The 144179-nt window shown below is 39.9% G+C and overlaps 3 protein-coding genes and 1 long non-coding RNA gene across 17 annotated transcripts; 2 read left to right on the top strand and 2 right to left on the bottom strand.

Annotated features, from left to right (window-relative positions):
* The first annotated feature begins 45690 nt into the window (after positions 1–45690).
* LOC124091437 (zinc finger protein 182) lies at positions 45691–55207 on the top strand. Of its 4 annotated transcripts, XM_058578678.1 has the most exons (6): positions 45692–46119; positions 46611–46669; positions 48864–48936; positions 50956–51082; positions 51333–51425; positions 52023–55207. In XM_058578678.1, the coding sequence occupies exons 4-6, from the start codon at positions 51049–51051 to the stop codon at positions 53726–53728; spliced, it is 1833 nt and encodes a 610-aa protein (XP_058434661.1). In that variant the 5' UTR covers positions 45692–46119; positions 46611–46669; positions 48864–48936; positions 50956–51048; the 3' UTR covers positions 53729–55207. The 4 variants fall into 4 exon arrangements, with proteins under 4 accessions (XP_046298417.1, XP_058434661.1, XP_046298419.1 ...); XM_046442461.2 differs by lacking the exon at positions 48864–48936 and having other exon boundaries at positions 45691–46119; XM_046442463.2 differs by lacking the exons at positions 46611–46669; positions 48864–48936.
* A 571-nt stretch (positions 55208–55778) lies between these two features.
* LOC124091489 (sperm acrosome-associated protein 5-like) lies at positions 55779–58398 on the bottom strand. Its single transcript, XM_046442580.2, has 4 exons — positions 58254–58398; positions 57678–57836; positions 56061–56139; positions 55779–55960 (listed from the first exon to the last, which is right to left on the bottom strand). The coding sequence occupies exons 1-4, from the start codon at positions 58396–58398 to the stop codon at positions 55861–55863; spliced, it is 483 nt and encodes a 160-aa protein (XP_046298536.1). The 3' UTR covers positions 55779–55860.
* A 4796-nt stretch (positions 58399–63194) lies between these two features.
* LOC124091436 (zinc finger protein 182) lies at positions 63195–113984 on the top strand. Of its 10 annotated transcripts, none has more exons than XM_058578673.1 (8): positions 63199–63564; positions 63829–63974; positions 64818–64876; positions 80033–80109; positions 82292–82320; positions 91677–91803; positions 92053–92145; positions 110641–113984. In XM_058578673.1, exons 6-8 carry the CDS (start codon positions 91770–91772, stop codon positions 112266–112268), a joined length of 1755 nt encoding a protein of 584 aa, XP_058434656.1. In that variant the 5' UTR covers positions 63199–63564; positions 63829–63974; positions 64818–64876; positions 80033–80109; positions 82292–82320; positions 91677–91769; the 3' UTR covers positions 112269–113984. The 10 variants fall into 10 exon arrangements, with proteins under 10 accessions (XP_046298407.1, XP_046298405.1, XP_046298412.1 ...); XM_058578676.1 differs by having other exon boundaries at positions 91677–91822; XM_058578675.1 differs by lacking the exon at positions 63829–63974.
* Positions 104287–121345, bottom strand: LOC131424121 (uncharacterized). 2 transcript variants are annotated; one of them, XR_009226640.1, is made up of 4 exons: positions 120101–121345; positions 118822–118954; positions 117911–117996; positions 104287–106339 (listed from the first exon to the last, which is right to left on the bottom strand). It is a non-coding gene; the product is annotated as an uncharacterized LOC131424121 (long non-coding RNA). The 2 variants fall into 2 exon arrangements; XR_009226639.1 differs by having other exon boundaries at positions 104287–106190.
* Between the last annotated feature and the right edge of the window lie 22834 nt (positions 121346–144179).

Below are 144179 nucleotides of genomic sequence, written 5' to 3'. Positions count from 1 at the left end.
CTGTGGAAACACATAAACAGACCCCCGACTCCAGACAATCACTGGGTCAGGACCTTGGTTAATCTCTCTGGAATCCAAATCGGCTGCTGTTCTCCCTGTGGAAACACACAAACAGACCCCCGACTCCAGACAATTACTGGGTCAGGACCTTTCCATTGTCCTGTTAGAATATCCTTCCAAAGTACCTTGGGCTTATGTACATTTTTTGGACACATATGCCTTTCCGCAGCACTAAGTCCTGATGAATCCAAATTTAAAAAGTTTAGAGTAAAAAGAGTTATTTTAAGTTTATCTTTGGGGAATATATACCCCTTCCCAATTCCTTCTTTTTGCTTTAATAAGTACATTTTAATAGTTTGATGAGCTCTTTCAACTATGCCTTGTCCCTGTGGATTGTATGGGATTCCTGTTATATGAGTAATGCCAAATGTTGAGCAAAATTGTTTAAAAGAGGTAGAAGTATAACCAGGGGCATTATCTGTTTTTAACTGTTTTGGAACACCCACAGTGGCAAAATTTTGTAAGCAATGAGCTATAACATCTTTAGTTTTTTCTCCGGCATGAAGGGAGCCCATCAAAAATCCAGAAGAAGTATCAACTGTAACATGCAAATATTTTAATTTTCCAAATTCTGGCAAGTGTGTGACGTCCATCTGCCAAATATGGTTAGGTATCAATCCTCTAGTATTGACTCCAAGATTAACTTGTGGTAAAAAGTTCACACAATTTTGACATTGTTTTATTATTTGTCTAGCTTGTTCCTTAGTTATTTTAAAACGCTTTTGTAAAGTATTAGCATTGACATGGAACTTTTTATGAAAATTTATAGCTTCTTGTAGTGTAGAGAAAATATGTATGTCATGTGTAGTTTTATCTGCTAAATCATTGCCCAAACTAAGGGCTCCAGGCAATCCTGTATGTGCCCTGATATGTCCTATAAAGAATGGATCTTTTCTGTCCCAGATTAGACTTTGTATAGTGGAAAGCAAAGAGAAAACAGTAGAAGAAGGGGAAATCCTACCAGCATCTTCAAGAGATACTATAACATTAACTACATACTGACTATCAGAAAATAAATTAAATACAGAATCTTTAAACATCACAAAAGCTTGTAAAACTGCATTAAGCTCTACCTTTTGAGCTGATTGTTTGGGTACTAAAAATGTAAAAGTTTGATCAGGGTTTGAAAGTCATTAAGTGATTTGAGTTGATCTACTCGTATTTGAATTTTTGGTGGACGGACCATGGTTGAGGATAATAGAACTCCTAAATAATTAATTGGAAAATTTAATTGTACTTTATCTATTGCTATCTCTAGATTATAATTTTTTAATAAGTTTGTAAGTGTGGCATAACATTCTAGCAATGTGTTTTTATCTTTGTGTGCTAATAATACATCATCCATATAGTGAAATATTTGTAGTTCAGGATTTTGATTTCTAAGTGGCTGGATTACTTTGTTAACATAAATTTGACACATAGTTGGGCTGTTAGCCATCCCTTGAGGGAGTACTTTCCATTCATATCTCTGATCAGGACCTTCATGATTCAGTGCAGGGATAGTAAATGCAAAACGTGGACTATCCTCAGGATGAATTGGAATTGAAAAAAAACAATCTTTAATATCTATAACTAAAACATACCAGGTTTTTGGCAAAGCAGACAACTGAGGAATCCCTGATTGAGCAGGTCCCATAATAACCATCTCATTATTAATGGCTCTTAAATCTTGCAATAATCTCCATTTACCAGATTTCTTTTTGATGACAAAAATGGGAGTATTATGGGGAGATACAGAAGGTTGTATATGTCCTTCTGCTAATTGTTGTTTGACCAGGTCATGGGCTGCTTGTATCTTTTCTTTAGTCAGGGGCCACTGAGGAACCCATACTGGTCTTTCTGATTTCCAAGTAATTTTGATTGTCTCAGTGGCCCTTTCTGAAAATCCAACCCATGTCTGTCTGTTCCTTGATCTATTTGTATTGGTGCTGCTATACCTTGTTCTTGTTTTTCTAATCTTTTTCCTTTCCTAAAACCTTGTCTAGTCATAATAGTGGGTGCATTTTGGTTGATGTTATTTGTTAATGTCAAACCTAATTGATCTAGGACATCTCGTCCCCATAAATTTACGGGAAGATGATCCAATACATATGGCTGTATAGTTCCTTCACATCCTTCAGGATCCTACCAACCTAAGGACCATATGTACTATTGGACAACCTAAGGCAGGCACGGTCCCTAAGCCACATGCTTGTTGTTTAAACAGAGAGGGGGAGATGTTGAGAGCCACAGCCAAAGGGGCCCCAGCAAACTTCCAGCTGCCAGCAAACTTCCAGCTGCTGGCTGATGATTGGCTCACAGCGGCCCCAGCAACATCTAGCTGATTGGCTCCTCTGCGGTGATGCTCATTGGACTGTTTCCCTGCCCTTTCAGACCACGGAGCTGCTCATTGGGGGACTTTTTTGGCTCCGCCCACGTGACCCAGCCAATCGGCCTCAAGAGCAGGAGGATTGTGGGAGGTGGAGAGAAGCTTGTGTGGGAGGGAGAGAGGCTTGTGGGAAGCCGGTGGTGGCAGTTGGGGCTCTGAGGGTTTTTCCTGAGAGGCTGTTTTGTTTGGCGTGTGTGGTTCTAAAAATAAAGTTAGTTTCTTTTGACAAGTGGCTCCTGATTGTGCCCAGCCAGACTGCGGCACACCACACCTGGCTTTTTTTTTTTTCCTGCTTTAACACATCATCACAGACTTATTGGCTTAAAGTAGCACATTTTTTTTCTTATAATTCTGGAGGCTGAAAGGAAAGTGACCATGACACTCGGGGTGACCAAGAGATCTTTATTGCTGTGGTGAGAAAGAGGAGAGAGAGTGTGTGTGGGGGAGCAAAGCTCAAGAGAGAAAGAGAAAGAGAGAAGAAAGAGAGAGAGAGGAGGGATAGGGGAGAGTTTTTATAGCCAAAATCTAATGGGGTCTTTGGGTCTGCAAGCTGCCTTGTTGGCTTACAATGATTGGCTCATACAGTAGTTGCTATGGATGTCATCTTCTGCCTTCAGGCAGACAGGGCAGAGGCCAGATGTGGGTTTCCGTTGCACTCATGGTTGGGGGTCGAGTGTTAAGCCTTGAGTGGGTTTGAGTGTTCAGCATTGAGTGAGGTTGAGTGTTCAGACTTGAGGCAAACAAGCAATAAGGAACCAGACAGATGGGGATTGAGTGTTTAGACCACTCTGCAGCTAACATTTGTGTAGCTTGCTCTGCAACTAACAGAGGCCAGACTTCAAATGGGCCTCAATGGGCTAAAATTAAGGTGTCACCAAGAGACACATTCTCTTCTAAAAGTTCTAGGGGAGAACAGTTTCTGGGGGCTGCCTGCATTCCTTGGCCCATGGCCCCTTCTATCTTCTTCAAAGCCATCTGTGGCTGGTTAAATTGTTCTGACTTTAACCCTTTTGCTTCACTGCTCCACATTTAAGGACCATTGTGATGACATTGTGCTAACCAGGATAACTCAATATAATCTCTGTTTCAAAGTTCATCTTATTAGCAGCTTTAATTCCTCTTTTTATCAGTGGTAGAATTTTTGCCTACCATGCACAAGGTCCTGGGGCCTTAGTTCTATCTCTAGTACTGCACCAAAAAATTAAAAAAAATTTTTTTGAGAAGGGCTTTGATATTCATGTCATTAAAGTTTCTTATTTCCATGGTTTCTGTCATGCTTAGTTTCTTACATATTTAATATAACTTTTTGGGGGGATGGGTACTGGTATTGAACCCACAGGTGCTTTAGCACTGAGCTACATTTCCAGCCATTTTTATTTTAAGATAGGGTCTTGCTAAGTTACTGAGAGTCTCATCATGTTGCTTGGGCTGGTCTCTAACTTGTGATCTTCTTGCGTCAACCTTCTGAGTTGCTGGGGTTACAGGCATGCACCACTGCACCTGGCTTAAGAGAATTCATAAAGATGTACATAGCTATTGTGTTAGCCAGCTCACACTGCCATTACAAAATACCATAGGCAGACATTTATTTTCTCACAGTTCTGGAAGCTGGAAAGTCCAAGATCAAGATGCCAACAGGGTTGTTTTGTAGTAAGGGCTCTCTTTCTGGCTTGCTGATAGCCTCATTCTTACTGTGTTCTTACACGGTGGATAGACAGAAGTTGCAGGTGTATATCTTCCTTTTTCACGAGGGTTGAAACTTAATCCTATTAAATCTTTCTGTGTAATCTTCTACCTTCATTGACACTCAAGTCTGACCTTGCACCTGGCTTCCATTAATGCTTCAGCCACCAATGTCTCACTTGTCAGGGCATCTACCTTAGGGTTCTGTTAAATAATTATTTCATTATCAATTCATTTTTGGCATGAAAACTAAACGTGATTTTTTTTTGGGGGGGGTACTGGGGATTGAACCCAGGGGCACTTAAGCACTGATCCACATCCCCAGCCCTTTTTATATTTTATTTAGAGATAGAGTCTCAATAAGTTGCTTAGAGCCTCCCTACATTGCTGAGTCAGGTTTTTAAACTTGTGATTGTTGGGTGTGTGGGAGACTCCCCCTTCTCAGAGAACATCATGGAATCCCTTACCCCTCCCCCTCCTCTCCAAAGAACGCCAAATTCAAAGGTTTCCTCGACCAATCCCCATAGGACACAGTGTCTGCTTGCTGTTCCTGAGTCACCCTGCCAATCAGCACCTACACAACCCTTCTTAAGCCAAAGCTTGTAAGCACACACTCTCTTCTCTCTTCTCTCTGTCCTCTGCCCTCTTCCTCTTCTTTCTCTCCTCTCTCTCTACGTTTCTCTTTCTCTCTGCTCTCTTCCTCTGCTCTCTTTCTCTTTCTCCCTGCCTCTCCCTTTCTTCCCCTTTGGGCAGCCCCCCAATAAAATCTCTTGGTTGAATCTCTGTCTCGGGTGAGTCATTCACCTTTCAGTGATCCTCCTGCCTCAGCCTCCAGAGCCGCTGGGATTACAGGCATGTGCCGTAGTGCCTGGCTAAACCTGATCTCTTTCATTTCTTGCTACATCAATGCCTCTTCTGACCTGTGAATCAAATCCAGATATCTTAACACTATTAGTTTCTCCCTCTGATCTATATATTAAACCCAGATTGCAAGGCATTCATGTTCATTTTTGATCTTGAATCTGGCTATCAGTTAAGTCTTTAATCAGTGACCCTCAGCTTTGAAAATAAATCCAGGGCAATGTTAAGATTGTACCATGAATGTATCTATTCTAGATCTTTTATTTTTTTGGCAGAGAGAGGGTTCCAGGGATTGAACCCAGGGACACTCAACCACTGAATCACATCCCCAGCCCTGTTTTGTATTTTATTTAGAGACAGAGTCTCACTGAGTTGCTTAGGGCCTCACTTTTGCTAAGGTTAGCTTTGAACCTGCGATCCTCCTGTGTCTCAGCCTCCAAGTTGCTGAGATTGCAGGTATGCACCACCATACCAGGTTAGTCTAGATCTTAAACCTTGGCCTCCATGAACTTTTCCACTATTAATGCTCCTGTAACTTCAATACAGGGTCAAGGATATCTGCTGAGATTCCATCAATTTTCTTTGTTCTGACCTTGAACCTAGACCTTTGAAAAAATTCTGATGTAGCAGCCCAGTCCTTTGGTTGGTGCCCATCTGGTTTCAATTCAGACCTAATAGTCTTGTTAATACACTGAGCCTCAATTGAATCTTTCACCACCACTGATTTTCTTCAAATTTGGGTATTGTGGCAGATAGAATTATGGTCCCCCAAATGTATACATCCCAATCCTTGGAATCTGTGACTATGTTACCTTACATGGAAAAAAGGATCTTTTCAGATTGATTAAGAGTCTTGAGATGGGAATATTTTTCCAGATTATTCAGATAGGCCCAATGTAATCAAGGATCCTTATAAGAAGGAGAGAAGAAAGGTCAGAGTGAGAGAGGACATGTGATGATAAAAATAGAAGGTCACAGAGAGAGATTTGAAAATGCTACAGCCCTGGCTTTGAAGATGGAGGAAGGGACCATAAGCTAAGAATACAGGTGACCTCTAGAAGCTGGAAAAAAACACAAGGAAATGGAATCCCCCCTACTGCTTCCAGAGGACATACAGCCCTGCTGGATTTCTGATTTCCAGACTATTAAAATAATATTTTATTTGTTATTCTCAACTAGTAAGTTTGTGGTAATTTGTTAGAGAGCAGCAATAGCAAACAAATACAGACATCTTTTAAATATTCCACCATCAATTTAAGTCTATACTTAAACCATGGCCTTGTTAACTCTTCCATTATCCATGTCCTTTGGATCTGACTGCAGACTCCAACCATTGTTAACAATTTCCCTATGAAAATCCCTTATCTGTGCTCTCAAATCTGGGCTTCTAATAACTTTAACAACTCATATCAACTTCTAATTTTATCTTTTTAAAATACCTTTATTTTATTCATTTATTTTTATGTGTTGCTAAGGATTGAACCCAATGCCTCATGTGTGCTAGGCAAGCACTCTACCACTGAGCCACAAACCCAGCCCTAATTTTATCTTTTTTTTTTGAGATATACTTTTGCTTTGTTGCCCAGATTGGCCACAAACTATTCAGTTCAAGTAATCCTCCTGCTTCAGCTTCCTGAGTAGTTGCAACTACAGTTATCTGCCACCACTGGGCCTAGCTTTCTGATTTTATCTTTTTTAAAAATTTTTTAGATGTTGATGGATCTTTATTTTATTCATTTACTTTTATATGGTGCTGAGAATTGAATCCAGTGCCTCATACATCCTAGGCAAGTGCTCTACCACTGAGCCACAACCCAGCCCTCTGATTTTACCTTGAACTGAATTTCTATTATCTGTTCAGGTGTTAGTGGATTCTGATCTAGGTATAGAATCCAGGGTTTTGAGGGTGGAACATTGTCAATGGCTCTGAGTCTGTATATTAAACTTGAACATCTGTTCACTTTTCAACCATCAGGACAATTTAGGTGTGAATATTGTGCCACATTTGTTAACTCTTTCCCCATCATTGCCCCTCAGGTCTATATATTGACTGCAGGCCTTAGTTAAATTCTCCCTATCTATGTTCTTTTCTGTGCGCAGAAAAATCAAACCTGTGTTAATGCTTCCACCATCTGTGCCCCTTCTCCTGCATTTACCAACCCCAGTCTTCAGTTAAGGCTTTTCCCATGAATGCCCATTTGGTTTGATCTTGAAGTCAAGTCAGATGTTTAACTCTTCTACCATCATTGTCTCTTTGAGATATATATATATATATATATATATATATATATATATATATATATAGTGAATTGTGGGCCTTTGTTAATTACACCATCTTTGATGCTTTTTCTGGTCTGTAACTCAGATTTGGGTATAATTTAATTTCATTCAAAGACTCTCTGGGCTGGGTGGCACACTCCTGTAATCCTGGAAAGCTTGGGAGACTGAAGCAAGTTCAAAGCCAGCTTCAGCAATTTAGTGAGGCCCTCAGCACTTAGTGAGACCCTATCTCAAAAAAAAAAAAAAAGGACTGGGGATGTGGCTCAGTCCTTAGTTGTCAAGTGTTCCTGGGCTCAATTCGAGCTAAAAACAAAAAACAAACCTCTCTGGAATGACTTTGGCACTTGGCCACTATTCCACAACATTGAACCCCCATTTTACCTTCAAAAAGTTTTTTTTTTGTTGTTTCTTCTTCCATGTACTCTGGTAGATATCTTGAATCCTAAGATATATATATTTTTTAAACTATTGCACCATTGGAGCTCCTCTGTTTTGTAGATACAGAATCTTAAGCTTTGTTAAACTTCTGTAATTCCATTCTGAATTGACCACCAATCATGTCTTTTTTGTGTGAGTGTGGTACTGGAGATTGAACCTAGGGCCTTGCTGGGCAAAAGCTCTACCACTGAGGGAGAGGGAGGGGAGGGGTGAGGTCGAGGAGGATGAAAAGAATCCACAGTTTGCGTGTGTGTGTGTGCACGTGTGTGTGTGTGTGTGTGTGTCTGGGAATTGAATTTAGGACTTCAGGCATGCTAGGCAAGTGTTCTATCTCTGAGCACCACCCCCAGCCGTGGCTTTGAACTTGAAGATTTTAAGTTAGGGGGTGGGAGTGTACCTCAGTGGTAGAGTGCTTGCATAGCATGGGAGAGACCCTTGATTTGATCCTTAGCACAGCAAGGAAAAAAAGTTTTAGGTTAATTTTAAACTGTAAAACACAATATAAATTGTTTAAAAACAGAGGATATCCTGTGTAATGTTGGAGAATTAATTTTGTAGGACATCCAGAAGCAAGCCAAGTTGCATCTCTAGAAATGTTGGATGCAGGCTGGGGGCGGTGGCACATTTCTGTAATCCCAGAAGCTAGGGAGGCTGAGGCAGGAGGATCGCAAGTTCAAGGCTAGACTCACCAATTTATCGAGGCCTTAGCAACTTAGTGAGACCCTGTCTCAAAATAAAAAGGGCTGGGGATGTGGCTCAGTGGTAAAGTGCCTCTGGGTTCAATTCCCAGTACCAAAAATTTTTAAAATTTTGTTTTGGATGCCAGTAGAGCTCGAGAGGAGTTCTCTGCTTTTTGTTCATTAGCCACATCACCCTTTCATCATCATTGGCTTTGTGATTTTGGATATGCCACAATTTTTCTAGGTTTCAGTTTCTTCACTCTGAAATGAAGATGATAGCAGGACCAACCCTGTGAGACTTGGGATGAGAATTAAATTAATTAATATCTGATTATTATCTATTTGCTGTGGTTTCGTAGCAATGATCTTGTATATAGTATATAGATTTTCCATGAACTCAACCTTACTGCTGCTTCTGTGACATCCAAGAAAATCCAGAGAAAGAAATTCCATAGCAATGAATAAGGTTTTGTAAAGGTAGGGCTGAGCTTCACAGGGCCTCAAACCATTGTAATGTATGATTTATTTTTTTCCAAGAACTAACTTTTGTCCCCTTGGGGGCAATATTACCCCCAATAAGAATTAATGATAGGGGCAGGAGTTGTAGCTCAGTGGTAGAGCACTTACCTAGCATGTGTGAGGCACTGGGTTCGAGTCTCAGCACCACATATAAATAAATGAAATAAAGATCTATTGACAATTAAAAAGGTTAAAAAAAGATTTCTTGAAAGTTTAAAAAAGAATGCATGATCTGTACCATGTTTGTCTGTTATCAAACAATTGGGATCATGTTCTTGTGATCTGCCTCTTTTTCATTTTGCAGCTACATTTCTATGACATTAAGTTTATTTCTACTTAACTACAAACTTGTCTTTTCTGGAAATTTTCAAACATCCACAAAAATAGAGGGTATGGATGAATGGATCCCTAAGAGGCCCATCACTCTGTCATCAATCATCAATCATGTCCAATTTTGTTTCATCTAGACCAGAGGTTGGGAAACTATGAGTGGTGAGCCAAATGTGGTTTGCTGCTTTTTAAATACAGCCATAAGATAAGAATCATTTTCATATTCATTATTGGTTAGGAAAAATAAAAATAATAATATCTTGTGACACATGAAAGTGACATAAAATTCAAATTTCAGTATTTGTAAATAATGTTTTCTTGAAACATAGCCAATGAGCACCATTAGTTTATGTATTGGCTAGAGGTGCTTTCTTTCTTTTATTCCCTTCTATGGCTACTTTCAACCTGTAGTGACAGAACTAAATGCAAGTTGAATGTTCCTAATATGAAAATCCAAAATCTGAAATGTTCCGAAATCTGAAACTGAACACTGTCATGATGCTCACAGAGTTTTGGATTTTAAAGCACTTTGGATTTGGGATATTTGAATTAGGGATGCTTAACTGGTGAAGTCTATGCAAATATTGCAAAATCCAAAAAGAGTGAAATCTGAAACACTCTGTTCCCATACATTTTGGATAGGGGTATTCAATCTAAATGCAACAAAACTCACAGACATCACAAAGTCTAAAACATTTACTCTCTGGACCATTACAGTCAAAGTTTGCCAATGCCTTGTCTAGACCACCTACTCATTTCCTCCCAGTGTTTTTTCTTTTTCTTTTTTATTGATTTAAAGATGTGCAAATATTAAGTGTATAGCTTAATGAATTTTTACATATGTAGTCTTTATTAGTCAACATCATTTCATTCATAAATACTATATTAAGAATCTGTAGGAGATAAGAACATTTGGGGCTGAGGATGTTGCTCAGTGGTAAGGTGCTTGCCTAGCATGTGTGGGTTCCTGGGTTTAATCCTTAGCACTGCTATGGGAGGGGAGATGAGAACTTTTTAAAGGTCACTACTGCTGCCCAAAGTAAAATAATTAACAATAATATCTTTACATCATTAGTGATAAAATTCTATAATGTTATCAAATATCTACTCAGGGTTCAAATTATCATGATTATTTCAGATATTTTTGTCCATTCAAATTAAGACCCTAAGAAGATCCATACTTTATATTTGGTTGCTATGTTTTGAGCTTGCTTTCTTTTCTTTTCTTTTTCTTTCTTTCTTTCTTTTATTTTAGAAACAGGGTCCTGCTCTGTTACCCAGGCTGGCCTTGAATTCCTGGGCTCATGCTGTCCTCCTACTTCAGCCTTCTAGTAGCTGGAACTACAGACATCTGCCATCATGCCCAGCCTTTCCTGAGTCTTTTTTTAATTATTAGAGGCAAGTGCTTTTCCACTGAACCACATTTTCAGCAATGTGTAGGTTTTTTTCTTTCTTTCTTTTTTTAATATTTATTTTTTTAGTTGTAGTTGGACACAATATCTTTTTTTTTTTTTTTTAATGTGGTGCTGAGGATCGAACCCAGAGCCTCCCACATGCTAGGTGAGCGCTCTACCGCTGAGCCACAACCCCAGCCCTGTTTTTTTTTTTTTTTCTTGTTTGTTTTATTTTATTTTATTTTTTTGTTTTGAGGCTGGAGATCCAATCCAGGGCCTCAAGCATACTAATGAAGCAGGGGCACTTTACTTCTGAGCCACATCCCCAGTCCTTTTTATTTTTTTTAAAATTTTGAGACAAGATCTTGCTAAAATGCTTAGGGCCTTGCTAAGTTGCTGATGCTGGCCTCAAACTTGTGGTCCTCCTGCCTCAGCCTACCAGGTTGCTGGGATGACCATACACCATCACAACTGGTGGAAATTTCAATTTTGAGCATACAAAAAAGTAGAGATTTTAGTGAAGCCTTTTGTACTTACATGGCTGTAAAGATTATCAACTGATGCTCAATCTTATTTTACCTATTATTTATAGTATATTTTGCCATGAAATAAATAAAGGAGTCACATCTACTAGTATTTTTCTTTGTGGTATCTGGATTTTGTGGCAAGCTTGTAAGACTCATCTGTTTTATAGAACTCTGTGATGTTATCTGAACATGTACATTATTTGAAGTGTATCACTTTATCATATTTTTTGCACTATATTTTTCTGCTTATATATGCATTTATTTTGGGTTTTTAAAAAAATTTTTAGTTATACATGGGCACAATATCTTTATTTTGTTTATTTATTTTCATGTGGTTCTGAGGATTGAACTCAGTGCCTCACATGTGTGAGGCAAGCACTCCGCCACTGAGCCACAACCCCAGCCCCTTATATGTGTATTTAAATTGATATGTCAGTGTATAGGTGTAGATATATGGACTTCTTGTAATTTTCTTTAAAATCATCTACTTCCTCAAAGTTCTTAATATATTTGCAAAGTTTTGATCAATTTTGTCTCTTGTGATTAATTTCATTGATATCTGTGTTTATTTCTCTAGAATCATTTCTCACAGAGAGCATCTGTGATTTATTTTTCCTCAGGTAGATAAATAACGCTAGTGGGGCTGGGGTTGTGACTCAGTGGTAGAACACTTGCCTAGCACATGCAAGGCCCTGGATTGCATATAAATAAATAAAATAAAGGTCTATTGACAACTAAAAAATATTAAAAGAAAAATTAAAAAAAAAACAATACTAGTGTCATATTTATTTTACTTCCCCCACCCACCTGAAGACCAGTTCCCACATTTATGCCATTTAAAAATTTTCAAATTCACTCACTTGTACTTTTTTTCAATGAAACCTGCTTTTCTTTCTTTTCCTTTTCTTTAAGCTTCTTTCATTGAATGTATAATTTGATTAAATTCACCTTTTCTGGTTTATTACAGGTATGTTTCATGGTACCTATGTTAGTTAATCTGAGGACTGCTTTAGCCATTTTCTGATTCGATCTGAGAAGATTCTATTTTTTAGTTTATAAATTCTACTCCTGAGCCCAGTTTTCTTTTGTACCAGGGATTGAACCCAGGGGCACTTAACCACTGAGCCATATCCACAGCCCCCTTTTGTTTGGTCTTGCTGAGTTGCTTAGGACTTCACTAATTTGCTGAGGCTGGCTTTGAACTTATGATCCTCCTGCCTCAGCCTCCCAAGTTGCTGGGGTTACAGGCATGTGCCACCATACCCAACTTGATTGTCCTTTCCTTGCTCATCCATTCATGGATGACAAACCTAGGACATGGGATTTGAGGCTGCAAAGAAGTGTGATGGCAAGGTTGTGGCTCTAAATATTTAGAGGCCTATCTTACCTCTTTACCCAATGCCAAGATTTTAGATAAACAATTTCCCTTATTGTCTTAGTCTATATTAGCTCTGACAACAGAATGCCTGAGACTGGGTAATTTATGAAGAAGAAAAATTTACTTCACACAGTTCTAGTGACTAGGAAGTCTAAAGGAAGTCTCAGATCAAAGGGCCAGCACTTGGTCTGGTGAAGACCACCCTCCCCCTTTATTGGAGATTGAATGCAGAGATTTGTGCACATGTTAGACAAGGGCTCTACTACTGAGCCACACCCTCAGGCCTGGGAAGGTCTTTGTTTTTTTATTTTATTTTTGTTGTCGTTGTTGATAGACATCTATCTATCTATCTATCTATCTATCTATCTATCTATCTGTCTGTCTATTTATCTATCTATCTATTTATTTATTTATATGTGGTGCCTCACACATGCTGGGCAAGTGCTCTACCACTGAGCCACAGCCTCAACCCCTGGGAAGGTCTTTTTTTGTGGAGTATTTCCATTATAGAAGTTAGATGGACCTGCTAACAAGCTAGGAAGTTAGCCAACTCAGTGTAAAAACCTCTTGTAAATGGGCTTTAATCCATGGTGAGGGAGCAGCCCTTAAGGCCTAATCACCTCTATTTTTGCAGTCCTGAGAATGGGATACAGGGCCTTGCACATGCTAGGCAATTGTTGTACCACTGAGCTATACCCCTAGCCCCACCTTTAAAAATTATTTTATGTTATTTGAATTGTACGAATTTGCAGGGTATAGTGTGATCATTCATTAAAATGTGTAACAATCAAATCAGGGTAGCTAACATTTCCATTCCTTAAACAATTAAAAAAATTTGACTCATACAATAATTTATGTATTAATGGGGTATAGTGATTTATGTAGGTACATGTATATAGTACACACTGATAAAATCAGGGTAATGAACATTTCTATCTCCTTATCATTACTTTGTTTGAAGCCTTTGAACTCCTCTCTTCTACTTGTTCATAAGATACATAATAGGTTATTGTGAATGATTGTACCCCCACTGTGCTCTGTAGGACACTGGAACTATGTATACTATCTGGCCATATTTGTGTACCTGTTATCCAGCCTAATCATCTCCTTTATTTTTGGTACCAGGGATTGAACCTAGGGGCACTTTCACACTAAGCCACATCATCACCTTTTAAAATATTTTGTTTAGAGACAGGGTCTTACTAAGTTGCTTAGCACTTTGCTAAGTTGCGGAGGCTGGCTTTGAACTCACAATCCTCCTGCCTCAGCTTCCTGAGCCGCTGGGATTACAGGTGTGTGCCACTGTGCCTGGTCTAATCACCTCTTAAGGACCCTTCTCTTAATACTATCACTTTGGCAACACCTGAATTTTGGAGGAGACACATTTAAACCACAGCACAGTCCCTTGGACAGAAATGGTTTTGTTTTTAGCTTATTTTACAGAAAATGAAGATTTTTGTATTTGCAGATTTTTCTTGGGGGTCTTTGCCTACCTTGAGGAGATCATGTTCTTGAAAACTATAGCTTAAGCAACCTTGGTTTGGCAGATACTCTCAAAGTATAGAGGAGTCAATACTAGATGCTATGGTCTGTATGTTTTAATTTAATTTAATTTAGTTTTTGTGCTACTCAGGATGAAACCCAGGGGTGCTACACTGCTGGGAGCCATTAGCCAAGTAAGTATGACAATTTCCTTGCCAGCGTACCCCATGTTGCAGTGACATTGAATGTACTTAACCTTGCTCAAGGACCAAGGCAGATTAGGGTGTTCCCGGTTTTAAGATAATCTTGTTTAGGGCGTTCCCAGTTTAGGTTCCAGGTTTAAGGTTTAAGATTATTCCTGCTGGGAATAGGGCGTATCCTGCTGCCTGAGTTCCCCTTGAGTTCTCACGGGATTCAGACAGTATATTTTGGAGATAGAAGCCCAGTGGAGGTGGATTTGGGCAGAGAACGTGGATTTGGGCAGAGAACGTGGATTTCCCCAGAACGTGATTGTAGACGGCTGGTGTGAGTTCGGGAATAAAGAGTTGCTGTTTGAATCTACAAGCTGTGTGGTGGCTCGTGATTGTGTGCCCAGCCAGACTGCGGCATTTGTGCCCAGCCAGACTGTGGCACTACACCACTGAGCTATATCCCCAGTCCTTTTAGTGTTTATTTTGAATCAGGTTTCACTAAGTTGTCTAGGCTGACCTCAAACTTGGAATCCTCCTGCCTCAATTTCCTGAGTAGCTGGATTACTTGGGTGGGCCATCTTGTCCAGCTGGTCAGCATACGTGTAAAACTCTATAATTCATATGCTAAAATCTAATCATGAAGGTTTTTCCCTTATGAACAATATTAGTATCCTTATAAAAGAAGCCCAAGGTCAGGCGCAGTGGCACATGCCTGTAATCCCAGCATCTGGGGAGGCTGAGGCAGGAGGATCATGAATTCAAAGCCAGCCTCAGCAACAGCGAGGTGCTAAGCAACTCAGTGAGACCCTGTCTCTAACTAAAATACAGAATATGGCTGGGGATGTGGCTCAGTGGTTGAGTGCCCCTGAGTTCAATTCTGGCACTCTCCTCTCCCCAAATAAGCTCAAGGAATCAAGTTTGTGTCTTCAACCATGTGAGGAAGCAGAAATAAGGTGCCGACTATGGGAACAGTTCCTCACCAGACACTGAATCTGTCTGAACCTTGGTCTTGGACAGTCATTGGAACTATGAGAAATAAATTTTTGTTGCTTATATGTTCCCAAGTTTATGGTATTTTTGTTATAGCATCCTGAGAGGACTAAGAGTGTGGAGTTTCTGTATTTGCTGAGGTTGCTATGGCCAGGGTCTGGGGTCTGGTTTCCTGCGAATTCAGTACCTTGTAGCAAGCCACAGCAACATTGAGAAATTTCCTTAAAAAATGTGCTAGAGTATGGATTAACATTGTTTCTTCATGTTTAGAATTTTTTTATTGAGCACGTACTTCATGGCACACACAATTTTGAGGATTCTGCAATGAACAAAACAGACAAAAACATCACTGCCTAGTGGAGACATGGATGGTAAAAAGGTGATAAATAGATACATTGTGAGGATGGCCTTAGGCAACTCCATTTTAAAAACTCCAGTTTGAAAACTTCAGTCTCATTAAGCACATCTAACAGAGCCCTCCATTATGGCCTCAGACAAATTGCTTCCCTCATCCTGATAAACAGAGTGAAGCCTCTGGCAGGCTGTCCTCGCCTGATAAAAGGGAAAGGGGAGAAGATCAGGGTGGAGACCACCAGACCAGGTGTTTCTGACCCCAGGGCAAATGATGTCACTGAGAGATCAAATGGTAGCTGATAATAATTGAAAGGGGAGTCAAAAGCCCCAAAATGTAGTATAAATAATAGAGCCAATGAACAGGGATTCAGCCAGCCGAAACAAGGATGCACTCGAGCTGGAGAGCCTGATGAGGACCTGACATCTCATCACTTGTCATTGTTCCTGATCCTCTGCATGATCCTCACCGCTCTCAAACTCTACTGCCTGCCTGGTCTGGACCTTGGTGAGAGCTGCAACTTGTACCTACCACTCCCTCATCAACTGGTCGTCTACTCCACGCCAGGAAAAGCTTGCCTTGGCTCTGGACCTGATCACCGTGGTCTGAGTGAGCGTGCATCTGCTGGACATAAAGCCTAAGGCTTAAGACTTTTGAATTTAGCAACAGAGGGAATGTCTGTCATTACCTGTCATGATTAAGTATGTTTTGCAGTGTTTAGAATTAATCTAGAATTGTTTGCTGTGAATTAATTAATCTAGAATGCTTTGCTGTGCATTGATTATGTCTATTGCAGTGCCTAGCATTAATGATTGTCATTTTCTTGATTAAGACCTATAGAGTGAAATTGTATTGAGTGAATAAAGCATTGAAAAGGGCAGATGCACATGGACATTCTTTATTTTTCCCCCTCGACTGCATATGTCACAATTTTGCCCCCTCGCAACATATATACATTCTAGTCCTTTGATGATAAATACTTAGGTGCTATGGATAAAAAAGCAAGATAGGGGAACAAGGGATATGTGAATGTGCGGTAGGCAGGGAAGGCCTCAATGATAGGTTGCCATTTTAGCAGAGATCTAAAGGAAGTCAGGGATTGTTTGAAGGAAAGACAAGGCAGGCAGAGGGAGCATCAAGTATAAAGGCCTCAAGGGAGAGGAATATCTGCCATCATGCTTCCTTGCAGTCTCAGGTCACATCTCCAATGTAGTTAAAAAAACACCTCAAGGATTTACCTTAATTGGTCCCAGTTTGTAGTGTCCCCAGATGCTTGAGAGAAGTGAACATAAATCTAATTGTATTTTCCACCATTCAGATGATATTCAAAGATATAAGAGTCCACAGTGGAAAAAAATGCAAAGCACACAAGAAAAGAAAACACAAAACACGATTTATAAGAAGCAACAAATGTATAAAACTTTATATATTGACCCAGTGGCCCCGCCTGTAATCCCAGAGGCTCAGGAGGCTAAGAGAGGAGGGTTTCAGTTCAAAGTCAGTCTCAGCAATGGTGAGGCCCTAAGCAACTCAGTGAGACCCTGTCTCTAAATAAAATACAAAAAATAGGGCCAGGGATGTGGCTCAGTGGTTGAGTACTCCTGAGTTCAATCCCCAGTACCCCCCCAAAAATACTTTAGATATTGAAATTATCAGATCTAAACTGTAAAGTAAGTATATATTTAGAGTAACAAGAAGATAGAGTAATTCAGACTGCTTTAATAAAGTGCTTCAGGCTGGGTGGTTTAAATAACAGAAGTGTATTGTCTCACAGTTCTAGAAATGAGGAGTCCTAAATCAAGATATTGGCAGGGTTGGGTCTGTTAGGGGGCTGTTGGGGAAATATCTGTTACAGCCCTCTCTATCCTTTGCTTGTGGATGGCCATCTTCTCCCTATGTCTCCTCATATAGTCTTCCCTTCATGCATATCTCTATGTAAAATTTTCCCCCTTTTATAAGAGCACCAGTTGTGTTGGATTAGTGTCCAAACTAATACCTCATTTTAACTTGACAACCTCTGTAAAAAAGAATTTGATTACCTCTGTAAAGATTTTTTTCTTCAAATAATATCACATTCTCAGGTACTGGGAAGGTTAGGATTTTTAAAAAATTAATTAATTAATTAATTAATTTTGCATTGTAATTCTTAAGGTTAGGATTTTAACACATGAATGTTTGGGGAAACAATTTGACCTATAACATAAGTAATAGAACATATAAGCAAAGAGCAAGAGAATACAAAATGATCAAGGAGATTGTAAAAAATCTCTAACAGAACTTATAAAAATGAAAAAATGTAGTAATTGGAAATAAAATCTTCATAGATAAGTTTAATAGCAGATGGGCCTTGCTGAAATGAGAATTAGTAAACTAGAAAACTCATCTGAAGTGCTCACTAAGAATGCAGGCTCATAAGCTCTCTGCCCTAGAGATTGCAAGAAGCCTTCTTTCTGCTTTCTGGTCTTGGCTTAAGCATCTGTGATTTCCATGGGGAACTCATTCTATCAGGCACCTTCCCTTTTCTTCTTCCCTGCTTCCTACATACTTTGCCATTATGGCACTGATGCAGTTTAAAATGTTCAAAAAAAGGAAAAAAGAATTCCAAAGGCAATTTGGAACTTCAGTGGCCTTTTTGGCAAACTTGAGATTTTTTTTTTTAATTTTTGATATTTATTTTTTAGTTTTAGGTGAACACAATATCTTTATTTTACATTTATGTGGTGCTGAGGATTGAACTCAGTGCCTTGTGCATGCTAGGTGAGCACTCTACCACTGAGCCACAACCCCAGCCCCCAAACTTGAGATTTATGTAAACTATTCCTCTAAGGCTTTTTTCTTCCCATTCACTTTGCTCCTTCTTCCTTCTCTTACCATCTTTCATCTTTCCTTCAACTCTCTTGAATTCTTTGATATGTCCCTTTGAGCCCCTACTGACTCATCCCTCTGTCCAGACCACCAGGCTCTTTGTTTCTCATTCCAACCACTCCACCACCTATAGTCGTTACAGCCTAAGTCCCCTTGCCAATGATAGGGGACTTTTTTTGCTTTTTTCCCCCTTTCTTTTTGCAGTACTGGGGATTGAACCTAGGGGTGCTCTACCATTGAACTATATCCCCAGGCCTTTTTAAAAATTTTATTTTGAGATGAGGTCTCACCAAGTTGCCAAGGCTATCCTAAATTTGTGATCATTTTGCCTCAGCTTCCTAAATTGCTGGGATTACAGGAATGCACCACTTCATCTGACCCAATGGGGACTTTCAAGGGGTTCAGGGAACACAAAAGCAACTACTTAAGGCTGAAAAAGCTAACTGGAAACAGACTAGATATTTATCCACCCAAGTGGACTTTGGAGATATTCAAATGGTTGCTTGTGTGTCTTCAGTTCATCACCAAAAATGTAGTTCATAGCCTCCATGAAATTGTACATCAAAACATAAGAAAAATCTTAAGTCTCCTCCACAGATATTTAATCCTTATATTGGTGACCTCAACTTGTCCCAGCTGCCAAAAACAACCCTGAAAAAATTAAAAATGGGGCAGAGACAACAGCCATTTCTGATATGTCAAGAATTGAGTCTTATGCCAGGCATGGTGGCGCAAGCCTGTAATCCCAGGGGCTTGGAGGCTGAGGCAGGAGGATCGCAAGTTCAAAGCCAGCCTCAGCAAAAACAAGGCTGTAAGCAACTCAGTGAGACCCTGTCTTTAAATAAAATACAAAATAGGGCTGGGGATGTGGTTCAGTAGTGAAATGACTCTGAGTTCAATCTCCGGTAACAATAATAATGATAATAATAAGTAAAAATAAATAATAAAAAAGGAATTGAGTCTTTTATTTATGTGTTTATGTCTGTCTTGCTGCTAAAATTTTGAAATTAGAACTAGATGATCTTTATTTGCATCTATTTGTTTATGTATATTTTGTTATATATGTGTGATATTTTCTGCTTCTGAATGGTATTACCAAATTAATTTTTAAAATTCCTTAAAAGAACTCTATTCTGATTGGCTTAGAGACAAGTAAGCACTTGTACAAATTAAATATTCCTAAAACCCTTAGAAATGAAAATGAAAACCTTTCAATGTGAGAGAAAAAAATGTATTCTCTAAAACCTAACACAAATGTTTTAAAAATTCAAGTTACATAGTTTAGTTAAATCTTTGGCAAATAAAGCTAGCTCAGTATTATTGGTTTATTATAAACAGCTATGTCTTCTGAGTTATCAGCATTGAGTATAATACAAGCATGCATTTTTATTCTACTTTGGTATATTCTTCCTAAGCATATTACAGGTTTACTAGTCAAATAAGTTAATATTTATATCTACTAGATGTTTAATATTATGAAAAACAAATTTGAGTTTGGTCAAATTGAATCATTATTCTGACAAAATTTATTTATTTTTAAAATTATATTTTAGTTGGTTATGGTGGATCATGATTGTAATTCTAGCAACTTGGAGGCTGAGGAAGGAGGATCACAAATACAGAGCTAACTAACCTGGGCAACTTAGTGAGGGCCTAAGCAACTTAGTGAAACCCTGTTTCAAAATAAAAAATAATAAGGACTGGGGATGTAGCTCAATGATAGAGTTGTCCCTGTGTTCAAATTCTAGTATCAAAAAGTATATGTATCATATATATATATATATATATATATATATATATATATATATATATATTATTTTTTTAAGAGAGAGAGGGGAGAGAGAGAGAGAGAGAGAGAGAGAGAGAGAGAGAGAGAGAGAGAATTTTAATATTTATTTTTTAGTTTTCGGCGGACACAACATCTTTGTTTGTATGTGGTGCTGAGGATCGAACCCGGGCCGCACGCATGCCAGGCGAGCGCGCTACCACTTGAGCCACATCCCCAGCCCACGTATTATATATTTTTAATGTCTTTAAAAATTGTTTTAAAAATTGTTTTGGTTGGGCTGGGGTTGTAGCTCAGTGGTACAATGCTCGCCTAGCATGCGTGGGGCACTAGGTTCGATTCTCAGCACCACATAAAAGTGAGATGAAGGTATTGTGTCCACCTACAACTAAAAAAATATAAAAAAGTTGTTTTGGTAACTTAAAGCCTTGGATTTATAAGGTAAGTAATAGATAGTCATTATATATCTAAATCATTTCTAATTAACATAAAATACTGAAACATTATTTCCTGTGCAGAAGTTTAAATTTACATATTTTTGTTTCTTATTTTTATATGTCTCAGAGAAGCTAAATACATTTGAGTTTGTTAATAACCATGTTTGTTTTGTTTGTCATATTGAAAAGGTGATCTTTTCATATTGAAATGTATGATCTGGGGGCTCTGCATCTGAGGATTCATCTGAGGATTGAAAATATGAGGAGAAAATTGCATCTGTTTTTGGTTTTCTTGTCATTATTCCCTAAACTATACAATACAACAATTACGTAGCATTTACATGATATGAGGTATCAGAAGTAATATACAGATGGTTTAAATTATCCTGGAGAATGTGCACAGTCTACACCATTTCATATAAGAGACTTGAGCATCCACAAATTTGAGCATCCTTTTTAAATTGATTTTATTATTATTTTTAAATACACGACAACAGTGGAATGCATTATAATCCTTATTACACATATAGAGAGCACAATTTTTCGTATCTCTGTATATAAAGTATGTTCACGTCAATTTATGCCATATACATGTACTTTTTTGCATTGCAATTCCTAATACACATATATACCACAATTTTTCATATCTCTGTTTGTATATAAGGTATGTTGACACCCAATTCAAGTCTTCATACATGTACTTTGTATAATGATGACCATCACATTCCACCATCCTTGCTAATCCCTTTCCCCCTCCCTTTCCCTCCCATCCCTCTTCCCTATCTAGAATTAATCTAATCCTCCCATGCTCTCCCTCTCTACCCCACTACAAGTCACCCCCCTTATATCAGAGAAAACATTCGGCATTTGTTTTTTTGGGATTGGCTAACTTCACTTAGCATTATCTTCTCCAACATCATCCATTTACCTGCAAATGCCATGATTTTATTCTCTTTAATAGCTGAATAAAATTCCATTGTGTATATATGCCACATTTTTTTTAACCTATTCATCTAGGTTGGCTCCACAGTTTAGCTATTGTGAACTGTGCTGCTATAAACATTGATGTGGCTGTGTGCCTGTAGTATGATGCTTTTAAGTCCTTTGGGTATAGTCCGAGAAGAGGAATAGCTGGATCAAATGGTGGTTTCATTCCCAGATTTCCAAGGAATCTCCTTACTGATTTCCATATTGGTTGACCCAATTTGCAATCCCACCAGCAATGTATGAGTGTACCTTTTCCCCCCACATCCTGGCCAACACTTGTTGTTGTCTTCATAATAGCTGCCATTCTGACTGGAGTGAGATGATATCTTAGAGTAGTTTTGATTTGCATTTCTCTGATTGCTAGAGATGATGAGCATTTTTTCATATATTTATTGATTGATTTTATATCCTCTTCTGAGAATTGTCTGTTCATGTCCTTGGCCCAATTATTGTTTGGGTTATTTGTTTTTTTGGTACTTAGCTTCTTGAGTTCTTTATATACCCTAGAGATTAGTGCTCTATCTGATGTGTGAGGGGTAAAAGTTTGCTCCTAGGATGTAGGCTCTCTGTTCACCCCACAGATTGTTTCTTTTGCTGAGAAAAAACTTTTTAGTTGAATCCATCTGATTTACTGATTCTTGGTTTTAATTCTTGTGCTATAGGAGTCTTATTAAGGAAATTGGGGCCTAATCCCACATGATGAAGTTTAGGGCCACTTTTTCTTCTATTAGACACAGAGTCTCTGGTTTAATTCCTAGGTCTTTGATCCATTTTGAGTTAAGTTTTGTGTTTAGTGAGAGACAGGGGTTTAATTTCATTTTGTTGCATATGGATTTCCAGTTTTCCCAGCACCATTTGTTGAATAAGCTATCTTTTCTCCAGTGCATGTTTTTGGCACCTTTGTCTAATATAAGATAGTTGTAGTTTTGTGGGTTAGTCTCCGTGTCCTCTATTCTGTACCATTGGTCTACCCGCCTGTTTTGGTGCCAATACCATGCTGTTTTTGTTACAAATATTACAATGACTCCAGATAGTTTCCATATGTCCCTTCCTTATTGCTCTGTAGTATAGTTTAAGGTCTGGTATAGTGATGCCACCTGCTTCACTCTTCCTGCTAAGGATTACTTTAGCTATTCTGGGTCTCTTATTTTTCCAGATGAATTTCATGATTGCTTTTTCTATTTCTATGAAGAATGCCATGGGGATTTTGATTGGAATTACATTAAATCTGTATAGTGCTTTTGATAGTATGGTTATTTTGATAATATTAATTCTGCCTATCCATGAGCAAGGTAGATCTTTCCATCTTCTAAGGTCTTCTTTGATTTCTCTCTTTAGAGTTCTGTAGTTTTCATTGTATAGATCTTTCACCTCTTTTGTTAAGTTGATTCCCAAGTATCTTATTTTTTTGAGGATATTGTGAATGGGGTAGTTTTCCTCATTTCCTTCTCAGAGGATTTGTCACTGATATACAGAAATGCCTTTGATTTATGGGTGTTGATTTTATATCCTGCTACTTTGCTGAATTCATTTACTAGATCTAGAAGTTTCCTGGTGGAGTTTTTTTGGGTCTTCTAGGTATAGAATCATATCATCAGCAAATAGTGCTAGTTTAAGTTCTTCTTTTCCTATAGTTATCCCTTTAATTTCTTTCATCTAATTGCTCTGGCCAGTGTTTCAAGAACTATGTTGAATAGAAGTGGTGAGAGAGGGCATCCCTGTCTTCATATTTTAGAGGGAATGCCTTCAGTTTTTCTCTGTTTAGAATGATGTTGGCCTGAGGCTTAGCATAGATAGCCTTTACAATGTTGAGATACGTTCCTGTTATCCCTAGTTTTTCTAGTGTTTTGAACATAAAGGGGTGCTGTATTTTATCAAATGCTTTTTCTGCGAAATTTGAGCATCTTAAGGGGGGGGTCTTAGAACCCCCCAAAATGTGATACATGCTGGGTGCACTGGTGCCACCTGTAATCCCATCTGATTTGGGAGGCTGAAGCAAAAGGAGCCAAGCTTGAGGCCAGCCTGGGCCACTTAGCAAGACCAGTGTTGAAATAAAAAAAATAAAAAGAGCTGGGGATGTAGCTTAGTGATATCACACAAAAAATTAAAAGTAAATAAAAATTATAAGGTGAATATTCGTAAGATTTGATAACCTGCTACAAAATGCTGTTATATATAACAGAGTTCACAATCTACTTCCTAGTTTTCTCTGCAAAATGAAAGTAGTGACTAAAAATTAGAATCATTATAAGTAAATGAAAACACTAGAAGAAATAATGGCAAAGGAAAACAACTTTGTATGTAAGGTATGTCAAATATTTGTTTTCAATATCGTATTGTGAATTTTTCAAGCATACAGAATAAAAGAAAGAATCATTCAGTAAGCACTTATATATCCTCCTCCAGACTCTTACATGTTGCAAACTTTAATTTATCCTATATCTGTTCATCTATCCATCCCTCTGTCCATCAATCCATCTTATTTTTTGGTGGAATTCAAAGTAATAAATATAAAACTCATTTCAGTACACTTAATCCCTAAATAATTCTGCATGTATATTATTAGAGTTCAATATTTGTTTACAGTCTTAAGTTTACACATAGTGAGGTGTATAAATATCAAGTATATCTTTCAAATATTTTTTGTAGGATTGGGGGTTGAACCCAGGGACTCTTACAAGCTAGGCAAGCACTCTACCACTGAGCTACATCCCCAGCCCTTCATTCAGAGAATTTTGTCAAGTGCAAACCCCAATCAAGACACCAAACAAGTTGGGTGTGCTGGTGCACGCCTGTAATCCCAGTGACTCAGGAGGATCACAAGTTTGAAACCAGGCTCAGCAACTTAGCAAGGCCCTAAGCAACTTAGCAAGTCTGCCTTGAAATAAAAAATAAAAAGGGCTGGGGATGTGGCTTAGTAGTGAAGTGCCCCTGGGTTCAATCCCTGGTACAAAAAGATTTTTTTAAAAAAAGACATCAAATATTACAATGACTCCAGATAGTTTCCTTATGTCCCTTCCTTGTTTCTGCCATTATTTTAACTAGCTATAGAAACTTCACATAAATACAGTCATTCTGAGCAGGCTGTTCTCAGTTTGTAGGGGCCAGTTGTTGCGTGTGTGCCAGCACATGAGCAACAGCAACCAGGGCTTTGGACCTCAAGGCTGATCCACTTTTTTCTGCAGATAGAAATGCTTTGTTCTGATGGCTTCTAGCGCAGTCCCACTTGGTCCTCATAAGAATCCTGAATCTCAGGAGAAGGAAGCACTGGCCCAATTTTGCTGGGCCAGTTTTACTGATGGTGAAGTAGTGACTTGGAGAGGTCAGGCTACTTACTAATTCAGTATCTGAGCCATTCATGCAGCTGCAAGGCCTGTCTCTGATCACTGTACCAAGCACTCCCCTGGAGCATAATGCTTTTGCTTGGAGGTACAAGGTCTTGGGAAACGTGGGCGAGCTGACCTTTGGCCTTTAGGGCCACCTGCAACTCTACCTTTCTTTGTGAGGCCTGACTTCTATCTCATTTTCTGATATCAGCCCTCATTCTGTGGCTGCCAGCATCCTTTCTGCCCTCCACCTCAGTCTCCCTGAGTTTTGTCTCCTCCATAGGCCATCTGACTTCTGATAGCACAACCTCAAGCCTACCTAGCAGTGGTGGACTCTTCCCCTTCCTGTAGCCAAATGTTTTTGTTAATGTGTTAGTCAACTTTTCATTACTGTAACAGAATACCTGATGTAATCAACTTAAAAAGACAAAAGGTTATTTTGGCTCACAGTTTTGGAGGTTTCTGTCTATGGTTAATTGGTCTATTGCTTTTCTGCCAGTGGTGAGATAGAACATCACGGTGAGAGAATGGTAGAGGGATCCTTCATATCATGGTCATAAATGAAAAGAGGAAAGGGCTTGGGCCCTAATATCCCCTTCAAGGGCATGCCAGCAATGACTGGAAGACCTCCTTTAACGGGTCCTACCTGTTAAAGTTTCTACAACTTCCCAATAGTGCCATGAGCTGGGAACCAAGTCTTTTAGACATGAGTCTTGGGGGACACTCATCCACACTATGGTAGTTAAGGAAAAAGAGTAATTTTTTCTTAAAGGAAAATGACAATTTATTCCAAAATGAGAAAGAGGAAAGTTTAGAACAAAACCTGAATGAATATGGGAAGTTATAGATTTATAGGAAAGAATTTTGTTATTTGTGGTCAATTCTGGGTAAAATTAGATAAGTTCATTTATAAGATTAAAAATAAACAGGTCTCAAAGGTTTAAATTTACCTTCTGAGTAATTTGCTTAGAATTCAAGATTTGTGTCATATCTGAGTTTCCAGTTGTGATATTGTGATATAATAAGAAACACATATTTGGTCTCTGCTCCTGGGTTCCTGGCACAGAGCTCCTAAAACCTTTGTAGATAGGGGTGCTAGGAGAATCTTTTCTTTTATTTGGTCTCTGCCCCCAGTTCCTGACAGAGTTCTTAAGAGCTCTGTAATTTCCTGAATGATAGGAGTGTCTAACACAGAGTTCTAAAATCCCTTGGAATCTCCTGGGTGACAGGGACATCTTTTGTTCTAATCAAGTGATCCTTGTCAGATTCCTGGATAGCCTCAGGGTGAGGGTTGGTTGCCAGGGGAATCAAGCCTGTGATTAGAGGTTTGGGGCTTTCAGTTCCACCCTCTCCCCAACCTCCAGAGAGGGGAGAGGGCTAAAGGTTAAATTGATCAACAGCGTCCAAAGATGTAATCAATCATGCCTACTAATGAAGCTTCCACAAAGACACAAAAGGACAGAGTTCAGAGAGTTTCTGGATAGCTGACCCATAGAGGTTCCTGGAGGGTGGCCAGGGCTTGGAAGCTCTGTGCCCCTCCCCACCTGCTTGCCCTGTATGTCTCTTCCATCTGGCTTTTGGTCTATATTAATAAACCAGTAAATGCAAGTGAAGTGTTTCCTTGAGTTCTGTGAGGTGCTCTAGCAAATTATGGGAAACTAAGGAGAAAGTGGTGGGAACTCCAATTTATTAATTCCTTGTAGGTCAGAAGCAAAGGTGATGACTGATACTGGCCACTGGCATCTGAAGGGATCATAGGATCATAGGTTACTGGGAAAGGGGAGGGGGCAGTTTTATGGAATTGACCCTCAACCTGTGGGGTCTGATACTATCTCCAGATTGATAGTGTCAGAACTGAATGGAATTGGAGGTCACCCAAAGTGTTGGCTGGAAAATCTGATGGAGCATTGGTTACTGGTTGGGAAAATGTGCACACACATTTTGGTGACCAGAGGTGAAATATTGAATGTTGAGTGTGTGAGAGAAGAGAAAAAAACATTTTCCTTTTGTTTGTTTGTTTATTTTGGTACTGGTGATTGCACTCAAGGGTGCTCCACTGCTGAGCCATATCTCCAGCTATTTTTATTTTATTTTGAGTCAAGGTCTCACTAAGTTTCTGAGTCTGGCTTTGAACTTGTGATCCTCCTGCCTCAGCCTCCTGAGCTGTTGGGACTACACATGTGCCCACTGCAACAGGCTCTTTCTATTTCTTTATACCTGAGCTTTATGTTAACTTTAAAATATCCTGAATTATTTCAGAGAACCAAGTAGCTAGATTTTTAAAAAATATCATATTGCTGTTCGTATTTACTTTTTAAACATATTTACTTTTTTAGTTATAGGTCGACACAATATCTTTTATTTTATCTTTTCTTTTTTTTTTGTATGGTACTGAGGATCGAACCGAGTGCTCCACACATGCTAGGCGAGCACTCTACCTCTGGATACCCAAGTATTATTTCCCAGTAACCTATGATCCTATTAAACCTATTGTTCAAACATCCTGATAACTCATGACATTTTGCTCTCCCCCAATCTAATCCTAAATGACCTCTTTTTTTTCAGTATTAGGGATGAATCCAGGGCCTTAAGCAAGCTAGGTTAGAGCTCTACCACTGAGCTATATCCTCAGGCTCCTAAATGATACCTTCTGTACCTAAAACTAACTTTAAATTCCTGGGAGGGTCTTCAGAAAAATCATAAGAGGATTTGTTCTTTCACCTTGTAAAAAGAGGTACTAAAATAATTAGGCTTATTTAATAACATATAAATTATATGGGAAGCGTTCTTAAAAAATCCTTAGACTTCCCTAGATAAGGGTTGTTCAGGTAAACTGATAGCAGGGGCACACATCTAATCCCAGTGGCTTTTGAGGCTGAGGCAGGAGGATAGCAAGTTCAAGGTCAGCCTCAGTAATTTAGTGAGACCCTTTCTCAAAATAAAATTTTTAAAAAGGGGCTGGGATGTAGCTTAGTGGTAAGACATGCCTGGTTTCAATCCCCAGTACCAAAAAATAAAAAGTTGTTTGGGTAAAATGTTTGTAATATAAATGTTTAAAAATTATCTAGCATTCATACAGATTTGTCATTGCCCTCACTGTCTATGACGTGTTTTTATTTGAGTTCTCATGTTACTTTTTATTACATTAAACAAAAATAATATAAAATGTTTTCAATTGTAATTTAACTTATTTTAAAAAAGGTTAATTAGGTCATATTTTTAAAAAATCTAGCATATTCTGCATCACTGGTTTCTAGATGGAAATTCACATTACTTACCTATAGAGTTTTATTAATATATAAATGAACTTTTTCTTCAGGTCTGAATTCTCATGGTTATAAATATGTACTTTTTCAGTGGGAGGTACTGGGGATTGAACCCAGGGGTGCTTAATCACTGAGCCACATGTCCAACACTTTTTATTTTGAGACAGGTTCTCGCTAAGTTGCCAAGGCTGGCCTTGAACTTGTGATCCTCCTATCTCAGCTTATTTAGCCTCTGGGAGTACAGATGTGTACCACCTCGCCTGGCATAAATATTTTTCTTACTATCACATACATATTCTCTCTCCAGCTTAAAACTTCCTTCTGTAAGAGGGCTGCTGCCACTATTGTTATTTCACTTTTTCAGGACAAGTGTTTTGCACGTGGAGAATTCTATTGGCAATTTTAAGTGACTGAGGGATCCATTTCACCAGCAAAGCCATCCTAGAAATCTAACTAAGTCTACCTTTATCACAAAACAATACATTGGACTTAGGAAATCTTTAAGTGTTGCTTTGATATTTGTGAATAAGCTCATAGTATTTTGTTTTTATTGTATTTAGGGTTAAATTGAATTTTTGTACAGGCTTCAATCCATTTTTTTTCTGAAATGTACTATTGTTTAGGGAAAGTAACTATAATCTTTTCACATCCCATGAAATTGCTGTTTACACATTGCAACTTTTGATACTTATATTTTAAAAATTGACTTTTTTGGAGTGAGAACATTCCCCACTTGCTAAATGATACTAAGCTGTCATTTGGGCTCTTAAAATTAGGGTCTTGTATTTTATTAAAAAATTTGTATGTAGCTTTGCAAGTTCTTCACTAGAGTTGGCTGTACATAATGAATACAAAGTGATTCCCAAACTCTGAAATGTCTGGAATTTTCTACTGATGTGTATTTTTGGAGTGCTTTGTTCATGCATACTTTCACCATTAAAATGAAACCATCTTTTGTCTCTCTTAGTTAATGTGAACCATTTGTTTCTTATTGTGCCTTGGAGGAGAGGATATTTTAATATAATTTTTGTCTAAATCAAACAGCTCCCTCTGAATGTTAACATTTAAATGTCAAAATTTGTTGCACAAGAGCTGGGGGTGTAGTTCAGTGGTAGAATGCATGCTTAACATGTGTGAGGCCCTAGGTTCCATCACCAACAACACCAAAAAAAAATTTTTTTTGTGAGCCATATGTCTTGGAAGGGAGACTGCCTTATGCTTAAATTTCAGTGATTTCTAAAAAAGAAGAAAATTCTGGGATTTGTTATTGCTGAAGCTCCACTAAGAAGAAATGGATAGGATTTTATTTTCATTGGTTGAATAGATACCAATGTACTGGAATTTTTTTCTTAAAATTTGTTTATGTATTATTCTCAGCCATTTCCCTACAGTATTTTTAATAATATACCTTTTGAATTTATCTTGAAAATGATACATTGTCCTTAACATCCCTTCACTCATTTAAAATGATAGAGCTAATGGCTATTAAAGTCAAAGCTTGATAAACTGATGGCAGGACTCAATGTCCCAGAGCCTAAGATTTTACTCACAGTCCTGAATATTTTCTGATTCTCTCCTGCTAGGTCACACGAAATGTGCCTACATAAATAATACCTGGCCAGCCCAAGAAAATTCTCTATTCTGACTGGGCTTTCAAAACTTCTAACTCTGTCAATGCAAACATTCTAAAATACTGCAAGGGAATTATTAATCATACCCTAATTACCTTTTACGGGTCAAGATTGACATTCCTCTAGTTCTGTCATCCAAACCACAGTACAACCTGAACACTGGAGAATTAATTCTCTAAAGGCAACATCACAAGAAAACTAATGTTGAATCCTGTTAAAAGGCCCCTGCATGTTACTCTTTATCTCACTACCATTGGGGTCAAACTCCAGAGGATCCAACCCTAGATTGATGTTTCTCAACTGAAAAAATATTAAAAGCTACTCTAAGCAGAAGTCTGTTCCAACTGGAGACTTCCAACTGTTGGTATTTCAAGAGTCCTTGGAAACAAACAGTGCACTAGGTAGACAGCTTTCCCAGGAACTTCAGACCAAGAAGATGACATCATGAGGTGATGCTGAAATACTACTTATAGGATTCCCTTGCATGCTTCCTATTCTCACAGAATTTTTTTCCCCCTCACTGAGGATGGAAGCCAGGGGCAATTAACCACTGAGCCACATCCCCAGCCCTTTTTTTGTGTTTTATTTAGAGACAGAGTCTCACTGAGTTGCTTAGGGCCTCACTAAGTTGGGAGGCTGGCTTTGAACTTATGCCTCCTGAGCCACTGGGATTACAGGTGTGTGCCACCATGCCTGGCCCTAATTCTCACAAATTTTATTGTCCTTTACTGTGTCCTCCTTTTCTGAATCCCCTTCAGCATCATCAATGCTGTTCACATAACCAAAGTTTTCCATAATAAGCATTGCTTTGTATCATCTCTTCTTTCTTTGATTCAAATTGTTCTTTCTCTTAACAATTCTACCATCTTTGCAAGGACCCCAGAATTTATGGCATTTCTTTTGTGGTGCTGGAGATTGAACCCAGGGCTTTATGCATGTAAGGCAAGCACTCTAGCAACTGAGCTATATCCCCAGCCCAATTTATAGCATTTCTTCATTGAATTCAACTCACACACAATCTCAGTCTCTCAAAGCTAGTTTTCTGTGTTTGTCTGTGGTTCTGGGAGCGGGGGGTTGAAACCAGGAACTTGTACATGCTGGTCAAGTGCCATACTCCTGAACTACACCCCCAGCCCACAGTTCTACTTTCAATTGCTGGTTATATCCTCCATTTCATTTGGAGGCCTCTGGTTTCGGCAAAATTCCTGTACCTGTTTGAGATGTAAAGGCATCCTTTTGTTATTGCACAGGGACTCTAGCTTTTCTCCCTAGACTTCAAAAGGAATCTCCTTCAAGTTCAAAACCTTTCAAAAATGACAATATATGCTTACATACACTGCTTTCTTTTTTAAAAAATCTTATTTACTTTCAATAACTCTGATTTAAAATTTACAGACTCTAAATGACCCAAAAGGTCAACAAAAACATGGTACAACTACAAGTTTAGGACAAATCCCAGCCCTAGAGGAAGACTGACATTCCCTTCTCATCAGGCTTTTAAGAATCCTTAGAACAAAAGGCTAAGAGATTGGGAATAAACCTAAACAACTTGACTGCTACAGCAGATCACATGTAACAATCTTTTTTTCCTTTATTTATTTGTTGGTTTTTAATGTGCTACTGAGGATGGAACCCAGTGCCTCACACATGCGAGGCAAGCACTCTACCACTGATCTGCAGCCCCGGCCCATAGCAATCTTCTTAACTGAGCTCCTGCTGTGTGGGCCATTCAGAAGGTCACTGCAACTCCTACATCTTCCACGTTTGGGTACAGGAAATAACCATGACTTTGGACAAATTTCATCAAAACCACCAACATCATTGCCAGAGGACTACAGGAACTCCTGCTAGCAGTCCTTCAATATCATCTACTATAGGACATAATCCTAGCTTCTGAGCTTCTTTTTCAGGGGTTGGAGGTGAGGAATACCGGGAATTGAATGCAGGGATCATGCTAGGCAAGTGCTCTACCACTGAGCTACATCATCCCAAACCCTGATCCTAACTTCTTTTTTGGTGGGGAGGGGTACCGGGGATTGAATTCAGAGGTACTTGACCATTGAGCCACATCCCCAGCTCTATTTTGTATTTTATTAAGAGACAGGGTCTTATCAAGTTGCTTACTGCCTCATTGTTGCTGAGGCTAGCTTTGAACTTGTGATCCTCTTGCCTCAGCCTCCCAAACTGCTGGGATTAGAGGCATGCACCACTGCACCTGGCCTGATCCTACATTCTTGATGGGGTACTTGTGGAACAGTTAGAAGTGACTGCTATGCATAAGTTCCTAGAAACCTCCCTGATGTCAATGTCATCACTAAAATTCAGACTGTAAACTAGGAAATCCTTCAGATTGCCACTGTTACCTTATTCCACTATCTGTATATGCATCAGGCCAATGTCATCTTGGCTGGCTCTGTCCAAACCTCAAATCTTGGTTTTACCCCCTTATTCAATCTTTAATGACTATTATTTTTATTTGATTCATATATATATATATATATATATATATGGAAAAATATGTAATCTTTGAGGGTCACTGATTGCTATCAGTCTGGCAGCATGCTCAATGGCTGGCACAGTGCTCCTTTAGATACAAAAACATGAAGGCTAACATGCCCATGAAAATGATTTAAAGCAAGTTCAACCTCGTAGTTACTTCGATTCCACACCTAACAGTGTGTCAGGGCAGACGTCATGTGTCTTAAATAATACAGGCTGTGGCTGTGGCAGAGCACTTGCATGTGCCAGGCCTTGGGTTCCATCCCAGCATCACAAAAGAACCCTCCAAATTTTAAGATATATGCTAGATATGCTAATTAAAATTTTAAGTGAAAAAAAATTAACTGCCCCAAACAAAAATAGAAACAGGGAAAACAGACCAAATACTCTCAGTTGCTCATTGCACTCCCTCTGCTTGGTTTTAGCCAAACAGGAACCAGGTTTCTTTCTTTCCTATAGGCCTCTGGGCCTGCTTGCCTCTGAAGCCTGAGAAAACACACCAACAAGTGAAACATGTCCTGTGCCCAGATTCTCCTGTGAATCAGTTGACCACAATGGGATGCCGTCCTGTCAGATGCCACTGGTTATTTCTCCTTACTTGTCCAGCTTCCTTTCTGAAGATTTTGTTGATCTCTGCTTGCCTCTTATTTACTATATAAAAGAAATGCCTTTTTTCCATTATATTTTGAGACCCTTGAAGACCTTATAATCAGAACATTCTCATTGCAATCACCCTTGTCTTACAGTGATCATTTTTTGGTTTTATTTTTCCTTTTGGCACTGGGGATTTAACCCAGGGGCCCTTTACCACTGAACTATATCCCCAACTCTTTTTATTTTATTTTTTTAAATTTTGAGACAAGGTTTCACTAAATTGCTTAGGGCCTCTCGAAGTTGCTGAGGCTAGTCTCAAATTTGTGATTCTCCTGCCTCAACCTCCTGAGTTGCTGGGATTACAGGTGTGTGCCATGGCACCAGGGTTACAATGATCTTTTACATGAAAGTTTCACCATGCTGGATGTGGTGGTGCATGCCTGTAATCTCAGAGACTTGGAAAGGTGAGGTGGGGGGAAGATTTCAAGTCCAAGGCCAGCCTCAACAACTTAGTGAGACTCTATCTCAAAAAAAAAAAAAAATAAAAAAAATAAAGGGACTGGCGATATAGGTCAGTCATAAATTGCCCCTGGGTTCAGTCCCCAGTTCTAAAAATATAAAGTTTCTTCTAAGTCATGATTTGTTGGTCTTGAATAACTCTCATGCAGCAGGATATGTTCACAAATGCACAGACGCCTCTACCCCAGCAGCCGGTATGTAAATTAGGGCTATGCTGGTACCTAACATCATGGTCCTAAAGTTTGTTGAGATTTGGCCAACATTTCCAGTATTGGGCTTTTTGTTTAATTTGTGTAGATAACTGTTTAACATGGTTATCTGAATTTCTTTTATTTTCCTTTATTATTATTATTATTAATTATTATTATTTTGTGTTGCTGGGGATGGAACCCAGGTCTTAACGTTTGCTCATGCTAAGCAAGAGCTCTACCGCTGAGCTATACCCCCAGCTCCTGCAATTCTTTATAAATTGCTGTGTGGTGTCCTGAATATATGCTGTTCCCACTGCTTGCTCTCTTATCTCAATTTGTGATTCTAATGTGATTAGTACCAGGGAGATGTCTGGAAAGTTTGTTTGTGTCATTAGAGTTATGGCTAGTGTGGTTTAAAGGGAAAGTCCTTGGGGGATTCTGCTACTGAGTGAAAATCTACTAGAATGTTGAGCCAGCCATGTGAGTAGGGATAATAAAAAGGTCCTAGCAGGGCACAGAATGCACACTTATTATCCCAGAGACTTGGGAGGCTGAGGCAGGAGGATTGCAAATTTGAGGCCAAACTCAGAAATTTAGTGAGGCCCTAAGCAACTTATTGAGACCCTATCTCAAAAATAAACAAATTAAGGGCTGGGGATGTGGCTCAAGCAGTAGCGTGCTTGCCTGGAATGCGTGCGGCCTGGGTTCGATCCTCAGCACCACATACAGGCAAAGATGTTGTGTCCTCCGAGAAGTAAAGAATAAATGTTAAAGTTCTCTCTCTCTCTCTCTCTCTCTCTCTCTCTCTCTCTCCCTCCCTCCCTCCCTCCCTCCCTCTTTAAAAAAAATAAACAAATTAAATAAAAAGGCTAAGGATGTAGCTCAGTGTTAAAGTGCCCTTGGGTTCAATCCCCAGTACAAAAAGAAAAAGAGAAGGAAAGAAAGAAAATAATTTTGAGTCAACTCAATGTAGGAAATATTTCCAGTTTTGAATGATAGGAAGCTTATGATAAGCACCTAAGAGCTTGGCTTCCTGTGGGCAACCATAATTGAGAATATAGATCTCACTTCCAGGGAGCATGATGTGAGAGCCACCCTTGCTGTGGCAGGGGTGGGTTAGGGAAGAATTCCAGAGCTGGTTGTAACCCTTGATGTTTCACATATGCCTTGGTCCACATGATATGACGTGCCGTTGCTTTCCTTGGATATATTGAGGAAGTCAGGAGGTTGATGGAAAGCAGCTTCTGGCCACTTGGTTACTGTGGTTTCTTTCTGCCTCAATAACTGGGGTTGAACTGGAGGGGGAGACAGCATTAGAATAAACAGGAAGTGAGGCCAGTCATCCTACGGGTGTACATTATTGGCAGGGTTCACATTTACCATCACCACAGGGACTCATAAGAGCTATAATGTTATCTCTGTAATCCCACAGATTTGCTGGGATTGACTCTAGATTGCAGGGTTCTTATTTTAATTGTACCAATCAAGAGCATCCTGGTTGCAATGCTGAGCATATCCTACCTGTGGCCACTCTGGGCATGCCTTAAATGGGACTCCATGGGTGTGGCCTATTGCTCTGTTTGATGGCACTGATTGATTTACAGTAATCAGTTTTATCCGATGTGTGGTGAGATGGCCCACAGGACCTCAAAGGCCCTGCGTGTCATAGTCTGTATCCTAGAGTAGGGCTGGGGCTGAGCCCGGATGGGAGCTGGCTGTGGTAGCAGAGATGGAGGAGGAGAGCAGGCCTCAGTGTTGCTGTCTGATTGTGTAAGTAGGAATGACCAACCAGGGTCTGCAATATGGTTCCTGCTGTCCTGCTCTGGCCCATGTCCTGTGTCTCTCTGTGGGTATAGATGTGGTACAGTGTTGAGAGCCACAGCTGAAGGGGCCCCAGCAAACTTCCAGCTGCCGGCTGATGATTGGCTCACAGCGGCCCCAGCAACATCTAGCTGATTGGCTCCTCTGCGGTGATGCTCATTGGGCTGTTTCCCTGCCCTTTCAGACCAGGGAGCTGCTCATTGGGGGACTTTTTTGGCTCCGCCAATGTGACCCAGCCAATTGGCCTCAAGGCAGGAGGATTGGGGGAGGTGGAGAGAGGCTTGTGTGGGAGGGAGAGAGGCTTGTGGGAAGCCGGTGGTGGCAGTTGGGGCTCTGAGGGTTTTTCCTGAGAGGCTGTTTTGTTTGGCGTGTGTGGTTCTAAAAATAAAGTTAGTTTCTTTTGACAAGTGGCTCCTGATTATGCCCAGCCAGACTACGGCAGTACAGTGTTCCAAGAAACTCCCAGTCAGCATTAGAATGTGGATCACCAGGGTAGGGTGACCCACCAATGCACATGTAGTCCTCACTGATGAGGAAAGGAGTCTCTCAGGTGAGGATGGGCACAGCCACAGAGGAGGTTTAAAGTTGCAGATCATCTGTGCTCAAGAGCAAGGGATGATAGTTCCCATGCTATGAAAAATGGCAGTGATGTGTGTCTGCTGTGGGTGTGTCACAGCATGTCTGTACGTCTCCTCACTTGTTGTGAATCTCAATATGGTGCATTCATTCCATAGGGATTTGAATTACTGTTATCAAGACTATGGACAGCACTTTAGACCATTAGAGTGGCTATCCTGCAAGTTTCTCAATAGCCTTTGTTTTGGAAAGCCTGTTACTGTTACGGTCTTCCTGTGATACTTGGTGTTGTAGGATGACAGCTGATATGGTTTAGATATGAGGTGTCCTTCAAAAGCTCATTTGTAAGACAATGCAAGAAAGCCTAGATTTGAAATGATTGGGTTATGAGAGTTAAACCTAATTGATGCATTAATCCCCTGAAAGGGATTAACTGGGTGGTAACTGTAGACAGGTAGGGTGTAGCTGGAAGAAGTGAGTCATTGGGGTGTAAATTTTAGGAGTATATATTTTTCCATGGTGAGGGGAATCTCTCTCTGCTTCCTAGTGCCATGTTCCCAGCTTCTTTCCTCTGGCACATACTTCTGCTATGATGTTCTGCCTCATCTCAGGCCCCAAGGAATGGAGCTAGCTATCTTTGGACTGAGACTTCTGAAACCTTGGGGCACTAAATAAACTTTTCCTCCTCTATTGCTCTTGTCAGGTCTTTGTGGTCACAGCAGTGAAAAGGGTGACTACAACAACAGCCTAGGTGTGAAACCCAAGCCAAAGGATTTTGTGATGCCCATTGCTGCATTTGCTTTGAGGTTCATCAGGACCTTAGATGTGATGAGACCTTGGGGCACATGCAAAGACCATCTGTCAGAACCTCTTGCTGATATTAGAAGAGGACAAGCTGAGAGGCCTCTGTTAAGGCTGCTTAATGGCTCCTGCCACTGCAGGAAGAAGCCCAGTGAGATTGACTTGCCAGTTCTGAGGCCCCCACTCTTCTCTCAAATTTCCCTCCCATGTGGTGGCCCTAGTGTTGAGATGTCTAGCACCTGGAACAGCCTCTAATGGCTTTGTGTAAGTGTCTCTCTGCTGGGTCAACTCCTCTAATAGAGATCCATTGTGAAAGCCCCATGATGCCCAAATGCCCTCACTTCTCAAGTGATAGGAGGGGTAAAGTACTTGTCCCCGTGGTCTGGTGACTCCCTCTCCTTCAAAGCTTCCCCTACCTTGGGAGTTTGGTTAGTTCATTTTTGGCATTGTATACTCCCACCTTCATGCCAGCAGATATGTGGTGCACCAGGATGGACAGAGCAAGGTCCAGTTTGCTGATTTTTTCTCATGGGATTTGGTGATATTTTCCCCCATATACCTGAGTCTTGTATTTTCCAGGCCTGTTTTCACCAAGGCCCAGCTGAGTAGTTACCTATTAGTCACTGACCAGGAGTCCATAAAAGACTGTGAGAAAGTGTCTGTCAGGGGCATATTCTATTTCTAGGAGGAGAATGGTTCGGCCCATTGGTCACTTTGTTCGGTCCCCCATATCGAAATTGCACTGTCTGATTCAGAGTGTCAGGCTGCGTTGTCCATTCTCTGGCCCTCTCTTTGTGCCTGGGGTTTACTGAGTGCCTAAAGAAAGGCCATCGCTTCTCGTATTTTGGGGTGCTGACCACCCTCCCTTTGGCCCATTGCACCGGGTAGAGGCAATTCTGTAGTTCTTGGGGAATGAGCTCCACTGGCAGAGTATATGGCTTCTCCTCGGGGGTTTGTGATACCCCCGTAGAGCCAGGTGTAGCTGGATCCTGGGGTAACATTTGTTTTAATGAGGGGGGCCTCTGTGGGTGAGCTGATACCGGGGTATGAGTGTGTGGGGGTGCACTCTTCCGTAGCACAAGGTAAAAGAGGAATCTTGGCATGTAGGCGCAACTAGCTCCTCCAAGGAGTACCTTCAGTTTCTATTAGTGCTTAGCGTACCACCAGGGGGCGCCTGTGGGTGGAGCCTGAGAGCTGCTTAAGGTGAAGTCCATGGATAGGCTCTGTCCTTTCCTCTAGAGGTTCCAGGAAGCGAACTTTGGGGGAGGGGGTGGAAGGTTCGGATTACAAGTCGTGCTCTTGGGGAGCTAGCAGGAGGAAGGAGTGATAACCTCCTTTAGTGTATATAGTGCCTGTTGTTCATGTCCCCACTGTAAAGTGCAAGACTTATGGTGACTCAGTGGATGGGGTTAACAGGTATGCGGGGTGGGAAGTGGTCAGAGGAAGTTTTGGCCCAAATTCAACATCATTGCCACCTGGTGGCCTCCTTAGCCACGTGGGAGTTGGAGCCCAGAGAGCCTGTCTTTGGCAGGATCTGAACAGGTTGCCCACTGAGTTCCACAGCTCCTGAGTTAACAGAGCTGGTGGGGCTGTGTACCTTAGGAGACAGTCAAGTTCCTGGTGGTGGTGGGGCCAGCAGCCAGCCTATGGCAGAGCCCACGTGCTGTGGAGGTCCCTACCACACAGGTGACTGAAAATAGTGAGGTGTTGACCCTTCAAGGAGAACGAGGTTGTGGTGGCCCTCCTGTAAATCTGTCACTGAACAGAACAGGTCAGCCATATCTGATCTCCATCTCCTCAGGTCATCTTGCATTTCACACGTAGAATGACAAGGTCTGTCAGTAAAGGGAATTCGTGTTTCACCTGCCATCACCTGTATTTTACCCCCTCTCATCAGGGGCTTTAGGCACAGATCACACTGGAGAATTGCAAGGTGACATGCTAGGAAATGTCCTCCTTCTTTGAATAAATCATCTGTAACAGGCTGTGCCTTAGCTGGTGCTACCTGCATTTACTCCCTTGCTGGGAAGTGTCCCCAGTAGTGTTGAAGCCTCAGGTTTGTTCCATGAAGTGTCCTGCTGACTGAGTGGGTCTGTTGCATTGATGAGAAAAGGGTCATTGGGGACAACAACTAGGACAGAAAATATCTTTTAGCAAAATGGAGTCAAGTTTAATAGTTAAGTGGGTAACTACCCCCCCCCCCAAAAAAAAACCTCCTTCTAATCTGGTCACCCCCAGAGAGGTCCCTTTAATTCATGAACACTTTCTGGGATGAGATCTCAACACCTGTGACCAACAGAACAGCCAGTGTGATTTATTTTCTGGAACTCAAACCACACTTACTATGGGGGAGAGGGAGGGTGCCTGCCTCTGTGGCTACAGGATCCCTCCATGGGAGCTGGTCCTTGTCACTGGCAGTGGCCAGGGGCAGGTGTTGAAGGTGAGGCTGCCTCTGAAGAGGGAGCCTGCCAGGGCTGTGACACAATGCTACAAAGTATTGTGCTGTACCAGTGATTTACCAGAGAACATCCAGTTTTGGACCCTCCTGCTCCTTAGGATTCAATATAACCCGGGATGGTTAATTTTACATACCACGTGCCTGGGCCATGAGGTGCCCACACATTTGGTCAAACCCTATTCTGGGTGTGTCTGTGAGGGTGTGTGGATGAGATTAGCATTTGAAATGGAAGAAAGAATCTGGCTCTCTGGTGTGGGGGTCACTAAGTCAGTCTCAGGCTGACTAGGACAGAAGGCTGACCCTGCCTTGAGCAAAGGGACTCCTCCTGCCTCACTGCTTGAGCCAGGGTGTTGCTTTTTATGGCCTCAGAACTCAAACTAAAGCAAGACCCGTGCCTGGGTCCACAGGCTGCTGGCCTTCTGACTGGAAGTGAGCCATCAACACATCAACCATCTCCAGCCAGGCCCTTCTGAAGCATGAACCCAAGATGACAAGGGTCTCCACCTGCAGGTCTTGGGACTTGTCCACCTCTGTCACAGCTTGCACCAGTTCCTTACAGGAAATCATGTAGATCTTTAAGCCCTATGTCTCCATCCTGTTGGTTGTTGCCCTGGAGACTGGTGCCTAATAATTCTCCTGCTTTTCCTCTAAGGGCTCATGCTGAAGCAGGGCCTAGCTGTGGCCCATTTGTCTGGACAAGCAGGCAGGTGGACCAGCTCTTGCTAGTGATTTTGATTCAGGCCCCATGGGGCTTGGTTCACAGAGTTCCAGGCAACACTTGGCCGTGCATTTATCTTTCCTGTGTTTCTGTGAATTTCCGGGCAGCTCTTGCCTCTGAAAATGTTTCAGCATTAGCCACCATGGACAGTAACCAGGACTGATGCTGAAAATCAAATGTGCTGACTCTGGATTCACTTGGCCCACTTAGACTCTCCAAGTCATTATGCCACCTGCCATCTGTCACCTGATAGGGCCACCTGGATATCCCTGGTGATGGAGGAAATCTTTGTTGTCAGGTAGCATTTCCTGTGGACAGTCCGCCCAGGAGGTAATGAGGCCTCATGGATTGTGGGAGCTCTGCAAGCCATAGGGATCTGCACCAGTGAGGGAAATGCAGGCAGACTTCAGTCCAAAGCCTCCTGGGGTGGAGTGCTGTGCCCACTTTCCATACTGAATGTTTCAGTGGGGATGTCACTGTTCCATACTGTGGTAGCCAAAGGTGTAGTTTCCGTATCTGTCAGGTAGAGCTTGTCATATATTTTTAGATACGGGCTCCCTAGCTAGAAAGCTCCATTTTTCATTTGGCTCCTGGACTAGGTTCTTAAGGAGACACTGGACTTCAGTGAAAGGGAGAGGGCATCTCCTCCTCCAGATCAGAAATTGCCCCTTCTTTGTGACCCTCTACTTTTGTCTTTTTGACTTTGCTCGTGGTTACCAGCAAAGGAGTAGGTAAATTACCCTGGCCAGTTTCAGGGTCGTACTGTGCTGCTTTCACTCTTCCTCTAGAGGGCACCATTTTTCTGCCCCAGAATCCTCTTCCTACATCTGGTTTCTGGATGGCCTCATGGTTAAGAGGCAAGGGTGAGCTAGTCCCAAATTTGGGTTTCTTGGATTGGTCTCCCAATAGGGCAGCCATCTCCTTTAGGGTCCTGGGAGAAGCAGGAACATAAACTTCCTATTTTTTGGTGTGGGACTAGGAATGGAACCCCGAGCCTCACACATACTGGACAAATGCTCTACCACTGAGCTATGCCCCAAGCCCAGCTTCCTTGTTTTTATTTAGTCACTTTAAGTAATGATTTATCCATTCCAGCCCAAATCAAGATCTGGATATGTCTCTGAGAAGGGACTAGAAAGATGCCATCTGTCACAGCAGATTTACAACAGAGCCATGCTAGCTATTTACAAAAGCACCTCTTCCAACTGTCTCTTCCTTATAATTTTGTTTATCTGCCATATTGTCTTAGGGCCTCCCGAATTAGTGGCCTGTGCATGGAGCTCTTCCAACTATAGTCTTTTCAGGGGTCAGGGTAGCCCACCTTTGTACACAGGTAAATGTTGACTTCTTTCTTCAGGAAGTTGGTAACCTCTGAACCCCCAAAAGTCAGTCCTAATGAAGTGGATTCACTCAAATTCTAGAGTTACTGCTTGTCCAGGCTGGTGATGCACAGCTGGAGACCACAAAATTAGAATGCAACACAGAAGAAAGCAATACCATGTCAAACTGTCACAATGGGATTCTAGATTCTGAATCTCACCACTCAAGGATTGCCAGGATTGTTTTGGTAATTGATTGTCCTACTGATTTCCTGGTCCTCTTTCTATTTCAGGAACATTTCCAGATATCCTCCACTTTTTTGTTGTTGCCACTTGAATGATTTGCAAGCCCATAAAAAAAACCTTGACCACAAGGTGGCAGCACAAGAGGCTTTATTGGTGATGTTTTGACAGTTTTTCAGGCAGGGGATGTCCCTCACAGTGGAGTCTGAACAAGGCCACCTACCAGCTATTCAGAAGAGGTGAAGCACAAGGGAACTGCAGGGGGAACAGAGAGGAGGCTCTTTTGTCTAGGTGATGTCACTCATCAGCAAAGTATGGAGTTTCTGGATCAGAGAGCTTCCATAGGTAGCAGTTTGTGGCTTGGGGAGGACTTCATCTATCACCAAAAAGATGTAGGCTCAAGTTTTATAGGGTATGCAAATCAGGCAGATTCTAAAAGAGGCTATGAATCTGATTATCTTTGCTATTTATAAAATAATTGGATGTATAAGAATTTATTTGGTGTTAGGCTTTTGAGTTAAGGGGGCTTATCCTGTAGTGAAGAAGTAAACAATTGGAGGCTATTTTTGGCTGACATTTAAAACAAATGAAGGCAGAATCCGTTCTATCTTTTTCTTAGGAATTATGCATAAAGGATTGAAGGTATAGTCACTGTCATTCTGTATGGATCATCTCTACTTCTGGCACCTGCTGTTGTACCCTGGTCCCAGGACTACTGTATTAACTATTGCATCCTTCTGTCTTCCAGATCAAACTGAAATCCCTGTTAGGACTTCATTTGGCAATGGTATCTTAGATATGATGCCAAAAGCATAAAGACCAAAAGAAAAAATTGATTAGACTTCATCAAAATTGGACTTCATCAAAACTGAAAACTTTTGTTCATTAAAAGACATTATTAGGAGAATGAAAAGACCACCTGGAGAATGGGAAAATCATAATCTGATTAAGGTTTGTAATTACATATCTAATAAGGGTTTTGTATCCAAAATATATAAAGAACTCTTACAACCTAACAACAAAAAGACAAAATCCCCTGTAATAATGGGCAAAGGACTTGAATAGACATTTCTTCAAAGAAGATAGATACATGCTAATAAGCATGTGAAGAGAGTCTCACGTTATTAGTCATCAGAGAAATGCATTCAAAATCACAATGAGAGTCGGGTGCTGTGGCACACACCTGTAATCCTAGCAGCTTGGGAGGCTGAGACAGGAGATAGCAAGTTCAAAACCAGCATCAGTAACTTAGCAAGACCCTGCCTCAAAATAAATGAATAAATAAATAAAAGGGCTAGGGATGTGATTCAGTGGTTAAACTTCACTGGTTTCAATCCCTGGTACCAAAACCAAAACAAAAAACACAATGAGATCTCACTTCATACCTACTTGACGGCCACCATAAAAACAAATAGAAAATAACAAATGTTGAATATGTGCAGCAGTGGAAACACTCACACATTACTCTGGGGAAGTAGAATGGTGCAGTCCCCATAGAAAATAGTTTGGTGGTTCCTCAAAAAGTCAAACACAGAAATACCATATGAGCTGGCAATTCCACTCCTAGGTTTAGACCCAATAAAATTGAAAACAAGGGTTCAAACAAAAAATTGAGTATTAGCAGAACTATTTATAGTGGACAAAAAAGGTAGAAACAGCCTGGTGCGGTGGCACATGCCTGTAATCCCAACGGCTCGGGAGGCTGAGGCAGGAGGATTTCAAGTTCAAAGTCAGCCTCAGCAATGGCGAGGCACTAAGCCACTTGGTGAAACCCTGTCTCTAAATAAAATACAAAGTACGGCCAAGGATGTGGCTCAGTGGCTGAGTGCCCCTGAGTTAAATTCCTGGTGCCAAAAAAAAAAAGGTAGAAACAACCCACATCTAATCTAGTAACTGAAGAATGCATAAGCCAAATGTGGTATATTCATATAATGGAGTTTTATTCAGTCATGAAAGGAAGGAAATATTAATACCACATGAATGATCCTTGAAGACTGCTGTGGTTTGAATGTCCTCTCTGAAATTTAATTGCTATCGTGACCATATTAAGAGATGGGACTTTCAGGAGTTGGGTGTGTAGGTTAGTTGTGGAGCACCTGCCTGGCATGCTGAGGGCTTTGGGTTCCATCCCTAGCACTGGGGGAGAGAGATAGAGATAGAGATATAGAGATAGAGATAGAGATAGAGATGAGATAGAGAGGTGTGGTGTTTGTGGATCTTTTAAGGGGTGATTAGGTCAGAAGGGCTCTGTCAATGGATTAGTGCCATTATTGAGAAAATGGGTTATTCTTGGGAATGAGTTCCTGATTTTACAAAAAGGATGCATTTTTCTAATTTCTCTAGCTCTGAATTGAGCATGCTTGTTTGTCTTCTTGCCATGTTATAATGCAGCATGAAGGCCCTGGAAAGATTCTGGGGTTTTCCAGTCTCCACAACTGTAAGCCAAATAAAATTCTATTGTTTAAAAATTATCCACGGGTTGGGGATGTGGCTCAAGCGGTAGTACACTTGCCTGGGTTTGATCCTCAGCACCACATAAAAATAAAATAAAGATGTTGTGTCCACTGAAAACTAAAAAATAAATATTAAAAAATTCTCTCTCTCTCTCTCTCTCTCTCTCTCAAAAAAGTGTCACTCTTCATAAAAAAAATAAAAAAATTATCCAGTCTGTGGTATTCTGTTTTAGCAGCACAACAAGGATTAAAACAATGTGATAAGTAAATGAAGCTAGACATAAAACGTCACATAATATTTTTCAGGTGTTTTTTTTTTTTTGGTGATATTGGGGATAGAACACAGGGCTTTGTGAATACTAGGAAAGCATAGTACCATTGAACTACATCCCCAGCCCCAAAGCCACACAGTGTTTGATTCTATTTATGTGAAATATCCCCAATAGGCAAATCCACAGTGACAGCATATTAAGTGGTGGCCAGCACTTCAGAACAGAAGGGAATGGGGAATGATTACTTAATGGCTATGTAGTTTCCTTTAAAGGTGATGAAAATGGTCTGGAACTACATAGTGGTAATAGTTGCACAACATTGTGAATGTAGTAGATGACACTGAATTGTAACTTTAACATGGTTAAAAGAGTAACTTTCATACTACATGTGTTTTACTACAATAAAAAAGAAGTCTTACCCCCCCCCCCCAAATCCACAGTGACAGCATATTAAGTGGTGGCCAGCACTTCAGAACAGAAGGGAATGGGGAATGATTACTTGTTGAATTGCCTCTATAATATCCTGGTCCCCTTCCTTGTCTTAGGGATGTTTCTTATTAATGAAAGTTTTCCCAATTGCAATAGCCTGAAAAGAAGCATCTCCTTAGTTGTCCTGTGCATTTTGTCTTTCACATCATTAAGTGATAGAATGTGACTAATGGCGTAGGGTGTTTGGAAGTCCAGAACCTGAGCACTTTCCGTCTCCTGTTGGTTCCCCCACACCTCAAAGAGATTCTGAGCAGGGCCTGATAGGAGTGGGACCTTGGCATCTCGGCCTTCTCAAATCTCTGTGGCAGGTTCCCAGGAATGTGGGCAGGGCGGGGTTACCGTCAGGGCTGTGTGAATTCTCCTCTAGTCTCCGACTAATATCCCTTCTTGCCCAGTCTCATCTCTCCCTACGCTTCTATCTCCATCTCTCCCTGTACCCGTGTTTACCGGTGTCACTTTCTTAAAAAGTCTTTTTTTCTGGGACCAGAATTGTACCACCCCTGGTCTTCCCCGCATTTGCACTTTGGTATCTTCCACAGAGGACTATACCAACTCGTGTCTTCTTCATAGCTAGCCCAACAGTACCTATTCCCCTAGCGTTACTTCCTCTAGAAGTCTCCTCCACACTTACTCCGCATTTTCACACTGTAGAGTAATGTATCGTTCTCTGCTTCGATTCTCTTCTGACCGGCAATAGTTCCCAGGGAGAACTGTACTATTCCAGGCCCTACCCCTTTTTAGCAGTGGTATCTCCCCGCGGAGGCGCGGTAGCGGCGGGGGCTGTGGTTCTCAGCTCTAAATTTGTAAAAAACATGCATATGATTCACTCATCATTAGCCTGCTTTTGCACAAAGGGCCCCACTCTTATCGCCAAGTTTCCATATTCCTCCCTAAATTCCATCTCTTCCAAACTTTAAGAGGATTCTTTTCCCCGCTGTACGGAACGATAAACGTTGTAAAGATGTCTGCTCCCTTGGCAAACCGGCTCACTGGCGCGGCCATTTTTTTTGCCAGCCAAATAATGATCATTGTGGTAACCAAAATAATTTTGGCTACTAGCGCCGATGGCTTCAGGAAAGGCTACTGCGCATGAGCAAGTATAGTGACTGACAGTAACCAAGGCGGGGTAAAGGACTAAAAAGTGGCTGTCGGAGGAAGTTATGACTGATTTTAGAAACATCAAGGGGACTTTACCAGAATAAGAATTCGAATTTTAAGATCAGAGCAGGGGATGAAGGAGGGCAGAGTTCACTCAGAGCGGAAGTGAAAGGGCTGATAGTCTGCAGGCGGAGTGACACCAGCGAGTGTGGACTCTCTAAAGCCGCGATTTACTCGGTGAGTACTTGGGGAGGGGCTCTGAGATGAGAGATGAGTGTCTGGGGAGGGAGCTGTAAACGGAGTGATGGGAGTCTGTGGAATGAGTGATGTAGTCTGTGGAGTCGGTGACGGAGGGACTGTGGGGTGAATGATGGGTGTATTTGGGGTGTGAGATGAGGGGATCTGTATAATGAGTGATGAGAATTGTAGTGTAAATGTTGGGGGGGGGGTACTGTGAAATGTGTGATGAGGGTCTCGGGTCAGCGATGGGGAATTTGTGGTAGTGAGTGTTGGATGGCCTATGAGATCCATGATAGGGATGTGTTGTTGAGTGATGGGGATCCGTGGGGAAAACAAATGTCCTTTCCCTTTTTTTTTTCTTTGCCATTTCGTGGCCATTTTACCAGCTGGCATTTGTGTATTTCTGATCTGGTGATTTGGTGAACTTTCAATCTGGGTGTTCCTTGCCATCTGCAACTCTTTTCTTTTCTTCTCCTCCCTCTCAACAGCTCTGCCTTTTTAGGCCTTTGCCTTCTCTCCACAACAGTCAGACATGACTAAGTTCCGGGTAAGTTCTTACTTGCTTCTCCCCTCCCCCTCCCCTTGTTAGGATACTTAGAAGCAAGGAAGCACTATTGTACAGTGGTTAAGACTAAAGACTTTGAGATTAAACTCCTCTTAACAGCTTTATGAGCTTAGGCAAGCCATTTAACCTCTCTGTGCCTTAATTTTCCTAAGTATAAAATGGGGGTGATGATGATGCTAACAATAACAATAATAATACTTACCTTGTATGGTTGTTGTGAAGATCAATTGAATTAACATGTGTTTAGAACAATTCCTGGTATATACATAGTATGCATTATATATGAGCTTGATGTTAATTACTGTATTAATATTTATACCATAAAATGGATATGTATAAAAATATACAGTTAGGGTTAGAGAAGTAGAGCAAGTCCAAGGCAAGGTTGAAATGTGTATGCATAGATCATAGGATTCTACACATTTATGTTAAACTACAGTTACCTTTCTAGCTTCCTAGAAGCCACAACACAGAGGGAAGTAAACGCACTTGCTTTATTTATCTCACCCATCAGAGAAAGTGAGCTACTTCCTGAGAAGTAAAGTTTTCCTGATGTTGATCAGATAGTTTTCTGATCAATCATCCAAGTCCCCATCAGCAATCTTTTGATAAATGCAGGGTTGGGATTCCTCTGCTGTGACTTAGAATATATCCCCATGTTAGCCAAATGTGTCCTGCCAGAACAAAAGTAAGGAATGCAATTCTTCAGGAAACCAAAGCCATCTCTGCACAATGAACTCTCTTATGTTCTGGATCAACACTGGATTAAAACTTTGATGGTTAAGAACAATCAATAAACCTCATGCCCTTCAAATTCTTTTCGAATACATTTTCTCTCATCTGTGATTTCAGTACAGCCTGAGAATCCTTGCCCTTTCCCTTTTTAGGCTCAGAAATCATAATGTCCCTGACCATTTTCAGTTCTTTCCTTTCTGCCCTTCTTTAAAAGTCTGAAAATCTGAAATAATTTTGTCATTTTTTTTCCTCTTCCTACAGAAGTGAGATAGGAATGGCACCCAAAATTCAAACTCTTGAGGAATGTACAATCCCAAAAGGGGAACTATCTCATGATCTCATATCACCATTCATTTCAGATAACAATTCTATGATGAATTTCGTTAATTTTTGCCTGTATACCCCACTCTCTTCCTTGTCCTTGTTCTTTATATTTACATACATTTAAAACATATAGTTAAGGTATGTCTTCTTTTTATTTATTTATTTTTGGTACTGGGGATTGAACCCAGTGGCACTTTACCACTGAACTACATCCCCAGCCCTTTTTAATTTTTATTTTGAGACAGGGTCTCTTTAAATTGCTGAGATTGGCCTCAAACTTTCAATCCTCCTGCCTTAGTCTCCTGAGTTGCTGAGATTATAGGCTTGTGCCACTGCACCCGGCACATATATTCTTTTGCTGCAATTTGCTCATTAGGTAATACTGTTTTGCAACTTTCTGCTTTCCCTTTACAGAATGATATAATGCAAGTTGAACATCCCTAATCTGAAAATCTGAGATCCACAAAGCTCTAAAATATGAAACTTTTTGTGTTAGAGGTATAATGTCACAAGTGGAAAATTCCACACCTGATCTTGTGTGATGGGTCATAGTCAAAATGCAGGCACAGTAAAAATATTGCATAAAATTGCATCCAGGGTATGATTATAGGGTATTATATGAAACATAAATGGATTTTGTGTTTAGACTTGGATCTCATCTCTAAAATATCTTAAAACAAGAGCCAATTTGTAGTGAGCTTACACTATGCATGATACAGTACTAAGCACTTTATATGCATGGCCATCTTTAATTCACAATAACTGTATGAAGTAGGTACCATTATTATTCACATCCTACAGATGAGGAACTGAGTACCAGAGTGGATAAACAAGTGGCATGGGATTGCACAGTTGATCACTGGCACAGCTGATTACTGCTACAGCTGGGATAGTGCCTTGTTGGTAGAGGATGTTTTTGGTGTTGTTGTTTTGTGTTTTTTGCAGTGCTGGGGATAGAACCCAGGGCCTTGTGCATGCTAGGCAAGTGCTCTACCACTGAGCTATCACCCCAGGTCACAGAGATATTTTTAACAGCTACATTTTTCTCTTGAATGCATGTACCATGATTTATTAATCAGCTCCATATTGAAGGACTTCTGTGTAATTTCTGTTTCAGTGTGGCAGTGATCTCTCTTGTCATCTATCTTTGTATTCAGTGATGACCATTTCTAGAATGTCTGGTTCAAAAGGTGGGCACGTTTTGAACTTGCATAGACATTGCCAAGTTGCCTTTTGAAATGTTAGTACAAGTTGATACCTCTACTAACAACGAATGAAAATACCCTTTTGAATTCTCTTGTCATGATTTTAAGCCTTGCCATTTGACAGTTGAAAGTCTCTATTTTTTCATTTATGTTTATTTAATTATCAATGTTTTTGAGCATATTTTAATAATTTTTTCTCTTTTTTACATTTCTTCTGTGAATTGTTCCTTTATATACACTGCTCTTTTTCCTTTGGAGTTTTTGAATCTTTGTCTTACATTTTTTTTTTAAAATTATACCTTTATTTTAATTTATTTTTATGTGGTGCTGAGGATCAAACCCAGTGCTTCGAATGTGCTAGGCATGCACTCTACCACTGAGCTACAACCCTAGCACCTTTGTCTTATATTTTTTATTTTTATTTTTCACAGTGCTGGGGATCAAACCCAGGGCCTCATGCATGCTAGGCAAAACCTCTATCACAGAGCTACATATCTCTGGCCCTGTCTTACTATTTTTAAAACATTTTATGGAAATATGACACAGAAAAAATCTTTTGGGGTAGATTTATTAAAGCACAATATTTAGAGGAGATATATATCATACAATTAAAAAAAAAAATGTCTGCAAATTGAAAACCCCTGTGGAACCAGTACCTGTAACAAAAAGGAGGGAATGACAGGCCTCCCATTAGCCTCCATTCTACTTCCAATCATGGTCTCTTGGCTTACTGGTAATCACTTGCTGATTTGTATCACTCTAGATTATTTTGGCCTGTTCTTGGATGTCATATAAATGGAATCATACATTATTACTCTTTTGGGCCCAGCTTCTTTCACTCATCGTAATTTTTATTTATTTATTGTTTTGTTTTTGTAGTTCAAAGGATCAAACCCAGGGCCTTACACATGCTAGGCAAGTGTTTTTGACACTGAGGTATACCCCAATCCCATTATAATATTTTTAAGATTAACCCTTGTTATTTTATCAGTAGTGTGCTCTCTTTCTGTTACTGTGTACTATTCCATTGTATAAATAGATCACAATTGTTCATCTATTCTACTGCTAATGGATATGACCATTTTGGATTCTATAAATAATATTTTAGATACTTACAAATAATACTTGTATGAATATTTTTATACATGTCTTGGTGAACATATGTGCATTTCCACTGGATATATATATTTGAGAATGGGGTTGCTAGGTCCTAGGCTAGGGTTATTTTTATCTTTACTACATCTTTTTCTTCTTTTTTAAACTTTTTAATTTGTTCTAATTAGTAGCTTTACTATATTCTATCAAGTTGTTTTCCAAAGTGGCTATACCACTTTACTCCCACCAACAATGTATGAGAGTTTCAGTTGCTCTACATCCCTGCCACCATTTGGGTTGTTGGTCTTTACTTTATCCATTCTGTTTGTATACATTTGTATCTCCTTGTGGTTTCAGTTTGCATTTCTCTGATGACTAATGATATTTACCACCTTTTCATTTGTGTTTTGACCATTGGGAGAGCCTCTTTTGTGAAGTATCTATCTATTCAAATATTTTTTTCTCTAGTTTTTCTGTTGTCTTATTGATTAATAGGAGTTGTTTATAGTTCATATAGTATAAAAGTCCTTAGGTATTGCAGATATCTTGCATAAGATTTTTTTTGGCAGTGCTAGGGATTGAATTCAGGTCTTTTCAGATACTAGGCAAATGTTTTACCACTGACCTACATGGTCAGCCCCCAAGAAGGCTTTTTTGAAATGATTAAATTTTAAACAGTAGCTTGTCTCTGAAGAATATTCCCCTTACCTTAAAAAACCATCTCTCCAATCACCCTGGTCTGATCACTACGTATTGTATACGTATATTGATATATCATACTGTACCCCATAAATATGTACAATTAATATGTGTCAATTAAAATATTAAAAATAGATTTACTGATATTTTGGGAAAGTACCATCACTTTAATTTTTATCAAACTGATTGAACAAAAGTATGCAATTACAGGGATCAGTGTCATTCGAGGATGTGGCTGTGGACTTCACCCAGGAAGAATGGAATCGACTGGACCCTACTCAGAGGACCCTATACAGAGATGTGATGCTAGAGAATTATAGCCATCTTGTTTCTCTGGGTGAGGATGGCTTCCCTTAGTAATCACAGTGTCCCTAGCAGAATAACTTTCCATCTCTGAATGAAGTACTTCAATTCTTTGAACTCAAGTGGTAGGGGTTAAAGGTTCTTATTCCCTTTAAACTGATCAAGGCGTTTGTATTTTCATCTTCCATGTGAAATTTACCCTCATTAAAATGTACCTTCCTAATTTTTTGAAGCCCTGAAAGCCACACAGAGGCTCCCAAATCTTGTATCATTTCCCATTACAGGGTATCCTATTACCAAACCAGATGTGATTGCCTCTTTGGAGAATGGAGTTCTTGAGATCATAAAGAGAGAAATCCCAAGTTCAAGTTGTACAGGTAAGAAGTGAGAGATAAGATATTGTGAGATAATACTCTTTAGGATCTCTGAATGCTGACCATTTTTGAATGCTCTGAAATATCTTCCTAAAGAATATACACTATTGTTGCTTATTCCATATTATTAGTTTTGTGAGATATTGTCTCAAAATAATCTTGGAATAAGATGGCAAGGAGCTGGATTATACTCTAGCTTAGTCCTTCTGCTTCTCTCAATAACCTCAATTGTTTTTAGCCTTTCTGAAAAGTCCTTTGCAATTAGAGTCTTTTTCCCCCCAAATCCTGGATCTGCTACCTTCCAATATCCATTTTCCTATTCATGACTCCCTAGCCTATTTTTACATTCTCTTCCCATTTTAAGCTATTTTCTTAAACAATCTTGTCACTTATTGTTACTTCTGTCTCAATGTCTATTGAATCAACTTGTTTTTCTTTTTTTTTTTTTTTACTCCTTGAGCTCTGAGTGTAGCACAGACATATACTTGGAATTTCTTTCTGACTGGTATATAGACTTAAAAGAAATTAAAATTCAACCCTATCAGAGGCCTGCATCTTTCAAAGGTGTATTCACAGAGTATGGTTTATTATTCTTTCTAGAAGATGAACAAGCTGAAGACCAGCTGGAGAACCACCAGGAAAACCAAAACAGACACCTGAGGCAAGCTATATCCATTGATGAGAAAAATGTGTCTAAGGAAAGAGCTCATGAATTTGATGGCTTTGTAAACCCACTTCCTCAGAGCACATGGGTAGTTTCTTCAGGACACACACCCTATATAAATGACTCATATGGGAAAAGTTTTAAAGATAATTTTGGCTTACTCAGTCCTAATAGTCTGAGCTTGACAGCTCAGAAATGTTATGAATGTAATCGATGTGGGAAATTATTAATTCATGGCAGGCATGAAAAAAATAATGGAATGATACCCCTTGACTATAATACATATGAGAAAGGTCATAGTCTTAACTTTGTTCAGCATAATCTGACTCAAGTTGCAGAACCAACCTATGAATGTCCTGAGTGTAGAATACCCCTCAGCACGAATTCACTCCTTATTGTTCATCAGATCACTCACATAGGAGAGAAACCTTATGAATATACAGAATGCAGAGAGGTATTCAACAAGACTGCACGCCTCAGTATACATCAGACCATGCACACAGGAGACAAACTTTTTGAGTGTAATGAATGTGGCAAATCCTTCAGAGAGGAATCAACCCTGCATATACATCAAAGAACTCATACAGGTGAAAAACCGTATGTATGCACTGAGTGTGGCAAAGCTTTCCAAGAAAAGACAAAGCTCATCATACATCGACGAACTCACAAAGGAGAGAAACCCTATAAATGTTCAGAATGTGAAAAAACCTTCAACCAGAAGGCGCACCTCAGTGTTCATCAGAGAACACACACAGGAGAGAAACCCTTTGAATGCAGTGATTGTGGCAAATACTTCAGAGAGAAATCAACACTGAATATACATCAAAGAACTCATACAGGAGAGAAGCCGTATTTATGCAATGAGTGTGGCAAAGCCTTCCGAGAGAAGACGAAACTCATCATACATCAGAGAACTCACACAGGAGAGAAACCCTATGAATGTTTAGAATGTGGGAGAGCCTTCAATCAAAAGGCACACCTCAGTGTACATCAGAGGACACACACAGGTGAGAAACCTTTTGAATGTAATGAATGTGGCAAATCTTTCAGAGAGAAATCAACACTGCGTAGACATCAAAGAATCCATACAGGAGAGAAACCTTATGTGTGTTCAGACTGTGGAAGAGCATTCACCCTTAAGCTGAGCCTCAGTGCTCATCAGAGAATTCATACAGGAGAAAAAACTGATGGATGTACTGTATGTGGAAAAGTCTTCTCCCGCAAGTCATATCTTATGCTACATCAGAGAGCTCATACAGGAGAAAAATTTGAGAAATCCTATGAATGCAATGAATGTGATAAAGCATTCTTCCAGAAATCATATCTCATTATTCACCAGAGAGTTCACACAGGGGAGAAACCCTACGAGTGTAATGTATGTGAGAAAGCTTTCTCCCAAAAATCATATCTCATTATACATCAACGAACTCATACAGGAGAGAAACCCTATAAATGTGATAAGTGTAATAGAGCCTTCAGAGAAAAGTCTAAACTCACTGTACATCAGAGAACTCACATAGGAGAGAAGCCCTATGACTGTCCTGAATATGAGAGAAACCTTCTAGAAGTCAAAGATCAGCAAGGATTAGAGAACTCTGAGAGAGGAGAGACCAAAGAACTGAAAATGGAAAATCCTTTGTAGGAAAGTCAAAGAAAAAGTGAGGTGGGGGAATCCTGCTTTAGGGTGATCAGGGATGGCTTTTCTGAGGACATGACATTTGATCTTAGATCTGAAAACAAAGCACCAGCCATACTGGGGGAAGAGCATTCCAGGCAGAAGAAATAGCAAGGGCCAAGGTCCTGAAGCAAAAACTGGGCCTTTCATGATTATATCATGGATGTATATTGAATGACTTTACACCAAAAAGGTTGTTCAACATTAAAATCTTTTGAAGCTTTGAATCTATGAGAGATGTCATTAGGAAGCCAAACCTCACCATAAATCTGGGCAAAGATATCAAGGGAAGCCCAATTTAATTAATTTCAATAATCATAGTCCCTTGGAAATGAAATAAGGGAAACATGTTTCCAAATTTAATATCCAACTCTCACAAAAAATTAAGAAAAGCTATTATTAAGAACACTCAATTTGTCATCTTTCATCATGGGTAATAAAAGCTATCTCCAAGAAAAACAGAGTTCACCAAATGATATGAAATTACATAATTAAAGATAACCACAAAAGGAAAAACAATGAAGAATATACTATAAATGTTCAGATATTAGAAAGGACATTTAAGCAGAACAATGTAAAGAAAACAACACTACAGCATCAAATCCAGTTTCCAAAAGTAGCAACAGTTGATAATGCTTGCATTTTCACCACAGCCTGTTGGGTAAGATTTTTGGCTATGTTTCTCTGTGTGGATCTTCCTCTTCTCTGAGACTCATCCTACAGCCTTCCCGAAAAGACTATAAGCTGCACGACAGGTTTTTAGAAGATCCGTTTTTGACTCAAATTCACCGGCGTTTATTTCTGCTGCTTTTGATGAATAACTATCACATTCAGAAGTCAGTACCCAGAGTAAAAGCACCTTTTATGGACACCCAGGGAAATGTGAACTTTGGTTATCTATGTTGTTTGGGGCTGAGCACAGGGGAAATCCTTTAAAGGAAGGGAGCTTGAGTTTTCTTTGGCATGCAGTGGGCACTAGCTATTTCAATGATCATCTGCTCTGGATGTAATGAATATTGAAAGCAAGGCTTTGAGTAGTTGAGAATCCACCCTCAACCAAAGAATACAAAGGAAATGATTAACTGCTTCTTCGTGGGAGTGGGTGCTTCCAGTGGGGCTGGCCAATGAAAAGAAAAGAATGGTAAGTTCAAATTCCTAAATGCTCTGCTGAAGACACAGACTGAACCCTGGGCATTGTGTAAAAAGAAATTATTACCTGTGCATTCATTGAATTCCTTCTTAAATTCCCAGTGTGTCATTTGCAATTTAGGTTTTGATTTTGAAAGAGATGATGGGGGGCTGAGAATTAGAATGATGACATGTGGGAGAATGTGAATATTTTAAACTCCCAGTTCCCACTGAGCTTCCTGTGTAAACTGAGTTTAATCCCATTCTCCTCTGATGAGACTGTATCTGTCGAAAATAAAGACCCTGTAGTGACCTCAACTGAGACTGATACTTCTTCGGGGAAGCCAACTTTCATATACTTCCATCCTGGCTCTATCTCTATACCTGTAATTGTCTTTTTAAAAATATTTATTTTTTTTAGTTGTAGTTGGACACAATACCTTTATTTATTTACTTTTTATGTGGTGCTGAAGATCGAACCCAGGGCCTCGCATGTGCTAGGTGAGCTCTCTACTGCTGAGCCACAACCACAGTCCCTGTAACTGTCTTTTGCACCAAGCACTTTATATGCTTTACATATGTTAATTCACTTAATCCTCCCAATAACCTCATAGGGTCACTAATATCATTATCATCCTCATTTTCCAGATCAGAAGACTGAGGCACAGAGAAATTAAGTGCCTCATTTAAGGCAATACATCCAGTAAGTGGTAGAGATGGTATTTGATTCAAGGAGAACCTATGCTCTTAATCACTACACTATCCTTTCTCCTACCCCAAGTCATCTGGTGTCTCTTGATTACAGTTGTGAAGATATGGGGGAAGTGACTGAAAGGTGGTACCTTCAGGGATTGGAAAAATGAAGAATCAGGCAAAGGCTTTTGCACTGCTTGTAGATATCATCTTTATTAAATCCACAAAAGAAAAAAAAAAAGACAGGAAAGGATAATCTCTATCCCTGTGAATTCCAGTCATGATTCAGGTTTCCTTGGGTTCTCTTTTACATATATTTCACACCCCTTGAGCCATTCAGATAAATCATGGCCAGAGCAATGCCGGGTCCAAGAATCCCTGGGAGATGAAGGGAGGGAGGAAGGATGAAGTGGATAACTTGATGAGGCAATACCCCTATCTCTGGCTGTCCAGGGTTCAGACCATCCCATGAACTTACCAGGCCTTCATACTTCCTGGTGCATTCACAACCCGCTTGGCACACAAGATGTCATCCAGAATATGGCACTTGAGCAGGTCTAGGGGGTGAGAGAGGAACATGATGATCTGGTGCACTTGGCAGAGGGTGACAGCATATGGAGGGCCCAGGGTTTCTGGATTCCTTGGGGCCTGAATTACATCAACCACTACATTGGCTGATTGTGGATGACCTCCACTCTTTTGTTAGCTGGTTATAAATTACCTCAAGTGCCCTGTTGACTGGTTCTGTACAACCTTAACTCTGGTTGGCTTTAAGTATCACATTGGCAGGTTATGAGTAACCTCAGTCACCATTATTGGCTCATCCCAGACTCCCTCAAATTCCATGTTGGTCAAGTCTGGATGACTTCAGCTGTCATTATATTGAGTTAACAATGTTCTCAACTGTAATACTGGCTGGTCTAGCATCACCTGAACCAGCTGATTGGGAAGATAATTAACTGTCATATTGGTCATTCCTAGTGACTTCAAACAGTATGTTTTCAGGTCCTAGATACATCCAATTCCTATTTTGACTGGTTATGAATGACCCCCACCTCCATACTGGCTAATTCTGTTCAACCACAGCCACCATAGTACCTTGTCCTAGATAATCTCAACTTCCATATTGGCTGGACCAGTATGACTTTTAACTGTCATTTAGCTAGTTGCTAATGATCTCAACTGCCACGTTGACCATCCTAAACAATCTCAACTACCATTTTGACTAGTTATAAATAACTTCAACCTCTCTTTTAGTTATCCTAGATTATTGCAATTTCCATGTTGTCACACTGAGCAGCCTTAACCTTAATTTTATTCAGCTTTGAAAAATTTCATTATTCATTTACTCTTAGACAACCTCAAGTTCTATGGTGGCCAGTCCTGGACAATCTCAACCTTCAATCTGGCCAATCATCGGTGACCTCTTCTGCTATGTTGACAGGACTTACACAATCTAAACCTCCATTTGGGTTGGCTCCAAATAAGTTAGTCTCCATTTTGGCCTGTCTTGGACAACCTCATCCATCATTCAGGACAATCCTCAAACAACTTCATTGCTATTCTATTTTGTCTTGACCATCACAACACTCTCATCTGGAAAGTTCTCTCATTTCTATACATAGGTAGTTTTTTTTTTTTTTTTGCAGTGCTGGGGATTGAACTCAGGACCTTGTACATGTGAGGCAACCACTCTACCAACTGAGCTACTTCCCCAGCCCTGGTAGTTTGTTTTTGTTCCTACTTCCAATCATCTGCTTCTTCCCTTGGGGCCTATACAACCTCAACTCCAAATCAGAACAGTCTCCCCATCTATTTCACATGACACTGAATTGTCTGTTTCCTGAGTCTCAAAAAACTATAGCCTCCACTCTGGGTCAGATTCAAGGGCTCTGCATTCTCTAGACCTAGGCAACATGTCATTGTAGTCTGGTTAAGGATTTAGGATGGTGTCTCAAACAACACAGGCAACTTTCTTCCTTTCCCCATAATTTTTCTACATTTGTAGGAGATTACAGTTTAGATAATCTTGCCTTTTTGTGTGTGGCATGTAGGGCCAGGCACTAGGGATCTTGTATTCATACTTTTGCCTTACCACGACAATCCATATGGCAGAGGTTCTGGGTGGGTGTGACACCATTGTCACACCACCAGGCGGAGTTCAGCTGGAAAATGCCATATTCACTACTGCCATCGGGATTGTGATCCACGAAAGAGGTGTCAAAGCCGCTCTCGTAGTGTGCCATGCACAACCCTGGGACAGAGAGAGAAAGAGAGAGATAAGAAGTAGGAGGCAGACATAGGGTCCAGGAATAAGAATGGCTAGGATAGGTGTGACAATGGGGATGATAATCATCTTAGTTGTGAGACTGATGATCTTGGTTTGGTGGTGGGGTGTTGATGCTGATGATTCTGGGTGAGATATCAGTGATGGTGGTAGTGATGGTATTTATGGTGATAACAGTGGTGATGATATGGTCAGTAATAATGGTGTTGATGGTAGAGACAGAGTTGATGACATTAGAGTTGAGTTAAACCACTCATCACAGTTAGAAAGTAACCAGGGGTCAGGCCCTGACCCAGAGAGGTGAAAAATGACAAGAGAAGCCTGGGTCTGAGTGTGGTTAATGGCTTGGGGTATGGAAGGGACTTGGGGCAAATAGAGTCTCACAGTCTCCAATTTGGTAGCCTCTGTAGCCATCAAGGCCTGCCTTCTCCAGCTTCTTTGCCAGCTCACAACGTTCATAAATCTTGGCATCCACACTGGCAATGATCAGTGTGGCCCAGATCACTAGCACAGTGCCCCAAGCCAACATTATGACACCCGCAAGCCCTTGTAGCTGATGCCTTGCTCCAGATTCACCCTGCGGTGTTCAGAACTAGGGGCATTCTGGAACTCTGAGCTCTATGAGCACTGACTGGTCTAAGTGATATATTCTGGAACATAGAAGCTAGAGGTCTGGGCACCTCACTACTTTCCCCAATGCCAATTCTCCTAGAGACCAAGAGACACACAAAGAAAAATAAAGATACTGACAGAGATGGAAGGAAACAAAAAGACAGAGAAACCCAGTGGTGTCAGAAAGATGCAGGGAGAGAAGGGTTGGCAACACACCAAATACAGACAGTCTAACTTGAATACTAAGCCTCACACTGGACCCACATTCCCCTAAATTTCTTAATGCTGTGCCACTCTACTCTCAACACCTATGTATTAGAACTTGGTTACCTCCATTTCCATTCACTCTAGTCCCATTCACCACTATTTCCCAGTCTGCTGACTGATCAGTGGTATTCATCACGTTGTACCTATTACCACCTCTGATTTCTCATCCTCTATAGAATATGACCATCATGCTCTGCCCCCATTACCTCCATTTACTCATTGTCTTAGTCTGTTTGTGCTGCTATAACATAATACTTAAGACTGGAGAATTTAAAAAGAATAGAAATTCACAATTCTGTCAGCTGGGAAATTCTAAGATCAAGGCAATGATATTTTGTGACGGTTTTCTTGCTGTAGTCTCCAGAAAGAGTTCCTGAAAGCCCTTTTCAGAGCTGCATTAATTCATTCATGAGGGCAAAGCCCTTATGACCTAAACACCTCCTCAAATGACCTCCTTTCCAACACTGTTGCATTGGGGATTAAGTTTCTAACACCTGAATTTTGGAGGGGACACATTCAAACCATAACACTCATCCTTGGCACTTCCTATACCTCTCTGTATTCACTGTGTGGTTCTATCTTAATTTACTAGAATCTTCTCCAATTATAATCACACTCTGTCCCACATCACATATTACAAATGATATCTTACACACACATACTCACATTCAACTGTTTTTTCACCTTCATTCTTGGTCTATCTTTTATTTCCCAGTTCACTTATACTCTCATCTAATTATGTTCATTCACACTGGGCTTCCTTTTACCACAGTTCCCTGACCCATTTATTTATCATTGTCCAAGTGTTCTCAAATCACATTCTTTCTTCACCTCCATTCACTCTCACTCAGATTAATTTCCTATTTTCACCTCTACTTCCTGGCACTGCACCAACTGACTCCTGTTCACTTTGGTGCCCCATCCTTCAGCTTTGTTCATTGACTCCCGGCCTCATTATCTCCTCAGTCCCTTTCTGCCCTTTCTTTACCTGTATTCTCCAAGATGCTGCCCCCATTGGCCCCCTTTCCTGGAACTCTGTGATGTATTACTCCCAAACACTAGCTCATGTTACCCATATGAACTCACTCTATGCTCAGTCATCTCCATTGTTTTTCAATTTCCTCTTCATTAGCTCCCCTTACTTTCATTTTTCCTAAATGCCTCATTCATTTAAATTCACTTCCAATGTAACCCCTATTACCCTCTTCTCACTTCTGCTCCTGATTTATGTCTAGTTGCTCCTTCTCTGCCTCAGTAACCCTATTCAGTCATACTTTGCCTTGAATTCACCACTTTTTGCCCATATTGGGCCTGATGTTACACTGATTACTTACCCTGGGTGGACCATGTGACTTTTATCTCCTCTTCTTTTTTAAAGAAATTTTTTTTAGTTGCAGATGGACACAATACCTTTATTATTTATTTATTTATTTTTATGTGGTGCTGAGGATTGAACCCAGTGCCTCATATATGCTAGGCGAGCACTCTACCACTGAGCCATAACCCCGGCCCTTATCTCCTCTCTTTTTGCCTCACAATATCCACATTTACTTACCTTCTGCTCTTTACTTCCAATCCTTCTCATTCTGCCCACCATTCATGTATATTCACATCTGTTGATTCACACTGGGATCCAGGTATACACATTGACTAGGTCACTACTCTGTATTACCCCTATCCAATTTCAGCCTACCCCACTCACCTCTAGTCACTTTCCTTCTCCCTTATAGTATCTCTGGACTCTAATCACTCTTGTTTTTTCCATTTGTGCATCCCACTCTTCTCTCTGAGTTCCACATTACCCCAATTCTCTCCTACTTTCCCTCTAAATTCACCTCTCCAATCATATTGTGTCTCATAAACCATTAGTCACACTCTAATCCTTAGCATTTCTATCAATTCTATTCGCATTTACCAACTTTCTTTGCCCCATTCACTCAGTCTACATCCACGATTACCTTTCTTTAATTAGATTGTGTTTCACTTTTTCATCACATATTCAGTCTCATCCATAATATCAATGTAATTCAAAATCTAGTGCATGGTCATTTCTTTACTCTGCCCATGCACATCTCTCCTCATGCTCTCTTCTCTGCTGCTCATTCACTTTTATTCCATTACACTTTGCCTCTCTCCTTGACCCAATTCACTCCCAATTTGACTTTCATTCGCCATTATTCATATTGGTTCACCAGTGCCATGTATCCTGTTTACTGACTCACGTTGGCTGAACAGAAAAGTCTGATATATTGTTCAGGATTAGGTTTGGCCGCACGAATCAACACCACTAAAAATGTCCTTGACTTCAAGAGGAGGTAAGGGGATTACTTTCTTGGAGGAAAGGCAGTTCAATGCTAATATGTTGACTTCAATGTCACCAGAGACTTGACTCCTTCTGTGCTATTTTTCTGCCAACTTCACTGCTTCCTTTTGGTCCTAAACAACTATTAAAAATTGGCAATAGCAGGCTGTAGCTGTAGCTCAGAGGCAGAGTGCATGCCTAGCATATGTGAGGTAGTGGGTTCGAGCCTTAGCACCACATAAACAAATAAAATAAAGGTATTCTGTCCATCTACAACTACAAAAAATTTTTAAAAATTGGCAACACTTTCATGGTTTTGATAAGATATATCTTAAGAGCTCAACAGCCAGGTGGGGGGCCTTTCCCCTTGTCTTTGGGTGAGGGTGCCACACCATACAGAGCCTGTAGTGGGACCACTTACCTGTCAATCTCCCATACCCTTTCACTTGGCCACCTGCTGCCTAGACTACTGTATGAGGAGGTTGCACCTGTAGGGACTGATGGTAGAGGATGCCCTGAATAGAGAGTGGGAGTTCTGGCTCTGCAGCAGGATATCTGGCCTCACATAGCTTATGGATGTGTACTGTGGACCTTGGGAAAGTTTCTGAGGGGCAATATCACTGGCTCATAAACATTTCTGGAGCCCACAATCAGCATATCTCAATTTCCACCAACCCCAAAGGATTTCCTTGCTTGCATTGATGTGTGTGTGTGTGTGTGTGTGTGTGTGTGTATACACTCTCATGAGTGCAAGGTGGTAAGGGATAAAAGTGCAAGGCTGAAAGAGACCAAACTATGATGATCCTAAAGGTTCAGCCCTTCCTATTTTCCAGCCCTGAATGTGTTAAAGAGTGGACAATGTTTATACTGGAGGTGCTGATACTTCAGAGAACAAGAAATCTGAGTTTTACTCCTGCTTCCTCTTTGCCTTGTTTGCTAGGAAGCTTCATTTCCAGGCTGGTTTTACTGAGTGAAGCTCCTCAGATACCTTCTATAAGTTCTGTGAAATATTGAATAAACAAAAGAATAATATTACTAGGTGGAGGTTATAAATCTGACTTTGAGAATTTGTGTGACCTTTGCCTTATCTCACAAGTGGGGGCCATGGGACTGTTGTGATAATTGAGTTCATGTCATGCACGTCACACAGTGCCCACCATGCAAGAGATAATGAGTTAGTCATTTCCTATGCCTATTGCTAGGAGCCTCCTCATTGATCTCACTGTTTCCACCCTTGCTCTTTATAGTCTGCTCACAAAGCAGTTTGCGAATCATCTTATTTTATTTTTTCTTATTAAGAAGTTTATATATATACACATCTGATTTTATTTATATAATAATAATAAACACCGACATAGCACTTGCTATGTGCCAGGTGTTGTTTTAAACCCTTTACAATATCGACTCATTTGTTACTTCAACCCTAATGAGATAGGCACTGTCATTATCCTTATTTTATAGATGAGGACACAGTACAGGGAAGTAAACAGTCGTGCCTTATATCGCACAGCTGGTGGGTGGGGGTTTGAACTCACGGTGTCCACATCATGTTGTTATTTTTTTCCTGGCTTCATTCCCAATATCTAGAACACTATTGGGCACAGAGGAGGTGCTTAGGCATATCCCTGCAGAGGTCACATTCTAATAGGGCAATAAACAAATGAATGAAATATACATGTGTAATTTTAGCCTTAAAATACAAGACTAGATTGCTTAAAAATCTGATCCCTCTTAACAGTTTCCCCATTATCTAGAGAATGAGATTATAAACCCTATTCCTAGCTCCCAACACACTAACGATGCCTCTGCCCATTCAGAGAAAGGAACCTGTCAGTCACTAATACAGCCCATTCTCCAACAGTGTGTGTTTGTTTGCGTCCCACAACACTGTTCATTTTTCAGCTTGTGGTCTGTGTACTTTCCTTTCTTCTTCAAAAGCTAATACGTAAACTCCAGCCCTAGCCACTGGATGGAGCCAGTGGCTTTTCCCTACCCTCTTAGTCTTTGTGTACGCAGAACATTCCGCCCCGTATCCTGCAATTACACCGGCAACACCGTTGCTGACCTTTGAATTCAAGACACAAAATTCCCGACCGCTAGAATCTTTTCCTTAATTGGGCACTTGTCCTCCCCGCCCTTCCATAAGTGTATTGGTGTCTGAAATCTTAGAATGCTTGTTTCCTCCGCAGAACAAAGTAAACACCTCTGCACAGCGAACCTGGAGGAGAGACGCCGTAGGCATAAATATCTCGCCTTGGAACAGTGACGTCACCTGTACAGCCGCCTTTCCTCTGCGCTTGCGCTGTGACCCCAACACCTTCGCGGCCCCATGTTGACTATTGGCAGATGTGGTCTCAAAGGCATTACTGAGCGTGCGCAGAACCGGTCGCTGTAGATTTTATAGGCTACGGTGCCGGAGAGCTGGTTCAGAAGCGGAAGTGCTTGTCGGGGCCAGTTCTTGTAACGGTCTCTTCAACAGCAAGCAGAAAATCAGTTGACGAGAAAGACAGTGAGGTTGAGCGGACGTTTGCTGGGGGTCTTGGGCTAAGTGATGGGGGATTCTGGGGGACGAGTGAAGGGAGGTTTATGAGGGTCATTGATACGGGGGATTATAGGTTGAGTGATGGGGAACCGAGAAGTCAGTGTATGAGGGTCTGGGGGCTCATTGGTGGACAAAGTTATGGGGCTAGTTAGGATAGAGTGGGGCCTATTAAACTTTGACATTTACACATTTTCCAGCATAGTGACCTATACTTAGGGTTCTTGCGTATCCCTCAGGCCCCTCGTTACGTGCGCCCTGCCTCTCCCTCTGTCCCTCTCCCCTCGCCCAATCCCTGAGTAGGGGCCTGGTGTGAAAGTGCCAGGAGAAGTGACCTGCACCTGAAGGCCTCTTTTCGGGTCCTGGGCAAGACTATCCCAGTGAGGTGAGGAGAAGGAAGAAGAGCCACCTGAGAAGACTTACCTAACAGCTGGCCTTCTCCACAGTTTGGGGGCTGGGAGGGGTGGGTGGGGCCTGGTGCTGCAGGATCTGAGGGGACTAGGGGTAAAATGTCATTTGGATAATAGGTAGTTCTAAAGTTCAGTGTTTTTTTTGTGACATTTAATAAATAATACTTTTGAATTACAGATTAATTGGGAAATAGAGGAAAGGAAAAAAAAGAACTGATTTGCCCCCCCCCATCACATTTATGTCCATTCTTAAACATATATGTGTATGCCTTTTTAAACTTTTATAGTTTTAAGATATGTTTCTGCAGTTTTATAATCTATTTTTATTTAGAAATTTATTGTAATTCAGTTTTAGATTTCTTCTATAACATTCTTTTAAACTTTTGAGATATGTCTACCACAACATACACAGAAAAGTGTATACTTCCATATAACATTTTAAACAACTGTGTAGAATTTTGTTGCTAATATTTATTTATTATTCTCTTATGGGTCACATGGGATTGTTTTAAGTTTGGCATTATTAAACTCAATGCCCAGATGAAGTTACTTACAGAGAAATTACACATTATGATAAATTATCTCATTAAGTGAATACAAGTTCTGGGTTGGGGTACAATTTATTATATGTAATAAAAGCCTTTGTGCTCAATGTTCACACAAAAAGTCAAAAATATACTGGTCATTATTAAAACCATATACTCTTCCACAGAGCAGCTTCATTGCTAGCTTATGTGAGGGGATTTCTAGGAGGATAATTCTGCTACTCCAAGCCTAATGGGGTCCTCATATGCTCTACCCTTCTCTACTTGTTCCAGCTCAATTTTCACATATCTCTGCCTTTTCCCAAGAACAGCAGGAAATGGCCAAACCCCAGGTAAGTATGTTATCTGTTTGTTCCTTTCTCTTTTTAACCATAGATGTGATGAGATTTATAGGAATCTTTACCATGAAATAGAAACTTATTTGTGAATGAGGACTAGGATCAGGGAAAATGAGAGACAGAAGATCAAGGCTAATTAGAATGTACATACTTGGAGGACTTCAGGGTAACAGATACAGACATGTTCCTTGACTTGTGATGGGGTTACATCCTGATAAACTCATAATAAAGCTGAAAATTCATTTAATACTTCTAATCTACTCAGCGTCATAGCTTGGCAACATGGTACACTGTGGAGTATTCGTTGCTTCCCCTTTTGATCACATGACTGGGAGTTATGGCTCACTGCTGCTGCTAAGCATCAGAAGAGAATATTATTTTACATATTGTTAGCCCAGGAAATTATTAAAATTAAAAATTCTAAGTATGGTTTCTACTGATTATGTATTGATTTAGCATCACTGTAAAGTTGAAAAATCATAAGTCAGACCATGTTTAGTCAGGGGCCATCTGTATTAATGTTGAGCTGCTGGTTTCTCTTTGAGTCTTCAGGCAGCCAAAGGGAAATATAACTAGTTCCTTGACTCACCTTATTCATCAGGAGAGAGCATAGAAAGGCCTCAGGAGAAGCCAGGGTTTCCTGGAGTTGCTTTTCAGGGCATTTTTTGGTTCAGTTGTCATGTGGAATTATCTTTAACCACAACTTGGTGATAAATAACGTTCCTGATTTCCTGTAGATATTTCCCATTTCTAAGTGAGCTGGAGATATGGTCATATTATAAATTAGGAATGAAATCTCTTAAGGAACCTGCCTGTCTTTCAAATGACTTTCCTGAAGTAATTTTCTCAGTTGGACTTTCAGTTCTCTTTTGGCCAAGACACAAAGTCTACAGATAGCCATAGTCTACCATCTTTTTTCTTTCATTTTTTTATCTTTTAAATTAACTTAAAATTGATTTTGCATTTGTGTCAGTTGATAAGTGTTAATACGTGCAGATTGGTGTAACTAATCTACAGGTTCTAGTTTCTTCACCACAAAAACTGCCTCATGCTACTTATTTATAGTCATATCCTCCCCCTGCCTATAACCTTAGCCAACCACAGATCCATTCTGTGTCACTATAGTTTTGTCTTTTCAAGAGTGTCATTTAAATGGGGCCATATGCTCTGTAACCTTTCTTTCTTTCCTTTTTTTTTTTTGAGGTGGATACCACTATATTGTCCAGGCTGGTCTTGAACACCTAAAATCAAATGATTGTCTTCCATCATCTTCTGGATTAGCTGGGATGAAAGTTGTATGCCACCATGCCCAGCTTAGTGCAACCTTTTTTTAAAAATTAAACTTTTCATTTTGAGGTGATTTATTTACATATAATTTGAAGAATAATATAGATAGGTCCCGTGTACCTTTTCCCATTTTCCCCAATGACAACATATTTCAAAACAAGTCTAATATCACAATCAGGATATTATATTAATATGATTAGGCATGGGCTGGGGTTGTGGTTTAGTGGCAGAGCACTTGCCTAGCATGTGGGAGGCACTGGGTTCGATCCTCAGCACCACATAAAAATAAATAAAATAAAGGTTTATCAACAGCTAAAAAAAATTTTAAAAATATGATCAGGCACAGAATAGTTCATTACTTCAAGGCTCCCTCAAGGCTACATTCACACCCATTCTTAATCTCTTAATCTTAATCTTAATCATTCTTAATCTCCTGGCAACTACTAGTATGTTTTCTATTTCAGAAGCTTTGTTATTTCAAGAACATGATTTAAATGGAATCATACAAGCCAGGTGCAGTGGCTTATTCCTGTAATTCCAGCAACTTGGCAGCTGAGGCAGGAGAATTGTGAGATTGAGGCCAAAGTCAATTTAGCAAGACCCTCAGCAACTTACTGAGACCCAGTCTCAAAATAAAAAAAAAAAAATGAAAAAGACTGGGGATGTAGCTCAGTGGTAAAACTTCCTTGGGTTCTATCCCCAGTAACATAAAAAGAAAGAAAAAGAATTAAATGGAATCATATAGTACATAATATTTTGGGATTGGACTTTTTTTTTTTCACTCAACACAGTTCTCTGGAGATTCACCCAAATTGTTGTGTGTGTTATTAATTGTTCTTTTTTTTTATTATTGCTGAATTCATGGTATAGATGTTCTATGGCTTACTTATCTGTTCATCTTTTGAAATACATTTGGACTATTTCCAGATTGGGGCAGTTATAAGTAGAGCTACTTAAACATTCAGATTTTGTGTAAACATGTTTTCATTTCTCTAGAGTAAATATGAATTGCTGGGTCATATAGTAAGTGTATGTTTAGCTTTTGAGAATCTGCCAAAGGGGTTTCTGGAGCCATTGACCCATTTTTCATTTCCATAAGCAGTATGCAAGAATTTCAGTTGGCACATTTTTGTCAGCAGTTGGTATATTCAGTATTTTAAAAAAGTTTTCATCATTCTAGAAGGCATGTAGTAGTATCTTATTATGGTTTTAATTTGCATTTCCCTAATAGCCAAGTATATTGAACATTTTATATATGCTTATTTACTTTTTTGTATGTCCTCTTTGATAATGTGTTTGTTCAAAAGGTTTTGTCCTTTTGAAAATTGGATTGTTTTCTTACTGTTGAGGTTTGAGAGTTCTTTATATATTCCTTATGCAAGCCCTTTGTCAGTCCCATGGTTTGTAAGTCTTTTCTCCAAATGTGTGGCCTGTCCTTTCAATTCTCTTAAGAGTGTTATTTGCAGAGCAAGATTTTTTTTTTATTTTGAAAGTATCCAGTGTATAAATTATTTATTATATAGAGTGTGCTTTTGGTATCAGATCTAAGAACACTTTTTCCTTACTTGATGTCATGAAGATTTTCTCATATTCTGTAAGTTTACTACTTTTTGGTTTTATATTTTGTTCTATGATCCATTTTGCATTAATATATACCTTTATACTTTATGTATATATATATACACATATGTGTGTATACTTTATATGTCTATACATACACACACATACGTATACACACTTATATATGTATTTATGATTTATCCATTTATCTATTGGCAGATACCTAGGCTAATTCTATTATCTTAGCTATTTTTTAATATTTATTTTTTAAGTTTTAGGTGGACACAATATCTTTATTTTACATTTATGTGGTGCTGAGGATTGAACCCATGCTAGGCGAGTACTCTACCGCTGAGTCACAACTCCAGCCCATATATCTTGGCTACTTTATTGGTTTAAAACTTTTCTCAATGCATGCATTTAATGCTGTAAGATTTTCTCTAAGCAGTGTTTTAACTGTGTCCCACAAAGTTTTGTATATTTTCATTTTTGTTCAATTCAGATTACTTTCAAATTTTCAATAATACTTCCTCTTTGATTATATGTGTTATTTGGAAGAATAATTTAAAAAAAAAATTTTTTAGTTGTAGATGGACACAACATTATTTATTTATTTATTTAATGTGGTGCTGAGGATCAAACCCAATGCCCCACACATGCCAGGTGAGCACTCTACCACTAAGCCACAACCCCAGCCTGGAAGAATGATGTTTAATTTCCAAGTGTGTAGTCTTCCTGTTATCTTTCTGTTACTATATATGTAGTCCTTTGTCCTTAGTTTTTAGCAGTTTGATGATGTGTCTGGTTGTGCATTTTTTGTGGGTTTTTTCTGTTTGGGGATTGCTGAGCCTCTTGAACCTACAGATGCAGGTCTTTGCCAAATATGGAAAGTGGTCAGGAATTTTTTTTTCCAAGTATTTTTCTGAACTTTCCTTTCTCTTCTTCTGGAACTCTAATAACCTAAATTTGGTGTTATCTCACAGGTCTTAGAAGCACTGTTCATTTTTTTCAGTATTTTTGTTTTCCAGATTGGTTAAATTGTATTGATTACTTTGAGGCTTATTCACTCTTTTATCTGTTATCTCCATTGGGCTATTAAGCCCTTTCTAGTAGGAGGTTATTTTGGTTATTATCTTTTTCAGTTTCAAAATTTCCATTTGGTTCTTCTTTAGATCGTCTGTGTTTTTGATGAGACTTTCTAGTTTTCTTGTGGTTCCTAGAAGGTTGGTCTAACTTCTTGGGTTGTGTGTGTGTGTGTGTGTGTATGTATGTTACTGGGGATCAAATCCAGGGCCTCATGCAGGGTAGAAAACTGCTCGACCATTGAGCTATATCCCCAGCCTGGGTGTTTTTTTGTAATAGCTGCTTTAAAGACTTTCTCAAATGATTCCAGCACTTGTATCTGCTTGATGTTGGTATCTGTTGTTTTTTTCTCGTGACTGTTGAGATTTTCTTGTGTACCATGTAATTTTGGAATATGTCCTACATATTTTAATGTGATATTATGAGACACTGGGTTTGTTTAAATCATATGGAGAATGTTGATATTTTGATTTGCCATAGGCAGTTGACCCAGTTGAGTTCAGGCTACAAGTTCTAATCAGTCTTCTGTAGTTTGTGGTTTCCATGTTTGTTTAGTTTTTAAACCTCATAACAGACATTCTGGGATGTAGGCAGTGGTTTGTCCCTTAGTTCAGTTCTCAAAAGTGTTTACTTTTTTGTTTTAGATTAGATCCACAAATGCACAGTTTGAGAATGAGCCCAGGAGTTGATATATGATGTTATGGGGTTTCTTTCCTGAATTCTTCCTCCCCATGATTTCCTGTGAATTTTCTAGTTCCCTGTTCTTCCCCCTTTTGTCCATCTTATAGAGAAGCGTTTTTTGTTTTTGTTTTTGTTTTTTTGTTTTTTACTAGACTGTACACTTACCCCAGCTATGCCCATGGATGGACACAAGTTGCAGATACAGAAGACAAAAAATAATGAAGTTTCTCTTGGGACTAAGAGCTTCAAATCAGAGTCTGGGTTTTAGATGATGGCCAGAGTCTACTGGTACTGCAGGTCCTGTTGTAGCTATTACTGCTGCTGCTACTGCTGGATTTTCTGCTGCCTAGGGTGTGAGAGAAAAGGAGGAAAAAGAAAAATGGATTTCCCTCTCACTCTTTGAGCATTAGGAGCTCCCTTACCACTCTTCAAGCCGATCTAGAGAGTTGCTTCATGAGCTTTCTTTGCTTTTCTTTTGTTTTCTTTTCTTTCTACCAGAGGTTGAACCCAGGGGTGCTTAACTACTGAGCCACATCCCCAGCACTTTTATGTTTTATTTTGAGACAGGGTCTCACTGGGTTCCTCAGAGCCTTGCTAAGTTGCTGAGGCTGGCTTTGAACTCGTGATCCTCCTGCCTCAGTCTCCCAAGTCACTGGGATTATAGGAGTGCACCACCATGCCTGGTTCTTGAGCTCTTTCTGTATCTGTACTATCTTCTTGGCTCCATGCTGACTTTATCTTGGGCCAGGGAAAACCACAGAATCAGTGGCAAACTTGCAATGAATTTGGTGGCACTTCAAAGTCTAGGCTTTTCCCTTAATCGAGTCTGGCCTTGAACTTGTGATCCTCCTGCTTCCACCTCCTGAGTCTCTGGGATTACAGATGTACATCACCACATATGGCACATATGGCTTCTTTCCTCTACTTTGTGTTTTTGTTTTTACTTTTCAGAATTACCAGATTGCGACTTAATGCATTCTGTCCAGGTTTTATGCTTGTATTCAGTGAGAGAGAGACAGTGTGGAATGTACTTACTTCATCTTACTTGGGACCACATACCCCAATGCTGTGCTGTACTTTGCTGCCCACTGTCCCTATGTACATGCCTGTATGTTCCAGATCAACTAGACAGCACTGTACTATGCTGTTACCTCAGCTGCTCCTTACTTCTGCAGTTGCCAATCTCTGAGCTGCCAGGCAGATGTGGCAAGCAGTGGGTGGGTTGGCCATGTGCTCAGGAATCTTTTTAAATTCTATTTTCATTGTGAAATGTCACTGATCCCAAGCATTTTCTCTTCTGCTGCTCTTTGTAAAAGAAATATAAATTTTCTGTTTGACAATGGAACAGATGTACTCTACAAAAATCTAAAATAGTGAAGAATATAAAAAGGATGTGAATAGCAAAATGTTGATTGATTTAATTCCCCTCTACTCCATTTTTGCCTCTGATTCCCTTTCTCCTCTGCATGTATTTATATCCAATCAATCATCTTTCTGCTCTTTCTATTATTCTTCCTACCTAATGCTCAGAAATTCATTCTTTTATCACTTCTTTTATGTTTGGACAACTTCCTTTAGGTTTCTTCTTCTTTTATTTATTTATTTTTTTGAGACAGGGTTTTGGTAAGTTACCTAGGCCTCCCCAATTGCTAGGATTATAGGCACATGCTATCATGCCTGTTATAGGTAGTTTTTTTTTTTTTAAATAGGTCTGTCAGTGACAAATTCTTTGTTTTCCTTCTTCTGAGTATGTCTTGATTTCTCCTTATTTCCTGAAGGATAACTTTGCCAGATACAAAACTGGTTAACTGTGCTTTTGTTTTCAGCACTTGAAAATTATTAAGCCATTTCTTTCTGACCTCCTCGGTTTCCTGTGAGAAATCTATCATTCACATTTTTTTAACCTCTACAGGGTTGTTTCTCTCTGGCTGTCTTCAAGATTCTTTTTTCTTTGTACTTAGTTTTCAGAAATTTAGTTTGGACATATGTTGGCAAGGATTTCTCCTAAACCCATAGGTTTTCTCATTTTCTTAAATCTGTAGGTTTATGACTTTTGTCAAATTTGGAAAGTTTTCAATCATTATTGCTTTGAATACCCTTTTAGTCACATTCTAGTCTCCTTCTAGGACGTCAGCAATATGAATATTAGATATTTTGTTATAATCCTGTGGGCCTCTGAGATTCTGCTCATTGTTTTCATTCTATTTATTTTTTTGTGGTCCTGAGGTTTAAACTATGGGGGCATTTTAACATTAAGCTACATTCCAGTTCTTTTCATTTTTTTAAAAAATTTAGGGACAGGGTTTCACTCAGATGCTGAGGCTGCCTTAAACTAGAGATCCTTCTACCTCAGCCTCCTGAGTCACTGAGATTATAGGAGGTGTGTACCACTGCACCTAGCTCAATCTGTTTCAGTGGTAGAGTGCTTGCTTGCCTAGTACATGTGAGGCACTGGGTTCAATCCTCAGTACCACATAAAAGCAAATAAATAAAATAAAGGTATTGTGTCCATATACAACTAAAAATATTTAAAAAAAATAAACTGGCTGGGCATGGTGGTACTAGCCTCTAATCCCTGTGGCTTGGGAGGCCGAGGTGCCGCAGTCTGGCTGGGCACAATCAGGAGCCACTTGTCAAAAGAAACTAACTTTATTTTTAGAACCACACACGCCAAACAAAACAGCCTCTCAGGAAAAACCCTCAGAGCCTCAACTGCCACCACTGGCTTTCCACAAGCCTCTCTCTCCCACACAAGCTTCTCTCCACCTCCCACAATCCTCCTGCTCTTGAGGCCGATTGGCTGGGTCACGTGGGCGGAGCCAAAAAAGTCCCCCAATGAGCAGCTCCCTGGTCTGAAAGGGCAGGGAAACAGCCCAATGAGCATCACCGCAGAGGAGCCAATCAGCTAGATGTTGCTGGGGCCGAGGAGCCAATCAGCTAGATGTTGCTGGGGCCGCTGTGAGCCAATCATCAGCCAGCAGCTGGAAGTTTGCTGGCAGCTGGAAGTTTGCTGGGGCCCCTTTGGCTGTGGCTCTCAACATCTCCCCCTCTCTGTTTAAACAACAAGCATGTGGCTTAGGGACCGTGCCTGTTAGGCAGTCCAATTCAACATATGGTCCTTACCCGTCATCGGATGAACTGACCTCTAGGCATCAGCCTCCTGTCTTAGGTTGGTACCACTGCAATTGGATCATACCCGTCACTGACTACCGGTCCAGCATACAGCCATACTTGTGGATAGGCCTTTGCACCTGTGGGGGGGTGAGGTTCTTTGCCTCACCTCTGTTGGCCCCCAAATTTTAGACCATCACTAGTAGAGGAGGATGCAAAATGCCATGACATTAAGCCAATTGAGGGCTCCTTTGAAAAATTGTATCACCGGTGACACCATCAGCAAAAATACTCCAGCACTATCACAATTCGCTGTACAAACAGATAGTTCACAATGCATACAGGTGAGCTCACAATGTGTCCAGGCAAGTTCTGCAAGCAGTTCAGTGATGGCTATTGTAGAAGCTGTAGATTGGTTTTATCTTTGACTTCACCAGCACTGGGATGAAGATAGGAATTCTGGCAATAATGGCTAAAGAAAAAATTATGTAACATTACAGAAGGCACTAAAAGAAAACAATTTTCTTAACAATTTACATTGTCTTCACCGGCACTGGGATGAAGATAGGAATTCTGGCAATAATGGCTAAAGAAAAAATTATGTAACATTACAGAAGGCACTAAAAGAAAACAATTTTCTTAACAATTTACATTATCTTTAAGAGAATTATTAAATATAATGAAAAGGAAAGGTGAAAGTAAACAAACAGATCTGTTAACCCTCTTTTTTGTTTACATATTAAAACAATCCTCAACAGTTGTTTACCCAATTTAAATTAAACTATATAAATCACGTAAAAAAAATATTTGGATCCATTTTATCATGAGCGCTCATCATATATTATATATGGATATACGTACATTCAAACATATAACACAAAACACAAGTGTGCACACATAATATAATACATACAACACATAACATTATAGTAAAGGCCTTATAACTTTTTACAGGTGAAATCTCCATTGCAATGTTTAAAAACTCTATAGTCAAAAAATAGAACTGATCAGCAAAACATTAACCTAGGTCTGTATGAGCTCAAAAAACAAAATAGAACTTCATGATATGGCAAAGGGCAATAATAAAATAGATATTGAAAAAAGCATCCTGGTTCTGTTGCAGATGTAAGAATAGCCAAACGGGAGTTTTGGATATCAGTTGTTATGGATTTGAGCCAAATCATCTTCTTTTTGGTCTGTAGAAATCGCTTTAGTTAATCTTTCTGGAATCCATATCGGCTGCTGTTCTCCCTGTGGAAACACACAAACAGACCCCCGACTCCAGACAATTACTGGGTCAGGACCTTTCCATTGTCCTGTTAGAATATCCTTCCAAAGTACCTTGGGCTTATGTACATTTTTTGGACACATATGCCTTTCCGCAGCACTAAGTCCTGATGAATCCAAATTTAAAAAGTTTAGAGTAAAAAGAGTTATTTTAAGTTTATCTTTGGGGAATATATACCCCTTTCCAATTCCTTCTTTTTGCTTTAATAAGTACATTTTAATAGTTTGATGAGCTCTTTCAACTATGCCTTGTCCCTGTGGATTGTATGGGATTCCTGTTATATGAGTAATGCCAAATGTTGAGCAAAATTGTTTAAACGAGGTAGAAGTATAACCAGGGGCATTATCTGTTTTTAACTGTTTTGGAACACCCACAGTGGCAAAATTTTGTAAGCAATGAGCTATAACATCTTTAGTTTTTTCTCCGGCATGAAGGGAGCCCATCAAAAATCCAGAAGAAGTATCAACTGTAACATGCAAATATTTTAATTTTCCAAATTCTGGCAAGTGTGTGACGTCCATCTGCCAAATATGGTTAGGTATCAATCCTCTAGTATTGACTCCAAGATTAACTTGTGGTAAAAAGTTCACACAATTTTGACATTGTTTTATTATTTGTCTAGCTTGTTCCTTAGTTATTTTAAAACGCTTTTGTAAAGTATTAGCATTGACATGGAACTTTTTATGAAAATTTATAGCTTCTTGTAGTGTAGAGAAAATATGTATGTCATGTGTAGTTTTATCTGCTAAATCATTGCCCAAACTAAGGGCTCCAGGCAATCCTGTATGTGCCCTGATATGTCCTATAAAGAATGGATCTTTTCTGTCCCAGATTAGACTTTGTATAGTGGAAAGCAAAGAGAAAACAGTAGAAGAAGGGGAAATCCTACCAGCATCTTCAAGAGATACTATAGCATTAACTACATACTGACTATCAGAAAATAAATTAAATACAGAATCTTTAAACATCACAAAAGCTTGTAAAACTGCATTAAGCTCTACCTTTTGAGCTGATTGTTTGGGTACTAAAAATGTAAAAGTTTGATCAGGGGTAACTACTGCTGCTGTACCATTATTTGACCCATCAGTGAATATATTTGGAGCATTCATGATAGGTGTTTTTCTTGTCATTTTTGGAAAAATTACAGGGTGCAATGACCAAAAAGACAATAAACGATTAGATGGTAAGTGGTTATCAAATGAAACATTAGATTTGCACATGATTATTGCCCAAGTATTTAACTCATTAGCTAACTCATCAATTTGATTCATAGTATATGGAGTAATAATTTTATTGGGAGAAATTCCAAACACTCCCTTTGCTGCTTTTATTCCTTTGAGTATTAATTGTCCTACAGCCTCAGGATACCTAGTAAGAATAGTGTTAGGAGAATAAGATAAATGTATCCATAATAATGGACCTTCTTGCCAAAATACTCCTGTAGGAATATTTTTTGTTGGTAGTACAATAAATAATAAAGGCAAACTTATATCAATTCTATCCAAATGCATATTTTCCATATATGTTTCAATGATTTTTAATGCCTTTCTTGCTTCAGGCGTTAACATTCGGGGTGAATTTGGATCTGATGGACCTTTTAGGATATCAAATAAAGGTCCCAACTCTCCTGTTGGTATACCTAAATAAGGCCTTATCCAATTTATGTCTCCTAATAACTTTTGAAAGTCATTAAGTGATTTGAGTTGATCTACTCGTATTTGAATTTTTGGTGGACGGACCATGGTTGAGGATAATAGAACTCCTAAATAATTAATTGGAAAATTTAGCTGTACTTTATCTATTGCTATCTCTAGATTATAATTTTTTAATAAGTTTGTAAGTGTGGCATAACATTCTAGCAATGTGTTTTTATCTTTGTGTGCTAATAATACATCATCCATATAGTGAAATATTTGTAGTTCAGGATTTTGATTTCTAAGTGGCTGGATTACTTTGTTAACATAAATTTGACACATAGTTGGGCTGTTAGCCATCCCTTGAGGGAGTACTTTCCATTCATATCTCTGATCAGGACCTTCATGATTCAGTGCAGGGATAGTAAATGCAAAACGTGGACTATCCTCAGGATGAATTGGAATTGAAAAAAAAAATCTTTAATATCTATAACTAAAACATACCAGGTTTTTGGCAAAGCAGACAACTGAGGAATCCCTGATTGAGCAGGTCCCATAATAACCATCTCATTATTAATGGCTCTTAAATCTTGCAGTAATCTCCATTTACCAGATTTCTTTTTGATGACATAAATGGGAGTATTATGGGGAGATACAGAAGGTTGTATATGTCCTTCTGCTAATTGTTGTTTGACCAGGTCATGGGCTGCTTGTATCTTTTCTTTAGTCAGGGGCCACTGAGGAACCCATACTGGTCTTTCTGATTTCCAAGTAATTTTGATTGTCTCAGTGGCCCTTTCTGAAAATCCAACCCATGTCTGTCTGTTCCTTGATCTATTTGTATTGGTGCTGCTATACCTTGTTCTTGTTTTTCTAATCTTTTTCCTTTCCTAAAACCTTGTCTAGTCATAATAGTGGGTGCATTTTGGTTGATGTTATTTGTTAATGTCAAACCTAATTGATCTAGGACATCTCGTCCCCATAAATTTATAGGAAGATGATCCAATACATATGGCTGTATAGTTCCTTCACATCCTTCAGGATCCTTCCAATCTAATACCATTGCACTTCTATGGGGATTAGTCGCCACTCCTAGGCCTCAAAGCGTTTGAGTGGCTTGTTGTAATGGCCAATGTTTTGGCCATTCTTGACGAGAGATGATGCTAAGGTCTGCACCTGTATCCAGTATCCCATTAAATTCATGTCCTTGAATATTTAGTTTTAGCATGGGGCGAGAATCTAAATTTAAAGAAAGCATAGCCCAATCTACACCTGTGGAGCCTAATCCCTTGGAACCTCTTTCTACAGTACGACTGGAAAATTTATCATGTAGGCTTGGTATTATTAGTAACTGTGCTATTCTATCTCCTGGTGAAATTACTGATATACCCTTTGGAGAACTGGCTATAATTTTTATTTCACCTTCATAATCGGGATCAATTACCCCAGGACTTATCATAAGTCCTTTTAGAGTAGAAGAGCTGCGTCCCAATAATAAGCCTACTGTTCCTTTGGGAAGAGGTCCTTTCACCCCTGTGGGAATGATTTGAACTCCCATCTCTGGAGTTAGTACTGCTCTGGCGGAGGCGCAGATGTCCAACCCTGCGCTCCCTCTGGTTTGTCTGATGAGGGATCTGATGGACAATGTGTCCTGGGCACTACCCTGATGGGGTTGCTGGGTTCCTCCAGTGCTCCGTATATTTGTGGTTTTGGGCCCCGGAGCATTGGGCCCCCCTGTCCATTTTTTGGCAATGGAGCCCGATGCCTTTCTCCACGATATCATGGATAAACACCTGGTCCTTGTTCGTTTTTTGATAATGGAGTACCCTCTATGGTGGTTTGAGAACGGCATTCATTAGCCCAATGTCTCCCTCTACGGCATCGTGGGCAAATACCTGGTATTCTACTCCTTTGATACCTAGTTTTGTTAAACCCTCCTCCAATGGGGCAATTCCTTTTAAAATGTCCTGTTTGTTCACAATTGTAGCATGTTCTTGGCCTGGCATCTAAAGCCTGTTTTACTGCAGCTGCCACAATTTGCCCTTGTTCATTAATGTCTCTGGCATCTAAAGCCTGTTTTACTGCAGCTGCCACGACTTGCTCTTGTTCATTAATGTCTCTACATAATTTAATATATGTGTTTAAATCTTCATGTTTCCATGGTCTAATGATATCTCTGCACCAACGATTCGCTTGCTCATAAGCCAGGTGTTTTAGTAATGGGATTGCTTGTTCTGTATTCCCAAAAACTCTGGTAGCTGTTTGAATAAGCCTATCTACAAATTCAGCATAAGGTTCATTAGCTCCTTGTATTACCTTAGATAATTGACCTTGTAAACCTCCATGTCCTTGTAAAGTCTTCCATGCCTTAATTGCATCTGCAGCAATTTGTGCGTATACGCCAGGATCATATGCAGTTTGTTGCTGCTGATCCTCATAAGGTCCCTTTCCTAACAACATATCTAGATTTCTCTGAGGATAACCAGCTGCTGCATTTCGCCTAGCCGTCTCCTTGCAAAATTCCTCATTGGCAACCTTCCATAACAGGTATTGTCCTCCATTTAGCACAGCTTTACACATATTAGCCCAATCTGCTGGCGTCATGTTCAAGTTGTTAATGGATTCGACCATGCTTACAGTGAAGGGTGCTTGAGGACCATAGGTTGTTACAGCCTCTTTTAGCTGCTTCACTGTTTTGAAATTTAAAACTTGGTAAAATCGCTGCCCTCCTGCCTCAAATACAGGGCATGTTAATATTTGAGATCTTGTCTCAGGATCCCAACTATCAACTGCGGGGGTTGGGGGCCTCCCAGCATATGGAGGTGGCGCTGTTGGTTGGACACTTACGCCCTCTGGTGATAGAAAGGTGTTAGTAGCAGTCTCCTGTAGAGGTGGTGCTGTTGGTTGGACACTTACACCCTCTGGTGATAGAAAGGTGTTAGTAGCAGTCTCCTGTTGTAACTTTCCCCCTGATGGCTTTTTCTGTTTTACACTTTCTTTCTCTGTCTGACTAGCTTGAGAGGCCTTCTCTTTTACTTGAATCTTTTCCTCTGTCTGACTAACTTGAGAGACCTTCTCTTTTACTTGAATCATTATGTCTTCTTCTTCCTCTACCATTGTCTGAACTGAAGACTTTGGACTAAGCAAACAAGATATGAACGTCCACAATGGCAATGTGCCATCTGGCAGAGTCCCTGGGCTTTTCTTTTCTATTCTTTTTAAATCTTCACCATGATGGTTCCATTGTGATATATTTAACAACTCCTCCTTAAAAAGCCATGGGCTACATTTTTGTATTGTATCAACGTATGCCCTGATTGTTCTTGATTTTACTGAGATGCCTCCTTCCTCTAACAATTTACTTAACACTCTTTCAGTTTGTTTTTTACTAATTTCTGATCCCGTATTTCTACTATAATACAACCCAACAAGATGACGCCAAACAAAACCGAGACAGAATGAAATAAAAAGGGAAGAACAAAAAGTCATTATAGCCTTTCTATCCTCCTGACATGTGCATCCGTCCTTTCTCCCTATCTGTTCCTCAGACGTAAATAGTTTTTCCTCAGATGTGAGCGGTTTTTCTTCCGTCTCACTCATCTCCAGGGACAGGCAACTTAAAACAAAAGTGAAGCAAAATAAAAGAGGAATCTTAAAATGGCTACCCATCCTCTCGCCCTGCCCTCTGGGGCGAGCAGTTTCACTTACCCTCAGTCGCTCCCCGTACGGGCCACCAAATGCCGCAGTCTGGCTGGGCACAATCAGGAGCCACTTGTCAAAAGAAACTAACTTTATTTTTAGAACCACACACGCCAAACAAAACAGCCTCTCAGGAAAAACCCTCAGAGCCTCAACTGCCACCACCTGCTTTCCACAAGCCTCTCTCTCCCACACAAGCTTCTCTCCACCTCCCACAATCCTCCTGCTCTTGAGGCCGATTGGCTGGGTCACGTGGGCGGAGCCAAAAAAGTCCCCCAATGAGCAGCTCCGTGGTCTGAAAGGGCAGGGAAACAGCCCAATGAGCATCACCGCAGAGGAGCCAATCAGCTAGATGTTGCTGGGGCCGAGGAGCCAATCAGCTAGATGTTGCTGGGGCCGAGGAGCCAATCAGCTAGATGTTGCTGGGGCCGCTGTGAGCCAATCATCAGCCAGCAGCTGGAAGTTTGCTGGCAGCTGGAAGTTTGCTGGGGCCCCTTTGGCTGTGGCTCTCAACACCGAGGCAGGAGGATTGCAAATTCAAGGCTAGCTTAGGCAACTTAATGAGACCCTAAGCAACTTTGTAAGAACTTGTCTCAAAATTAAAAAAAAAAAAATTAAAAAGGCTGGGGATGTGACACAGTGGTTAAGTGTCCCTGGGCTCAATCCCCATTACAAAAAAAAAAAAAAAAAAAAAAAGAATAATAATAATAGATTGAGTAAATTCTATTGATATTCATCCTCAGATTCACAGATTCTGTCCTTTTTCATCTCCATCTTCACTAAACAGTTTTTTTGACTTTTTTTCAGGTGCTGGGGATTGAACCCAGGGCCTGTGAATGATAGGCAAGTGCCCTCCCACTGAGCTACACCCCCAACCCTATTTAGTGAGTTTGTAATTTGCGTATTGTGTTTTTCAGCTCTATAATCTCTGGTTCTCTCTTTTGTAACTTCTATTTATTTGTCGAGATTTCCTGTTTTTATTTGTTGCAGGAGAAATTTTAATTGTTGAAGCATTTTTGTTAGCTGCTTTAAATCTTGTTAAGGTGTTATGGGCTAAATTATGTCTACCCAAAACTCATATGTATGCACCAGCATTAGTGTAGGCCCCATAAGTTATGGTCTTAGTCCCATAAAACTGCCCCAACTTAGATGCCAATCATAAGTGGGGTGCCTAGGCTACCTGCCCTTCTGCTCAGCTAAGTACAGATTTGGGGGTTCCCATATACTATTCTCTATAGGTTTAGTAATTTACTAGAACAATTCACAAAACTCAGGAAATCACTATAATTATGATTACTGGTTTGTTATAAAGTATACAACTCAGGAACCAAATGGAAGAGTTATATAGAGCTAGTTAGGAGGAGGTACAGAGCTTCCTTCCTGGTGTGCCACTCTCCTAGCAACTCAGTGTGTTTACCAACTCAGAAGCTCTGCTAACTCCGTCATTCAGAAATTTTCATGGAAGTTTTATTACATAGACATGAAAGATTAAATCATTGGCTGTTGGAGACCAACTGAATCTCTAGCTTATCTTTTCTTCCCAGAGATTTGAGGGTGGGGCTGAAAGTTTCAACCTTCCTGACATGTGCTTAGTTTTTCTGGTGACTGTCATGAAGCTTTCTAGGGCCACTTATGAGTCATCTCACTAGCTACAAAGGACAGTAAATTCTAAGAGTTTGGGGAGTCCTTTGCAACTGTGGGAAATGTTTACTTTTATTATGTCATGGGGTATTGTATTTTTGCTTATTTTAAAAATTTGTTTTGTTTTTGGTGCTGGGGATTGAACCCAGGGCCTTGTGCATGCAAGGCAAGCACTCTACCTACTGAACTATATACTTAGCTCTCTAATTTGGTTTTAAGATCTCTTACAAGAGTGGTTATAAACTCTGGCCCTCTAGTGAGGGGGGTCTGGGGAATATTGTGGTGGATGTTTACAGTGTGCCTTTCCTGGGATTTTTCTTTATGCTGGTGGATGGCTTAATGCCAGTCCTGGTGTTTGTGCTGTGACCAGGTGACCCTCTTAGAGGAAACTTTATACTGCAGATTCCCTTTAGTTCTTATCTGTCCTATGTCCAGTTTATTTCTGCTAAGATAGTCACTCTTAGGAGAGTGGGAAAGTAGTAATGTTCAAGTATCTCAGTTGATACAGAAAGGACAACTTGACAAAACCCACAAAATATCAGAAGTGGTTTACTACTTACAGACCCCAGAGAGGAGTGCAGCATGCCTCTCAGGAAGGGATGAGCCATCTATGATGCAACATGCTCAACTAGGATGAGGGGTAAAATAAAGAGGGAATAAACTGTGAGCTGAAGCCTTTACTAGGGTCTAGTACATCACCTAAGTGGGTTTTCTTCAGGAGAGTTCTAAGTAGGGGGTTTAAAGTAAGTAGGCATGGTTCCCCGCAGTCACACTGTAACAGAGAGGTGGTCATTGTGGCATATGTGCAGTCTGTGTAGGGTGTGGAGGTTGTATCTAGCTGTCCCACAGGGAGTGGTCACTAGCAGGTGGTTGTATAAGGTAGATATCTGAATTGACTACTTTGAAGAACCTGGAGGAGGTGGAAAACTGGAAACAGCATCAAAGGTGCTTGTGATTAGAGTAGTTCCACCTTATATTTAAAATGGTGCCTCTTGTGTCAGTTTCCCCTTTGCTGAATTTGCATGGTACCTGATCTCCTGGAGGGAGAAGGAGTTCTTGGCCAGCAGGGATGAAGAGCTTTTCCAGGCTGAGTGATTGCTATATGGGGATTCCCCCGTCAGTGCTTTCTGACTCCTAGAAAGTCTCTGTGGCTCAGTGGAGAACAAGACTACTTTCCATCCTGCTTATTGTCAGCACAGTTCCCAGTTCCTGACTAATCTTCTTTGCTGGTGTTCCAGGCTTGTCTGGTATTGTTAGAGGGACCCTTGTTGATTTGGGGGCAGGCTGAGACCACCTAGGCTGCTTTCTGTTGCTAGGTTATGAGTTTAGAGAGACATCATCTGTGTGGCTCTCTGTTGTTGGGTTGTAAGATGCTCTGCTATTATTTTTTAACCTTTATTTTATTTATTTTTATGTGGTGCTGAGGATTGAACCCAGTACCTCAAACGTGCTAGGTGAGTACTCTGCCACTGGGCCATAACCCTGACCCCCTCTACTATTATTTTTAAGTCCTCAGGACCCTAATCAGAGTTCTTGCCTTTTTCCTCCTTTCAGGATCCTCTTTTGGTCATCTCTTGTGTTAATTCCAGGGCTTCCAGTTGTACTTAGTGGGGAAGAACAGGGACAGAGGAGTCTATGCCATTATTGGTATCTAATATCTTTAAAAAAATTGTTTTTGTGGTACTGGGGATCAAACCTAGGCCCTCACACATGCTAGGCCAGCACTGTACCACTGAGCTGTATCCCCAGCCCTTTTTCTTTCTTTTGAAACAAAGTAAGCATGTAATATACAGATTGCCAGTTTTTGGTTTTCACTTATTGTGATGATTTACAAATACTTTTTTTTTAAAGAGGGAGAGAGAGAGAGAGGGAGAGAGAGAGAGAGAGAGAGAGAGAGAGAGAGAGAGAGAGAGAGAGAATTTTAATATTTATGTTTTAGTTATCGGCAGACACAACATCTTTGTATGTGGTGCTGAGGATCGAACCCAGGACGCACGCATGCCAGGCGAGCGCGCTACCGCTTGAGCCACATCCCAGCCCTACAAATACTTCTTGAATGAGTAACTAAAGTGATTTTTTTTCACATCAGATTAGAAAACTACCATTTTCTTCCCTAATCCAAAAATCTGAACTCTGAAAATGTTCTAGAATGTAAAACTTTTTTGAGTGCAACATTGTTGCCACAAATGGAAAATTCCACACCTGACCTCATTTGCAGTCAAAATGCAGATGAACTAACATTATTATTTAAAATCACCTTCAGGCTGGTATATAAGGTATTTATGAAACATAAATATTTCATGGTTAAACTAGGGTCCTGTCCCCAAGATATCATTTCAAATATTCCAAAATCTGAAAAAAAATCTAAAATCTGAAGCACTTCTTGTCATAAGCATTTTGGAGAAGGGTATTCAGCCTGTATTAGTCATTTCAGGCTGCCATAACAGAATATGACAGGCTGGATGGCTTAACCAGTGAAACTTATTTTCTCACAGTTCTAAAGGCTGGAAGTCTAAGATCAAGGTGCCAGCAAGGTTGTTCTCTGGTGAAGACTTTCTCCTTGCCTTGCTAATGGCTGGCATTAACATGTGAAGACATGACCTTTAGTTTGTGTATTTACCTAGAAAGTGGGAGGGGGAAATTGCTGGCTTCTGGGGACTCTTCCTCTTCTTTTTAAGGACACTAGTCCTATTGGATTAGGGTCCTACTCTTATAAGATCTCACTTAATTTTAATTACCTTTAAAGGCCCTGTCAGTACCTTGGGGATTAAGGCTTCAATATATGAATTAGGAGGACATTTAGCCTATAACAATTAATATTCAATATGTACCTTAATTTTGTGTTACTTCCAATTTTATCCTATCCAGAAAGTTAGGAAGTGAATGAATATTTGTAATGCTTATATTCTTTTTTTAATATTTATTTTTTTTAGTTTTAGGTGGACACTATATCTTTATTTTATTTTTATATGGTGCTGAGGATCAAACCCAGTGCCTCATGCATGCTAGGTGAGCACTCTACTACCGAGCCACAACCCCAGCCCCATAATGCCTGTATTCTTTTAAAAAAAAATATTTATTTTTTAGTTTTAAGGAGACACAGTATCTTTATTTTGCATTTTATATGGTGCTGAGGAATGAACTCAGTGCCTCAAGCATGCTAAGTGAGTGCTCTACCCCTGAGCCACAACCCCAGCCCCATAATGCCTGTATTCTTGAGGGGACATTCCTGTAGGACAGATTTCTATAACTGACATTTCTGAAATAATGATATTGTTTTAATTTTAGTGATATATGGTAATTATGCAGAATAGTGGGTTTCATTATAGCATATTCATACATACACATAACATACTTTGATCAGTTTCATTCCACAGCACCTCCCCTTGCCCTCCCTTTCTCATTCCCCTGGTCCTCTTCCTCTATGCTACTGTTCTCCCTTCTATGTTTATGAACTCCATTTCCTGCTTTTTTCTTTCTATCTTAGATAAAACATATAACCTTTGACTTTCATTTGCGGAAAACAGAATTGAAGAGCATCATTTTCAGTGAAATAACCAGACTAAAAAATATTTTAATTTTTGAGGAATTGCCAAATTCCCTTCTAAAAATGTTAACAAGGTCACCTTCTCATCGAGAGTGCAACAGAATATCAGTGTCTGAATATAGTCAGCCTTTGGTATGCATGGATTTCATATCTGTGGATTCAACAAACCATAGATAGATGACTGGTTTCAATATGTTGAAAATTTCCCATCAATATCTAAGGGAAACCTACAGGGGATGGGGGTTTTAAGCTTTGATGTAATAGTTACAATGAATTGGAGTCACTTAAATGACAGTGCCTCAGTGCTCTGTGCATGCTTAGAAGTTGGAAAGTTTCTTAAGCTGGTTATACCCAATTCTTTTAATTTAAGAAGGTAGTATCTGACTGTGAGGGAAGTGAGTTTATGGACAGTGTTTCTGTTATCTAAGGTGGAATGAATTTTCATCACTTAAGATGGAATGAGCCTTGTTATCCCTCTTCCCCCCCCCCCCCCCCCCCCCCGCTCACATCTACCTACCTACCTACCTACTCTAACAGATTTATGTAGAGAATTTGGAAGTTTTTCATTTTGTGTCTTCAAGAAGAATTTTTTTTTTAAAAAATATTTATTTTTTAGTTATAGGTGGGTACAATATCTTTATTTTATTTTTATGTGGTGGTGAGGATCAAACCCAGTGCCTCACACATGCAAAGCAAGTGCTCTACCTCTGAGCCACAACCCAGCCCAGAAGAATTTTTATAGTGTTCGGATTGTCTGCTCCTTGATGGTTTAATAAAATTTCCATGTGAAACTTTTAGAGATTAGTTCTTTGATTACTTTGTATGTAATCAGAGCTGCTTAAGCTTACTGTCTTTGCTGGGGTAAGTTGTGTTCAGTTATAACAGAAATTATTACAGAAATTATTCATTTCTGTTACTAATTTCTTGTTTCATCACACTGTTATGGGAAGAGAAGGGCAAATAAAAGTGCCACAAAGCCTTTTTACCATCTTCAAATTGCGTTTTTCTTTATTCCATCTTTGCTTGGTTACTACAAATCTTTGGCTGTTTTCCAGAGTTCTGGCAAAGATGATTCTGATAGTTTCTTTTTGTTTTTATATTTCCGTGAGAGGATGAGAGCTTGAAGCTGCTTAGCCTCCCTGTGCTCTCATTGTGGAGTGAATTTTTTGTCACCTGGATTTTTTGGTTTTGTTGCACTGGGGACAGAACTCTGGGCCTCACACATGCTAGTCTAGTGCTCTGTTACTAAGCTGCACCCCAGTCCCAGTCACCTGAAATGTTTTCTCATTTTCCTTTGTTCTTAAAGAAGCTTTGAATTGATGCAGACTGTTTCGTCTATTTGTTCTGAGGACAGGTTTAGGGGTTGAGGTTGCTTGAGATTTTTAGTTCAAGAGCACTTACGTTTTCACAGTGAGATGGAGTGCAGCACCCCCAATGGATGACTTTTTCTTTTGGCATGTGGAGAGGGATTGTGTGTGGTTTGATTTTGTTTTAGCCATTTTTTGTCTTACATGATCCTAAATTTCCCTCTCTCTCTTTTTTTTTTAGATCACCACCCAATCTCGGAATAATATTTCCTTATTCCTTTTTATCCTTTTCTCCCTTAGATGCATGCTCTGTGACTGCCTCCTTGGGTCCCATCTACCTTTCCTGTAGCTGGTACTCTCATATCTCTGGCCAGCTTTTCTGCATTTTCCTACTTACAGTGGATTTTCTCTAAGCACTATTTCAGCTCACCCTTAGTCTCTCCATTCCCTTCCTCTGTTCCATTTCGTTCAGATCCTCCTCACACTACAGGAATGGTTTGATACTTGTTTTTCTGATTTTTTTTTTTTTTTTTTTTTTTACTTATAGGCAATGAAAACTCTGTAGTAGTCTCTATTTTGTAACTATAAGTTATACTGAAGGTACTGATTATGTGTGGTTTTATATAGTCTTTGGGTTGATTTATATAGTCTTTTGAAGGATATATAGAGAGATTTGGATTTATACAGAGGTGTTATTCTAGATTACCTGGAGGCTCCTTATTTTTAAAATTAAAAAATTAAGGTATGACTTATGTATAATAAAATGAGCCCTTTTAAAAAGTATACAGTTCTATGAATTTTTAAAAACTCATAGTTATGTTACCAACACCATCAGTGGTAGACTGAAGACAGAAGAGTTCTGTCACCTCCCAATGTATCATCTTTGTAGTCAGCCCCTTCCTGCACCCTGTCTCCTAGTCAATAATGTATTTCCATTCTGCACTTTCGCTTTTACCCCATATATAAATGGAATCATTCAAAGTGTCATTTTGAGTTTGGCTTCTTTGATGTAGCAGAATACATTGAGGTTCATCCATGTTGTTGACTGTTATTAGTTCTTTTGTGTGTTTGTGTGTGGTACTGAAGATTGAACCCAGGAGCGCTCTACCACTGAGCTATGTCCCCAGCCCTTTTTATTTTGGGCAGGGTTTTGCTAAGCTGCCCAGACTGGCCTCAAACATGGGATCCTCCTGCCTCAGCCTCCTGAGGTGCTGGGATTACAGGTGTGTACCACCATGCCTGGTAGTTCTTTCATTTTTATTGCTGAGTAATATTACATTGTGTGTAATCCAGGTTGTTTATCCATTGGTTGAAGAACATTTAGGTTATTTCCATGTTTTGGTGATTAAAAATAAAAAATATAGCTGCTAGGGGCTAGCAGGTATAGCTCAGTGGTAGAGCACTTGCCTAGCATGCACAAGGCCCTGAGTTCAATATCTCTCTCTCTCTCTCTCTCTCTCTCTCTCTCTCTATATATATATATATATATATATATATATATATATACACACACACACACACACACACACACACACACGTATATATACACATACATGTGTACATATGTATGTTCCTTTATAGGGTTTGAGATTTATATAGTTTTCATTTCACCCAGGTAAATATACCTGGGAGTGGGATTGCCAGATTATGTAGTAGTACACGCTTAACTTCATGAACAACTGGAAAACCATTTCCAAAGGGGCTATGCCATTTTACATTCCTGCCAGTAGAAGTCTGGTTGCTCCATATCCTTACCAGCCCTATGTATTGTTATCCCCCACATTATAATAAGTGTACAGTGGTGTATCATGGTTGTTTTAATTTGCAGTTCCCTTATGATTAATGGTGTTGAGAAAATTTTTATGTATTTATTTGCTAACTATATTTCTTCTTTGGTGAGGCATCTAGCTTTTGCTTCACTTTTTAGGTTTTTCCCCATTTTATTGGTGCATTATGATTATTCATAATGGTGGGATTCATTGTGTCATATTTATACATGCAAATAATATAATTTGATAAATTCTCCAGTAACGCCCCTCCTCACTTTTTAAAAAAAATATTTATTTTTTAGTTGTAGTTGGACACAATACCTTTATTTTGTTTACTTATTTTTATGTGTGCTGAGGATCAAACCTAGGGCCTCGCATGTGCTAGGTGAGTGTGCCACTGCTGAGCCACAACCCCAGCCCTCCCCTCACGTTTTGATAGTTCTTGTTTGTATTCTCAATACAAGTTCTTTGCCAGATGTTTGATCTATAAATAATTTCTTTCATTCTCTGACTTTTCAATCTCTTTAACAATGTCTTTTGAATTTTGGTGTCACATCTAAGAAATTTTTGGCTAACTAAAGGTTCAAAAGAATTTCTCTTGTATTTTCTTCTAAGAAATATTATAGGTTTAGATTTTACATTTACATCTATAATGCACTTTGAGTTAATTTTATGTTGGAGTTATTGAGGTTTTTAAAGACTATCTGGGGGTTGGGATTGTGGCTCAGTGGTAGAGCACTCGCCTCGCATGTGTGAGATCTGGGTTCAATCCTCAGTACCACATAAAAGTAAATAAGTGAAATAAAGGTATTATGTCCAACTACAACTCAAAAATAAACATTTTTTTTAAAAAGAAGAATATCCGGTTGTTTCAGAATAATTTGTTGACATAGAAACTCCCATTTTCCCATTGATTTGCCTCTTTTTGTTGAAAATATTTTTTGTATTTGATGCTGGGGATTGAACCCAGGACCTCACACATGCTAGACAAAATGCTCTACCACTGAGTCACATTCCCAGCTCTATTAAAAGCAGTTCTTTTAAAAAATATTTTTAGTTGTAGATGGACACAATACCTTTATTTATTTATATTTTTATATGGTGCTGAGGATTGAACCCAGGGCCAGTGTTCTACCACTAAGCCACAACCCCAACCCTGCAAATAATTCTTACAAATAAAGATATAAAGTGCATATAAAGTGCACAGTTTTTAAGTATACAGTTGGATGTATTATCACAAGCATGAAAACACACTCTGTAGCTACCACCTAGGCTAAAATGTAGAAAGAACATAATTAGGACCTCAGCACCCTTCTCATTCCCTTCTCTAAATTTTTGCCATATGTAGAAGTAATTATTATCCTCACTGCTAACATCATGGATTAACTAGCCTAGCTTGTTCTCTTACAATTTATAAATAGAAATATGGAGTATATTCGGGGCTTCTTTTTCTCATTAGTATATTTATTATATTTATCTGTGTTGGATATGTGCAGGAAGGTCCTCTGGGTGGCCTTGGACTAGTTTTCACCTCTTTGTTATTTGTAGTTCTTTTTTTTTCCCCTTGTACTGGGAATTGAACCCAGGGGTACTTAACCACTGAGTTGCATCCCCAGCCTTTCATATTTTTTGAAGCAGGGTCTCACTAAATTGCTGAGGCTGACCTCCAACTTGCAGTTATCCTGTCTCAGCCTCCTGAGCCGCTGGGATTATAGGTGTGCACCACCACACTGACTCTTATTTATATTTCTTAAGAATAACTGTAGAATGTGCTGGGAATGTAATATCTGAGATAAGTGGGGAGCTAGCCAGAATAACCTGAACCCTGATCCAGTCCCCTCCTAGAAACAGGATGTCTTTCAATGGTTCATTTGCCCCTAACATATAAAACACAGGACTGGCTGTTTTCTGAGGTCAGTTCACTATGGTGCAAGTGAGGCATATTCAGAAAACTTTATCTGCCCTGATCAACTTTCCTGACACTTGGGGTACCAACTCACAATGAATCCTAGGATTCTGTTGTCCCTTGATGCCTATCTAAAGAATAATCCCACTCCATATAACTTGTGTGAATGGTTGCACATGATTCAAATTGGTAACAAGTGGACAGTGAACCTGCATTACAACAAGCAGGTGTAGTTCATTACTTTTGGTCACCATACAGCATTTCATTGAATGATTGTGCCACAGTTTACTCATTCTACTGGTAATGGACATTTGGATTTTTTCCATGAATTAGTATTAGAAGCAGTGCTTCTTTGAGTATCCCTGGACTTGTTTCCTAGAGCACATGTGCATAATTTTTTGTGAGTACCTAGGGAAGGAGCTTCTGGGTCATAGTGTATACAAATCATTAACTTTAGTAAATCATGCCATGTATTTTTCAAGTGATTATACCAGGTTACATTCCTACTAATGGGACCTGAGAATTCCCATTTCAGTGCAACATTATGGTGCATTAGTCTGCTTAATTATACCTTTTCTGGCAAGTACATACAGGTGTCTCAGTGTAGCTTAAATTTTCATTTCCCGAGTGCTAATAAGATTGAATACATTGCAATGTATCTGAGTGCCAAGGACAAGTACATTTTCTTCTGTTCATAGGTCACTTGGTTCTCATTTTTAAGGAAGTACCTATTCACTTCTCTTGTCCACTGTTTTGTGTTGTGTATTTCTTACAGATAGGACAGTGGTTGTTCTCTTCATGAATATTGCAGGTGATCTCCCTTAATGGCTTGCCTTTTCACTGTTACCCTTTCAATCTTGTAACACTCCAAGTCTCTCCTTTTATGAGTGCTTTTCATGTCTTGATTTAGAATTTGTCACCTAGACTTATGAACATATTTTCTATATTATTGTTTTATTTTGCTGAATCCAGTCTGATGTTGCCCCCAAAGAGGCAGCATGTGCTGGGATGTGGCTCAGTAGCAGAGTGCTTGCTTAGCATGTGCAAGGAAGGGGGTTCAATGTTCAGCACCACAAAAAAAAAAGGCAGCAGGGGAATTCCTACAAGGGGAGTGCCCCAATTGTCTTGCTATGGGGCCTGTTGGGATTGTCATGAAAGAAGCACTAAAAAGCCAGATGATCATTCCTGAGCATCTATTAAAACTTACAGAGTGGGCTTCAGCATCATGACAATGAGAGACAGGGATGTCCTACCTAGCTAGATTTGTCTGCAGTGAGGGGGACATGAGGATTTAAGGATTTGGGCAACCACCTAAACCAGTTTATCAGTGCCTGGGAATGTTCAAGGCACCAGTTTGGGCTCAAACCTGCAGGGAAATACCTACAGCTGTCTGGGTCACAAAGTAGTCAAGACACAGAAAGGGGAGGGGTGATTAGGTGACCCTACAGTTATTTTATGGACACTTTATTGTGTCACTTTTTACATTAGATTTATAGTTTACCTGCAGGTGATCTGCATGTATTAGGGGATAAATTTCATTTTCCCCCATATAGACATCTAATAATCCATTTACATTTATTGAAAGGATCATACTCTCCGGCTGGGGTTGTTGTTCAGAGGTAGAGTGCTCAGCTAGCATACGTGAGGCCCTGGGTTCCATCCTTAGCACCACATAAAAATAAAATAAAGGTGTTGTGTCCACTTACAATTAAAAAAAATTAAATATTAAAAAAAGAAAAGATCATACTCTCTCCATTGTTTTGCTATGCCAAATGTCATAAGTCAGCTGTCTATACATGTTTGGATTCTTTTTTTTTTCCCACTAGACTGTCTATCCTTGTGCTAATATTGCATCATCTTAAATACTCTATTGCCAGATGTGGTGGTGCATGCCTGTAATCTCAGTGGCTCAGGAGGCTGAGGCAGGAGGATCTCAAGTTCACAGCCAGCCTCAGCAACTTAGCAAGGCCTTAACCAACTTAATGAGACTATATCTCAAAATAAAGAAAAGGGGCTGGGGATGTAGCTCAGTGGTTAAGCTACATTCCTGGTGCCAAATCCCTAGTACAAAAACAAACAAAAAAGCCCTCTATTTCTTAATGGAATATTTTTTCTCTCATGATTTGTGATTTTCATACAAAGTATTTCACTAACTTGATATGAAGTAGATATTGTGTATTGTCATCATGAGGACTGGGGAACCCAATTAGAAGTTCTCCTGTGTTCTATCCTTATTACCTGGTGGTCAGCATTTTAGAATAAAAGGAATGTGCCATTACAGGGACTAGTGACATTTGAGGATGTGGCTGTGGATTTCACCCAGGAGGAGTGGCAGTACCTGAACTCTCTGCAGAGGACCTTATACCGAGATGTGATGCTAGAGACCTACAGCAACCTGGTCTCCGTGGGTAAGAATGGCTTCCTCAGGTAATTTTGCTGTTTATGATTACTGCATTAAATGGAGGATATTTTGTTTCTCAATTTCCCACTTTTCTTTCCTGAAAAGGTATTTGAGAACTAAAAATCCAAGTTAAATGGTTTGACATTACCATTGTATCAAACAACAGGTTCCCTTGTGCTGTCACCAAACTGAAACTTCTTTTGCCTTGGCTCTGAAGAATTATACCAAGAAGCTATCTGTTATTTGTCATTAACAGGGCAACAGGTTTGTAAACCAGACCTCATCCTCAAGTTGGAGGTGGAAGAGCTATGCCCAGCAGAAGACAGAATTCCAATTTGGAGCTTTCCAGGTAAATAGGATTGACTCAGACTCTGAGCACGAGGCCCTAGCCTATAAATTCCTGTGAAAGGGCTTCCAAGAATGTCCTAGGATAATATTGTGACCATTTGATGCTGTTGGATGGGGATAGGAACACCACAGATACAAGATTGATAGCCCTAACCCTGTTCCCACATGCCACATTGCTCTTGTTAAGTTGATACTCCCCAGCAAGTTTCTGCACATTCCTTTTATATGTAAGTGTCTTTTAAATGCTGTCACTCCCTGGCACTACCTTTTCTATGATTCTCACCCATCACTGACTTATCTGCCAGGCCCACATTAGTCACAGGCCTGGATACTAATGCTAATTCCATATTGGATTCTCCAGTTCATACTTCTTGTTTGACTTAGGTATTTCCTGTCAGACTTGATATCCTAAAATATCTTGATTTTTTTTGTGGTATTTAGGGTTTGAACCAAGGGCCTTGTGCATGCTAGATAAGTGCTTTAACTGAGCTCCTTGATTATCTGTTTGTTAAAATAATAAGATATAATTCACTATTACAAAATTTAGCCTTTTCAAATGTTCAGTGGTTTTTAGTATATTCAGAATTGTGCAACCATCACTAGTAATGCTAGAACATTTTCATTGTCTCCAAAAAAAACCCCCTATTCTTTCTTTTTTCATGTGTGGTACATGGGGATTGAACCCCAGGGCCTTGTGCATGTGAGGCAAGCACTCTACCAACTGAGCTATATCCTCAGCCCATGAAACCCCTATTCTTAACACTCACTCTCCATTCCCTCTTTTCCCCATTTGCTGGTAACCACTAATCTACTTTCTGCCTCTATGGTTCTGCCTACTCTGGATATTTCATATAAATGCAATCATATAAAATATGGCCTTTTATGTCTGGTTTCTTTCATGTGACCTGTTTTTAAGGTTCATTCACATTACAGCATGAACCAGCACTTTATTTTTTACACAAGAATAATATTCCATTGTATGTATGGACCACATTATTTATTCATTTGTTGAACATTTTTGTGGTTTCTACTTTTTGGCTATTATGAAAAATGCTTATAACATTTATTTGCACTTTTTTTTTTTGTGGTGACGTATGTTCTCATTTGAGCAGATACATAGCAATGGAACTGTTGTACCCTGTGATAATTGTATGTTTTCTCAAAACTTTTGCCCATTAGCTTTAATATTCACTGATGATTCTTGCCTGAAGCAGTTATTAATGTTTATTTTTTTCACTATTACCATCCATTACTGTCATTATTCATTTTTGTGTTCCAACTGTGCTCAGTTTGGCTAGCAGAATTCTTTTCAGGGTAGTTCCCCTGTCCTTTCCCCATGTCCCTATCATTCTTGGAGCACTTGCTTACATTCTAGCACAAATACACATTCTACATCACCTTTCTGTTTTAGACCTGGAATCAGCAACTTCTGCAAGGATCTTTTGTTCCTCTTAATGGGATTGGTACTTAAAAATCAGCACCGGGAGCTGGGTATGCTTATAGTTACTCATTCTCTTACCTATAGATTCCCCTTCATCTCTTTTTCCATTTGTTGTTATAAGCAACTAGGTGATTTGTCCTTTAGTATTATGGATTCTGGATTTTTCTGTTAAATACCCCATGGTGGTATTTGACATAATCTACTCTCCCCAGTTATTCCTTTAAGTTGGTAGATCTAGAAGCTGGATCATATTTGGAATATTTAAAAATTTCTGCTAGGAGGCATGTTATGCATGGTTATCTGTAACTACCAGTTATTGGTGATTACTGCTCAGACCCATTAGTTCATTAATGACTGCAAAATGGTGATGTTTTCATTCTGTCATTTTCTTGATGGAATGCTTATATAGAGAATTTGCCCTGCATATATTATTTGGATACCACGAGCTATATATTATACAGAAAAGATGGGCTAAGTGACTTTTTTAAGTTTGAAATGAGTTGATTTTATAGCTTAATTCAAAGGTAAACAATAATTTGCCCTTTTTAATGTATCATTCTCAGACTTAAGGATTTAAATATTTTTATTTCTTAATCAATTGCCTTATTATCCTTATTAGGAGTCAAAACTATCCTGTATTTGGCTGGTAGAAACTCTTTCAACTTGGCCCCCAAGCCTTTGGTATTGTCCTTCCTTTCTGGTGCTACAAGTTCATGGCTCATTCTGTATATTCCCTGTCTCTGATTTGGAATTGACCATTTCCTCTAGGGAGCCCTGGATCTTTTTAGTTTTTAATACCACAGCATGGATGTTAGGGAATCATTTCTAGGCCTTTTCACTGACAGAGTTAAGAACTATTTATAAGTTTTTTTAAAAGAAAAAAATACCTCATGTATTCAAAATGATACTTCCAAATGAAATTCTGGACTTAAGTTTTTAATTTATTCATTTTATATCTGATGGTTAATATTGTAGTATTAGTCTGAGACTATTGTATGTGTATACTGAGTCAAATTAATTCATGTTGATGCACTGAGAATCAAGACATTTCTGTCTGGTCTTTAGGAAAGGCAGACAAAAAGGATGATTACTGTTATTAGGAATTATTGTATATTGTTTTTCTTTAAGATTCTATAAAACATTTTAAAATATTTACTTAGTTCCAAGGTCAAATCTAGAAAACACAATATATTCAGAGTAGTCTAGCTTCTTTCTTCATCTTACGTCCTCCCTTCCTCCTTCCATTTCCTTTAGTGAAATTTAAAGGTTTATCCTTCCATAATTTTTAACAATATGAGCATATATTAATATATATTCATATTCATTTCTTTCCTTAAAAAATGGTAGCATACTGGGCTGGGGATGTGGCTCAAGCGGTAGCGCGCTCGCCTGGCATATGTGCAGCCTGGGTTCGATTCTCAGCACCACATACAAAGAAAGATGTTGTGTCTGCTGAAAACTAAAAAATAAATATTAAAAAAATTTTTTTTCTCTCTCTCTCTCTTTAAAAATATGGTAGCATACTATGCAGTTTTGTCTACCTTCTTTTTCACACATTCAAGAACATGATAAATATATAAAGATACTCCTTATTTCTTTTTATAGTAATGTAATGGCTCTTTATAATCACAACAGTTGTCAGGCTAATTTTTTTTTTTTTTGTACCAGAGATTGAACTCAAGGCCACTCGACCACTGATCCCAAGCCCTGTTTTCTATTTTATTTAGAGACAGGGTCTCACTGAGTTGCTTAGTGCCTTGCTTTTGCTGAGGCTGGCTTTGAACTTGGGATCCTCCTGCCTCAGCCCCCCAGCTGCTGGGATTACAGGCATGTGCCACTGTGCCCGGCTGGAGTAAAACTTTTAAAACAGTTCCTTTGTGCAGTGCAAGATTTCACATGTAATTGGATCCTCCCAGTATTCATTTGAGTATGTACTGTTACAATTTGTAATAGGTGGAAAAGTGATAGAAATAGATTAGGTCACTTGCCTAAGGCCACTCATTAAGTGAAAGTCTGAGCTAGGATTTGTTCATTGACTAGAGAGCTTATTACTATCAGGGATAAGAAGCGAGGCTTAACATGCAGAATTAAGTTGGCAGGAAAATAGGCCAGCTCTCAAGGAAGTTAGAGGAGACTTCCCATCTCAAATCTCCATGTTCAGAAAGCTCAAGGGCGAGGGAAGCTCTTATAAGAAGAGGCAAAGAAAAAGGCAGGAAATGTATATAAGCAGATTTAGTTAGCCATAGAACCTGTCAGTCTCAACTTCCTTGGCATCTTTCCTCTGTGGGAGGAAGTTCAGAAGTTAAAACAGTTTGTAGCTGTTTTAACAGTTATTTCAGGGGGCTGTTTCAGCTGGGTGTGGTGGCACATGCCTGCAATCCCAGGTGCTGGAAGCCGAGGTAGGAGGATCAAGAGTTCAAAGCTAGCCTCAGCAACAATAAGGCGCTGAGCAACTCAGTGAGACCCTGTCTCTAAATAAAATACAAAATAGGGCTGGGGATATTGCTCCGTGGTCGAGTGCCCCTGGGTTCAATCCCTAGTACCCTGCCAAAGGGGGAGGCTATTTGAATTCCTGCAGGCAAAGCAAGTTATCAGGAAGTTTCCCTTAATTTCAGAAGGAGTCTATTTCAAATCTCCCATTAAGTTCATCCCCTTAATCTTGAGAGAATTGGGGCTCCATGCCATCTGGCTGGCAGTCCATTGTTGGATTGGTGTGCAAATCACATCAAGGGACTTGAACATAAGGAGTTAGATGCTTATTTCTGAAATAGTCTGAAATATTTAATAGTTCTACTTGGGGGAAGGGCTTTAGTGTTAGCTCACATAAGAGTGTAAGAACTCCCTTTCCATAACCTCCCCCATTTATTTTTGGTAGGGTTTGACAAGTAGCTCCATGTGATCCACCCGCCCCCTGCCACCATCTCTGAACAATTTTCTCTGAAGACATTGTGGATTACTTGCAAAGCATCTTTGTCCCACGCTGCAGGAGCCTTGTCTCATTTGATCTGAGTGGTCTCATGTAGGAGGGGAAATGACAGTTTATGAGTCAGTGTCACAAGACCCCTTTTTGCCAATTTTAAGCAATGGAAGGTTTTTGAAAAGACTAGCTCTTAGGCTGGAAAAATACCAAACATTAATAATCCAGTTTATATAATTTGGACTAATAAACACAATTTCTTTAGTTCTAAAATTTTTATTCAATCGAAGAAAACCAACTTGTCTGTAGAAAAACAAAAGCAGTCCAGTCAGATCTGCACTGAAAAATGCCTATTAGTTAGTCTTTTTTTTTTTAAATTTTTTATTGTGGGTTGTTCAAAACATTACAAATTTCTTGACCTATCATATTCCACACTTTGATTCAAGTGGGTTATGAACTCCCACCTTCACCCCATACACAGATTGCAGAATCACATCAGTTACACATCCATTGATTTACATATTGCCATACTAGTGTCTGTTGTGCTCCGCTGCCTTTCCCATCCTCCCCCCTCCCCCCTCCCCACCTCTCCCCTCCCCTCCCCTCCTCTCTCTCTACCCCCTCCACTGTATAACCCTGAGGGTCTCCTTCCATTACCATGCAATTTCCCTTCTCTCTCCCTTTCCCTCCCACCTCTCATCCCTGTTAAATGTTAATCTTCTTCTCCTGCTCTTCCTCCCTACTCTGATCTTAGTTACTCTCCTTATATCAAAGAAGACATTTGGCATTTGTTTTTTAGGGATTGGCTAGCTTCACTTAGCATAATCTGCTCTAATGCCATCCATTTCCCTGTAAATTCTATGATTTTGTCATTTTTTAATGCAGAGTAATACTCCATTGTGTATAAATGCCACATTTTTTTTATCCATTCCTCTATTGAAGGGCATCTAGGTTGGTTCCACAGTCTTGCTATTGTGAACTGTGCTGCTATGAACATCGATGTAGCAGTGTCCCTGTAGCATGCTCTTTTTAGGTCTTTAGGGAATAGACCAAGAAGGGGAATAGCTGGGTCAAATGGTGGCTCCATTCCCAGCTTTCCAAGAAATCTCCATACTGCTTTCCAAATTGGCTGCACCAATCTGCAGTCCCACCAGCAATGTACAAGTGTACCCTTTTCCCCACATCCTCGCCAGCACTTGTTGTTGTTTGACTTCCTAATGGCTGCCAATCTTACTGGAGTGAGATGGTATCTTAGGGTGGTTTTGATTTGCATTTCTCTGACAGCTAGAGATGTTGAGCATTTTTTCATGTACTTGTTGATTGACTGTATGTCCTCCTCTGAGAAGTGTCTGTTCAGGTCCTTGGCCCATTTGTTGATTGGGTTGTTTGTTCTCTTATTGTCTAATTTTTTTGAGTTCTTTGTATACTCTGGATATTAGGGCTCTATCTGAAGTGTGAGGAGTAAAGATTTGATCCCAGGGTGTAGGCTCCCTATTTACCTCTCTTATTGTTTCTTTTGCTGAGAAAAAACTTTTTAGTTTGAGTAAGTCCCATTTGTTGATTCTAGTTATTAACTTTTGTGCTATGGGTGTCCTATTGAGGAATTTGGAGCCCGACCCCACGGAATGTAGATCGTAGCCAACTATTTCTTCTATCAGACGGCGTGTCTCTGATTTGATATCAAGCTCCTTGATCCATTTTGAATTCACTTTTGTGCATGGCGAGAGAAAGGGATTCAGTTTCATTTTGTTGCATATGGATTTCCAGTTTTCCCAGCACCATTTGTTGAAGATGCTATCCTTCCTCCATTGCATGCTTTTAGCCCCTTTATCAAATATAAGATAGTTGTAGTTTTGTAGATTGGTTTCTGTGTCCTCTATTCTGTACCATTGGTCTACCTGCCTGTTTTGGTACCAGTACCATGCTGTTTTTGTTACTATTGCTCTGTAGTATAGTTTGAAGTCTGGTATCGCTATACCGCCTGATTCACACTTCCTGCTTAGCATTGTTTTTGCTATTCTGGGTCTTTTATTTTTCCATATGAAATTCATGATTGCTTTTTCTATTTCTACAAGAAATGCCGTTGGGATTTTGATTGGCATTGCATTAAACCTATAGAGAACTTTTGGTAATATCGCCATTTTGATGATGTTAGTTCTGCCTATCCATGAACAGGGTATATTTTTCCATCTTCTAAGATCTTCTTCTATTTCTCTCTTTAGGGTTCTGTAGTTTTCATTGTATAAGTCTTTCACCTCTTTTGTTAGGTTGATTCCCAAGTATTTTATTTTTTTTGAAGATATTGTGAATGGAGTGGTTGTCCTCATTTCCATTTCAGAGGATTTGATGCTGATATACAGGAATGCCTTTGATTTATGCGTGTTGATTTTATATCCTGCCACTTTGCTGAATTCATTTATTAGCTCTAATAGTTTCTTTGTAGAGCCTTTTGGGTCTGCTAGGTATAGAATCATATCATCTGCAAATAGTGATAATTTAAGTTCTTCTTTTCCTATTTTTATGCCTTTAATTTCTTTCATCTGTCTAATTGCTCTGGCCAGTGTTTCGAGAACTATGTTGAACAGAAGTGGAGAGAGAGGGCATCCCTGTCTTGTTCCAGATTTTAGAGGGAATGCCTTCAGTTTTTCTCCATTCAGAATGATGCTAGCCTGAGGGTTAGCATAGATTGCTTTTACAATATTGAGGTATGTTCCTGTTATCCCTAGTTTTTCTAGAGTTTTGAACATAAAGGCATGCTGTACTTTGTCGAATGCTTTTTCCGCATCTATCGAGATGATCATATGGTTCTTATTTTTAAGTCTATTGATGTGGTGAATAACATTTATTGATTTCCGTATATTGAACCAGCCTTGCATCCCAGGGATGAATCCTACTTGATCATGGTGTACAATTTTTTTGATATGTTTTTGTATCCGATTCGCCAGAATTTTGTTGAGGATTTTTGCATCTAGGTTCATTATGGATATTGGTCTGTAGTTTTCTTTCTTTGAAGTGTCTTTGTCTGGTTTAGGAATCAGGGTGATGTTGGCCTCATAGAATGAATTTGGAAGTTCTCCCTCTTTTTCTATTTCCTGAAGTAGCTTGAAAAGTATTGGTATTAGTTCTTCTTTAAAGGTTTTGTAAAATTCTGCTGTATACCCATCCGGACCTGGGCTTTTCTTAGTTGGTAGTCTTTTTATGGTTTCTTGTATTTCCTCAATTGATATTGGTCTGTTTAGGTTTTCTATATCATCCTGACTCAATCTCGGCAGATCATATGACTTAAGAAATTTATCTATGCCTTCACTATCTTCTAATTTATTGGAGTATAAGGATTCAAAATAGTTTTTGATTATCTTCTGTATTTCTGAAGTGTCTGTTGTGATATTGCCTTTTTCATCCCGTATGCTAGTAATTTGAGTTCTCTCTCTTCTTCTCTTCGCTAGCATGGCTAAGGGTCTGTCGATTTTGTTTATTTTTTCAAAGAACCAACTTTTAGTTTTGTCAATTTTTTCAATTGTTTCTTTTGTTTCGATTTCATTAATTTCAGCTCTGATTTTAATTATTTCTTGCCTTCTACTTCTTTTGCTGTTGTTTTGCTCTTCTTTTTCAAGGATTTTGAGATGAAGTATGAGATCATTTATTTGTTGGTTTTTTTCTTTTTTTTAAGGAATGAACTCCAAGCAATGAATTTTCCTCTTAGAACTGCTTTCAATGTGTCCCATAGATTCCGATATGTTGTGTCTGTGTTTTCATTTATCTCTAAGAGTTTTTTAATTTCCTCCTTGATGTCTTCTATAACCCATTGATCATTCAGTAACCTATTGTTCATTCTCCAAGTGATGTATGCTTTTTCCTTCCTTCTTTTATCGTTGATTTTCAGTTTCATTCCATTATGATCAGATAAGATGCATGGTATTATCTCTACTCCTTTATATTGCCTAAGAGTTGCCCTGTGACATAATATATGATCTATTTTTGAGAAGGATCCATGTGCTGCTGAGAAAAAAGTGTAACTGCTTGATGTTGGGTGGTATACTCTATATATGTCAATTAGGTCTAGGTTATTAATTGTGTTATTGAGTTCTATAGTTTCCTTATTCAACTTTTGTTTGGAAGATCTGTCCAGTGGTGAGAGAGGTGTGTTGAAGTCTCCCATGATAATGGTATGGTGGTCTATTAGACTCTTGAACTTGAGAAGAGTTTGTTTGACGAACATAGCTGCACCATTGTTTGGGGCATAAATATTTATGATTGTTATGTCTTGTTGGTGTATGGTTCCCTTAAGCAGTATGTAGTGTCCCTCTTTATCCCTTTTGATTAACTTTGGCTTGAAATCTATTTTATTTGATATGAGTATGGACACTCCTGCTTGTTTCCAAAGTCCATATGAGTGATATGATTTTTCCCAACCTTTCACCTTCAGCCTATGTATGTCTTTTCCTATCAAATGCGTCTCCTGTAGGCAGCATATTGTTGGGTCTTGTTTTGTGATCCATTCTACTAGCCTGTGTCTCTTAATTGGTGAGTTTAAGCCATTAACATTTAGGGTTATTATTGAGATATGGGTTGTTCTTCCAGCCATATTTGTTTATTTCTGTTACTAAACATGGTTTGTTTTCCTCTTTGATTATTTTCCCCCCCTTTACTGTCCTACCTCCCACTGTTGGTTTTCATTGTTATTTTCCATTTCCTCTTCCTGTAATGTTTTGGCGAGGATGTTTTGAAGAGATGGTTTTCTAGCTGCGAATTCTTTAAACTTTTGTTTATCGTGGAAGGTTTTAATTTCATCTTCCATCCTGAAACTTAATTTCTCTGGATACACAATTCTTGGTTGGAACCCATTATCTTTCAGTGTTTGAAATATGTTATTCCAGGATCTTCTAGCTTTCAGAGTCTGTGTTGAAAGATCAGCTGTTATCCTGATTGGCTTACCCCTAAATGTAATCTGCTTCCTTTCTCTTGTAGCTTTTAAAATTCTCTCCTTATTCTGTATGTTGGGCATCTTCATTATAATGTGTCTAGGTGTGGATCTCTTATGATTTTGCACATTCGGCGTCCTGTAGGCTTCTAGGATTTGGGATTCTGTCTCATTCTTCAAGTCTGGGAAGTTTTCTCGTATTATTTCATTGAATAGACTACTCATTCCTTTGGTTTGGAGCTCTGTACCTTCCTGTATCCCATTGACTCTTAAGTTTGGTCTCTTAATGTTATCCCATATTTCTTGGATGTTCTGCTCATGGTTTCTTAACAGTCTTGCTGAGCTGTCTATGTTCTTTTCCAGTTGAAATACTTTGTCTTCATTGTCTGATGTTCTATCTTCTAAGTGTTCTTCTCTGCTGGTAGTATTCTCCATTGAGTTTTTAAGTTGCTTTATTGCTTCCTGCATTTCTAGGATTTCTGTTTGTTTGTTTTTTATAACCTCTATCTCCCTGTATAGTTGATCCTTTGCTTCCTGGATTTGTTTGCGTAATTCGTTGTCGAAGTGATCTTTCATTGTCTGATTTTGCTGTTTAATGTCTTCCTTGATACTCCAGATCGTCTGAAGCATGTATATCCTGAATTCTTTATCTGACATTCCATCTGCTGCAGCTGTTACCTCTTCTAAAGTTGCGTTGACCTGCATTGCTTGTGGTCCTTTCTTTCCTTGTCTTTTCATACTGCTTGCGTATCTTTCCTGCAGGTGCGGGCGGCGGCTCTGCTCTCACCTTATTCCAATTGGGGTGTCGTGGCTACCACGCCGGCAGGTCACTGGGCCTGTTCTGGGCGCTGGCGGCGGCTCTGTTCTGCCCCTACTCCAATTGGGGTGACGAGTGTACCACGCCGGCAGGCCACCGGGCCTGATCCGCCGGTCGGTTGCAGGTTTGCCTACCCTGCAGGTGCGGGCGGCGGCTCTACTCTGCCCCTACTCCAAATGGGGTGACGTGTCTGTCGTACCGGCAGGCCACTGGGCCTGTCCCGCTGGTCGGTCGCAGATCTGCCCACCTTTCGGTCACGGGTGGAGGCTCTGCTCTGCCCCTTCTCCAATTGGGTTGTCGTGACTACCCCGCCTGCAGGACGCTGGGCCTGTTCCTGGCACGGGCGGCGACTCTGCTCTGCCCCTACTCCAATTAGGGTGGTGTGTGTACCACGCCGGCAGGCTCCTGGGCCTGATCCGCCGGTCTGTTGCAGGTCTGCCTACCTTGGAGGCGCGGGTGGCGGATCTGCCCTGCCCCTCCTACCACGCCTGTGGACCCCTGGGCCTGATCTGCAGGTTGGTCACAGGTCTGCTCACCCTGCGGGCACGGGTGGCGGTTCCGCTCCGCCCCCACTCCAATTGGGGTCATGTGGCCACCACACCGGCAGGGCCTGATCCGGGCGTGGGAGAAGGATCTGCTCTGCCCCTACTCCAGTTGGGGTGACGTGTGTACCACACTGGCAGGCCACTGGGCCTGACCCGCCAGGCTGTCACAGGTCTGTTTACCTTGCAAGCGTGAACGGCGGCTCTGCCCTGTCCCTCCTACCACGCCCATGTACCACTGGGTCGCGGGTCTGCCCACCTTGCGGGTGCGGGTGGCGGCTCCGCTCTGCCCCCTCTCCCTAGATAGTCTTTTTTATCTAAATAAAGGATAATCATTATCTAGGTAAAGTTTAACATTACATTTCATAACATCTCTAGAATTTAGATACATTCCATAGAGCCCTAGGAATGTTGAACATAGTCTACAAGAATTCATGTCATTATTTCAAAATACATATATGTTTAAATGTTATTTGCAAAATAATTCACAATGTGAACAGTACAACTGAAAAAAATTAAAAGAATCAGAAGTCATACTTACTCTGTATCAAAATATTCAACCTTAAATTTGTTTTAAAATGAAGGATGAATAAAGCAGGATTGCCCCTTATCAACTTTAGAGATCATGGCTCACTATGACTACAGGCAATCTATAAGGTGTTATTAGAGTACTTAGCAAAATAATTTAATTTTATTTATAACTTGTTAAGATATCATGATTTATAACATCCCATCATTATGAAAATACTAGTTCATTTAAACAAGAAGAGACTGGGAGCCAGGCAAAGTGGTGCATGCCTGTAATCTCAGTGGCTCAGGAGGCTGAGGCAGGAGGATGGCAAGTTCAAAGCCAGCTTCAGCAACTTAGTGAGGCCCTAAGCAAATTAGCAAAACTCTGTCTCAAAATAAAAATAATAAAAAGGAATGGGGATGTGGCTCAGTGGTTATGTGCCGCTGGGTTCAATTTCTGGTACGAAAAACAAAACAACAGCAATAACAAAAAACTCAACTAGGAAAAAAAGATTTGATTAAATTCAAATTATTGTAAGACTTATTTTTTTTTTTCTTTTAAGCAATCAGAAATCTAACAAAATCAGCTGAAAACCTTGGAAATTATCCAAGGTTATTTGGATATTTGTTTTTTAAGCCAGTTCTTTGTAAACTTTGCTAAGAGTGGACTATTATTCTAAGAAATACTTGAAGTTCCTCTGGAATTTAAACATTAATCAAGCAAACAAGAAAGTGAACAATATTTTTTTAAAAATTTTCATATCAAATATTCTCATTTGTAACAAAATAGGTGTTCTCTGACCGCTGGTACTATCTAATAGAGTACAAGTTCTCATCTAGTGAACATTACTTTGGAAAAAATAGCAGACATTTTAATCTAATATTCATTTTGTTTTTGTTTTGTTTTGAGTACCAGGAATGAGCCCAGGGGTGCTTAGCCACTAAGCTATATCCCCAGCCCTTTTTACATTTTATTTAGAGACAGGTTCCCCCACTGACCACCCCTTCCCAGCCATAGGGCCTTGCTTGTTGCTGAGGCTATCTTTGAACTCATAATCCTCCTGCTTCAGCCTCACAAGCCATTGGGATTACAGGCATGCACTACTTCATTCAGCTATTTATTGTTTTAAAAATCTTGTAACTGATAGAAGAGATATACATCAAACCTAAAACATCTTCCAAGTTAAAATTCTGACTTAAAAAGTAAAATTATTATCCTGTGTCTTTAGATAATTAATAGTGGAGAAAATAAAATACATTCAAATAATGGAGATCCTGAAGAAAAGAGGTATGATGACATATTAGAAATATAGATATATTGTTATATATATTTTTAGTGAAAATTTGTATAACATTTAATAGTACAAACTAGATTTTCAACATAAAATATGGTGTAAAATCCACTTCACAGCTTTGAGGGACACTTTTGAAGAAGGCAGTAAAAAAAATCTTGCTGATGAGAACTATAAAACTCAGGCAGTTTGTACAGAAAATACAGAAACACAAATGGAAATTACCTGAGGTGTTCTATATGCAACACCATACAAACTCATTTTTTACTCTAGGTTAGCGAAGAGACTAATGTTAGTTCAGAGAATTGTAAATAGGCTTTTAGTCTGTTTTTACTGAAGGCTAATTAACATCAGTTTTATTTTTAATAATCTTGAATTTAGGGCCTGGATATCAACATGAATCTTTAGAAGGAAGTTGTAAAAAGAAACTGAAAAGAGACAAACAGGTTTTAAAAGCAAATGTCTAAAAACTGATAAACATTAAATGTTTCATATCCAATATAAATAATATAATAAATTATGGAAATGTATATAACATTTAGGTTACTGAATGAAGGTACAGACAGACCAATAATTAATTTTTAAGAGTACTGCTAAAGGGCTGTGGAAGAGTGCTTGCCTAGTATGAGTAAAGCACTGGGTTCAATCCTTAGCACAGAATAAAAATAAACAATTAAAATAAAGACATCCTGTTCGTCTACAACTAGGAAGAAACTTTTTAAGGAGTGCTGCTAAAATTTATGGTCAATTTACAACAACAAATATCCCATGATTTATAAACACCCATGATTTATTTATCCTTATAAAATGATATTATTCCAGAAATTAGAAACCATGCATAGATAATTAGCATTTTAGGTCATGTGTTACCAAATAAAATTAAATTCCTTAATTTTAAGAATTCTGTCAATATATTTTTATTTAAAATTATTTATGCTTAATTTTAAACCTTTTAGGTCTCTGTTCAAACTCTATCTAGACATTTTTAATGCTTAGGCTCACTTGTGAAGTTTCAAATCTATTGAACAATATTTTAGATAAACAATGGATATCATACAGAGATAAAGGGATTCCATATTTAGCAAAAGAAGACAAAATTTCTGAGGTATGAAAACCCTAAGATTTCAAATTCTTAATTCAGGGTTTCCTTATAAAAAGAAAACTATTTAAAAAGCTGCATTTTTAAAGAATTCAATCTAAGCAAAGGATAGGAAAATAGCATAGCTCATTTATTACAAAGAAGCAGATAAGCTCTTCCAGTTTTTGTCAGAGTGTTGACATTAGGTCACTAAACATTTTTTGTCAGTCATCAATTCTATTTAGAAAAGCTTTCATTAATGGATTTACAGCAAAACAAAGGATTAAAAAAAAAAAACCTTAGACAAATATCCCAACTGATTAGGAGGCCAGAAAAAAATGATTTATCAGATTTTAAAGACATCTATGTTAGTTAGCTTTTTGTCACTGTGACTTAAATACTTGTCAGTAACAACTTTTATTTTGGTTCACAGTTTCATGGTCAGTCCACTCCATGCTCTGGGCGATGTGAGGCAGAACGTCATAGCAGAAGGGGCCAGCCAGAGGAAAGCTGTTTGGCTCATGGCAGCTAGGAAGCAGAGAAGCAAGGGGATGAGGCTTCAGGGAAGATAAACTCTTCCAGGGCATAATCCCACTGACCACCCCATCCCAGCCACACACCATCTGCCCATAGTTTCCAAGCAGTTGGTCCATTCAAAAGCTCTCAGCTGTGAGCCTCTGTAAAAAGCAAAAGCAAGTTACATATGTCTAATATATAATGTAAGAGTAAACATTCTCAAGCCTGCATCTCCAAATGTTTCTAAATTTATTCTACAAACCAGTTCCAAAGGCTTTTGAATCACATGGTCATGTTACTTACAGCAACAACCCCACTTTTTGGCATGCACTTATGTGTGTGTTAGGTTTTCATTGCTATAACCAAAATACCTGGCTCATAGTATCAGAGGTTCAGTTCATAGTGGACTGACTCCATTGCTCTGGGACCATGATGAGGCAAAACATCATGGTTGAAGAGATTGGTTGAGGAGCACTGCTCTTCTCATGATGGCCAGAATACAGAGAGAGCAAAGGAAGGGGCTTAAGGGAAGATGAACTCTTCCAGGGCATGCCCTCACTAATGCACCCACTCCAGCCATGCCCCACTTTCCCACGGTTACCAGGAAGTTAGTCCATTCAAATTAGGATGGACTGATCAGGTTACAGCTATTATAATCTAAACATTTCTCCTCTGAATATTCCTGCATTAACAGAGGACCTTTTGGAAGACAACTCATATCCAAATCTTAACAAAAGCCTTACTATCAATAAGTTCAAATTAACTTGTCACAGATTTACTAAAGTGTCAATCAAAAGGATTTGGGGTAACTTATAGGTTATAAATTATGTTACTTATCTATAAGCCACTTCAGTATCATGCAAATAAATAATATATAAGCAGGTGCACACAAGAAGATCTCAAAATTTAAAATTTATATTTGCCATTTTAAAAGTCTGACTGTTATCTGATATAGCTTTAAGCAATCTGCAAATCTTAACTTTGCATTTTCAGTTGAGGCCAGATAGAAAATTTACATCTCAAAGACTCAGACCAACAAACTGGAATAACCAATTTCTTACTGGGGTGGAAGGACCCTTAGATAAAATTAAAAAACCTTTAATCAAACAAAACAAAAATTTATAACTTAAGCATGCAGAATTTTAAAAAGTGAACTCATGAGTTCAAATTAAAGTGGATCTTTTTTTGGGTGGGGGGTACCAGGGATTGAATTCTGGGCACTAGACCAATGAGCCACATCCCCAGCTCTACTTTGTATTTAGAGACAGGGTCTCATTGAATTGCTTAGCACCTTGCTTCTGCTGAGGCTGGCTTTGAACTTGTGATCCTCCTGCCTCAGCTTCTCCAGCTGCTGGGATTACAGGCATGTGCCACCATGCCCGGTTTGGATAGATTTTGATAGAGGCTTATCTGGTGAATGATACAAGGAGCTTGGGAAATGTTTTGGGTCAATAAAGTGTACTTGGAAAAAAGCTCCCAAACACCTAGGGGTGAATGGGGCAGTTAAAGGTACAGATGTTCTTGCTGTCTAGGGGTGCTGGGTTCATTGTCTCCATTCAGCAAAGAACAGGACACAGAAGAAGCAAGCAAGAAGTATAGGTTTATAGTAGAGGAGACAGAGATACAGATAGACTTCTCTGAAGAAAAGTGGCCCCAGAACTGGGAATCTGGTGGGGGAGTTTTGGCCAGTTCTTTTTATAGTCTCTCGAATTTCCTCCTTTCCCTGTCTCTTCCCCTGTCCATGCACTCCTCACTATTTCTGATTACTGCCCCCTCTGTCCACATGTCTGTTTTATTTTTTTTTTCTATTGGATCTCCTGCTTAGGAGCATGAGTACAGAAGTATCTGTCTGAATGGATCCCCCACTTGTGTCCAGGAGCACTTTGGTCAAGCAGGAAGTTGACCTCATTGGAAGACTCTCTTCCTGCTCTTTTTTTCTGGCCCTGCCCCCAGTCTTCTCACTCACCATCTTGCTCTGGCTGCCTATGCCCTTCTACACATCCCTTAAGGTGATCAGGACCTTCGTTATATGCACCTTCCAAAAGAGCTGCCCATAATTCCTTCCAACCCAGGAATTGCATATGCTCTTCTGAAATGGAATTCCCTATTTTAGTAGATTAATATGTTGCTGCAGACATCAGTGTTAGCCTGTTAAGCCAATCACCAAGTAACCAATATATAAAATAGTTACATTAACTCAGCATGCATTTTTAGATATATAAGCACTGTTATAATCTTTTTCCAAACCAAAACCCAACCTAAAAGAGCTCTCCAAACAAACCAATAGAATTACTAGGAAATTTTCATCCTTCAAATTTAACCTCATCAACCAATACCCTGCAACCAAATGGCTTATCTAAGCGCCAACACAAAATGACCCACTCAAGGTCCAAAGACTCAAAGAGCGAAAATAAAATTCTCCGTGTGCACTCTGATGAGGACAACCAGTGGGAACCTGGCATTTGCCAAACTAACCTTTTTCCCCCTTACCAACAAATAATTTTTAGTGCTTGAGGCTATAGCAAGAAATGTGGGAGAATGTGAGTTGGGGGGTTGTGGGGGGCATGAATCCCAGGATATAAAAGTGTCTCTAGGTGGCTTCTGGGATTTTCCTTGAAATTCTAACTGTAGGTTTGGCAAGTCTTGAGTGGTCGAGCTCCCTCCTCCTTATGGATCCTTATGGATCACTGCAAGCTTGAGCTATGTTGCTCAAGGGATGATCCTTGCTTGCAGTTCACTGCTCCACAAATGCTTAGAGTCATGCTGGCGAGTAAATAGCCAACGTTGAAGGAAGAGACATTTTCTATCTCAAATCTCCATTTTCAGAAAACTCAAGGGTAAGGAAAGCTTTTATAAGAGGCAAAGTGGGACAAAAGGCAGGAAACATACATCTGCAAATTTAGTTAGCCAGAGAATCTGACATCAGCTGGAGGGAGTTTTTATTTTCTGTATGAGGAAGTTCAGAAGTTATAACAATTTGGAGATTTAATATCAAAGGAGACTGTTTTGAATCTTGGAGACAAATAAGTTAGCAGGAAGTTGCCTTTAATTTCAGAGGAAATCTGTTTTTTTAAACACTTTTGTTTTTATTTATTTATTTTTATGTGGTGCTGAAAATCGAAACCAGTGCCTCATGCATGCTAGCCAAGGGCTCCACCACTGAGCCACAACCCCAGCCCCTCAGAGAAAGTCTGTTTTAAGCCCATGATGGCATTCTTCTTCTGAACGCATAAGGAGATTCAGATTCTGCAGACCTTGGATGAAGCTTGGGTCCTTCTGAGTACATTTTACAAAGGGCTCTTCTGTGATTTTGTATTAATCCCTGGCTAAAAACTAGTGCTTTGCTATCCAAAGAAAGGAAGTCATAGGAAGGAGAACCACAGCTACATGAACCATTTTAAAATCCATGACTATTATGACAAAATGTTAGCATTATGGAATCTGAGCGGTAATATGAGCAGTTATAGTACTCTTTCAACTTTTTTCCATGCTTGAAAATTTTCATGTTTTGGGGGAAAAGTGTAAAGAAAAAAATAGGTTACAAAACATGATTTAAAAATATATAGGTATGCAAAAATCACCATATTTTAGTGATTTCAAGATACCACTAATGTTAAGACATCCGACTAAGAAAGAAATATTGCCAGTAATTAATTATTGCTTGCAAGCTTGGGTTATCTGAGTTCAGACACGTTAAAATATGAAATACTGTGCATCTTGCAGTTGATGAAATATGAAAATATAGGCAAGGCTTTGAAGTTTTAATTACCTAAATGAGTGGTACAGATAACCAAATACATTAGAAATTATTAAAAATTTACGTTATATAGAAGAATCGGAGTAAAATTTTTGAAAAGACAGAATTGCCTCTTGAAAGTTATCTAGATTCTGAATAGAGCAAAATATGGAGGACAGCAGGGCTGTGTGGGTATGGAACATGAGAAAGGATTTGGCATTAATAGTAAGTATTTTTAGAGGCAGTAGCTCACACAGGAGTAGAGATAATTGTGTTGAAGGACTGTGAATACAAGCTTGGATGGATATACTGGCAAACCCAGATTGGGCAATGATTTTTTTAGAGTTTTGTTTTTTTCAGGCTAATTATTCAAGATTTTTCTGTCATTCACTGAGAATGTGAATTCAGTGTTATTGTAAGACTTGAGTCTAGGAATTGCACTGTTGCATTTCTTCCTAGGTGGAAACAGGATAAGTCAGGTACAGTCCACATGACCATAATGTCTCCAGTGCTGATGTAAAAGTTGAGGCAAGAAACTGAGGTGTCAGGGTTAAGATGGATATTGGCAACAAAAAAGATAGTAGGTAGAAGTTTAGTAAAAGATTTTTTTTCTAGGCTAGGGACTTTGCTAAAATGAGGTAAGAGTGTCATATAGCAGGGTATTTCTAAAGAAGGTCCATTCCCTAATTTCAGTGTATCAAGATGATTTATTGTACTTCTTTCTAGAAGTCTGCCAAGTTGGTGAAAAGATTGAGAGCCAGCATCAGGATGACCAAGATCAATGTCTCTTGATGCAAGTTGGATTCCCTGACAAGAAAATAATGACTACCAAGAATGGCCACGAATGTAATGAATTTGGAAACACTCTTCATCTGAGTACAAGCCTTGGTATTCCAATACAAAGACCTCATAAACTTGAAACATTTGGAAATGATATGGTAGATAATGTAGACTTATTTAGAAGTGCTGTGGAAAAGAAACACGATAATGGGTGTGCAAAATTATTCTTCCATACCGAGTTTGAGAAATCAAATCCTGTAGTGAAGCCCTATGGATATAAAGAATGCGGGAAAGTCCTCAGGCGAAAGAAAGGTCTTAGTCTTCATCAGAGAATTAAAAATGGAGAGAAACCATTTGAATGTACTGCATGTCGGAAAACCTTCAGCAAGAAGTCACACCTCATTGTCCACTGGAGGACTCATACAGGGGAGAAACCATTTGCATGCACCGAATGTGGAAAAGCTTTTAGCCAAAAATCTCAGCTAATTATACACCTCAGAACTCATACAGGAGAGAGACCCTTTGAGTGTCCTGAGTGTGGGAAAGCCTTCAGAGAAAAGTCAACTGTCATTATACATTACAGGACTCATACAGGAGAGAAACCTTATGAATGCAATGAATGTGGAAAAGCCTTCACTCAGAAGTCAAACCTTATCGTTCATCAGAAAACCCACACAGGAGAGAAAACCTATGAATGCACTAAATGTGGGGAATCTTTCATCCAGAAGCTTGATCTGATTATACACCACAGCACTCACACAGGGAAAAAACCCCATGAATGCCATGAATGCAAGAAAACGTTCAGTGACAAGTCCACCCTCATTACGCACCAGAGAACTCACACAGGAGAGAAGCCCCATAAATGTACGGAATGTGGGAAGTCTTTCAATGAGAAGTCGACCCTCATTGTACATCAGAGGACACATACAGGAGAGAAGCCCTATGAATGTGACGTGTGTGGAAAAACCTTTACCCAAAAGTCAAATCTGGGTGTGCATCAGAGAACTCACTCTGGAGAGAAACCCTTTGAGTGTAATGAATGTGAGAAAGCCTTCTCCCAGAAGTCCTATCTCATGCTACATCAGAGAGGTCACACAGGGGAGAAGCCCTATGAATGCAATGAATGTGAAAAGGCATTTTCCCAGAAGTCCTATCTTATTATACACCAACGAACTCATACAGAAGAAAAACCCTATAAATGTAATGAGTGTGGCAAAGCCTTTCGAGAAAAGTCAAAGCTCATTATACACCAAAGAATTCATACAGGAGAAAAACCCTATGAATGTCCTGTATGTTGGAAAGCTTTTAGCCAGAAGTCCCAGCTCATAATCCATCAGCGAACACACACAGGAGAGAAACCCTATGCATGCACAGAGTGCGGCAAAGCCTTCAGGGAAAAGTCCACGTTCACTGTCCATCAAAGGACTCACACTGGAGAGAAGCCCTATAAGTGTACAGAGTGTGGGAAAGCCTTTACCCAAAAATCCAACCTTATTGTACATCAGAGAACCCATACAGGAAAAAAGGCCCATGGGAGAGGCCAGACCCGGAAGTCAAAGCTCACGGCACACTAATGAGTAAAGTGAGTGTCTGTTAGGTACCCCAAAGGAAAGTTGTGTCAATTTACTATTTTAAATGTACGTTCTGACTTCTGGTTTAAACACAGGGAGTAAAGTTGGCCTTTCTTCTTTTCGTCTCAGTTTTCACCCAAGAGCAGCAGGAGAAAAAGAAGCAAAAGTGTGAGCTCCATATGTGATAAAATTAGGAGACAACTGCTACCAGAGGCCTCCAGAGGCAGAGGAAACCAAGACCCAGTGCAGGGCCACAGATGAGAGGCAGCATGGGTTAGGACTCTAAGCAGAGGGTCCTGATACACTCCAAGGTACAGCATCACAGGCAGCTGTAACCATGGTAACAGAGTGCATGAGCAGGTAGGAGGCTTCCTAGACTATTTGGCATCTGAGGAGAAACAGGCAGGGGCCTCAACAAGGAGATACTCAGACAAGCCTTATTTACAGAAAGTAGCCTGTACTGATAGGAGGAATAGTTGTGGGCACCTTGGAGAAAAGAAGGGACTTTTCCTTGTGAAGAACCCATAGTATCTCCTGTTTAGTGACTTGGGAAAAGTAAAGTGAAAGAACTAACAAATGTGTGTGTGTGGAGCTCATTTGTTAGAAAAACTGATCTTCCTAGAATATATTCCTGGTATCTTCCCAACATGAACCTCCAGCGAATAGCAAGTCCAGGAAAAACTTTTCATTCAAAGAGAATATTTCACAGAAAATCAAAACCACAAATGTTTTCCAAGACATCAACTCAACTTCAAGATTGTCAAAATGATGAACACACAGAGGTGTTTGTTGATGTACTGTTTGCGAAAATATTGGAAGCTGTCCAAATGAAATCCCCAGATTCTGCTTCCTGAAATTGTGATGTATTTGTACAACAGATTCCTAAGTAGAAAAAAATGATAAAGAAACTTGGATATCATTTATGTTACTGATGTGGAGCAACCTCCAAATTATTAGGGAAGAAAAGCAAGGTACAGCATAGTATGTCACGATGTGTATATAAAGAGGGAAAATGGTAAGTACATAATTGTATATACACAAACCATTTCTGAAAAGAGATACAAGATGCTGATAACCTTGATTCCCTTGGGGAAGGGGCAGTGGGTGCTGAGGGCAGGGAACTGGGAGGGAGATAGCTGTGTATCCTTTCATAGTTTTAGAAAACTGTATTATGTGGATGTACTGCCTTTTCAATGAACAAATAAAATTTTAAAAAGCATAATTTTGTTCTGTTGTAATGAAGTTGGAGTCAAGACATAGCTTATTGACATTTAGTATCAATAAGCTCAATATGGAATTTCTTTTTGTGACATTGCAGGTGAAACCTAGGGCCACAAGCATGATGTGACAAGTACTCTAACTGATCTATGCTCCCAGCCATGAAATTCAGTTTTTTTGAGTGGATAAACAGAATAATCAGACAGAACAATATTAAATTCCTAAAGCACATAAGCATTATTTTCCTGAGGGTGCAAATAATTGATTCTCACGCCAGCTGAGACCATACTACCTAAACCTAAAGTAATTGAGATTGGAAAACATTTCTTCTTTAGTATGCACAGTGACATCTGTGAAAAGATTCTGTGTTGGGCTGGGGATGTGGCTCAAGCAGTAGCGCATTCGCCTGGCATGCGTGCGGCCCGGGTTCGATCCTCAGCACCACATACAAACAAAGATGTTGTGTCCGCCGAGAACTAAAAAATAAATATTAAAATTGTCTCTCTCTCTCTCTCTCTCAAAAAAAAAAAAAAAAGATTCTGTGTTAATGCTCACCACAGTCTTTCCATATCTTGAAATGATTTAAATTGCCCCCCACACATACTTTTTTTTTTATTTTGGGGTACCAGGTATTAAACTCAGGGGCATTCAACCACTGAGCCACATCCCAAGTCCTGTTTTGTATTTTATTTAGCTTAGCGTCTCACTTTTTGCTGAGGCTGGCTTTGAACTTGTGATCCTCCTGCCTCAGCCTCCTGAGCCCCTGGGATTACAGACAAGCACCCCCATGCCTGACACACACACACACACACACACACACTACTTTAACAAGAGGTATAAAAGATCTACAGAGGGCTGGGGCTGTAGCTCAGTGGCAGAGCACTTGCCTAGCATGCGTGAGGCACTGGGTTCAATCCTCAGCACCATATAAAAATAAACAAAGGCATGTTGTCCATCTACAACTACAAAAAATTTTTTTAAAAAAAGATCCACAGAGATGTTGTGTAACTGCTCCTGTGGTCACACTGCTGCTAGTGGCACATATTTCCTGGGGTGAAAGACAGATTGAGTCCCACGGTCTGAATGACCATGACCAAACCCACATCACAGGATATTTGCTCTAGAACAAGAGGTCCTGCTTGTGAATTACAGTAGTTGTGTCCTCATGACAATGTAGTTACTCACAAGGGCCATCTTTGGTGGAAGTGGGCGAGCTAAGGTATGTAAAATCTGGGGATGGGCAAGGTTTGAGTTTGTTAATATAGGTGGGTAAGTTAGACCTGAGACAGTCTATGCCCTCCTGGTCTTCTTTTTCCCATGAAGTATATTGTAAGAAAATAAACCTTGGACTCCCCCACTTTTTTCCCCATTGAACTCTAAGTTAGACATAACCCATTCAGTGCCTTGCAGGGAGAGGAAATATAGGGCTGACTGGCTTGCGCCTGATGAAGTCTGCTAGAAGATTCCCAAAGGCCCTGGAAACAAAGGCATCTTCCTAATGGTGGAGTATCTTCCTGGGGTTTTACTAAAGAGATGGAGGAGAGTTGGATCTCACCATTTCCCATGAATATTGGATTCCTGTTTCCTGGGATACAAATAACTGATGAATCGAGGTAAATGAGACACAGGCCTAGAGGGAAAGGGATGGGGATGGACTGCAGTATGTGAATAAATGGGCTGAAATGAGGGGAAAGAGAGAGAGAAGGATAATAAAGGACCAAGTGTGGTTGAATGGGGTATAATGAGGGGCTTGGTCTTGGTCAATATGAAATAATGGGGCAGGGAGGGGGAAATACCCAGTGGAGGGAGGTACTAGAAAAGGAACAACAAGTGCCAGTGCACATGGGTCATGTTTTGGAGATAAGACTGAGTGGACAGAATGAATGTTGGTGATGCAAACAAAGTGGAATAAGTGGAGTGGTGTGAGGCACTGTGAGAGAGAGGGTGGTGGATATAGTGGAGTGAAAGGCAGTTCAGGCAAGTGACAAAATGTGGTGTGACACTACCTATGTATAGCACTTCTTATGAGTCTCTTCCAACATTGGTTTCATTTTCTTTTCTTTCTTTTGTTTATTTGTACTGGGGGTATTGTGAACACAAAGGTGCTTTACTACTGAGATATACTCCAGCCATTTTTATTTTGAGACAGGGTCTTGCCAAGTTATGAGGGTCTTGCTGAGTTGCTGAAGCTGGCCTCAAATTTATGATCCTCCTGCCTCAGCCTCCTGAGTTGCTGGAATTACAGGTGTGTGCCACCATACCCAGTCCATCTTATTTGTTTTCATTTCCCCTAGTAGATAAATAATAGAGAAAAATCAAAGCTAGTTCTTTGAAGAGATTAATAAAATCCCAAATTCCAGTCAGGAAAAAAAAAAGGAAACAAATTTTCAAATGTACTTGATACAGTGGACTTCACTATAGTATAAACATTTAAAGGGATTCAAGAGGCTGAGAAAGAATGATTGCAAGTTCAAAGCCAGCCTCAGCAAAATTGTGAGGCCCTAAGCAACTGAGTGAGACCCTGTTATAAAATACAAACTTAAAAAGGGATGGGGAGGGTTGGGAATATAGCTCAGTTGATAGAGTGCTTGCCTCGCATGCACAAGGCCTGGGTTCAATCCCCAGCACTACACACACAAACATTCAAAGGGCTGGGGATGTAACTCAGTGGTAAAGCACTCCTAGGTTCAATCCCTAGTACACCCTCCAAAAAAGGGATAATATGGGAATTATGAAAAAAGATTTATGGCAATAAATTTGATAACAGTCAATATAATCATATAGTAAAGGTCCATAAAGAGAAAAGGGATTTCATAAAATTTGAAACCCATTCACAATATAAACATTTTAGCAAACTAGGTACAGAATTAATCTGGTGGTAGTATTTTTTCTGTTTTAAAAATATTTTATGTTTTGCCAGGCATGGGGTGGTGCACACCTCTAATCCCAGCATCTCGGGAGGCTGAGGCTGGAGGATTATGAGTTCAAAACCAGTCTCAGCAAAAAGTGAGGCGCTAAGCAACTCAGTGAGACCCTGTCTCTAAATAAAATACAAAATAGGGCTGGGATGGGGTTCAGTGGTTCAGTGCCCCTGAGTTCAATCCTCAGTACCCCCTAAAAATATTTTTACTGGTGCATTACAATTATACATAATAGTGGGACTCCTTATGCCACCTAAGTAACTTGATATTTTCTTTCCTTCATCCAAAACTCCTCTTTCATTCATAAAGAGTATTTTTTAAAAATGTAGTCATGCCTGGGTGTGGTGGAACATGCCTGTAATCCTAGCTACTTGGAAAGATGAGACAGAGGGATCATAATTTGTGGGCCAGCCTCATCAACTTAGTGAGACCCTGTCTCAAAATAAAAAATAAAAAGGGCTGGGGATATAGCTCACTGGTAGAACACCCTGGGTTCAAACTCCAATGCAAACAATCAGAAAACTATAGTAATACTTAATGGTGGGACTGGGGTTGTGGCTCAGCAGTATAGCACTCGCCTCGCACGCGAGAGACCCTGGGTTCAATCCTCAGCACCACATAAAAATAAATAAACAAAATAAAGATATTGTGTCCATGTATAACTAAAAAAATTTAAAAAACCTTAATGGTGACATGGGAAAATCTTCACTGCTGTGACTATGAAAGAGACAAGCATGCTTGTTAGGCCCACATCTGTTCAACATAATACTGAACATGTGAGGCAGTGTGATAAAGCAAGAAAAAGCAAAAGGAGCAATGGCTGGAAATGAATGAATAACTTTCAATCTCTGTAGATAGGATATACATAGCCAATCCAAAGGATCCATAGATAAATTATTAGAATAATTTATCAAGGTTGTTAAATACAGCTCAAACTATATAAATTGTTTTTCCTCTAACAACAACAATCAGAACAAATACTCTATCCCTTTGACAAGGAAGAACAAAGAGAAGAAAATGATGGGGCCATTTAATGGTGAGCCTTGAAAGAAGTTGAAATTTGGGGAAGGTGGTATCAGATTGTAAAACACAAGGCGAAAATAGTTTGGGGGTTTTCTCAAGATGAAACAAGGATGTAGTAGAAACAGAAGTCACAGATTGAAAAAGCATCCATCTATAAATGTTTGAATGCCTAAGGAGGGGAGTTGATGACAACTGGAGGGAGGGAAAGTTGAAAGGCCTGGGAAGGAGAGGGCATCCTAGAATGCTCATTCCAGCTGAAGGGGGCAGCAATCAGTTCCTGAGGAAAAGGAAGGGAGACAGGGCTGGTTCTCAAAAGTTGGCCATGAAAAGCAGCTGTGGAAAAGTCCTTTAATGGGAGAAATTCTCATCTCATGTAATAACCACCAGAGGCCTACATCCTTAACGGAAGACATGGCAAAAGAGCTGACCTCCCACTCACCAACTGAAATCTTCTACTTCTTCCTCTTAACAGTGCCCACTCACCTAAGTGACTTGAGATTTTCCTCCATGCATCCAAAGCTCCTCTTTCTCACACATGAAGATCAGGTCTGATATGGGATTTTAACAACCTGAAAGAAGATAAGTTTCAAGATTTCAGGTCATCTGCTTAGGGTAGGGGCCTCTGATGCTGAGAAAGGGGCAGCTTCAGGGACTGCACTATAGCTGCCCACTTCCATGTTGGCCAGGTCTGATCATTCTACTGGGGAGGCAACAAAGAGGAATATGCCATCCCTGAGCATTGCTAGTACTTCAGAAACAAGAAGTTCCCAGATAACTTTTCCTTAGCACCCAGGCTAACCTTATGGGTGGGACCATCATGTTGCTGCAGGACAAGTGACACTGGAGGATGACACTGAAGACTTGATTTGACAGGAGTGGTAGCACCTGGACCCTGCTCAGAGGACTGTGTCATGGAGAAGTGCTATGGAGAATCAGCCACCTAATCTCTGGGGAAGGCAGGCCTATATAGGGAATTTGATGAAATTGTGTCTAGATTTTGAAAGCCACCTTCCTCCCTCATCCTTCAATGCCACTGATCCTGCAACAACACATGCTGGCTCCATCTGAAGTGACAGAAGTGGCTCCTTTAATAAGAAAATAATTGTATGTTGAGGTTGCTAAAATCTACAAAAAGAATGAAACTTCTCTCAGAAATTGTGAAGAAGGAAAAAGAAATCTGCTAGTTTTGCTGTTACATCTCAAACTGCAAAAGCTATGGCCACAGTATATGAAAGTACTTAGTTAAAGAGTAAAAGGCATCAAATTAAAATGCCTCAGTACATTCTGTGGTTTCAGGCATCCACTGGGGGGTCTTGGAACTTATCCCCTGCAGAGAAGGAAGGGACTCTTGTACCATAGGCTTGGGACCTAAACAACAAACATTTATTGCTCACAGTTCTGGAGACTTGGAAGTCCAAGAACAGGGCACCAGCAGATCTGAAAGCTATTGATGGCAGATTGGTTGGCAGATGGCATCTTCTTGTGTCTTCACATGACTGAAGGAACCAGTTCTAGTCTTTTTCTTTCCTTATAAAGATATTAATCCCATCATGAGGACTCCACCATTAGGATGTCCCTCTAACACCATCCCATTAGGGGGCAGGGGTTCCATATAAATGGAAGGAGGTGAAGCAAACTTGCAGTTCACAACAATACCCAAGTATTTTTCCTCTATACATTTTGGACTGTTCAAAGTATTTAATAATATTGAAAAATAATTTAAAAAATAAACTAAAAATTTAGGCAAATGCTAACAAAATAATGAGAAATGGTCATAACATTTTCCTCATTATTTATTGGTCCATTATAGTTGTACATATTGATGGGATTTGTTGTTACATATTCATATATGCACACAATATAATAATATAATTTGGCTAGTATCTCTCTCCAGCATTTCTCCCCTTCCTCGCTGTCTCCTATCCCTTGGTCCATTTCCTCTACCAATCTCCCTTTTAGGATATCTATGGCAACATTTGTCTTCCTTTTTCCTCTCTAGCTTCTGCATGAGAGAAAACATGACCCTTGACATTCTGAGTTTGATTTATTGCACTTAACATAATGGTCTCTAGTTCCATCTATCTTCCTGCAAATGCCATAATTTCATTTTTCTTTATGGCTGACTAAAACTCCATTGTGTATATATACAACACGTTCGTGGTCTATTCTTCCACTGATGGACACCTAGGCTGGTTCCATAGTTTGGCTACTGTGTTGCTTGAAGACAAAAACATTAAGCAGCACAAAAAAGGGATATTTTATATTAACAAAAGGTAACATTCATCAAAAGACATGATGGTAATGCATGTTTATGCACCCACTAGCATAGATTTAAAGGTCAGGGGCTGTGGTTGTGGCTCAGTGGTAGAGCACTCACCTAGCACACGTGAGGCCCTGGGTTCGATCCTCAGCACCACATAAAAATAAATAAAATAAAGGTATTGTGTCCAACTACTTCTAAGAAATAAAATACTTAAAGGCCATAAAGCTGTTAAAAATGGTGATGAATCTGCAATTACAGACAGAAATTAACACTCCTCTCAGAGCAAATGAATAAAGTGCAATGACTCACTTGAATAATGCTGCCCACACCCCGCCCGCCGAGGGCAGCTGAACTTAAGGTCACTCGTGTGAATTTCCAAGGACACCAAATAAAACACAGACACACTTTACCTTTAAACAAGCTTCAGGACGGCTCTTCTCTCAGCCTCAAGCTCCCCAAATGTGAGAGCGAGGGATAGTCACAAGAGGCTGGAGGGGGAAGGGAGAGAGAGAACTTCGGAAGTGGGCTTTTATTGGGAGGACACTTGTTCTTAGAAAGTTCATCCAAAAAAGGTAAGAAGGGGCAGAGTTACAAAGGACCTGTAAGACCAAAGGGTGGGGCTGTAGGGTGATGTCTGAAAACTGTCCTCAAAACTTCTGGGACCCGGCCAATGTCCAAGTCACTACGAGATGTAGTGACCATCAAAGCCTCTCTGCTCCAAGACAGAAATCGCAAATCATTCAGAGTAGCTCTCCACAGAATAACACAATTATTAAGTTTGATATATATGTGATATGTGGATGTAAGTGAACATGCACATATTTAAATCCAATAATGCATATACAGAAGAAATATTTACAAACATACATGACTAAATAGAAGGTCATAAAGAAAGTCCCCAATGATCATAGGAACATTTTGTCTAGGCACAATGCAATAAAATTAGAAACACAAAAATTCTGCACTCTTAAATTATTACTGTATTAAAGACAAATATTGAAGTCATGAACATATTAGAAATGAACAACGAGTATACATTAAATATGAAAACAGTAGAATGTAGCAAAAATTTAAAGGAAAATGCACATATTTACTGTATAAATTACAAGTGGAATTTAGAAAGAAACAAACCAAACATTTATTAACATAAAGGTGGTAAAATAAGTCCCAATAAAGTAAAAAGTAGTAATAAATAAAAACATTATCAAGTTGGGCTGGCCACAGTGGCACACACCTGTAATTCCAGTGACTGCGTCAGGAGGATGGCACGTTTGAGGCCAGCCTCAGTAACTTAGTGAAGTTCTAATCAACTTATTAAGACCCTGTTTCAAAATGAAAAATAAAAAGAGCTAGCAGGGGTGGGGGGTGCTGGGTTGTGGCTTAGCAGTAGAGTGCTCGCCTAGCATGTGCAAGGCCCTGGGTTCAATCCTCAGCACCACATTAAACAAACAAATAAATAAATAAATAAAGGTATTATGTCCAACTACAACTAAAAAATAATTTTAATTTTTTAATTCTTATTAGTTATATATGACAGCAGAATGCAATTCAATTCATAGTACACAAATAGAGCACAATTTTTCATGTCTCTGGTTGAACACAAAGTAGAGTCACACCATTTGTGTTTTCATACATGTACTTAGGGTAATGATGTCCATCTCATTCCACTGTCTTTCCTACCCCCTTGTACCCCTTCTCCTCCCCCTCCTTTGCCCTATTTAAAGCTCATCTGTTCCTCTCATGCTCCCACCCATCCCCATTATGAATCAGCATCCTTGGAAAAGACATTCGGCATTTGTTTTTTTTGGGATTGGCTAACTTCACTTAGCATTATATTCTCCAACTCCATGCATTTACCTCAAATGCCATGACTTTATTCGCTTTTTTAAACTTTATTTTTATTTATTTATATGTGGTGCTGAGGATCAAACTCGGGTCTTCTACATGCGAGGTGAGCACTCTACTGCTGAGTTATAACGAACGCCAGTCCCTTTATTCGCTTTTAATGCTGAGTAATATTCCATTGTGTATATATATCACATTTTCTTTATCCATTCATCTACTGAAGGGCATCTAGGTTGGATCCACAATTTAGCTATTGTGAATTGTGCTGCTATAAACGTTGATGTGGCTGTGTCCCTATAGTATGCTGTTTTTAAGTCCTTTGGGTATAAACCGATGAGTGAGACAGCTGGGTCAAATGGTGGCTCCTTTCCCAGTTTTCCAAGGAATTTCCATACTGCTTTCCAGAATGGTTACATCAATTTTCAGTCCCACCAGCAATGTGGTATTATGTCCAACTACAATTAAAAAAATAAATATTTAAAAAAGTGCTAGGGATGTGACTCAGTGATGAGGTCCCTCTGAGCTCAATTCCAAGTACTAAAAAATAAATAAATAAATGAATAACAAATAAATAAATAAAAAGGACTGGGGATATAACTCAGTCCTGGAATTCCTGGAATGAATTCCCATCATCCCACATACAAAAAAAAAATTTGAAAGAGATGTACGGTTTCATGAACAAAATAAGTAGAATATGTTAAATTATATACAGATGAAAGGCATCTAATTAAACAAAAAACAGCATTAGGAATTTTTAGAATGGGAACATTATTACACATACAGGAAAGATTTTAAAGAAATAAGAATACATCTAAGTTTTTCAGCTAAAAGTATATTTGCTACAAGCACTTCTTAGCCTTCTCTCTCCTGAGACATAAAAACACTACACTTAAAATAATATTTTTTTTAAAAAGCATATACCCACCAGAATGAAGAGAATGGGAAGAATGTTTTATTCATGTTAAAACCTTAGCAAACTAAAAACAGGGAAGAATTTTTGTAGTCTAACAAAGGACTTCTACATAAACCCTACAGCAGATATCACAGTTAATGGCAAATGAGCAAGGCTCTCCTTAGATCAAGAGCAAGAAAAGTGTATCTATTACCACTATTCTCATTGCTACTTGGGATTGACTGAGAGGTACCAGCCAGTACAATAATGAAAGAAAAAAAATATTCAGTGGAATAGGTAAAGGGGAATGAAGGAAACGGAGGGGGGATGGGAAAAAGAAAGGCATGGGAATGAATTTGATGTAACTTTCCTATGAACATATATGAATATTACACAGTGAATATCACCATCATGTACATCCACAAGAAATTAATTTTAAAAAACTATGAAAAATATAAAGTGTAAAGGATAGAAAAAATAAAAGGGTCATAATTTGCAGATGATGTTTTTATGAATGTAAAAAGATCTAAAGTCTCTTCAGATGACCTATTAGAATTTATAAGTAAATTTAGCAAATTATTAGATAAAATGTCAATACATGAAACTATATGTACAACTGTATTTATATATATCAGGGACTCTAGAAAATGAAACTTTAGAATAATGCTACTTAATATAGCATCAAGAAATGTAATAAGTCAAAAACTAAGGGTCAAGCTTAAAATACGTGTAACACTTCTGTAGAGAAAATTACAAATGCTAGTAAATAATGTAAATGCAAAGACCTAAATAAGATAGTGAAGTACTGGCACAGGAAAGACAAGGAAATAAGCAGAACAAATTTAAAAAAAAATTATAAACAGATCCTCACAAAGATTGTCAGTTGATTAACCACAAAGACCAGAATTCAGTGGGGGAAAGACAGTATTTTGAAATATATATCCACCTGGAAAAAATAATCTTGGTATCTTCTTCACATTATAAAAATTAAAGACTGTTAGATTAACAAGCCAAAGATGGTCCTGTATTTTTTAATATGTATTTTTTTAGTTATAGGTGGATATAATACCTTTACCTTATTTTTATGTGGTGCTAAGGATCAAACCCAGTGCCTCACGTGTGTCAGGCAAGCATTTACCACTGAGCCCCAGCCCCAGCCTTGGTCCTGTATTTTAATGGCAGGCTGGAACAAGTAACTCAAAATCTGCTTGCCAAACTTAGCCTTTACACTTGCAACTGTTTAAAGATAGCCAAATACTAGTTTTAGCCATTTAGAGCTTGTCTGTTTTGCATACCCTGCAAAACTGTGCCCAACATCTGCCATCCACAGAAAGAAACACAAACCCTTGGGGCTACATAAGACCCCAAAATGCTGACACAGATTTGTCATCTTGCTGCTGAGCAACTGATCACCTAGACTTGTAACCCCTTCTCTAACCCCCCTCTCCTCTGCAGTTTCCATTCCCTCCTTTACTTCCTGGGTAGTGGCCCCATGCCATTGTCTCATGAGGCACAGCTGTGAGGGCTTGCCCTCTCATGCAACCTGTCCTAGCACTGACAAAATGACAGCTTTCACACTAACATCATGTTTTCAAGTCTTTTCTTTGAGCAATTTGAAATCCTCAAACACACTACACACAATTCTTGCTAAGACAGTATCCCATCAAGGAAGGGGATTTGGTGATGATCAAGGAAGTAGAATGGGGTCTACCCAGTCAGTAGGACAATCAATTGGCTAACTGATCCTGGAAGGCTTCATGTAGTAGGACTCAGAATATGAAATCCCACCTCGATAGCCAGACCTGGCATTACACTCTATTTTTTGTGGTCTCCCTCCCTCTGTGCCTTATAAACCTGACCAAGTGGTACTACCAGTACTTGAGTGAATCCAACTTGCTAGCACTAACTTCTGGGGGTCAGAGGTACCTAGCTGCCCAAGGAAGGAAGTGAATCAACCACTGGGGTCCCCACTATGCAGGTGCTGGACACTGTGAGACCTGTGGGCCTGAACACAAAATGAGGAGCCACACATGCCTCTGGACCAGGGGTGAGCTACACTGACCCCAAACAGACTATAGTGGGAGGAACTTCAGTAGGTCACTGACTTGGGGGACTCTGAGAGGACAGGATATCCTTATCCTAGGGACCACTATGGCAGGTAAACAAGATGAAAAGAGAGGCATTGGGCCGAGACCAGATTCCGCCACACATTGAGGGGAGCTGCCTTTACGAGTAGCTAATATGCCACATCAAAAGTGACATTCATTTATACTGTTGTGGATAATCACTGTTGTAGCTCTTTCCCGGGGGGATGTGAAGAGTCCAAAAACCTTGGGTTGACAATGTAACAATGGTCCACTTCATGCTTTGAATAAAGCCTTTGCTACTCTAAATCAGACATTTTTTTTCCTCTTCTAGCTAATCTTCCCCTCAGTGATCTATTCCTTCTAATCACCCCCTCCCTTATCTCAGAGGAAACAGGATGCCTTTGGATTACCTCTTCCCTGTTCCCCCTGATGGGCAGAACCACAGCCTTTGGATAGGAGTCTCCTGTGTTTCTCCTTTATAGGCAAAACAAAAATTTCTTATTCCTTTTTTTTTTTTTTTCAAAACCATGTTCTCATTATTGGATTGGCTTTGAGGACAAGGACTGAGGATTTGGTAACTAATGGGACCCAAAGCAGCTCCTGCTCTGGCTTTCCTGGATAGCCCTGTCACTCCAAGCAAACCCATTTCCATGCTGAGGATGCAAAGTAGGTGGCGAGCTTATTGAGAGTCAACTGCTATAGAGTTAGGAGATAAGTGAGTTTGCCTCTGGTTGACCTAAAAAAAGCTGTTCCTGTGAGTAAAGAAAGGGACTGAGGGACTGTCTCAGCAGCTGCCAAAGCTCCTTTTGCTTTGGGAAACTCTCACCTTCTCTCTCTGAACTATATAGGTTGCTATATCACTCAGTCTACTTTAAGAAAAAGGAAACTGAATACAGTAAATTTGTGAAACCCTTGGCCATCTGGTAAGTCCCCCAGTGTGCACATTAAGATCCTTGATTCCACACATCTGGTTCTCCTTTGTAGGGACACCTGTGGCAACAATGGTGTAGGAGTCACAGTTAAGTGGGACTTAATTCCTTCCGGTCTGTTTTAGGTTCTCATCTTTTTGTTGGCCTTGGGCTTGGGAATTCCCTCTGGTTGTCTGTCCCTCTGTGTGTTTTTTGATTGTATCTGTTACTGGTCCTTTAAAACCTGGGAAATACAACATTGATCCTATAGGTAGTCTCTTGGGAAAGAACTTGGTTGGCCGGGCCATCTGTCGGTAAAAGCCTGTCTAAGAAATTAATGATGTTTGACTGTAACAATCTGGCCTTTTAATGGATTCCTGAATTATTATAAAATCTTGCAGCTGGAGTTGATTTGTCAGAGGTTAATAAATGGAAGAAGGTCTGTAGGTGTAGGCATTTTGCAGTTGCATGATAAGGAGTTGACCAGCTAGAAACTAATTTGAGGATGTAAAAAGGCACTGAATCTGGTATACAAGCACAGAAGGACACTAGAAGAAAGGGCTAAAAAGATTTAAATCCTTTCAACCCAGTGCTGGCACTCTCAGTACTGTTTTTCAGACTGACTCCAGGCAGCTGCAGATCATCTCCCTGTGGGTCAAGGACACCAGCCCTAGGCTGGAAAAAATGTCAGGAAAACTGCCAGGACTGTAGAAAAATGGCCAAAGAGAACCTGGCCTCTGCCTTGCCTTCCAGCCCGCTTTGCCCATGGTAGGTGGAAGCTGGTGGCCATAAAGGACTTGGCAGTAGGTTCTAGCCCTTTAATTTATGACCCAGGGACAGGAATAGTCTCCTCTTTTAAGACGTAACAGGACACCGTATTTGACTAGGGAATATCTATCACTGGGGCAGAGCAATTCTTGCTAAGACAGTATCCCATCAAATGAAGTGCCTGGGGAAACTGGCAAGATACCCAACTGTACCCAGAAAAGAAAAAAAAAAAAACAACCCAGAAACTAAGGACAACCCTGTTTTGTTGGCAGCCTCTGCAAAATGATCTTCAAGGAAACCTAAAGAAAACGATGGAAAGGGCCTCCTCCAATACACATCAATGTGCCTAGTATAAGAAAAAGGTCCAGGGGCTGGGGTTGTGGCTCAGTGGTAGAGTGCTTACCTAGCACATGTGGGGCACTGGGTTCAATCCTCAGCACCACATAAAAATAAAATAAAGGCATTGTGTCCAAATACAAGTAAAACAAAATATTAAAAAAGAAAAAGGCCTAAAAGGAGACTCTGGGTACAGTTGATGTTGGGAAATTCACTTAAAGTTAATGGCATTGTGATTATATGGGAGATAGGTCAGGTGCAAAAATATCCTATGCTCCAACCCCTTGAATGCAACCTGGGAGGAAAAAAGAAGATTGAGGTACAGTTTTTCTATATGTAGATTATCTGATCCCTCTCTTGGGATGAAATTTGTTTTGTAAATTAAATGCACAGATAATATTCATATGAATTTAAGAAAAGGTCTGAGACTAGAAAGGAGATGTAAAAAAGTTATATGTATAGAAACAGTTTGGATAGAAGGTAAAAGAAAAGTTTCTGGATGAGAAAATGTTTTGTATGGTAAAGTAATATTCTTGTCCAAGATTAAAGAGAAGACAAAATTAAGGATATAAACAAGCTATAGAATGTCTAAGTATGTTGCAAAAAAGTTTGTGGAAGGTAAATCTTAAAAAAATATTGTGTGATTAAATTAGCTAAGTTTACAAAGTTATTCAAATTTTAATGTACTGATACAAAGCAAAGTCTGAAATATTGATCTGCTCTTATCTATGAAAATAGTTTTCTGTATCTGTTAGGTTATATTACTTAGGGAAATTAAGTCTTAAAGGAATTAGGGTTTGTTCCTGTTTTAAAGTCTTTTAAATGATTACTTTATAACTTGTTAAACAACAACTATTTCGGGTTATAACAATATAGTTGATACTTTAAATATATGTGATTAGAGATATGTATACATCTGAGAACTATGTTTGTCTGAGCCTTGTTTAAGTGTTATGTAAAAATTTGTAAAATGAAAGTTAATGTAGGTTTACCAGAAAGGTAATCAATAAGTGCTCTTTTATATGTTGTATATGATATGGAAGGACCATGCTGTCATTTGAAGACCTGTCTTGTATCTGTTTGCTTTTACTAAGTATATTTCTGATAATTAACATTGTTTCCTAAATGTTTTGAGATATTTAAATCTATCCTTTGATTTTTGCTAGTATAGCTAACCCATGGAGACCTGTGACCATGGTTACTGTACACTATAGATTCTAAATTTTACTTTATTTTTTTATTTATTTATTTTTTTAAATTTTTTATTGTTGGCTGTTCAAAACATTACATAATTCTTGGTATATCATATTTCACAATTTGATTCAAGTGGGTTATGAGCTCCCATTTTTACCCCATATACAGATTGCAGAATCACATCAGTTACACATCCATTGATTTACATATTGCCATACTAGTGTCTGTTGTATTCTGCTGCCTTTCCTATCCTCTACTATCCCCCCTCCCCTCCCCTCCCCTCCCCTCCCCTCCCCTCTTCTCTCTCTGCTCCCTCTACTGACATTCGTTTGTCCCCCTTGTATTATTTTTCCCCTTCCCCTCACTTCCTCTTGTATGTACTTTTGTATAACCCTGAGGGTCTCCTTCCATTTCCATGCCTTTTCCCTTCTCTCTCCCTTTCCCTCCCACCTCTCATCCCTGTTTAATGTTAATCTTCTTCTCATGCTCTTCGACCCTACTCGGTTCTTAGTTACTCTCCTTATATCAAAGAAGACATTTGGCATTTGTTTTTTAGGGATTGGCTAGCTTCACTTAGCATAATCTGCTCTAATGCCATCCATTTCCCTGTAAATTCTATGATTTTGTCATTTTTTAATGCAGAGTAATACTCCATTGTGTATAAATGCCACATTTTTTTTATCCATTCATCCATTGAAGGGCATCTAGGTTGGTTCCACAGTCTAGCTATTGTGAATTGTGCTGCTATGAACATCGATGTAGCAGTGTCCCTGTAGCATGCTCTTTTTAGGTCTTTAGGGAATAGACCGAGAAGGGGAATAGCTGGGTCAAATGGTGGCTCCATTCCCAGCTTTCCAAGAAATCTCCATACTGCTTTCCAAATTGGCTGCACCAATTTGCAGTCCCACCAGCAATGTACAAGTGTACCCTTTTCCCCACATCCTCGCCAGCACTTGTTGTTGTTTGACTTCATAATGGCTGCCAATCTAACTGGAGTGAGATGGTATCTTAGGGTGGTTTTGATTTGCATTTCTCTGACTGCTAGAGATGGTGAGCATTTTTTCATGTACTTGTTGATTGATTGTATGTCCTCCTCTGAGAAGTGTCTGTTCAGGTCCTTGGCCCATTTGTTGATTGGGTTGTTTGTTCTCTTATTGTCTAATTTTTTGAGTTCTTTGTATACTCTGGATATTAGGGCTCTATCTGAAGTGTGAGGAGTAAAGATTTGTTCCCAGGATGTAGGCTCTCTATTTACCTCTCTTATTGTATCTTTTGCTGAGAAAAAACTTTTTAGTTTGAGTAAGTCCCATTTGTTGATTCTAGTTATTAACTTTTGTGCTATGGGTGTCCTATTGAGGAATTTGGAGCCCGACCCCACAGTATGTAGATCGTAGCCAACTTTTTCTTCTATCAGACGGCGTGTCTCTGATTTGATATCAAGCTCCTTGATCCATTTTGAATTCACTTTTGTGCATGGCAAGAGAAAGGGATTCAGTTTCATTTTGTTGCATATGGATTTCCAGTTTTCCCAGCACCATTTGTTGAAGATGCTATCCTTCCTCCATTGCATGCTTTTAGCCCCTTTGTCTAATATAAGATAGTTGTAATTTTGTGGATTGGTCTCTGTGTTCTCTATTCTGTACCATTGGTCCACCCGCCTGTTTTGGTACCAGTAGCATGCTGTTTTTGTTACTATTGCTCTGTAGTATAGTTTGAAGTCTGGTATCGCTATACCGCCTGATTCACACTTCCTGCTTAGCATTGTTTTTGCTATTCTGGGTCGTTTATTTTTCCATATGAATTTCATGATTGCTTTCTCTATTTCTACAAGAAATGCCGTTGGGATTTTGATTGGCATTGCATTAAACCTATAGAGAACTTTTGGTAATATCGCCATTTTGATGATGTTAGTTCTGCCTATCCATGAACAGGGTATATTTTTCCATCTTCTAAGATCTTCTTCTATTTCTCTCTTTAGGGTTCTGTAGTTTTCATTGTATAAGTCTTTCACCTCTTTTGTTAGGTTGATTCCCAAGTATTTTATTTTTTTTGAAGATATTGTGAATGGAGTGGTTGTCCTCATTTCCATTTCAGAGGATTTGTCGCTGATATACAGGAATGCCTTTGATTTATGCGTGTTGATTTTATATCCTGCCACTTTGCTGAATTCATTTATTAGCTCTAATAGTTTCTTTGTAGACCCTTTTGGGTCTGCTAGGTATAGAATCATGTCACCTGCAAATAGTGATAATTTAAGTTCTTCTTTTCCTATTTTGATGCCTTTAATTTCTTTTGTCTGTCTAATTGCTCTGGCCAGTGTTTCGAGAACTATGTTGAACAGAAGTGGTGAGAGAGGGCATCCCTGTCTTGTTCCAGATTTTAGAGGGAATGCCTTCAATTTTTCTCCATTCAGAATGATGCTAGCCTGAGGCTTAGCATAGATTGCTTTTACAATATTGAGGTATGTTCCTGTTATCCCTAGTTTTTCTAGAGTTTTGAACATAAAGGGATGCTGTACTTTGTCAAATGCTTTTTCCGCATCTATCGAGATGATCATATGATTCTTATTTTTAAGTCTATTGATGTGGTGAATAACATTTATTGATTTCCGTATATTGAACCAGCCTTGCATCCCAGGGATGAATCCTACTTGATCATGGTGCACAATTTTTTTGATAAGTTTTTGTATCCGAGTGGCCAGAATTTTATTGAGGATTTTTGCATCTAGGTTCATTAGAGATATTGGTCTGTAGTTTTCTTTCTTTGAAGTGTCTTTGTCTGGTTTAGGTATCAGGGTGATGTTGGCCTCATAGAATGAATTTGGAAGTTCTCCCTCTTTTTCTATTTCCCGAAGTAGCTTGAAAAGTATTGGTATTAGTTCCTCTTTAAAGGTTTTGTAAAACTCTGCTGTATACCCATCCGGTCCTGGGCTTTTCTTAGTTGGTAGTCTTTTGATGGTTTCTTCTATTTCCTCAATTGATATTGGTCTGTTTAGGTTGTCTATATCCTCCTGACTCAATCTGGGCAGATCATATGACTTAAGAAATTTATCTATGCCTTCACTATCTTCTAATTTATTGGAGTATAAGGATTCAAAATAATTTTTGATTATCTTCTGTATTTCTGAAGTGTCTGTTGTGATATTGCCTCTTTCATCCCGTATGTTAGTAATTTGAGTTCTCTCTCTTCTTCTCTTCGCTAGCATGGCTAAGGGTCTGTCGATTTTGTTTATTTTTTCAAAGAACCAACTTTTAGTTTTGTCAATTTTTTCAATTGTTTCTTTTGTTTCGATTTCATTAATTTCAGCTCTGATTTTAATTATTTCTTGCCTTCTACTTCTTTTGCTGTTGTTTTGCTCTTCTTTTTCTAGGATTTTGAGATGAAGTATGAGATCATTTATTTGTTGGTTTTTTCTTTTTTTAAGGAATGAACTCCAAGCAATGAATTTTCCTCTTAGAACTGCTTTCAATGTGTCCCATAGATTCCGATATGTTGTGTCTGTGTTTTCATTAATCTCTAAGAATTTTTTAATTTCTTCCTTGATGTCTTCTATAACCCATTGATCATTCAGTAACCTAGTGTTCATTCTCCAAGTGATGTATTCTTTTCCCTTCCTTCTTTTATCGTTGATTTTCAGTTCCATTCCATTATGATCAGATAGGATGCATGGTATTTTCTCTACTCCTTTATATTGTCTAAGAGTTTCCCTGTGACATAATATATGATCTATTTTTGAGAAGGATCCATGTGCTGCTGAGAAAAAAGTGTAACTGCTTGATGTTGGGTGGTATATTCTATATATGTCAATTAAGTCTAGGTTATTAATTGTGTTATTGAGTTCTATAGTTTCCTTATTCAACTTTTGTTTGGAAGATCTGTCCAGTGGTGGGAGAGGTGTGTTGAAGTCTCCCATGATTATTGTATGGTGGTCTATTAGACTCTTGAACTTGAGAAGGGTTTGTTTGGTGAACATAGCTGCACCATTGTTTGGGGCATATATATTTATGATTGTTATGTCTTGTTGGTGTATGGTTCCCTTGAGCAGTATGTAGTGTCCCTCTTTATCCCTTTTGATTAACTTTGGCTTGAAATCTATTTTATTTGATATGAGTATGGATACTCCTGCTTGTTTCCGAAGTCCATATGAGTGATATGATTTTTCCCAACCTTTCACCTCCAGCCTATGTATGTCTTTTCCTATCAAATGCGTCTCCTGTAGGCAGCATATTGTTGGGTCTTGTTTTGTGATCCATTCTACTAGCCTGTGTCTCTTGATTGGTGAGTTTAAGCCATTAACATTTATGGTTATTATTGAGATATGGGTTGTTCTTCCAGCCATATTTGTTTATTTCTGTTACTAAACATGGTTTGTTTTCCTCTTTGATTATTTTCCCCCCTTTAGTGTCCTACCTCCCACTGTTGGTTTTCTACCTTGCCGGTGCAGGGGGAGGGGGCGGCTCTGCCTCTCCTAAATTTTACTTTAAAAGTTGAACAAAGTTAATGTAAGAACATCTGTGTAATTGTGACACTAACCATCACTGGCTTCTTTGTGTGTTAGATGTAGTCATGTTTTTCACGTATATAAGCTTTTTAAAATGTAAAGCTTACAAAAGCAATTTACCAAGTTGGTGCTTCCCAATTAAAACTGTCTGTAGCAATAGTTTCCTTCAGCTTTATATAGAAATAATAAATTTGGTTAGCATTTATATCATTTAATGATTTGTAACTAGATGAAGGTAACTTGTCAATAAATTGTATATAAATTTTGTGTTACTCTTTACACTGAAGTGGGAATTTAAAAGTATTTTTGGAAGGTAATAAGGAGAACCTGATTTGTTTAAAGGTTGACAATATGGAACTTGAGAACATTTTGCTACTGTATTCACAAAAAGAAGTTAAGAGCATTCTAAGCCTTTCTGTTTGATTCATATATCAGATGTAATGTTGTCGTATGTTAACTGATATTTATATATTCAGGAAATAATACATGAGAACTCTGTAGAATGACACTGTTAAAAACAAAGAGGCATCAGGTGCACTGTGTACACCTGTAATCACAGAGGATTGGGAGGCTAAGGTAGGATCGTGAGTTCAAAGCCAGCCTCAGCAAAAGCAAGGCACTAAGTAACTCAGTGAGACCCTGTCTCTAAATAAAAATAGGGATGGAAATGTGGCTCAGTGGTCAAGTGCCCCTGAGTTCAATCCCTAGTACCAAAAAAAGAGGAAAATATTAATATTTATCAAGCAGTCAGCCTCATGTGAGTTAAAGTTCTGTCTCTTGTCCTTCTCCACATTAGGATGGCTTCAAAGTAGGCTAAAATTAAGCTTTTTCAAATTTTTGTTCAAAGGATAGATATTTTTCCAAAAGATATATATATATTTTTCGTTGTTGTTGTTGTTGTAAAGATAACTATGATCTCAGGCTGGAGCTGGAGCTCAGCAGTAGAGCACTTGCCTCGCATATGTGAGGTTCTATCCTCAGTACCACATAAAAATAAATTAACAAACAAATATATTGTGTCCATGTACATCTAAAAATATTTTTAAAAAGATTACTATGCTCTCAAAATAAATGGGATATAATACAAAACTTAAGTAAAAGTTTTGGTAAACTCTAAAAAGTATTTAGGTTTGTAAAAGAATTTTAAAATAAAGTAAAACTTGTAAAGAATTTCACATCATCTCTCCTCCCAAATATTCAGGGGGAAACAGGAGTCTTTGGATCACCTTTATGAAAAACCTCTGTTCCCCTGATGGGGAGAGTCACAACCTCTGGGACAGGAATCCCCTTGTTTCTCCTTTGCTAGAAAGAAATAAAATTTCTTTTTCCCTTTGCTCAAAACTGTGTTATTGGATTGCCATCAGGGACAAGGACTGAGTTTCAGTAACAACACAACTAAAGAGTAAGAAGAGACAAAGGCAGGAAGTTCATCTTCCTGTCAATTCTGGAACACTGAAGGAAGTGGCAGTCCTATTGAATCCAACCAGGAAATCCATGTTGGTCTCTCTTCAATGGTACTTCTCATCAGGTGTCCACCCAGTGATGGGGTGGGAACCTAGTACCTGGAAACCAGAAGGCAGGGCTGACATTATATCCTTGTCTACCATAACTTTGAACAGTAGCATCCCTAATAAATGACTCTGAAAATAAGTATGGAAAGTGGGCACAGCACTCTACCCCAGGAGGCTTTGGACTGAAGTCTGCCTGCATTTCCCTCACTGGTGCAGATCCCTATGGCTTGCAGAGCTCCCACAATCCATGAGGCCTCATTACCTCCTGGGCGGACTGTCCACAGGAAATGCTACCTGACAACAAAGATTTCCTCCATCACCAGGGATATCCAGGTGGCCCTATCAGGTGACAGATGGCAGGTGGCATAATGACTTGGAGAGTCTAAGTGGGCCAAGTGAATCCAGAGTCAGCACATTTGATTTTCAGCATCAGTCCTGGTTACTGTCCATGGTGGCTAATGCTGAAACATTTTCAGAGGCAAGAGCTGCCCGGAAATTCACAGAAACACAGGAAAGATAAATGCACGGCCAAGTGTTGCCTGGAACTCTGTGAACCAAGCCCCATGGGGCCTGAATCAAAATCACTAGCAAGAGCTGGTCCACCTGCCTGCTTGTCCAGACAAATGGGCCACAGCTAGGCCCTGCTTCAGCATGAGCCCTTAGAGGAAAAGCAGGTGAATTATTAGGCACCAGTCTCCAGGGCAACAACCAACAGGATGGAGACATAGGGCTTAAAGATCTACATGATTTCCTGTAAGGAACTGGTGCAAGCTGTGACAGAGGTGGACAAGTCCCAAGACCTGCAGGTGGAGACCCTTGTCATCTTGGGTTCATGCTTCAGAAGGGCCTGGCTGGAGATGGTTGATGTGTTGATGGCTCACTTCCAGTCAGAAGGCCAGCAGCCTGTGGACCCAGGCACGGGTCTTGCTTTAGTTTGAGTTCTGAGGCCATAAAAAGCAACACCCTGGCTCAAGCAGTGAGGCAGGAGGAGTCCCTTTGCTCAAGGCAGGGTCAGCCTTCTGTCCTAGTCAGCCTGAGACTGACTTAGTGACCCCCACACCAGAGAGCCAGATTCTTTCTTCCATTTCAAATGCTAATCTCATCCACACACCCTCACAGACATACCCAGAATAGGGTTTGACCAAATGTGTGGGCACCTCATGGCCCAGGCACGTGGTATGTAAAATTAACCATCCCGGGTTATATTGAATCCTAAGGAGCAGGAGGGTCCAAAACTGGATGTTCTCTGGTAAATCACTGGTACAGCACAATACTTTGTAGCATTGTGTCACAGCCCTGGCAGGCTCCCTCTTCAGAGGCAGCCTCACCTTCAACACCTGCCCCTGGCCACTGCCAGTGACAAGGACCAGCTCCCATGGAGGGATCCTGTAGCCACAGAGGCAGGCACCCTCCCTCTCCCCCATAGTAAGTGTGGTTTGAGTTCCAGAAAATAAATCACACTGGCTGTTCTGTTGGTCACAGGTGTTGAGATCTCATCCCAGAAAGTGTTCATGAATTAAAGGGACCTCTCTGGGGGTGACCAGATTAGAAGGAGGTTTTTTTTTTTTTTTTTGGGGGGGGGTAGTTACCCACTTAACTATTAAACTTGACTCCATTTTGCTAAAAGATATTTTCTGTCCTAGTTGTTGTCCCCAATGACCCTTTTCTCATCAATGCAACAGACCCACTCAGTCAGCAGGACACTTCATGGAACAAACCTGAGGCTTCAACACTACTGGGGACACTTCCCAGCAAGGGAGTAAATGCAGGTAGCACCAGCTAAGGCACAGCCTGTTACAGATGATTTATTCAAAGAAGGAGGACATTTCCTAGCATGTCACCTTGCAATTCTCCAGTGTGATCTGTGCCTAAAGCCCCTGATGAGAGGGGGTAAAATACAGGTGATGGCAGGTGAAACACGAATTCCCTTTACTGACAGACCTTGTCATTCTACGTGTGAAATGCAAGATGACCTGAGGAGATGGAGATCAGATATGGCTGACCTGTTCTGTTCAGTGACAGATTTACAGGAGGGCCACCACAACCTCGTTCTCCTTGAAGGGTCAACACCTCACTATTTTCAGTCACCTGTGTGGTAGGGACCTCCACAGCACGTGGGCTCTGCCATAGGCTGGCTGCTGGCCCCACCACCACCAGGAACTTGACTGTCTCCTAAGGTACACAGCCCCACCAGCTCTGTTAACTCAGGAGCTGTGGAACTCAGTGGGCAACCTGTTCAGATCCTGCCAAAGACAGGCTCTCTGGGCTCCAACTCCCACGTGGCTAAGGAGGCCACCAGGTGGCAATGATGTTGAATTTGGGCCAAAACTTCCTCTGACCACTTCCCACCCCGCATACCTGTTAACCCCATCCACTGAGTCACCATAAGTCTTGCACTTTACAGTGGGGACATGAACAACAGGCACTATATACACTAAAGGAGGTTATCACTCCTTCCTCCTGCTAGCTCCCCAAGAGCACGACTTGTAATCCGAACCTTCCACCCCCTCCCCCAAAGTTCGCTTCCTGGAACCTCTAGAGGAAAGGACAGAGCCTATCCATGGACTTCACCTTAAGCAGCTCTCAGGCTCCACCCACAGGCGCCCCCTGGTGGTACGCTAAGCACTAATAGAAACTGAAGGTACTCCTTGGAGGAGCTAGTTGCGCCTACATGCCAAGATTCCTCTTTTACCTTGTGCTACGGAAGAGTGCACCCCCACACACTCATACCCCGGTATCAGCTCACCCACAGAGGCCCCCCTCATTAAAACAAATGTTACCCCAGGATCCAGCTACACCTGGCTCTACGGGGGTATCACAAACCCCCGAGGAGAAGCCATATACTCTGCCAGTGGAGCTCATTCCCCAAGAACTACAGAATTGCCTCTACCCGGTGCAATGGGCCAAAGGGAGGGTGGTCAGCACCCCAAAATACGAGAAGCGATGGCCTTTCTTTAGGCACTCAGTAAACCCCAGGCACAAAGAGAGGGCCAGAGAATGGACAACGCAGCCTGACACTCTGAATCAGACAGTGCAATTTCGATATGGGGGACCGAACAAAGTGACCAATGGGCCGAACCATTCTCCTCCTAGAAATAGAATATGCCCCTGACAGACACTTTCTCACAGTCTTTTATGGACTCCTGGTCAGTGACTAATAGGTAACTACTCAGCTGGGCCTTGGTGAAAACAGGCCTGGAAAATACAAGACTCAGGTATATGGGGGAAAATATCACCAAATCCCATGAGAAAAAATCAGCAAACTGGACCTTGCTCTGTCCATCCTGGTGCACCACATATCTGCTGGCATGAAGGTGGGAGTATACAATGCCAAAAATGAACTAACCAAACTCCCAAGGTAGGGGAAGCTTTGAAGGAGAGGGAGTCACCAGACCACGGGGACAAGTACTTTACCCCTCCTATCACTTGAGAAGTGAGGGCATTTGGGCATCATGGGGCTTTCACAATGGATCTCTATTAGAGGAGTTGACCCAGCAGAGAGACACTTACACAAAGCCATTAGAGGCTGTTCCAGGTGCTAGACATCTCAACACTAGGGCCACCACATGGGAGGGAAATTTGAGAGAAGAGTGGGGGCCTCAGAACTGGCAAGTCAATCTCACTGGGCTTCTTCCTGCAGTGGCAGGAGCCATTAAGCAGCCTTAACAGAGGCCTCTCAGCTTGTCCTCTTCTAATATCAGCAAGAGGTTCTGACAGATGGTCTTTGCATGTGCCCCAAGGTCTCATCACATCTAAGGTCCTGATGAACCTCAAAGCAAATGCAGCAATGGGCATCACAAAATCCCTTGGCTTGGGTTTCACACCTAGGCTATTGTAATACAGCAGCAAGTATCATAGAAAGTAAGTTACACTCTTTCAAACAAGGGTTATTTGAGAATCTTGCAGAACAGCCACTGTAGTGGTCAAAAATTCCTTTATAATATTGATTACAGTAATTCAAATCCCTATGGAATGAATGCACCATACTGAGATTCACAACAAACGAGGAGACAAACAGACATGCAGTGACACACCACAGCAGACACACACCACTGCCATTCTTCATAGACAGGGGAACCCTGACTTTGGCATCCAAGGCAAAGGAACTTCCACCTGTGACTTTCACCTTTCCCTCCTCCCTCACAGACACTCCAGAGCCTACCACTTCTCCTTGATCCTGAAGGAGAACTGACATGGACCACCCATTCTGCAACCATCCCCAGCCTGCGCACAATGATTTTTCAGCACAGGCCAAGAAACCACCCAACCATTTCTTCAGAGAGGTGTCCTCACTGCCACCCATATGCTGTGCACCACCAAAGGCTCTGAGCAACCAAGGTGGACCTGATCCTGACACCCAGGACTTGGAGCTGTTATCCCTGCACCAGTTGACACTATCTGTCCCTGATTATCAGGACATTGCTCTGCTTCCGTGGGGACCATAAGCTCCATTGCAGAACGGCCACTCTAATGGTCTAAAGTGCTGTCCATAATCTTGATAACAGTAATTCAAATCCCTATGGTATAAATGCACCATATTGAGATTCATAACAAGCGAGGAGACGAATAGACATGCTGTGACACACCCATAGCAGACACACACCACTGCCATTCTTCATAGACATGGGAACTATCATCCCCTGCTCCTGAGCACAGATGATCTGCAACTTTAAGCCTCCTCTGTAGCTATGCCCATCCTCACCTGAGAGACTCCTTTCCTCATCAGTGAGGACTACATGTGCATTGGTGGGTCACCCTATCCTGGTGATCCACATCCTAATGCTGACTGGGAGTTTCTTGGAACACTGTGCCACATCTACACCCACAGAGAGACACAGGACATGGGCCAGAGCAGGACAGCAGGAACCGTACTGCAGACCCTGGTTGGCCATTCCTACTTACACGATCAGACAGCAACACTGAGGCCTGCTCTCCTCCTCCATCTCTGCTACCACAGCCAGCTCCCATCCGGGCTCAGCCCCAGCCCTACTCTAGGATACAGCCTGTGACACGCAGGGCCTTTGAGGTCCTGTGGGCCAACTCTGACCACACATTGGATAAAACTGATTACTGTAAATCAATCAGTGCCATCAAACACAGCAATAGGCCACACCCATGGAGTCCCATTTAAGGCATGCCCAGAGTGGCCACAGGTATGATATGCCCAGCATTGCAACCAGGATGCTCTTGATTGGTACAATTAAAATAAGAACCCTGCAATCTAGAGTCAATCCCAGCAAATCTGTGGGATTACAGAGATAACATTATAGCTCTTATGAGTCCCTGTGGTGATGGTAAATGTGAACCCTGCCAATAATGTACACCCTTAGGATGACTGGCCTCACTTCCTGTTTATTAGAATGCTGTCTCCCCCTCCAGTTCAACTCCAATTATTGAGGCAGAAAGAAACCACAGTAATCAAGTGTCCAGAGGCTGCTTTCCATCAACCTCCTGATCTCTTCAGTATATCCAAGGAAAGCAATGGCACGTCATATCATGTGGACCAAGACATATGCGAAACATCAGGGGTTACAACCAGCTCGGGAATTCTTCCCTAACCCATCTTCACCACAGCAAGGGTGGCTCTTATATCATGCTTCTAGGAGGTGAGCTTTGCATCCTCAATGATGGCAACCCACAGGATGCCTTGCTGTTGTGTGTTATTGCATAGAGAATTCTTTAAAAAACAAAACAAACAAACAACAACAACAACAATAACAACAACAAAACACTTTGATCCCATGGAGAAACCTGGCCACTCTGTGCTTGGAGAGTTTTTCCACCCACATGGACAACTAGTTCCTTACACTGCCTACTCCCAAGGGGCCATTCCTGTTACTACCAAAACTGTAGAGAAGAATGCCCTAGAACAGCTTCTCCTTGATCTTAAGCAGTGGAGCTTATGGTCCCCACTGAAGCAGAGCAATGTCCTGATAATCAAGGATAGAAATGGCTCAGATTTATGATACAGCTGATGTCTATTTTTTAAATAACTTGGAACCCCTTGTGAGGATACCATCTATGAGTGTCCTTTATTTCCAAATGTATGTGGCTAAATGAATAACTTACATAAAACAGCTGATAAATATTTAAAAAAACACAGCTGACAGCATCTGGATAGCTTATCTCATGCCCAAAAAAGCACACAGATGTTTTGCACTATTGGTATTTAGCAGGAAACTGAAAAGCCAGGATAGAATTGCCCGCCAAACCAAATCTGCATATAGTGTTAGCCAGAGCTGCCGACAGATGGCAAACTGAATTGCATGCTGGACTGGCTTCTGCCAAAGTGATTTTAGGATATGCAGTATTATATCTGTTCTTTTGTCAAGGTCCCCTACAAACCTAATTTATGAAGATGAGCTTATGCTGTAACCACCAACATCTCAAAAAGTATCTACATTGGCCAGTTGTCAGCTGAGTCCATAATCAACTGAGTTGAACCAAGTGGTGAATGCAACATGGAACACACATGATCTCTTATGTATTGTTTGCATCATCTGGGGCTACAGTAAGTCACACCAACTTGTCTTCCTAGTATGACAGAGCACATAACAGAGCACAGAGCATAGTGTGTCTATAAGGGGCTTTTCTAAAAATTCTGGCAGCATGTCCCAAGAACTGGCCCTTACAAACCATTCTAGCTATTACTCTCCATCATTGCAAATGTTTTTTTTTTTTTTTTTTTGTGTGTGTGTACTAACTCCTCCTCCTGTATTAACTACTCTAGGGCCACTAATTTGAGGGTCTGTAGGAACTGCTTACATGTAGGATACCATATTACAAAGAAAAGAACAGAGAACCACATTTCATACAAATTAATAAATCCAAAGATTGGAATTATTGACTGAATCTCACTGTGCTTTAGGGATCATGGGATCCGACAACCACGTAGCCCTCAATTATTTCCAGGCTGCTTATGGGGAGGACTGCATAATGGCTAATTTGTCTTGCCTTATGTGAGTAGATGACACTGACCAAGTTTTGTAGATAGCCAGGGACATGTACTATAGAGGTCAAAGTGTCACCGTACTGACTGAACAGACTGAAGGAATCAAAATCTCCTTTTCTGATCCATTCTTCTGCCTTTCCTCACTAAACTGGCAGACTGGCTATAAAGGGGTATGAAATTCTAGTTTGTGTCTTTATAGGTTTTTTTAAATACAGGGGATTGGACTCAGGGCTTTGCATATGCTAAGCACACAATATTCTACCAGTGAACCAGATTCTGTTGTTTTTTTTTTTTTGTTTGTTTGTTTTGGTTTTTTGTTACTGGGGATTGAACTCAGGGGTACTTAACCACTGAGCCACATCCCTAGCCTTTTTTATTTTTCATTTTGGGACAGGGTCTCACTAAGTTGCTTAGAGCCTTGCTAAGTTGCTGAGGCTGGCTTTGAGCTTGTGATCATCCTGCCTCAGCCTCCTGAGCTGCTGAGATTACAGGAGTCCATCGCCATGCCCGAGTGGGTCTTAAGAATGTTTTATTGCTGACTGCAAACTTGGGCATTAGGAAATAATATGCAACTTAGGTCATAGAATGAAATGAGACCAGGAGATGGATATATATCAAAGATGGCCAATATATAGTAGCCCTATGTTGTTTAATTCTTCATTGTATGCCCAGACTGTTAGCTCAAAGGTTGCCATTGCCAAAGTCAAACTTCCCATGAAAACATTTCAAAACATCTCAAACAGCTGAGAAATACTTAAAAAAAAACACAGTTGAGAGCATCTGCATAGCTTATCTCATGCCCAAAAGAGCACACAGATGTTATGCACTATTGGAATTCAGCAGGAAACTGAAAAGCCAGGATAGAATTGCCCGCCAAACCAAATCTGCATATAGTGTTAGCCATAGCTGCCGACAGGGGCAAAATGAATTGCATGCTGGTCTAGCCCACATATCAATTATGGTTCAACTAGGTTTTTAGCCATTTAGAGACTTCCTGCTTAGTATATACCCCATGAAAAGTGTACACAATATTTGATAGCCAGAGATAAGAAAAACCCTAGATCTATAAAGCAAACTCCAAACCAATGTTGCCCATCAGAGCTTTCTGACCCAGTTTCCCCATGGTGCTACTGAGCAACATCACCTAGACATGAAGTCCCCTATCAAGACCTCTGTTGCTAGTTCACTTGCCCTCCCCATTTACTTACAATGGATGAACTGTATGTTATATAAATTTAATATTCAAGAAATCTCTAATTTTTTTTTTTTTCAAAACTGCCTGTGGTCATGTTAAGTCAATGTCCTCATTCGAAAAAAAATTCAAACTAATGATTTTAAGGGAAAAGTATCATAATGTCTTCAAGTCACTCTCTATTAGTTAAAAAAATCAGTAATAATCTGGAGATTGAATCAGAAGAATGAAGCAAAAGGTAAATAATGATAAAAAATAAAAGTGAATAAGAAATAATGTATAAAACGTTCAAAATTGGTAATGTGAATAAAAGTTCTATGGGATTTTTCTACACTATTCTTATAATTTTTCTGTAGGCCTGAAATAATTTTTAATTAAAAAGAATACTTGTAAATCTTTTGTTTTATGTGGAAGCTTTTTATAATTCACAATTTCTCCATCTATCAAATCAGGACTTCAGGAAATCAGACTATGCTCAGTTTGTGCTTCAACCTGTATTAATGACTGGGACTGGAAGAGATGGAGCAGGTAAAGATAGATTTTAGAATGCCACTTTGATAAAATGCTGTATGAAAGTTTCTGCACATTCCCATGTGGGGAATTGAATTTGGGTAGCTTACACAAAAATAGGAATCTCATCCTGTAGACCACAGTTGGCAAATCCAGCCTGCTGCCCATTTTTCATAAGGCTTGCAAGTTAAGACAGCTTTTCCAACTTTAAATGGTTGAAAAAGTATCAAAAGACTCTTTTGTGACATGTGAAAATTATGTGAGATTCAAATCTCAGTGTCCATCAATAAAGTTTTATTGGAACACAGCTATACTATTTTTTAAAAACATTTAAAATATGGTGGACACAATACCTTTAGTTTATTTATTTATATGTGGTGCTGAGGATCGAACCCAGGGCCTCATATGTACTAGGTGAGTGCTCTACCACTGAGCTACAAACCCAGCCACCACAGCTACACTCTTAATGTAGTCTACAGTCACTTTCCCACTATAACAGCAGAGGTGAGTGGCTGTGACAGAGACCATAGGGGCCCTCAAAACCTAAAATATTTACTAGCTAACCTTTACAGAAAAAATTGTCAACCCCTGCACCACACCACATGGAACACATATAGTTGCTTTAGATCAGTGGTTCTTAGCTGGAGAGTCTCAGTTGCCAAAACTGGGAGGGGTACTAGAGATGCTGGTGAATATCTTATAATGCACAGGTCAGCACCCCAGGAAAATGGTCTAGCCCAGATATCAACAGAACCAAGGTTGTGAAACCCTAGTAACAGATATTGTGGCACTGCCCTGAATGAACACTTCACCTTGATCTTGACTCTACCCGTGTCCAGCCTCTGCATCCTACCCTGTGTGCCATTCCAGCTTGCTCCAATGTAAGGTACACTCCTTTAGGCTCTGCACATAGCCCTCACAGTCCACCACAGCCTTCCTTACTTCCCACTGTTCCTACCATGCTCTGTAACCCGTATGATTTCATCTACTTCCACACAGCATGGCGCTTCTCATCATACCATGAGACAGGACAGTTTTGCTAAGGGCCACCTACCCCTGCCCTGGGCGTTTTCCTGGACAGCTTTCCAGCCTCTCTGTTATGGAATGAATGTTTGTGAATGAATGTGCTCCCCACATTCAGATGTTGATGCCCTAACTTCCAATGTGATGGTTTTAAGAAGTAGGGCCTATGATTAAGTCATGAGGATGGAGTCCTTATAAGGAAAAATAGGAGAACATTTGCCTCCTCTCTCTGACATGTGAGGACACAGCAAGGTGGTTGTCTGCAAGTCACTAGGAACCAAAATGGTTGGCATGTTGTTCCTGGACTTCTAGGCTCTAGACCTATAAGAAATGAATTTCTGCTGTTTAAGCTACCGAGTTTGTGGTAATGTGTTACAGCCTGAACAAAGACTCTACCATTTGCTAGGCCCAGGCCAGGAGGGTCCCAGTGGCAAGCCATCATTCCCATGGCTGCCTCATGTGCCACCTTGACTGATCCACTCCAATATGTTCCAGGGGATATTCTATGCTTGAGGAAGAACTGAGTTGGGAGTAGGGTTTTGGGGCATCTCTCTACTTCCTTTCATTACCCTCCATAAAGTGCACCAGGCTGAAAGTTTAGATGGGTAAGGTAGGGTTACTGTGAGAGAGGGGGCTATACAATGCCCTAGTTCAGTTTGGCTTTGGGGGTTGAGTGATCTACCATGAATCCTGCCTCAGATATCTGCAATATATGGTAACATGGACTCTATCACTTGACCTGTGACTCACTTTTCTAATTTGTCAAAAGA

This window comes from Marmota monax, unplaced genomic scaffold (genome assembly GCF_021218885.2).
Source record: "Marmota monax isolate L192 unplaced genomic scaffold, Marmota_monax_Labrador192_F-V1.1 WCK01_AAM20220418_F8-fsc00170, whole genome shotgun sequence".
Taxonomy (NCBI): Eukaryota; Metazoa; Chordata; class Mammalia; order Rodentia; family Sciuridae; genus Marmota; species Marmota monax.
The sequence above is the reverse complement of the archived record's forward strand: the minus strand, read 5'-3'. Positions and strand labels throughout refer to the sequence as shown.

What these genes read in the sequence shown, in the direction of transcription:
- LOC124091489 (XM_046442580.2), bottom strand. Translation starts at nt 58,398, where the DNA reads ATGTTGGCTTGGGGCACTGTGCTAGTGATCTGGGCCACACTGATCATT. An exon ending in AGGCTACCAAATTGGAGACT is followed by an intron (nt 57,837 to 58,253) that starts GTGAGACTCTAT and finishes TCTCTGTCCCAG; the next exon opens with GGTTGTGCATGGCACACTAC. An exon ending in CCAGGAAGTATGAAGGCCTG is followed by an intron (nt 55,961 to 56,060) that starts GTAAGTTCATGG and finishes TTCATCTCCCAG; the next exon opens with GGATTCTTGGACCCGGCATT.
- LOC124091437 (XM_046442461.2), top strand. An exon ending in TAGCCATCTTGTTTCTCTGG is followed by an intron (nt 51,083 to 51,332) that starts GTGAGGATGGCT and finishes TTCCCATTACAG; the next exon opens with GGTATCCTATTACCAAACCA. An exon ending in CCCAAGTTCAAGTTGTACAG is followed by an intron (nt 51,426 to 52,022) that starts GTAAGAAGTGAG and finishes TATTCTTTCTAG; the next exon opens with AAGATGAACAAGCTGAAGAC.
- LOC124091436 (XM_058578672.1), top strand. Translation starts at nt 64,790, where the DNA reads ATGCTCTACCCTTCTCTACTTGTTCCAGCTCAATTTTCACATATCTCT. An exon ending in AGGAAATGGCCAAACCCCAG is followed by an intron (nt 64,877 to 91,676) that starts GTAAGTATGTTA and finishes GTGCCATTACAG; the next exon opens with GGACTAGTGACATTTGAGGA. An exon ending in TCCAATTTGGAGCTTTCCAG is followed by an intron (nt 92,146 to 110,640) that starts GTAAATAGGATT and finishes ACTTCTTTCTAG; the next exon opens with AAGTCTGCCAAGTTGGTGAA.